The following is a 121,896-nucleotide window of genomic DNA, read 5'->3' as shown; positions in this document are numbered from 1 at the left end:
AGTTGCTATTTTTTTGCCCCACAGTGGTTAATGAAAGTAAGCGCTGCTACAAAGTGTGTCTGCAGGTATTCACTCCACAGCTGTAGAGGCAGATGCCCACTGCAGTTCAACCATATTACTCTACGCAGAGGTCTGTGCATCCTCCACCTCTCCCTCTCTTCATCTCTATCTCTCCTCCACCTCTCTCTCTCTCTCTCTCTCTCTCTCTCTCAGTCATCCTCTCCCGCCGCGCTGCTGAGCCTGCGACGTTAGCAGTGGATGAAAAAAAAAATCTCTTTGCTTCAGCCAACGGACGCATAATTTGGAAAGGAAATAAGTGAAGGTACTGTACGAAAAATTGCACGTTTCCATCTTAGGACTTGTAATAATATGATTTTAAAAAATGATGTGATGTATCTTTGGTGTGATAAATCATGTGCGATGGATGCAAGCGACGGCAGCAGAGCGAGCATGCACCTGCACTACAGACTCCAACGCTCTGTTGGGTTGAGTCCTCTTGGTGCAACAGAAGCCCATATGGTTGATCGTTACGGGGGCATGTTTTTCTGCTCGGGGTTGGCATTAAGTGCGATTTTGAGCGGACTTGTGATGTTGAATAATAACGGATAAAGATTTTATTGATGGGTATTAAGTCTGTTTTCCCCCCCGTTTGGCTACAGTTGTTGTATAGTAGCACAACACGCTTTTACTGCATGTTCGGGTTTTAAATGCCAAACAGAAGTGATTAAAAATCTGCGCCCATAGATTTAAAGTGTCACATGAAGCCAGGCTGGTATTTATGCTGGGTTCTGCGGGGATAGGATGGACGGGCAGAGTACGCGCCATGGACAGATGTGCGAGAAGGGATTTAGTATCGAGGGAGGAATCACGCAGGGGATAAAACTGGCGATGCGTGTGTGTGTGTGTGTGTGTGTGTGTGTGTGTTCCAGCTTGTGTTTTTTTAGGGTGAGTGGCCCAGCTTTCCAGCAGTGTTGACTACTATGTCGCACGACAGGCGCCACACTTTACCTGCAATGAGGGCTTCAGTGTCAGCTGCCTTTAGTTCTTCTGTGCTGGTGCGTGCGTGCGTGTGAGCCAGTGAGAGAGATAGAGAGGGAGAGAGAGATTTCCTGCCAGCAGCAGCAACAGTGTCCGACTACTGACCGATGGACCACACAGATTCCTTCGCCCACACATTCTCCACTGCCAGGCACGAGATAACACGTAGCAACTGTGAGCAACATTCTAAAATGATCTGCCACTACGTCGGTTCAATTAATCAGCAGTGTGTGTGAGAGACAGTTAAAGGTGTCCATCAACCCCTGTGCTAAACGGCAGAGCATGGTGAACGGAGTGCAGAGAGCTTCAGCACCATGGACAGCGCATTGTGCTGACCGAGCGCAAAACAGGCTTTGGTGGGCTGTATTTGGGAGATTGAATGGTTCTAAGATGTGACAAGTGTATGCTCAAGCATGATCTGCATGCATGATGTTAATGCGGGGAGCAGTTTCTTGTTCACTTGGGTGATTCGAGGATAATAGCAGGAGATATCAAAGAGGAATCAGGAGTTGAGTTCTGCATGGGAGTGTTTGGCTGGAATAAGGAAGCTGGCAGATGGCATAATTCTTTTGTTTTTGTTTACACAGTCATTCACTTTTAAAAGTTAGAACTAACTGTTTAGTGTTTGCCAAACCATCAAAATTGTTTTTTAAAATACCACTTACGACTCAATATATTTGAGATTAAATGTGTTTACAGTTCAGTCAGCCTATCCCAGCTGACATACACCCTGGACAGGTCGCCAGACTATCGCAGGGCTGACACATAGAGACAGACAACCATTCACACTCACATTCACACCTGCAGACAATTTAGAGTCACCATTTAACCTGCATGTCTTTGGACTGTGGGAGGAAGCTGGAGTACCCGGAGAAAACCCACACTGACACGGGGAGAACATACAAACTCTCAAGTCAAGAGCCTTGCTACCCAGCTGGCACCAGGTGTCTATGACATTAGAAAGATGCTGGACTCTTACATCAGACAGACATTAAAATCTACAACTGAATATCATTATAGACCCTTTTAGGGCCGACTTCACAATGACATCAGTTTGTTAGCTGGAGGCAAAACACGACTCGCCACCACATGGCTGTAGGCTACATAGGAGTCTTTAAATGTTGGTGTTGTGTTTTTGGGTGCTAGAATAGAAATCATGGCTTAAAACTTAAATTCTATCACATACCAGCTGCCACTGCCCGTCAAAACAAAGATAGCCGTGGTTAAATGTGATAAGACGAAGGGACTGAATGGAGACAATCACCAAAAACGTTCATGAAAAAAAGTATTTCCTGTTGTAGGGATGAATAACGTTATGTGTATTAAGGGTAATCAAAAATAGATGTAGTCCTGACATTACATTTTGGTCAGCTGATGTTACAGTCTAAATTCAACCAAATATCAGTATCTAAGGATGTTAGTGGTCAGCTGGGTGCAGTCAGCTCATCTTGGTCTTACACTGAAGAATAAATGTCAATAAGGCCGCGCTGTTTCTGTAATCAGTGGCTGATCAATAGTTAATAACATCAGGTTCTGCTCAAAATCGTTTTGCAAAGAAGGCGGATGCATTCTCATACAGTAAATTGCTTTCAGTTAATAAGGACACCCTCTCCTAGTGGCTGTACCATCCATGCTGAAGCCTAGCCCATCAATCATTGGTCACACCCACTTGAATTAAGTAGAAATACATAAGGAAAACATGCTAAGCCACAATGCCTCACATTATGCCCTGTCTTGTATTACACCCCTTTGGTTTCCACACATTCATCCTCTCTCCACCTGCTGCATTCATTTATCCTATTCTGCTTATCTCCCTAAATCCATTCCCTCCTGATGTCGATGATTCCCAATGTCGCCCTTGGAGGAATGATGAGCAGTCTCCAATCAATTGCAATCACAGATCAGTGGTGTACCAGGAAAAAGGGGGAGAGGAAATCAGTAGGGGAGGCGGCCCTGGGAGACCTGAATAATGACCACCCACCTACCAAACCCACTGCCTTGTTGCCATGTAATCTTGAGTTCATCAGAATACTATTGAACTACGTTAGCCATAATTCAGGGAATCCATGGCGCTGTCTGTTGGGGTCGCTCTCAAGAGGTGATGGATGTTATGCGGAAAGAAACCTGAAGTGCAATTTTCTTCCTGCTTACTTCACTTGTGTGAAAACTAAGACATGCTGTGAGATACTGTGGAGTTCACTTGGTAAAGAATATGCTAGTGTGAAGGACTGCGTTACAGCAGCAACATAAAGACATGACACAGGAAACATGAAAAATAAATCGAAGAAAAGACACAATAATACAACCAAAAATGACATTACAGATATCTATGCGTAACAAGATAAAATGATAAATTAAGAACTTATTGTTTATTGTATGTTGGTATACTCAACAGTATCATTTAGTCTGATGAATGATGAACTAAAATGGTATGGCAGTTGAAACTAGGATGTCTAAAAAGAAAAACAAGTTCCCGCAATATCTCTCTTTCCTGCTCAAGACTTAACTGGAACATCTATCAGTAGACTGGCCCTGTTGGGAGCCAGATGGACAGGAGCTTGAGTAGTTATTGAACAGTTGATAATTAGAGCCATTAGTGTCATGATATTTTTCCGACCTCGGTGCACCGAGAGGCCAACGCACTTAGGGCTCCGCTGACCTAATTAATTCACCCTGCACTCAGCTACAGGTCAAAGTATCAGGCTCCTCATGTGTTGGATTGCATGCAGGGATGGAGTGCTACTACAATACAGACAAATGATTAGTTGGGTGAGATTTGGAAGATGTTTCATAATCAGTTAAATGCTAGCAAAATAAAGGTATATCAAAGGCACAGTGTGCAAGATTTAGGGGCATTCAAAACTATCTTTTAATTAGTTAATAATCACCTGAAACTGAGAACAGTTGTGTTTTGTTACCTTAGAATGAGCATCTATATCTACATACGGAGTGGGTCCTCTTCCACAAAGTCCACCATGTTGTTTGTACAGTAGCCCAGAATGAACAAACCAAACACTGGCTCTAGGTAGGGCCACTCACGTTTTCACATTTTTGGCTTGATGACCATATTTTTCCTACACACAAGAGTTTCAAGTTTCAATTCTGCAACCTCACCACTAGATGTCACTAAATCCCTCACACTGGACCTTTAAACTCACTTATCCATAATTCCTGAATGACAGCCAAGGGGCAACCTCCAGGGCTAAAAAAATGAAGCCAACACAAAAGTGACATGGGTGCATGGCCACTTGGGGCTGGCTCCAAAAGCAAGTGAACCCCCATAGACCCTCAGATTAAAAAGCCCAACTTTAGAGCAGAAATAAACATGTTTACAGCCTGCTGCAAAAAATAGTTTTGGCCTCTATGACTAATGCCCCCCTTTAAGACAACTGTACAGTGTTGAATTTTTATGTAAGTCATCCGTTTACATTTTATTTAGACTTAAAGTTATGCTTAATTAAGGGCGGGCTGCTTTGAGTGAAAGGCCATCTGCCGATAGTGTCCTTGGCTTCCCAGTCAGATCCACCCCTCGCTCCTTCACAGCGCCAGCCTCTCACCCAAATATGCTCACCTTTGGCTCCAAAACAGGTGTGTGATGTCATGGTAGTGCCTTCTATTATTTTTTACAGTCGATGGTGACAGCACATACCTTTGGCGAAATGTTAAGTTGACAAACTCCATGCAAAATGTAACAGTCATGCAATTTCACGGACTAATAAAGCAGATGGTGGCTGGCTGCTTAGCTGACTAGTTATCTGTCAGTCATTATCTCTCTCACTAAGTCACTAAACCAAATTCTTTCTCACTATCAACAACTGGCTTTGTTGAGTTGTTGCCGTTAGCAACTCCGTGCTCCAGATACAATGCAACCTTAAAGGCACAATCTGTCAATTCAAAACATGGGATTGAAACTGCTTTGACAGGTTGACAGGTTGATTGGCAAGCCATTTAGTACACAAACACAAAGTTATTAAAGCTACTGATGCTTTAAAAAAGACTGTTTACACTGGTTATGTTGGCAAAAAAAAAAAAAAAGAAAAACCTAGCATTTAAAATAGGACTATAATTTCAATCATAATAGGATACACAAATAAAATGGCACCTTTTCAACCTCTTTAATTAGTAATGAAAATATTTGAATGCAATTTACAATGTATTCTTTTTTTCATCCATACATACAGTATGCATCCAAGGATTGTATGGGCTATGGAAAAAAATAAATGTCGGCACAATTCTCTTCAACAAAAGGATGCAAATTTCAGTATCGTGCCTCCTTAATTACACTGTATGCCCACATGTTTCTTATCCTAATTGTATATTCAAGGAACCAGCTCTGTTAGTTCTCAGGCGCACTATTGGCAGTCTTGAATCTTTAGCATTCCCCACCAGCTCCACCTCCCCTGGCCTCCCTTTCCCAGCCACGCCCTCCACATTGATTTCCGTACCCATCAGGAAGGATTATGCAAAGATCCTGAGAGGGATAACCCTTGGGAGACATTCACACTTGCTCACTCCTCCACATCAAATCCTTAGCCATAGCACACTGCGCTCTCTTTCAGCCTAACAGCTGTTGCAGTGCTCCGTGCAATCAATACGACAGTCATGTTTCACAACAACCGTCACTCCTTCACTGCCAGGAACCTGTGGGAGGTCCCCTTGGGCTAGAGACTGAGAGACATGGCAGACAGTGATTCGCTGATGAGGTTTCAGAAACTCGACAGCAACGGCGAGCTTGTTCATTAGCTGTACTTTTGCGGGGCTTGAAAGTGTTGATGAGGGGGGAAACCACGGTTTTCTGTTCCATGAGAAGATGAGATGAGAGAGTGGACAGCCAGAGGCTCCAGACAGGAGAAATCATAAGGGGAATAAAGAGGCGAAAACATGAAACAGAGAAGGATGAGAACCAAGGAGGTTAAAGAATATAGGAAAGAAGAAAGGCAAGGAGTTTAGAGTAAATAATCAGAAGTTGGTGAACCACAATTTTTTAAGACCTTGACTCCTTGGATGGTAGGTACTCTGCTCCTTAGGTATGGTCATATCTCATACCTGTCAACATAACTGCTACGGACAGAAAAAAAGGTGATGGAAGGTCTTTCGCCCAGTGTTGCAAGCCATGAATCAGGCTTTATAATTGATGGTTCATGCACTTGAAATGAATCAGCAGGTCGCACTGGCATACTGTTTTTATTACCTTCAAAGCCACAGGTAGATCCGTGCAAAATACAGTGGGGGGTTGCTAACCATGTTTAGGAAATCAATGGTATCCAAATACCATTGTTCAATGAACCCACAGCAGTCTTTATGTTGAGGGCAATCATCCGACAATACTGTACTCCTCCTCTCACGTTAATGGATTCACAGCTCAGCACGTTATAGCCGTAATTGGAGTGACAAAGTGGTGCGAAGTGACCTGACATTGACAAAATGTTTTTGATGGGGAAAAGCTGTTGAGCAGAAAGAAAGGGGGCGGCGCAGCGATGCGTGTCTGTTTGAGGGAAGGTGTTGGTTCTTTTGTGGTGACATACCAAAGCGACGTGTACGTGAGCGCTTAGATGCGTGTGTGGACATGCACGTCTCGCTTCAGCACAGAGGGACGTGTGATGTTGTTGACTGATGCGTGTGTATTAGCCACAAGAACCCCCCACCAACACACACATACTCTTGATTGTTCACACTGGCACAAACACTACCACATGCTGTACAAACACACATAAACAAGCAGTTGGAGGTCCTTAGGAAATTTTAAGCCACAGTTAATTCCTGCATTACTGGGGATTTCTATGCATCAGTTTGTGTCTTTTCTGCGTCAGTTAAAGGAAGAAATGTTTTTAATTTTGTCAAAATTGAAGTCCGCAATACACATGTTCTAAGGCTGCTTTCCCCCACTGCCCTGTTTGGTTCAGTTCAATCAAACCCAAGCTGGTTTGCCTCCTGAGTGCGGTTCGTTGTTCGTTGTGTGCAGGTGTGAACACAGCAATCGCGCTTGGATGTACACAGAAACAACCGGACCAGACCTTCTTGAAGAGGTGGTTTGTGGTGAGAACATGTTCCGACCTAGATCTGAACCAACTGCAGTCATATGACACATTGTTTGGGTTAAACATGAGCATGTTACAGTCCTGGAGGATTATTAATGTGCACCTCCTCCTGTACTGCCTTAATATGCACATTCAGCACATCCAATGCATCAAAACATTGTTTTCTAGTTGGAGCCGCGCCTCGTTTTCAAACTGTATGGTTTGACTAAAATGAACAATGACAGCAATATAGTCCACGATGAGCAGCGCTAAAATCAACCTGCGTAGTTGTCCCTCCATTGTGACATTAGAAAGTGTCACATTTATCTTGCAAGTGTACTCTTCTTCAGCGTTTGGTTTACTTCCTGGATTTTTCCCACATGGAAATTCTGACCAATTGCGCATGGCATTTGATCTGGTCCGCTTGTAAATGCTGCCGTGAGAACACGAACCAACTCTAGGCAATTATGCAACTTTGTAACAAAATTAGTCCCTGATTCAGACCAAAGGAGACAACTCTAGGTCTGAAAGCACCCTAAATATTATGGTGGACGTGTGTTCTCCGCCTCAAAATCCACATACATGTATACCTCTAGCCTGCTTCATATTGCACAGGTGGAAAACATACATTAATGAAAGAATCAAGGTTGTGTAACAAACCTTGCACATCAATTAGATTTACTCATTTTTTTCTCTAAATAACAAGCACTATGACATAGATGGAACTTTATGCTTTGATCATATAGTGCAGACAGTCAAGTGCTTCTATGATGCTGCAAAGGAGGACAAATTAATTCAACTAGCCTTATCTCCAGTGGAACAAAGTGTTGGGACGCATTTGGTTTTAATAATCTCCCGAGGAAGAAGGAGCTTGACATGACTCATACAACATGCAGCTGTTACTGTTAGGAGTGCTATTTTCAGGCTCTTACTGCAGTCAACTGTAAGCACTTAAACAAAATGGATTAACTCGTGTTTTTCAGTTTTTTCAGTGCACTGTAATTTGAAATTGTTTAAAGTCTCAATCAAAATCATCTGACTGAAAAAAGCAGAGATCAATGTGTGGGAGTTTTTTTTTTATTATTGGGCCAAGTTACAAAAAAAAAACGCAGCCATTTAAAACGTTTCTGGTGATAATGAGTACAATACATTCCTGCGTGGTAAAACGTTGGCATAAAAATATAAAAGAAGATCAAAGTGGCAGCTGCTTGTTTAATCCAAAATCGATTTTGAATTGGGTTGTGAACGGAAGAATTTTAAAAAGATTAGATAAGCCTTTATTGATCCCTAGAGGGGAAATTCACGTGTGCCAGTAGTACGAAGTAAAAAAAGAAAGTAAAAAATAAATAATTAAAAGTATATGAAATGAAAGACTATACAACTGTACAAGCTCTGGTAACTATCAAACCTCGACACAAACTTCAAGTAATGCATGTAAACAAAACATAGCTGCTGGTGCTTTACTAGGGTTGCCAAAGCTGTCACAGAGATCTGCATGTATGCATATTACGTGCCATGCGCATTACATATGTGCTCATATTTCTCCGTTTGAGGGTGTATCTGTTTAGTTAGTGCTCAGTGTCTGTGTGTGTACAGTATGTGCGTTAAGTAAGGACACCATCTGCCATCATCTTTGCTTCGTGCCAACCCCCCACCCCTATTAACCCACACCCATGCTTGCACACACCAAATCCTTCAGCGTTCGAGTTTGATGAAGAATAAAAAAAAAATAAAAAAATAAAAAATGTCTCGGATATGTGTGAGAGAGAAAACCAGATAGGGACAACATGGAACATGCTGGAAGAAGAGGTGGGTGTGATGCAGAGCGCGCTGTAATTGTTAAAGGATGATGAATAAAAAAGCACAAAGACGGGGCAAAATAAAGAAACTGTGGTATTTCGACTTGTGTTTCAGCCTCTGGAATGTTACGATGACATTAGACGGATGCTTACATATTTGCTTGTACGTCACACACACACATACCCGCACACAAATATAGAAATACAATTACGTACACATACTTGCACACATACAAAGTGGATTTTGGAATAATGCCTTGTTTTTTTTCTGGACTGCCCTAGATTCATTTGGCATCTGTGCAGCACACTCATCTCTCTCTCTCTCTCTCTTTCCCTCTATGTTGTTATTACTCTGCTTTTCCTCTTATTCACACACACACACACACACACACACACACACACACTGACACTTTCCATCGCCCTCTTTCTTGTAGCCTGCCTCTTGTCTTGAATCTCTCCCTCGTTCCCTCTCTTTATCCGTCTTTCCCTGTGTCTCTCTCCTTCTCTTAGTACAGACTGCTAAGATCTGGGTATAAATATTTTAGCTCTGTCAACCACTCTGCATCTGCAGTTTCGCACAGAGACAGTATCTCTGCTGGCCCTGTGTGTGTGTGTGTGTGTGTGTGCTAGTGTGCGCATGTGTGTGTGTGTGTCTGTATGTCTAGGCACAGTTTAGTTGGGTGAGTGTTGGTATGTTCTACTAAAGCATCTGTCTGCATTCTAACTATGTTGCGGCCTATAGAAACTGACTGTTTCGATGTCTCGGCCTGCAAGATGAGTCCAGAATCAGCTCTTGAAGCAGTGTTCACACAAACCTAACCTTCCCTTTTGCCTCAGTAGAGCCAAAATAATTCACCCTGAACCCGAATAATAAAAAGTTCAATCCAGGAAAGCCAGTTTGAGTAATAGATCCATGAATGTGAAAGCTTATCCAATGCTGAAACCCTGCACAGTGGTTTATAACACCATCAGAGTGGACTTTACAACTCTGGAAAGTTATCACAGCTGCAGTTATTCAATCTTTTGCAGTAGAAATGCAGCATTTCATTAGGTCACAGCAAAATTTGAGCGAGGTTTAACGTATTTGCTGGATGTCAGTTTAGTTGGGTGAGTGTGGGTATGTTCTTCTAAAACATCTGTCTGCATTCTAACTGTGCTGCAGCCTATAGAAACTGTTTCAATGTCTCAGCCTGCAAGATGACTCCAGAATCAGCCTGATTTTAAATGTATTGCTCTTGAAGCAGACATTTTTTTAGCAGTGCAGAAAGCATAAAAATGTCCAGACGAACCTAACCTGCCCTTTGTCGTAGTATAGCCAAAATAATTCACCCTGAACCCGAATAATAAAAAGTTCAATCCAGGAAAGCCAGTTTGAGTAATAGATCCATGAATGTGAAAGCTTATCCAATGCTGAAACCCTGCACAGTGGTTTATAACACCATAAGAGTGGACTTTACAGCTCTGGAAAGTTATCACAGCTGCAGTTATTCAATCTTTTGTCAGCACAATTGCAGTAGAAATACAGCATTTCATTATCTTGCAGCAAAAGCTGAGCCAGGTTCAACTTATTTGCGACGACCCTGTAGTGTTTTTGATGGAGCCTTCTGCATCGGCACCACCGCTGGGCCAACAGATGGGCCCCATTCAAATGAATGAGAGGGCTGCATTTTTTTTTTAACACGGGGCTAAAGTCAGTCTGAACACGGCCTATGAGACAGAAATAAAAAATTCATGATAAGTTGCAAAGTCATGGCTGTTTTGCCACGCTGAACTTCAGCAGATGGTCACGAGTAACTCTGAATGTTTAATCTTGCTGAGGGAGACACTGTTTTTCAAGAGCAATCATTGCTTTTTAGGAGTAAGACCCACCCCAGGTGCCCACCCACTGACTGATATAGAGCAAACACACTGCAGCTAGTCTCTTACATATTCACAAACCATCCTACTCACAAAACATGCAATTATTTGCTAGTAGCTTAAAAGTTATAGTCATCATTGCTGGATATATGGAAATTCCTGAAATCTGCCTGAGTTCTGAGCTGCTGTAGAGTTTTTTTCAGTCTGCCCTGTCAGTTTGATACAAATTTCACTTTGGTTTCAGGTCACATATGTCACTTAAAACTAATAAACTGACAGGAAAAGAGAGACAGAGTGAGATGAAGAGAGAGGGAGAGAGGTGGGCTTCAGTGTGATGGGTGAGACAGGAGGAAAACACACACTTGTGCAGACAGACTGAAAATGCAGGCCAGAAGCGCTGCAGAGATGGTGGGTAGACTTGTGCTGGAGGAAGTAGAAGTGGCAATACCACACTGTAAAAATGCTCCAATATTAGCAGCTGAATGAACCTAAAGTATAAAGCGTTGTATATTTAGAGTTTGTGTTTCATCTTGATGTCCAGAGTAACTAAGCCTGTCATGTCATGTCATGTAGCAGCCCAGTCGTCAGAATAAGATGTGGGCATTGTATGTTTCTGCAAACCATGGATATGTTACATTCAACCTTTAAAGTGACATAGTTCAGATTACATGTATGTGAGCTGAGTGTCTCATCAGTAGCAGAAGAGGATGATGATGGCATGACAGTGAGGCGAGCAGGGTGGCAAGCAGCAGACAGTAGCAGACCAACCATTGAGACCAACAGATATCAAACTAGAGCACTCTGAGAGCGCAGACCTCCGCCAAGCAGCTCAGATTTCCCCGCCATTTTTTTATTTTATCCACTTCGCTTCAACCGATCACCACCAAAATTGTATCATCTGTTCCTTGTCCCATTATCAGCCTTTCCTGAATTTTATCAAAATCCGTTCAGAACTTTTTGAGTTATTTTGCAGACAAACAGACCACTGCCGGCGAAACATAACCTCCTTGGCGGAGGTAAAGATGGTATTTTTAACCCTTTGAAACCTGAGCAAATTGGCTTGATTTTTTTTAAACACATGGAAGGCAAGAGGGCAATGAACAATGACGGAAAAAATTACCCTAAAAATGAGAAAATTAAAAAAAAAAGAAAGAAAATTTCCCTGGCTGTTTATTTTTGCCCATTTTTTTAAAAAAAACACTATTTATTTATTATTATTATTTTTTAAAGAAATTGCACCAATTTTCTCAGGGTTGATAGATTTAAATACTCACGAAATACTCAGCACAAGAAAAGTGTTGTTGTTCCAGATTTCAAAGGGTTAAACGATAGGTTGGGACATTTTCAGCCATGTTTTCCACATCAAAAGCCAAATTATGATGTTGTCCTAACCCTAACCCTAACCACATGCTTTTTGTGCCTAAACTTTACCACTGTGCTGTCACTCCATAAAATGTAATATTGTAAAGTTTCAGCATATCTGCTACATTTGAAATTCACAGATCTCACATATCCATGATGTGTAGAAATGCCAACAATTACTCTGGCGATTGGGTTGAATGTAGTGTAGGAACAAAATAGCATGAAATGGAAATGCTTCAAGTAAAGTACCTCAAAATTGTACTTCAGCACAGTACTTGAGTAAATGTAGCACTGTACTGTAGACAGACAGACAGACAGGTGTTTGGAGGGCAGAATAATTCAGTTTGTTCCAGGGGATTAGAGATTAGAAACGCATCTCTCACCCTAACCTACCGCCTGCAGACACACATCTGCACTCAGAAGCTGCTTTTAGTATACTCACTGATTTCTTCAGCTGACTAAACCTTACACTGTGTATATGTGTGCACCTTCATTCATATATAAAAAATGTATTAAAAGAAACCTTCACATTTACCTCATTCAGGTTCCCTTTAGATGCTTTGTGATGCTTACTCAGCTTCTCAGGCGCAGAGTCTGGAGTCATGGAGGCTAAAATGTAGAAATACACTGTTGACTTGAAGTAATCGATAGTCAAACAAATGCTACCTCTCCCCTTGGTCAATAATAATATTGATTGCTGTACATCCTCTGTTAAAACAAGCCAAGGGAAGTTTATTTCTTCTTCTTTTTCATTTTCCAGTATTTTTTTATTTTTTTTATTTTTTATCAATGTTCTTTTACTGCAGTTCCTCCGGTGTGCAGTCACTCACAGCAGAGCTGAATCACACAGACACACTGCGGGCCCCAAACATAAGCAGACATATGCTGTATAATGTGCACAAACCTAAGCCAAATGCACAGCACATTGCGCGCATAAACACAGCGACACAAACATACGTATGCGTGCGCACACACACACACACACACACACACACACACACACACACACACACACACCTCTTCGCACCCCTAGGGTTTCAAATGATTTCACAAATGCTCACACTTAATCCACCAGCCAGGCGACAAAAGCTTAGACAAGTGTGCGTGAGAATGTGTGTCTGCACCGCGGTGGGGTTTAGATATGAAAATGGTACGCTTCTATTTATATTTATATTTTCTATATTTCACAGCCCCCTACAGGAGTGATTTTATCAACTTTTCTTGTTTTTGTTATCATGAAAAATCCACTGCATGCATGAGTTGATGAGGAAAATGAACAAATATCATATTCAGATAAGCTGGAGTGAACAGACTAGTCAGTGTACATGTACGAAGACCTTTTCTTTAATATCATATTAAACAACCTTACTCAGCAGCCCACACCCGTGGTTGCATGGCCTCAGTCGAAAGCAGATAATCTAAGCCGCAAATTAAATCAATGTCGCTGCAGGAAATAGAACTACTTAAGATTTATAGATATAGATTTGATCTTTTCAGGCACAAAGAAATTGCCCAGCTTGCATAAATGACTGACAAAAACAAATACAGAGTTATTTTAAGAATGCCACTTGGAAACTAAGCCACAGCTTCCTTTGTTACGTGACTGATTCAGCCGCGCCAAACATAGATTATGTCTCTGATTTATGCTAAACTCTTATTTAGAGATTATCGTGATGTTGTGGTGATGAATTTAGGCTTACTCCAAATGTTGCTTTTTAATGCTGTGGACAGAGAGGCCTGTTTTTTTAAGTTAAACATATTTTATCACAGCGATTACAATATAATGTGTATATGACTTTGTGTACAATTGATATGCATGCAGCATTCTCCAGAATGTCTCCAGATTTGAATGCATGGAGCTACACAGATAGCAGAGTAAACTAACAGCTAACTGAATCAAAACATGTATTTATCTGAATTTAGTTTAAAATCAATAATTATGTTTGAGTTCAGGGGTTTGAATTAGGGCCCTCTTTGCAACTGACAAGACCCTAAAGTCCCAAAAATTATTATTATTTCTCTATTTTTTATAAACAATATCATTACAGATAATTATTCATCTTTTGTTATTTGCAAGATTTGTTGTTGGCTGCACAATTATCAGCATTAGGCAGTGACAAATTTCTTGGTAAAGTGTTACATCAGTTTGCTCTCTCTGCATTCAGTGGACAGGCCAGTCCATAACATGTTAGCTTGGCACAGAGGCTTAGAGGGAATGTGACTCCTGGTATCTAATTTTCATGTTTTTTGTCTTCTTAGCTTGTTACCATCGGCCACTGATAACCCTACATTGAATGAGTACAGAACACTGTGAGTATAGGAATTACAATGACCAGTCATCAAGACTAACGTTAAGCTAGCTGTCATTAATTACCTTCAAAATGTAGGCTGGCTAAACAATAATATCTTGTTTTCTACTTTTACGTGTTTTAAAGGGTCAATGTGTAGGGATCATGGGATTTTGTGGCATCTAGTGGTGAGGAGTGCAAATTGCAACCATATGAAATGTCTCCCATGTGCCAAGTGTGAACTCCCATTTAGGACTCCTTCAGTGTTTGTTGTTCAGGAGGTTTTTTACAAGGAGCTCAATCATCCACAGGGGTCTTTTCCTCTTCTAAATAAACATACTAGGAGTTCAAGCTGGTATAAACAGTGAACACAACACTTCCATGTTACAAATCAGTGTTTCTCCGATGCGGTTTGACTAGCCCGGCACCGATTACTGTTGGCTCACCTTTTTTCTGATCCAGATGTGCAAGAGGTTTTTACCGGGAGCCAAATTATCTGCAGAGATCTCCCCCTCCCTAAAACAAACAGACCTGGCATCTCATTCATCAACATTGCATATGCACAAAACGAGGCCTAAAAGAGGCGTACACCACTTTGCACGCAAAAGCTGTGATCTATAAAAGCAGACCTGATGGGAGAAACTTTGACCCATGCTAATGACCATTTTGGAGACAGGAAATTGGCGAGGCAGATGGTGAGGTGGAAGCCGGATTGTACACATTGTCGAATATTTTTAGGCGCATGCCATTTTTGGCTTTTGTGCGTACATACATTTTTAGTATGAATCCTGTGTACTGTTTTATAAACGAGATCCAGGGTGATTTAAACTGGTAAAATCACTGACCAAGCAGCTTCACGTTAGAAATCAGTGTTTCTCTGATGCTGTTTGATGCATTGCACATGGGCTGCCAGCACCGCTTTTTTTCTCTGATAACTTAAGATCCACATGTTCAGGAGGTTTTTACCAGGAGCCAAATTATCTGCAGAGGTCTCTTCCTCTCCAAAACAAACAGACTCGGTGATTTAAACCAGCAGAAACACTGAATAAAGCAAATTCACGTTACAAAACAGTGTTTTTCCAATGCTGCTTGTTGTGGAGGGGCTGCTTACTAACAGCGGCTGACATGAAAACGTAGATATCAACGTAGATATAGACGACTCATTCTCAGGTAACACACTATTCTTATTATCAGGTGATTTTACACTCAAGAAAACATACTTATAATGTTGTATTTCCAGTTTCTCACACTGGACCTGTAGAAATGTAGATTTTTTACATTTTAACTGAGTGTTATGTGATGTGTTGATCACATTTTGTCCAGCACTGACATCATACAGTATATTTGAGTGGATGCCTCTTACAGTACCACATGAGACCCTGATAATGCCCTTTGCTTGTTTATTCATTTGGTGTGAAAAAAAAAAAAAACAGAAAAGAAGAAAACAAACAATGAAACCTTGTCCTGACAGCACCCTGACATTATCTTAACATTATTCTGACGGCATCCCCACCCCTCAGAGATTTGTCATTCATCACCCAAGAGAGGTAGAGACTGAGAGAGAAGGGGCAGGGGGGAAGATTATCAAAGTCCCCATTCTCCCTCTAATCCACAGTGTTCTACCAGAGAGTGTGGCAACACCACAACTCAGTCCAAAACCTAAACCCCTCTGCCAAAGGTTTGGTTAAAACATAGGCTTGCATTGTGGCTGTTGGCAGGCTCGAAAACCTTTGGTTTATCTCCATAGGCAAAGCTGACAAGATAAACGGTTACTAATGCAGCTCGGCGTACTGAGGAGGGCTTGTGATTAAAATGGAAGACCGAGCCTGTTTACCTCCAAAAAATGGTGCATAAATGTAAACAAGCCACTACAACACAGAGAAAGACTCCTCAGTGCTGAAGTGAGACAAAAGCTGACGTGGACATCTCTGGAGGTAGAATGTTTCATTTATGCCACAGGGATTATTCTCATTGGTGGGAGGGTGTTATTGTGTTTGCATGTGTGTACTGTGTATGTCCAAAGTACTGCTGGTCACAGTTGGAGGCTGAATTGTGCTCTTGGCACATCCCAGCATGCATGACACTCCGGCAGTTAATGGCCCGCCCACATTAAACACACACGGGTGCACATACATTAAAATCCACACAGACACACTTTTATTTTTCATGTACTTACAATCATGCACGAATGCACAACTTGAAGGGTTTCTTCATGAATCAGACTCATGATTCAGCAGAGCACCTTGAGGAAGGACGGGTCCATGCAAAAACACGCACACAGTAAACACACACAAGCATGCAGAAAGCTACACAGTCCGTGACAAGCATTAGGAAAATCTGGGTCTACAGCAGTCTCTGATGTCAAGTTTTTTATCTTTTGGCGCTTTACTTTTTATCACTGATGCTCTCTTTGTCTTTCTATTCCCTCTCTCCTTCTCTCTGTCGCTTCATTTCTCTCTTTCCCCCCCTCTCTCTTACTGTCTCACCCGCCTGCAGCTTTGCAGTTCGGAGCCTCAGTGGCAGATTTTGCCTGGCAGTACTAAGGACACATGCGCCTTGAAGGAAAGACAGAGACAGAAAGACAGATGGGTGGGCAATGGAGATAGACGGTATTTGTTAGAAGCTCAATTTCATTCCTCCCTCCTTTCCAGACCTTCTGCTCTGTCAGTGGTACTGTATAGTCAAATAAAAAGTAGCGGGCATACTGTCAGTTCACCAGCTCCCTGATCCCTAATTATAAAGAAATGGAGAAAGCTAATTTAGCAGTGTTGTTGGTGACTTAGAGTAATGTTGAGGTTTCTTGGTACACTGCTCCTCTGGTGACAATTTACAACAGTGATGCCGACAGTTTGCTCGATGAAATTGACCTCATTCCAACTCTGATTGTGTGGTATACACAGTGAGTTTGTGGAATGTACAGAAAAAGGACAGAAAGTTCTCCAGAATGTCTGGTTCACGCTTTATTGAGCCTCTGGCATCGTTATCTAACCAACAGTGACACATTTACCAGATGGGGGCTCCTTCTCAACCGCTTGGCCCACCTGCTTCCTCCGACTTTGTGACATCACCTCGGTTCTTGAGTCACACACCTGCTCTCCTCACACTGTTAAACCTTTGTCTTTGCTGGCTGCCTCAGTAGCTGCCTTGCAGGGTGTTTATTAAGACATTTAAGTAGTGTTTGGTGTTTTGCCTCATAGGGCCTTTTTATGAGCATGGATACACATAAACAACTGACTTTTTATAAGGGCTGTTGAGTGGGTTGAGTGCACTTCTGGCATGTTGAACCAGTGGCACACCCAGGATTTTTTAAAACACAAATTGGCCTCACACAAATAATATCTGGATATTTTGGACAAATATGGAGACATTTCTTAACTGAATAAAAATGTCAGTGTTTCTCACATTAGCTGAGCTACTCAACAATCTTTTCATGAAGTGAAAAGATTTGCTTCTGCTTCCTGTTTGTGCATGCATGGCATCACTGGTTTCCCCGTCACTTCGGTCCGGTAAAACACAGCTTTTAATCCAGTTTCTCGCTTCTTCTATTAACGAACCACTTGCTCTCAGCTTTTATTGTATGTACTTTTTAAACATGGACTAAGGTTTTAAGCCATCGGGCCTGTGGTTGTCACGGATCATAGACTACCGCAGAAGTGAACGCGGAAGTCGCCAGCCAAACCGCATTAGCGAGACGCCAATTTTTAAAAATCGTTTAACTGTGGGAGACCTTCAACTCACCACCTGAAGCGGACTGCCCCCTTAAAATTGGGGATGGTCCTCTTGGACATTTCGGCCCCACGACCGAGGGTAAAAATTTTAACTCACCTCCGTGTGTTGATACTGTGTCCCGGGGAACGGATCTCCAGCACAGGCCGCAGGTATGTTGGCGGAGTCCTGGCTCCCAACCCTGTCAAAACTGAGGGAGAGCATCTCTGGACTGCAGGCCAACCTCAAGGAGAGGGAAAAGATCCTCCTGGATTTTACCACCGTCGCCACGACCCAGGCGAAACATATTGCTCACCTGACAGCATCCGGCGCTGGTGACCGGAGCATGATGGCCACGAACAACACCACCCTGCCGTGGACCGACTCCATAACCACCGGAACTCCGACACCAGCACTAGCCGAGTCCCGCTGGCACCGCCAGGGAGCCAAGCCCAAATCATGGGCACTCTCCACCTCCTGCCTTCGCCCCGTGGAGCTGCAGTGCTTCATCAAGGAGGGTGGAGCGGGAGCACCGGTGAGCTCAACTCCACTCAAGCCGAGGGAACTCTGGTCGGTGGCAGCCAGGGGCTCTGGGGCTCGTCCATCTCCTCCTCCTCCGCCTCTGGAGCTGCCGCTAGATAACAGGTATGACATCCTAAGCCTGCAGGACTTCCATCCCGTGGATGCTTCGTCCAGCTCGCCTGTTGAACCTGTAGGCCTACATCCAGCTGGCCGTGGCTCTCACCAATCCAGGAATCGGCATCTGCTTGTCCAGCCTGACCCCTCCCCTCCATCCCAGTCAGGAGGAACCGTGGCCCGGCGCCACAAACATCGGGCTCCATCCCGTCACCGTCGAACCGCCAGGCAGTCGGAGGCACACACTTGGGAGCAGCGCACCCCCTCTGTGCTAGTGATCGGGACCTCCATGGTCAGGCACGTGGAAGTGCACAACAGCTGCACCTTCTGCCACCCTGGTGCCCGTGTCAGTGAGGCTGCATCCTTCGCCCTCCAGCTGACTGCACGGCACAGCTCGGCCTCCACGCTGGTCCTGGAGGCCGGTATCAACGACCTCAGGAACCAGCAGTCAGAGGTCCACAAGCAGGACTTCATCTCCCTGGTGGACCGCCTGCTGGACACAGGGAAGCGGCTAATTATTTCCGGCCCGCTTCCCCCACCTCGTTATGGTGACGTCACCACCAGCCGCCTTTGTCAGCTGAATCTGTGGCTGAAGGGATACTGCTTGTCCAAAAGTATCCCTTTTGTGGACGATTTTATAGCATTTTTAAACAGACCCCACCTTTTTAAATGGGACGGCCTCCACCCAAACCAGGAGGGATCACGGCTTTTATCAGTCAACACTGACCTGACCGTCCAATCCTGCACCACAGCCACCTCCTGACTCACTGCTCACCCACCTCCACCCTCCTCCATTACACATTGCACCACACACACTTATACCTCAGTAGCACCTTCTCTGCAACCGGAAACACAGGACGTTCACACCATAAAAACTATCATTACACTTAGAAAGCTGAAACCCAGGAATGTTTTTAGACCTAACCGTGTTTTTAACATCCATTTGAAAAGTCATGAAGAGCACACGTTCAGCACAAACATTTAAATGGCAGTGCTGAATGTGCGCTCCCTTTTAAACAAATCTTTTATCATAAATGATTTAATTTTAGACAATAACCTGGACAGTATTCTCCTGACAGAGACATGGCTTGGCACCGACGCACCTGTTGTTCTCACTGAGGCTTCCCCACCAAATTTTAACTTTTTATATTCTATTAGGGGAGGTAAAAGAGGAGGCGTAACTGCATCAGTAACAAAAACCACAATGTCCTCAAATGAAATTTCTTTTAGCAGTTACACGTCATTTGAGCATCATGCCTTTGTTTTTAGCAGCCCTCGTATCCTTTGCATAACGGTTTACAGACCACCCCAGTACTCCACTTCTTTTATCAGTGATTTCTCTGAATTATTATCAATCATTCACTCCACCTACAACAGGATTTTAATAACTGGTGACTTTAATCTACACATTGACAACACCTCGGACCGTTAACTGTTTAGATTTTAAACAACATATCATGCAGCCGACCCACAGCAGAGGGCACACCCTGGACCTGGTCATAACCTATGGCCTGTCCGTGGGTGTGTCCTCTGTTGTGGATCTGGCTGTGTCCGACCACTTTTGTGTGTTTTTTAACATCACCAGTTTTAACCAACAGGAGGCCCCGGTGAGAACAGTGAGGAAACGCTACCTAACTTCTGAAGTGGCTGCAAATTTTATCCAGATTTTACAGAGCACTCCTGCAGAGATTTTACCAGCACCCTGTGATTTTATTGTGGACAATTTTAACAACAAACTCAAGTCAACGCTGGACTCAGTGGCTCCACTTTTAATCAAAACAATTAGAACAAAACCTACACCCCCATGGAGAAATCAGGAAATCAAACAACTGAAAAGATACTGCAGGAGTGCTGAGAGAAGGTGGAGAAAATGAAACCTAACAGTCCACTATGAAACCAAAAGCCATAATTAAATCTCAGGACTTCTATTATGCTGTTGAAGTATTTAGGCAAGTTGAAAACAATGCAGATATAAGAGTTCAGCACTCACATGCTGATATACTTTGGTTTCTTATTTTACAGTTGATATTGCTGTCTGATGTGCATTAACTAATGCAGATGTTTTCAAGGCACACCTGCATTTATATCTGCGCACAATAGTTTCTATAAGTTGCGTTATCACTCTCATCACAACATAAGACAATAGAAATAAGAAAAGACAGGTAGCTTTTGTTATACTGATTCTTCGCTGCTGCTTTGTTGTGCTGTGCTCTGTACAATAAAGCTATCCACTGTCCCACTCACAGTCCAAATGTTATCATCACTCACACTGGCTGCCCATCAGGGCTTTTGATGTGTTACACACTAACAATTCCCACATGCGAACAGTGACAAAAAGGTTCCTCATGAAGTTATTTAAGTACTAAGTAATTTGATTAAATTAATTAGGAAATGGGTGTGCACAACATGTCCACAACTGATACAATCAATTAAAAAATAATTAATACGATTTTTGTATAGGCTCAGTTAAATATTGCAGTTATTATTATTAATAATAATTACATTTTATTTGTAATGCTTGACATAAAAACAAATCTCAAAGTGCTGCAGAAGGCAGTGCAGATATGCTATGCTAAGAGTTAAAAACTTTATAAGTCGTTATCAAGAAAAATCCCCTGGAGTTCACCTGGATTGGCATCATGGCTCATCAGTCTTCCACGGCACACCATTTCACAACCACTGGACTAATACCTGTACAGTTAACATTTTGATTTGCACAACAATCCTCTTTTAGCGTGACATGTAACATGTTAAGCCATTCATTATTCTTTAAAGAGGCTGGCTGTCCTTTTCCTTCAAAAGACAATAAGCTTTGATTTGAAGTAAATAACAATTATGGTTATAAGGAACAAAACACTTAGTGGGTACAAGCCTTCTCGTGTTTAGGGGAGACTTGTTGGTACCCATAGAACCATTTTTATTCAGATATCTTGAGATAAGAGTTCAAGGGGCCCCTTTAAAAATGGCCATGCCAGTTGTTCCCTCACCAACATTTGCTCCCCCTTGCTAACAAGCTATGCTAACATGGTTGGTTCCAATTTTTGCCCTGGGTTGTCTAGTGTCACAAACACTACCTTTTACACTAGTTTAAAAAGTGAATGTGCTACAATCTCTTGAATACAGTAATGTTGTCCTCCACAAATTTTTTTGCCAGAGGGCCCAGTTGTATCAGGGTGGCCATGGCCCCCTAAGACCTATGAAATTTGATAGAACAGATTTGGTGAAAGCATCATTACATACTGTATGTAGTGTTCATTTTGAACATAGCAAACTGGACACTCTACGCAGGGTCTTTTTCAAAGCATGCTATAAGAAGAAGCATATGCATTATATTTCCAATACATGATTCAATCTGAATTGTCTTCTTGTCCCGTTGATCTCACAAAGATCATGCAGCATGAGGAATTATAATCGGATGTTTGCATAATCAAATTACAAATGGGAATTGTCCAGATGAACACTACGCAACTGACTGATTTTATTTATCCATGTGTAAAGGAGATTTCCTCCTGCATTATTTGCCTGCTGAGTACGGATTATATTATACATTTGTATGCAGCAAAGTGCTAGGAAGCATTTCAGGGATAATTAGGTATCTTTCATTGCTCTTTCAACGCACCAAGAAAGCACATACAGTGAGATCACAAGCTTGCATGTCTCCCATTTCATAGGCATTGTGTCAAGATAATTAAGAGATGTTTGCATGCTAAGATACAGATGGAGAGGTCAACGTTTTCTCATGCACAATAAGTTATTTCTCTGAAATTAGAAAGTCAAGTGCAATAAAGCATAGCAGACATAAGAGGCTGGAAACATACAGCTGACGATGCAGACTCATAAGATTACTCATAAGGTTTTTAGACGACAATGCAAAGAAAAATTGCGTTCATTTCACCCACGAGGCCGGCAGGCTGTAGAGGTAATAGCAGAGCCTGGAGCACACTGGTGTCCATTTTAGATGTGAGCTTGACCATACATGGTGCTGTTTCCTCCCCTCTAATTACTCCCCTTTTTCTCCCTCAAACTCTCACTCTATTCCATGCTGTGAGGGGGAAGCATAAGTACGCAGAAGACTTTGTGTCGCTCTGTGTGAGACTGCTGAAGTGAGCAGTATGTGGGGTTTAAAGATAAAGATGTCAGAGGCACAGAGCGATTAGGGATGGACTGGCAATAAAAATCTATCCTGAACTTTTGACTCGGACCGGCCTGTCAAAACTCAGTTGGAAACACACTACCACCCATGTGGCCTGTGTCAAATAGTAGACAATCTTAAAGTCCCTCTTCCCTCAAAAATGTGTTTTTCTTCTGCTTATGTCCCCTAAAATGATTGACCTTGAAGACTTGTCAAGTGGTGTTTTCACATTCCTCTACTGAAGGGGCTATGCTTGTGCACTTCCCTGAAATCTGACGTTCAAACGTACCAGGTGCAAACTACCCTTACAATTCTGATGCACCTGCTAATCTTTTATAAAAATTTTTGCACAACAAACTCCTAATCTAAGTCTGGGTGTTACTGAGGCTCAAACATGTAGGGCTGAATCTCTCTGATGTTTTTTCTAACGCTAACACCAGCCATTTTAAATGGTCAACTTAACGCTTTGCCAACCCAGGAGAAAGTAGAAAGCGAAACTTACCACAAGCAGCCAGAAAACCATGTTAAAGAAAATATTAATCATAGCAGAGTATCTTTACATACTTTAAAACATGTCTGGAGGGAGACTTTTAGTCGTAAAATCAGATTTGGTTTCTTAAATGATCCATAAAATTACTATATTCTGTGATAGATCCATGCATGAAATAGAATCTCATGCTCAATGTTATATAAAAAGAAAAAAAAAATCAAAGGAAAGAGGCCAAATTTCAATGAAACTGTGGATGGACACACTTGTGTATTATGGACTGTAACTCTACACAGTGAGTTGGAGGTGAGTGAACTTGTAATGCATTAGTTGAAGCGCTGTTCTTTTTTTTTTTTTTTTTTTTTTTTTTATAGAATTAATATTATTACTCCAACTCACACCCTTGACATCGATGGTCCATTAAAACACTGGATATGTAGACAAGCAGCTGTTAAAACAATTTCCCAGTTGCTTGTCTTTTTGGCTTTGACAGGCCGAACATTCAACCAGTCGCTCCAAGGGCCATTTAAAACAGTAGTTGTGACAGGACTGAATATTTAAAGGATTATTTTACTGTAAATGATGCTTTGATTAGTTAGCTCTGACATTCATTTTCTGTTTAATTGCTGCTCTGAGCTGCAGTTAGGGCTGAAGTTCAGAGTACTGTCACGTTGGCCATTCATTGGTCTTGACACAACAGGCCTGTCAGACTAACGAGGTGTAAATATGCATGCCCATGGACTCTATTCCACTGCACATTGCACAAACACCACATTTGCAATCCCACCTTCCGTCTCTTTTTAATCAGTCTAACCGCCTGCGATGACTCCTTTTCTCATTTTCATCTTTCTCTTCCTTTGCTTCGTGTTCACCTCACATTTACTTGCATCTTGACTCTTCTCTTGGCACTTCTTTTTCTTTTTTCTGTCTTCACCTTGATGAAATGCTGTAATTACACATGTGCAAACCCAGAGACACAGCCACCCACACAGGAGATTCTGTAACTTTTTGCGTAACCCACCCATGGACCCATGAGAAGGTGTGGAGGCTATGAAAATGCTGACTGCACCTAGCTATGAGTAAGACTTCTGTTTGTATGTGTGTGTATTTGTGTGTGTGTGTGTGTGTGTGTGTGTGTACAGCTGAACAGAGAAAAAAAAAAGACTGACTCACTTCCTCTTATTGTGTCAGCAGCTGCTTCTCTTTGATGTAATTATGAGTGGGAGAGGTAGGGAAAGATTGAGAAGGAGAGGGACAGCTGAAAGAGAGGGAGAAATCAGAAGGAAGAATATTAACTATCGAAGTGAATCGTCGCACAGGTGTCGCTTCAGAAAATGGAAGCCATAATAGCCAACCGGCTCCATGTTCCTTGGGGGCTCATGTTGTTCAAGCTAGTGTCCAACTAAAGTTGTAAAAGTGAAGTGTAGCATGTTTGATTGTGTCTCAGAAGAGACAGAGTGCATTTAAGTCCCGCCTCCACCGGAGGGGAAAACAACCCATCGCTTTCCATTGACTTTGTACTGTGTTCAGGTGCATCCTTGTCACTTGCGTCTGCTTGTAAACAACACAAACAATGTCTAAAAGCTGCTGTGTGGTCAGATGCTCTACCAACATGTATGGAAGCCTGAAATAAGTTTTAATAAGCTGCCAAACCGTAAAAACTGAGCTTTTAAGCAGGAAGATGTGAGGCATCAGCAGGAAGATAGGGGAAAGCAGTAAGATTCTGACACTCAGTATGCGTAACATCCAGGGATTGGACTAAATTGTTGTTTCGTAAGTCACAAGCAAGTCTCCAGTCTTTGCACTGAAGTACTGAGTCAAGTCCAAAGTCCTAAACTTTGAGTTTCAAATCCTAAACAAGTCATAATGCTCTCTTCACCACGTGCAATGCAATTTTAAAAATTGCTTTTAAATGGTGTAAAACAAGTCTGTATAAAAGTTACTCAGCTGTTAAGCTAATGTTAGCTTAGCATTAGCTTCCTAACTATATGTTACTATTAACCCTGGGTCATCTTTTTTTGTGCAACTCTAAATGTTGAATGAAGAGGGAAGTTGTTGCATCTCTGTCTCTAATTTTTGATCCACTCAATTTGCATACTGCAGTTTGATTTTAATGACCACCACATAGGTGTAACATAGGTGAAAACTCAGACCTAAATGCTGAGGACACACAGGAGGCAGATTAAGGTTAACGTCTTTACTTCAGTCCAAAAAGGTAATACACAAACAAGGAATCCAAAAAAAGCGAATAAAACAGACAGATAACACAAATGAACAAACACAAACTGGCAGAGACATGAGGTGCTAGTGGGTGTATATACACACAAGGGTAATCAGGGACAGGTGAGTAAGTGGCAGCAGGTGTGATTAGTGAAAGGTTGGAAAACACAGGAAACTGCAATGACACAAGAGGTTAGTACTTAAAGCAGGAAATATCATAAAAAAATCCAATTTTCTGCACTTTGGTATTATCTTTTTTTTTCCAGCTGGCACTCAGTTTTGCAGTGTTAGGTCTTCATGGTTCTCTCCTGTTGCTTCACTGGATGCTGTCAGATTGTTTCAAATAAAGTGGAAAGCGTTGATGTGAGTTGATTCAGGAAATGACATACTTTTAAATCTTTGGGCTTGGAGGAAGGTACCAAGTATTTTCAAGTTAAAAGGTGCAAGTCAGTGTGAAGTCATGAGTTGTTAGTGTGAAAGTGCGACTCAAGTTGCAAGTATTTTCTGAGTTTGTTGAGTCTGAAGTCGTTAAATTTAAGACTTGAGTCCACACCTCTGCTAACGCTACATGTGCAGCAAACATTTTTGCTATTTAGGCCACAGACAAACGTTAGAGGTTGAAGCTAACTGAACTGTGCAAGGCCTTGTTTTGATCTTTACATGGTTAAATGATGATCTTACCTGGTGATTCAAATCAAATCAAATAGTAGTGGTAATAGTCACACTTGCCATTCAGTGGGATCATTTCTTTAAGATAACTGAGGTAAGGAGAAGGGACACTGAGATAGACTGAAAATACTGTTTGTCAAGATACTGTGTCCTCTCTGGGAGACACAGAGTGCTAAAACAATCTTTTGACATGCTGAAATCTAATGTTCTTAGCTAGCTACAGGCATTTTGTCAGTCCATGGTTGCATATTGTGGGATTTTTTTTGCCCTCCGGTAAGCATGGTTTTCAGAGTGTGATGCATTGTTCTTTGTCTCGACACTGATGTGTTTTGCGTCTACAGAATCTGGTTGTTATAAATACATACTGGAAGCTGAGAGAGTAGCCAGACATGGTGTCCATCCATTATTGAGAATGCCATTGAGACTAGATAGAAAACACACTAAGCCATTGCCTGGTGAGGGAGCAACACATAATGATAAAGTGCGAGTCTGGGGCCATCACATTCATAACTGTGAGAGAATAAAGACCAGAAATATAAAGCCTGTTGTGTTACTGTTAAAACATATTTGCTGTTCTTGGAGCTGCATCATTAGGGTTAAAAACTAAAGTTTTTCTTGACCGTGTCGCTACCTGGGAGCCCATGTGGTCATAAATCAAAGAGTAAAAGTTTTATTCTCTGGAGTGCATACATGTGTGCAGTAATTTCTCGGCAGATTCAGAACAGATTTCATGTGCACAGCTGGAAATTGCTGCCTCGGCATTAAAGGTGAAAGGGTTCACCCAAAATGTTAGACTTCATCCTCCGGGGAGCGTAAATATCCCCAGCAAATTGAATGTAAATCTGGCCATTAGATTTCAACATCTTGGGTGGAGAGATGACAGTTTGACCCGAGGGAGTCCCCGGAGGAAAACTCTGGGAGTTTCGAAAATGGAAACGGTTCAAGCGTGAATGTGCAGTACATTCAGGCAATGTTTATTTGGAGCTCAACTGACAGGCCTAGTATGGTCCTTTAAGATGAAACTTCCCTAGGAAATCTATTTTGCCCCCTGTTCTGGACACACCGGGCTGGCCTGCTTTTAAAACATATCCTTAAAAAATAACATTTATGAGTGTTATTATACAGCATTTCTGATGAATGAGATGAAATGACATCCTTTTTTATAATGTGTATTCATATGAAGTCTTGGGATAAACAAATACAAACAAGTAGGCCTCAAGTGTGCTCCAATTTAATCAGTGCTTTGATTCTGGTGAAGTTTATTTTGCTGAGCAAAGACACAACACTGGAACATGCGGCGAGGTCTGATTCTGTGTCTTTTTTTATCCTGGAATTTCTTTAGTTTCAACTTTTTTTGTTGTGTGAGCACAGTGGGGAGACACTTGTAATCTGTTTTGGTAGTATGCTCGACATCGTGGTGCGTTTGTGTGCCTGCATTGCAATATGTTTGTTTGAGTGTCTGCAGGGTGCATACAGAACATGCTCTATGTGTCGCTTGTATATTTCCCTCATAGGATGTGTGTTTTCCTCAGCATGCATGCATTTTTATGAGTCCTTTTGCATGCAGTTACATGCATACGGCTACTTAGAGTGCCTAGTCATGATCAAGTGTAATGCAGCGCTCCTTCTCCATTTAACTTGTAAGGGAGGAGCAGGATCAGCCCAGTATTACTGCTGAAAATGAGATGTCACGCTCAGCTCACTTTGGGGCAGCCGGCCGGGCTCTCCCTAACTGATTTAGGTTGTCTGTGTGGGTATGTCTATGCTTGTGTGTGTGTGTGTGTGTGTGTGTGTGTGTGTGTGTGTGTGTGTGTGTGTGTGTGTGTGTGTATCAGGGCGAGGGTGAAAGTGCCGGAAGGAGAGGGAGCGAGAGAGGAAGAGAGAAAGGGACAGATAAAGAGCGGCAGAGAGAAAAAGGGGAGCTGTGTATGTCAGTTTCTCTGACAGTTATTTGCACAAATTATTCATAGATAGGCAGTGTGTTGTGTACTGACGGCTTGAGGTGTGATGTGACAGGTGTCCTGCTCTGCGACCGAAACAGGAAGATAGGTAGCATCTCATTATATATAGTACCACTTACAGACCCAGCTATCTGTCACCTTGTACCCTTCTGATGCATCATCAGCCATTATTGTCATCATTATTGTTATCCTGCTTGTCTGCACTGGTAATGTTAATTTAAGTGAACCGCAGCAGCTGAAATGAAGTGAGAGAAAGTGAGTAGGAGAAGAAGATGGGACAGATAGATAGGTAGATAGATAGATAGATAGATAGATAGATTCTTCCTCTGTTGCTTCCTTCTTTGCTCTCAGCCGTATTATTTCTCATGCTTGCCATGGGTCCATTGCGCATTTCTTTACGGTCTCAATGCAGAGAAAAATCAGTATGCTTCTGAAAAGCCACTCTCCCTGTCTCCCCCTCTCCTTCTCTCTCTCTCTCCGCTCTTCCTTTCTCACCTTCTTCTCCCCGTCTGACTGTAGTCTCAACTCAAGTTGCCACTCCCCTGCCTTTCCATTTTCTTTTGAAATCCTTTAGTGCTGAGTGATGCATTATTTACAGCCACATTTTGGTATTCGTCTTCATTAAATATATATATATTTTCCAGAAGGTGTTTCTCTTTACACTAAATATACCATCGACAATCAAAGTTGAGATGAAAGGAAAAATGCCTTTTTTACCCCTTTAGATCACGTCCCTTATCATATGCTGCACCTGTTCAACAATATATGCTAAACAAAAATCAATGTCTTTGAATTCTTATCAAATTCAAATCATGTTTTCTTTCTGTAAAACAAAATATGACCTGTGCTTATAAGCTAGTACCAACAGATTCCAACCAATAATACCATGACATCCATCAACCCATCAATCAGTTAGCAACCATTAGCCACACTGAGCTAAGATACAAGCTAACAAGCAACAGCAAATGTCAGCATGTGTTTTCAGTTCCCCAAAACACTGTGGCTACAGGCAGCTGGCTAGACTTAACTGGTATTTGTGGCAGCTCTAGATTATACACAAGGCATCTTACAGTGGACTGCTTCAGCAGCTACATGGAGCATACAACGACTTTGTCTCACTCACAGGCGGATAGTGCGATCCTGTTTGTTTTTGAACCATTTTTAAACCATCAAAATCAAATTCCTGCCAACATCACATCCTGCCTGCATATCCTGTTTCACTTGCAAATAACTCACAATACTGAAGCTACATACTCTTGGGCAGCAAACCTTGTGTGCGTGTGTGTGTGTCCCTTTGTATCATTCTGTGTGCCCTCTCTAAATTTCAAATTTTTTGCAAGTCTGTGAACGCAGCGTAGGCGGAACTCTTCACAAGTTCTTTTTTTTTTTTTTTTTCCTCAGCAGCAGTTTGTGGAGTTTGAGTCAGAGGGTGGATCATTGATCTGTCAATCTGATCAGAGCTGATCAGATCAGATTTATGAATGAAAAGAGCTGCTGCTGCAGAAGCGAGTGAAAACAATCTTTAAGACTCAATGAACGATTCCGCCTGATGTCCTGGTGCCCCGTCCTTACAAAGCACTTGTACATAATCATTTCACTGAGCTTGGTAGAGCTTAGTACTCTACATGAAATTAGATAAATAAATGCAAATTAAATAATAAAAGACTGATTTAAAAAAATAAAAACATACCAGTGATGTTAATTTATTCTATTTTTTCCACTTTAATGGCTCGTTTCATTTGTATTCTTCTTTATTTCAGCCCCAGGCCCAGTTTTGTTTCCTGTTACCTTGGCATAACAACCAAGGACCTGGACCGAGTACAAGAGGAGGAAAAATACCAACTCAACCACCTTCCAACCTTACCTTCCCTCACCAGAAAGTTTTCACAAAGGACACACAGCAGAGTGACCACAGTGAGACAGGAGTGCTCTTTGAGAAGAGGCAACGACGAAAGCAAACAGGTTAGATATTCTCTTTTTTTGTGTGTGTGTATTAAGATGAGGTTTCTCAGTGTCTCATCTTTAAACATGGACTCCTTTGTATGGGTGATAGCCTCACATTTACGTTTCTTTACATCAGTTGGTGCATGTGTGTGACTCTGAGTGATTTCCCAAGAATCACTCCAACATGTCTGACCTTAATGTGGCTGTAGTGTCACACGCACACAGGAGCGATGATGTATTCTCATGTTTATGCAGCGACACAAACTGACACAACCTCACTGTTAAACACAACAGCCTGAATCTTCTCGGCCGTGTGTGTATTTGCACGTGTGTGTCATGTATGTTACAAGTGCATGTGCAGTGTGCGAGTATGTGTGAAGCTCTTGGCATACTGGGGTGAAAGCATTAGTTAGTGTCTTCACAGGTATATATTATGCCATCTCCCCTGCTTTTATTGCACTTATTTTACTGGCAACACTGCCATTAGTGCTGACAGCACTTCACTTACCACAGCTATTATATTCCGTCTGTGCGTGCATATGCAAGTGTGCTGTGTGTGTCAGGCACAGATAAAGTAAAAGAAGTAATTGTTGTAATTATTTCGTCTCCGTTCCCCTCCCGCCTACTGTGCTAGCGTTGAGGAAAATCTTGCTACTCTAAGGAGACAGTAATGCAGAGTGAACTCCACTGCCACCGTCGTGTTCCTGAAATGAAGTTTTTGCACCATTTTGTAGTGATCATTAGTCATTATGATAATTGCTATTGCCAAGAACAGACTCAGTGTCCCTGACAATGGCATCAAAAAAAAGAAAGGATGAAAAACATGTGTGAGTTTGAGCACTTCTATCGTTGGTGAAAGTGTGCACATCGATGCACTGCACTGTATTATTTTTAAGCATATACAAGCATTGATACTTCAAATCCTGACTTGTACTTTCAAAGTATTAGTTTCTCAGCCCTTTAAAACCAGAAGCGACATCACTTTTCTTGTGCTGCTTTTCTGACACCTTTTGCATTTATTTAAACCTTTAAACTATGAGCAAATTGTTGCGATTTCTTTCACAAACATGGGAAAAAAAGGCAATGAGCAACTTGGTAAGAAATGTCCCTCAAACTGCAAAAACATTAATAGATTCAGAAAATTCTATTGAAAAAAAGGGTTATTATTAATATTATTACATTTTAAAATTATGTTCCAGAATTTTTAAAAATCAGTTTTAGGAACTTTTTCAAGGTCATTTTCTTGTTTGTTTTTAACTCATTTTTTCTAATTTTCTTGTTTTTAATTTTCTTTTTACTAATTTCATGCAAATTTTTGGGTCCGTTTCCTCCTTCGTTGCTCATTACCTTCTTCCCATGTTTTTGAAATATATCAAGCCAATTTGCTTAGGACTCAAAGTGTTAAAAAACAAGAGGACCAGTATGGCTTAGACAAAAAAAAAAAAAAAAAGAATGAAAAAGAAAATGACATAAATGGTATTGCTCATCCATACTGCCCACCTCTTAGTCACTCATTATTTATAACCTCTCACTCTGGTGTCTCTTTTCGAGCATAATAATGTGCACACAATGATCCCTGTCCCTCAATGTCAGACATGGTTTAAAGCAAACATTGTGTGTGGCGCACAATCATTTCAGCAAACACTCACAGTCTCTGTGGGCATGACGACAGTGTCCTCGCATGCACCACCAGTCGCTGTGAACCTCTCTGCTAGGCCCAGTGTTGTCTCCTTACGGGGGAAACCCTTAAATCACAGAAACAGCTCATTCTTCCTTCTTACAAAACAAATCCTCAGTTGTGATGCAGGGATGGCTCAAATGTGGACATCATCAAATAAGGTTAAAGTTGTTTATTCAACCCAGTCGCAGGAAAACATGTTTGTAATATGCTAGGTTACATCTGTACATTACTTTGTAGAGGATACACTGAAACATTTCTCAACAACTCTGTGGTGAAGGTGTGGTTAGGTTTAGGCACAAAAATCATTTGGTTATGGTTAGGAAAAGATAATGTTTTGGCTTAAGACAGCCATGTTTGGTATCACAGAAGCTGCTGGAAAAGTAAGGTCAGCTTGGTGATGAACACCCAAGTTTGGTGGCTCAAACACCACTGGGAAATGTTGTGATGTGTTGCTAGGAACACCGACTCTCAGCGGAAATGCTGCAAAGACTCCCCTGAAAAACAGCTGGTGTTGTTTGTTGGTTTTGAACAGTGGTCTGCAGTGGTTTACAGCTTGGCTGCAGTGCAACAAATACCAGTGGGAATGCTACAAAAGGTTGCAGAAAACACCCCAGTGTTGTTGTTTGTTGGTTTCAAAAAGTGGTCTCCAGTGGTCTGCAGCTTGGTGGTGTCTTGCCTATAGGTAACACACCATCCACCATCCCTTGCTGGTTTCACGGCCTCACATGGAAAGACAGTCTAAACAGCATTGTTAACATCTGCTCTAAGATCACAGGAGTGACACAACGGTACATGACTGTTTTTTGCAATCAACAAATCCTCTAGAAAGCCAGAACTTTTTTAGCTTCCTCTGGATATGTTCTTGACAGCGAATTTTCTCTGTTGTCGTCAAGGCATCATTACACTTTACCTGCTTAGTAACCAGTATTCAGTTTTTCCCTTTGCAATTTGTCTTTGAAATTCTCTGTTAGTTTTTGTTTTAATTGTATTTCTTTAATTGATAATCAGTCTATTAACTTTTTATTATTAATAGATTCCTTTACTCCACTGAACTGCTTGGCAAATTTTTTATTTCTGTTTTTTCTTCATTACTCATCTATTCATGTGTCTACATGTTGATGTAAGTTATGTTATGTAGTATGCGTGAAACAAATTGTCCCTGGTGAGATTGATAAAGTTGTTTAAATCTGAATCTTCCACCTCCCAATGACAAAAGTCAGCTTATATATTATGTGATTTCAGAAATTCTGGTGTGATACGTATGAAATGTGCAAATGTAACATATTTGGGTTTGCAAAAATCTATAATGTCATATTCTTGTAGTGGCTGGGCTAGAGTTCATCTTGTGTAAAACATTGACAGTCCTCATTACATCAGCTTTTGGGAGTCAGCAGAGTTCACTAGTTAAAGGGCTAAGATGCTAGCCCGCGTTCTAGTACAACAAAACATAGTTAAAAGGGAAAAGGGACCAAAGCCAACTATTAAAATTTAAGAATACAGTAACAGGATTGGTAAGTTTGTGAAAACCCAAGGAGGCAGATAAACAAGCATATAAATTGGAACTGCTAATACTGCAATGTATACACAAAGACCACATGAAGAAATCAGACATTAGTCTCTGGGCACATGTGCATGCATGCTTCCTATATAATCAGCCGTGACCTGCTAAATAAGCAACTGTAACCCTGTGAAAATGTGTATGGTTCATCACACTGTTACATCAGACAGTGATATAATTGCCCATATGAGTAAGTCCCTTTCCTTTTATATCTGAAGGCTTTTTAGCCCACTGGTAAAACCCTCCGAGGACGGCACTGTCAGTTAGTCAGTCATTTCAAATCACTTTGGTTCGGATGGGTATAGAAGCAGAATGGCCTCTGGGGGCCCCTTATAGAGCTTTTGAGTCTGACAGAAGAACCGATAAAAGTTTCCAATGCTTTTGTGGACCCAACAGCAGAGCGAAACATAAAACGGCGTCTGATTCACAAACCAACAACACTGTGCCCAGTACTTGGTGACAGAGTGCATCCTTGTCTTTCTTGTATATTCAATGGAACTAATTAGTTTGTATTTCAAGACCAAACTGACCCATTTTTAAAGCAAAACAAGTCTTTTAAAGGGTGCGTATTATACACAAAAATCAAGGCTAAGTTATATTAAACGCTGGCTTTCTAGGTGATACAGGGGTATAAAAGAGACATGATGCATGTAGTATAAAATGACTTTTGTAGTGATGATCGCAGTGAGCCAAAGGCACTGACATCATTCCCGGCGTGGTAAGGAGAGAATATTTAGACATTAGCATTGTTTCAGTTAACCAACAGAGAACTATTAACCGTTATAGGCTATTAAAGGAGGCAATTATTGACTTACTCGATGAGACTGAAGAAGAAATTAAGCCTGTCACTCTAATATCGCAATGTCATTACCAGTCTTGTTATTATTCCATTAACACTTCAGGTGTTTGCATATGACTCCTTCCAGTCCCATGTTGGCTGTGCTGCCTTAAATTGGCATGATTCAGATGTTTTACGCACTATTGTTTCTTGGAGGGATGAGCCCGTTGTTTTGACAAACAAACAAGGCAGGAAATTGAGAAGACAGGAGAAGAGGTTTGAATGTTGCAGGGGTCTCAGTTGTTGAAGGTGATATCGGTGGCAACATTTCCAGAAACAGCAGTGTCCGTAAGGATGTAACTGGATGTAACTCTTAAACTGGTGGTGCCTTCCAGCTTTAGCCATGAAAAATTAGTCCAGTTTGGAATTCATCTAATCTAATATCTACATCTTGGCATGTAACATAATGTGGCATTCTGAAAGGTTTATCCAAGTCCCAACAGCAAATTTGATATTTGTGGTGCTAGTGTCTGTCATAGTACCCTTTGGTCTAATTAAACCTGAAGGAAAGTAGTACTCCTGTAATTCTACACTGCAATCCTTTAGCAAGCAGTTAACAAGCTTTGCATTGATGCTCAAAGTAGTCTAAGGAAGTTAATACATGTAAAGACTACATTTCTGAAAGGTATACTATGCAGGAATTGTCAGTTACTGTTTGCAAACAGTATGGTCAGCGAAAGTTAAAGTCAAGCCCAGGTGTGTTCTTGTTTTAGATCGAGCTTTGTCTGCTTGGCTGTGTTTTTTGTAGCTCGTAGGATGTGGCCTGTTTATGGTCTGGCATCTGGTCGCTACCTTTTTATAAAGTCCTGACTTCACCTGCAGGCTGTGAGGGCGGAGTCTCTGCAAATTAAAAAAAATGATAAAGTTACACTAAAATCATGTATAACAGAGCTTTCATACAGCTCTGCACACACATTACTCTTGGATGGATTACTCGCGAACGCAGGCTCGCACAGAAATGCCACACATATCACATGAAAGTGCAGGAATAGAGCTTTCCAATGATACCACACACATCATTGTGCTGTCATCCTATCATGCTATAAATACAGATTGATTGTCTACAAAATAAAAACCTGACGAATTTCTTTACAATCCATTATACAGATCTTGTTATCAGTCACTTCATATAGTGAGGAATATCGTATCTTACCACGTCTTAGGCTTGCGTGTGTTTCTCCCTGTCTATCCACATTTGTAGTCCAGCTTTCAAGATGCAAATATCTCCATATTGTCCAGTTGACACTCCATCAAACTTTGTATGACAAGACAAGCCACTTCACCTTTGCGCACCCAGACAACTGCAGCCTAATTATGCATGCGTGACAGGGCCGTAGTCACCATATACATTGAGGGGGACACGTGCCCCCCCACCAATGCCCAAAATGCCCCCCCAGTATATAACTGAAACTGAAAAACAACAACAAACTTTGTTTACTGCAAACAAAGTGGCAAATATTATCTTGGAGGACATCATTGCACTTGGTTGACTATTTTTCTATGATCTTAGATGTAAATATTGCATGTTTCTTTCAGATAAAACACATTTTTGACTTGTGAATGAGTCAATGGAATTTCTTGCAATAATGAAAAAATACTGGCAATCACGTCCGCCTGGCACAAACCACATGTTTTGGACAGCTGTGAAGTGACAGAATGTCCCAGCATCATGGTTCTTATATTGCCAGATTCCAGACAGTCTCCCCTCTTCATATATGGCAGAATATGTCAACTTCCAACTTGCTACGGTGAGATACATGTAAACATGTAAGAATTTAGTCACACGGATTTGTTTTTTCATTGATATAAAAATTAATATAAAATACAGGCACATAGGAGGACATGGAATGATGGCAAATCTGGATAGCCCTGATTGACCTGAAAAAACAAGATATAGCATGTGTATCTAGCTTTTATAATGACTGTGATATGAGCTTAAAAGTAAAGGCAGTAAAAATACCCCAAAAACGCCTAGGGCCCATAGGGTTAATGACATATGTATGAGTCTATTTGTGGGGGAAAAAAATCTGCATAGTATACCTTTAATTTGTGTGCACTAAAAACTGACTTAACTAGTCAAACTTAAGCTGTTGTTTTGCTGCTTGCTTTCAGTGTCGTTCAATGTACTGTATCACTTAACTCATGATGCCACATTTAGCAAGTACCTGAAACTGGCAATGAGACAGTTACACCGTATTGTACTGTGATTGCCAGCGGTGTGAATACCAATGAAGACCAGATTGTTACAGCATCAGCCTGAGGGAACTGTTGCACTGGGACACAATGCAGCACACACACTGTACGCCATGAGACCTTTTCGGTATGACCACAATTTACCCTTTTAGTCAAAAAGTAAAGCTGCATTCTAGGTTTAGAGCTTTGCTTAGCGACACTTCGAAACCAATTTCAACAAAGTGCTTCCTCACGGTAACCTCACAGACAGCAAATAATCAAATCTATGAGGGGCTATGAAAGAGAGATGTGTTTTTATGTAATGTGTGTTGAGGGAGATTTGCTTGATTTAATGTTTGTACATCCTCATGAGCAGGAGTTTGGTGTGAGCACATGCTGCAGTGTTTGTGGATGCTGTGTGTCTTCGTCACGGCTGCCAAGGTCTACACACGTATGGCACTCCAAGGCCAGTCGTGAAAACATACTGCTGTTGAGAAAAGGGATGAGCTGAGTGAGGCCAGAGAAGGAGAGAGGAAAGGCTCTGTGGGATGAATACTTTATCGTAATGTTTTTGCATGTGCCACAGCCGGAGTGTCTGCTTACATTCCCATCCACCCCATTTAACCATCAATCTAGCAAATCCTGCCTTAATTATGAGCCATGCCTCCTCCTCCCCCCAAACTCAATCAGAACAAATAAAAGAGCCTTTTCAGCTATAATGGGATTATCGATTGGGTGGCAGCTTAGAACTGAGACTTTGAGTATGTTTGTGTCTAGCTATGTGTGTGTGTGTGTGTGTGTGTGTGTGTGTGTGTGTGTGTGTGTGTGACTTCTACACTGTGTGTGCATGTATGTCTGTGTATGTGTGAGCGTAGCAGTTCGGAAGTGATAAATGGAAAGACATTTTGTGTGTGTGTTTGTGTCTGAGAGAGTGTGTGTCAGCATTGTCTGGAGTCTTGTCTGTGTATGTGGGTGATGCCAGCAGAGGGCTGAAGGGATGAAGCATTAAATTACCTCACAGTTTGAGTCTCATCAAGTGTGTGACATGTTTCACTGATGAGTTCTGAGCTTATTTTGACTGATATCCACCAAGACTTTCATTACTTTGCTTTTCCCATTATCTCAGATGTCAAAGTGGCAGTAAATTGTCCTTTGTGGGCACTTTTTGGACTTCAAAAAGCAGATGGGTAAGGGTAACTGCCGCTGGGTTTGGCTTTGATTGCCACCAGTAAATTTGTAAAACACTTTTCAGGTAGCTGGGAACCAAAATGGCACTTGTCAATTACCTTTTTGATACCCAGTTTGTTTTACCTCAGCAGTGAGTCCCATTCCCTCAGCTTTTTGTTTGACATATCATTTGCATATGCAGATTCATATTCTCTTCAGGTTTCTCTTCAGCTCCAGGGATGAAAAATGTCTCAAAGTGCCACCTGAGGCTGGCTCCAAGGGGAAGTAAATCCCGATAGACACCCAGCAGAAATAAAAAATACTTACAGGTTGGTCTCCATAGCTAAATTCCCCAATCATGACAACTGTATGGGGGTATTTTTATTTAAGTCATCTGTTTAAATGTTACTAAAGCCTAAAAATATGCATAATTAAGGGAATGGCCACTTTGAGTGACAGGTGAATGCCATCTGTTGACAAGTCGCTACCACAGCAACAACGCTGGTTAGGTAGGCCTAATGTTACCATGGCATAACCCCAGATTTAGAGAGTGTAGATGTTGCCGTCGCAATTTCAGTGTGTTTTCAATTCATAAAAGTTAATTATAATGATTTGGTCACCTAGCAAAAAGTCTTTAAGTTCGTTTTTCGCCATAGCATTAGCATTATAACAGTTGTCCTATTAGCATTACTATAGCTGTAAATGCACTGTGCTAACCAAGCTAGCTGCTAGCATTACGGTTGTCTCCATCCTCTCGTCTAAATATGGTCACCTCTGTCAATCCAAGATGGCAACTTGTGGCCTTAAAAAAACAGTGGGTGATGTCACGGTGGCTACGTTCATCATTTGATACAGTCTGTGGTTGCTGTTTCACAGCTGCTTATCGAGCCCATTGTTCACCATCCCAACCTCAGCCCAGGAGCTAAATGTGCCCCATCTGTTTGTTTATCAGTTCGTCTGTTTGTGAGCAATACATTAGCATACATATGCTTTGGCGGAATAATCCCACAGATTTTGATAAATTGGATGATGCTGTCTCTAGTGTCACTATCAGTCCAAATATTTAGATTTTAAAACAGGTTCTGACTCATTAATCATAAGCGCACAATATTTGCTGTGTACGCCCATGCTTTGGCTACCCTTGTGTAACTACTGTGTCATGGCCAGCACGACGAAAGAGTAAAAATAGCAGAAACTGTGATATTTTTAGACATTAGCGGAGGCCTGCTCTTAAATCATGATTTTTACTGCTGCCTGTGTGCTAAACTTTATGAATTGTAATGAGGCGTGTGAAGCGAAACTTACTTTCCCAACTCGTGTCCCAACTGTTTCCTCTCCTCTTTGATCCACCATTGTTCAGTTTACACATGCAGGTCTTGGCTTTGATTAAAACCCAACAGCAAGGGAGGAGAATAAGATAAAGAACAGGAAGGGGAAGACACAATTACTGTTTATATACACAAAGACAAATCTATCTATCTGCACTCACACCTCTGCAGTCTATCTCTGTCTTTCACTTGCATACAGGGACATTTTCTCTCTTGCTTTCTTGCTATTAGGCTGCATATATTTCCACTCCTACTTCTGTTTGTGCAAGACGGTGGCCTTCTATTTCTTACAAGAATAAACAAATACATACTTCTTAGGTGCTTTCTATTCCTCCTTGACTCTCTCTCTCTCACTTACTCTCATGTCTCTACCTCTCGCTGTGTTCCTGCCTCTCCTACTCCTTTTTGTGGTGTTATTGTGGCAGTCAGTGTGCCAGTATGCTGTGTCTAGCATTTACTAATCCTGCTCACATTAGGTTACATCACTGGCCCTTTCCTCCTTTGATACAGTGTTTGCACCATTACTGAGCTTACGCTTTGAGCCTCGCTGCCATGCAGAGAGACGGTAAAAAAAAAAAAAAGATACAATCTGTTAGTATACTGTTAGTCCTCTTTCTCAGCTCTGCCCAAACCATTTGTCGTCCCGTCTCTGTATTTATAGATGTTTCTGTGTTATTTCATCCCTCCCTGCATTGAATTCTTACTTGCATGGTTGCCTTCAGATTTACAGAACAGACGGTGCACACAGATGCACGCATGCACAAATATGCCACATATTACAGAGGCCAACAACACACACGCAGATATGCGTTCAAAATGTTGGAAATCAAGGAATTACGTATACTGTACATACATCACATGTCATGTTATGTCATCTTTTGTCCCGACCTCATTTTCTCTCTGCTTCTCCAACTCAACTTTTTAACATTACCTCACATTTTCTGGCTTCCAACAACCTCCCTCATTCTGTCTCTCCACTCTTTGAAGTGTTAATCTGCTTGCCAGGTCTGTTGGCTAATGAAGCTGCAACCTCGAAGTAATTATCAGTGCCTTGTGTGTGTAAGAGTGCCAGTGACAGAAAAAGAACTAAAGAGAAAGTGAAATTATTGCAGTTATATTTCTGCAGAAGAGAAAGACAGGCCAATATCATTCCAGCATATTTTCGTGATACTGGCAATCACGGGCAGATTACAAGACAATAGACCCATGAGCAGTGACATGCAGAGGGCCCACACCGCCTCTCATACACAGGAGCAAGACACACATAATTTATAGCTGTTTAGCCTGTTTTTGTCATGGTTTTTGCCTCTCCTATTATGCATCTCTCTGTGGTTTTGTGTCTCTTTGAGGCCATTTTAGTTATCTATGTGATCATTTTGTGTCTCTTTGTAGAAGTCTTGTGTCTGTGGTTTTTATGGCCATTTGTGTTAGTTGTTTTGCATCTCCTTGAGTTGTTCTGTGTCCCTCTGTGGTAATTTTGAGTCTCTTTGTAGTTGGTTTGTGATTCTTTGTCATTTTGAGACTCTGTAGTTCTTTCGACTCTTTGTAGCCATTTTGAATCTCTTTGTAGTTGAGTTTTGACTCTGTAGTCTATTTGAATCTCTTTGTAGTTGCTTTGTGGCTCTTTGTAGTAATTTTGAGTCTCTTTGTAGTTGTTTTGCAATTCTTGATAGTCATTTTGAGTCTCCTTGTAGTTGAGTTGTGACTCTTTTTAGTCATTTTGAATCTCTTTGTAGTTGAGTTGTGACTCTTTATTAATTTAGAGTCTCTTTGTAGTTGAGTTGTGACTGTTTTTATTCATTTTCTGTCTCTGTGTAGTTGCTCTCTGACTTTTTGTAGTCACTTTGAGTCTCTTTGTAGTTGCTCTGTGGCTCTTTGCAGTCATTTTGAGTCTCTTTGTAGTTGCTTTGTGTCACTTTGTAGCCATTCTGTGGCTCTTTGTGGTCATTTTTTTGTCTCTTTGTGTTCCTTGTGCCCCTTTTTTGTAGTCATTGTGAGTCTCTGTGCAGCTTATTTGCATCTCTTTGTAGTCACGTTGTATCTCTTTGTTTTTGTTTTATGTTTCTTTGTGGTGATTTTGAGTTTCTCTGTAGTCGGTACGTGTCTCTCTGAATGACATTGTGCAGGTGAAGGCCTCTATGCTTTGTACTGAGCTTATCAGCGTAACTGTGGTTGCTGTGGTTGATGCCAACTATCATATGTAAAGACTCACATGAAGTACACAAGCACATGCACATACTGTGTGTGGCATACTCTCAATTAGAAAAGAGGGGAGAAATGATGTAATGAGAGTGAGGAGAAGGGAAATGGGGATGATCTGAGAGGAGAAAACAGAGCAGAGGACACAAGACATGGAGGGACATAATTGCTTTGATGGTGTGGTCCCTCTGACTTGAACATGAGCAATGTTTAAGTTTGAGAAGAAAGAGCAATATGTATTTGTTTGAGAGAAGAGTAGGAGGTTGCACTAGCCTCATTTTATCCATGCTAATCTACACCGACATTCACATTACGGCCCTGCTCTCCACCAGATGAAAACATTCTCTAGCGTAGGGGGGAAAAGGCTAGAGCAGGCACAGCTAATCAGGTCATTTATAATATCCTCACATATTAAAATGTCCTTTGTTAAACAACACTTTACAATTGGACAAAGTGGCACTCGCTGCTCTGGACCTTTTAAAATAACAGTTTGGTCATGTAATTCACTATGGGCATGACCAGCAAACCAAGAGAGTGGGAGAACACCAGGAGAAGAAACAGTAGGAGAGCCTGAGAGAGAAAGAGACATCCCCCATATGCAGCGAGCCATACATGTTGCATAAGCTGACCTATCTAGTGCTGTAATCAGATCAGTATGCTTGCAAAAACCTAATCCAGAAGCAACTGCTATACAACAGCAGTTCAGCTCAAAAAAATATAATAACTGACAGTCAGAGGTTGCGGCAAAGGAAGAAAGAGAAATATGATCAAAGAAAGACTGAAGCATCATTCAGACAATCCTCCCTTGGTGATTTTCTGCATCCACACCCAGCTTGGGGTTTTCTTTGACTGTTTTATGGGCAGATACTTCTCGCAGCAGGGAATAGTGCATATATGTGAGTGTGTGTTTTTTCTGTGTATCTACCATGTATATTTTATGAGTGCTATGATATTTCTAGGCCCATGTAGACCTTAATGTTCTCTATTCTCCGAGAAAGAAGGAGGTGGGTGGGGGATGGGGGTGTAAGCTCTGAGATTATGACCATATTTGTCCACTAACGCCTTGTTCACACAGAATGTGGACAGCCTGCATACTGTAGCGTGATTTACCCGAACGAGTTGCAAGACTGCTCAGGCCAGCAGCTTCCATGACAATAAAATTGACTATAGGGATCTGAAGAAAACAGGCCATCAAAGCTGTTTCAATGAGGTCTTCACTTTCCCTGGGCACTCTTGGGCATTGTAACAGTCACGTCTCACTGCACCAACCCAAAGCACCAGCATCTGTACAAGCAAGGTGTGCAGTATCACTAATTTTGAGCAAGCTGGTAAACTCCTTCATGTAAATTCTGTAACAAACTGCTGGCCTCTAGACTCACTTCGTTCTTTGAAAATACAGGTAATTTGAGTCCTTGTCCATGATTCCCTGGCACCTCCTGCAGTGTAAAATTTCAGTCTTCTGAGTTAGAGTGAAGAGCGCATCAATAGCATCAGCCAGAATGAGGACACTTGAAACAGTTCATTACCTGCCCTGTGGAGTGAAGTGAAACCTGACTGAAATTAATCAAAGATGTGGATATTAATAAGATATCGACTGAGAGGGCACTTTTAGCCTGCTTGAAACTATTACTGGTATAACAGAGAGGTCCAACGCTGATAACTGTGAGGGAATCTAAATGTTTTACATGGCAAGTTTAAAATGGATGTGCTGATTTCCTTTGGCTGTAGTTTAAAATTCCTTAACTCTCCAGACCAGGTACAGTCATTTGAAGTTACAATGATGTATGAAATGTTAGATACAGATATTAATCACTTAGTTATCTCACAGTTAAAGCTCAGAAATCATATAATAAACTTTGAGGATATTTCAAGTGGTCTGAGAGAACACTAGAAAATCTAACTTGTGAGAGAAGACTTTGGCCAATCACAGCTCATTTTCAGACAGAGCAGCTGTCAATCATGTTAATAATCGCTCAAGGATCAAACAAGGCAGAGCTGATCAAATATGAATCAAGATTCTGTCACTGCATTGCCTATCTCTCGTCTCAAATGTTTTCAGAAACGTCTTTTAGTGTACTGTTTAGCTGTAATGCAAGAGTTTGTGAACGGGTATTGCATGACACGTTTCCTGCATTGTGAAAATGGAGGCTGAATAAACTGGGCTCAAATGGTTAAACTAGGCAATGCTGAAATCTTCAAAGGGATGGGAATATTTCCACCTGATAAGGTAAACGTACCAAACACGTCGGCGGCTTTGTAACATGCAACAATTATGAAAATGAGTCCGCTGATATGATTGTTGTATTTCAAATCACGTTTGACGTGATAACAAAAGAAACATTGTAGTACGTTGTTTGATTTTGGGGTATCAGTTTATCAGTTATTAGTTACACACATTATAAACCCTGCTGCTGATTCATTGCAACTGCAGCCTTGTTAAAAACACCTGTACATTGCATTGTATAGCAATTCTAGTGAAGCTATGGGCAAAACATGTTGTTTGTAACATTTCAATTGCAGACTAAATTAAAAGAGGAGGCAATTCAGCCCTCTTGTGTGCGGTACAGCTACTCATTTACTATCAATCTGATGTTTTCAGAAACATATTTTAGTGTACTGTTTAGCTGTAAAATGTGAAAGTTTGTGACCCGGATGCCATATTGGAAACATTCGAGCTGCAACAGAGCACCGCCCATCGGCTGAAGCAAACTTTCTCATTTTACCGCCAAACAGTAGCCTACACATAAATATGTTTCTGAGAATATTTGGGGTGACAGGCAGTATGCAGTAACAGAACTTTGATTCATATTTGATCAGCGCTGCCAGGTTTGGTAGTTTGACCACAGTTTATGAGTGATTGACATGACACACATCTGCATTAGAGACTCCTCAGCTCTGATTGGTTGTTTTCCTGATTCTTGTAAAAGCCATTTGGAGCAGTATGAGGAGGCAAAGGAGCATGATTTTTTTCAGAGATTATGATGCATGATGCCTCATGCACTACTGTCAGGATATAGTGACAGTAATTTAAAAGAAGCTTTTTGTCATACTTGCTAAAAAAGTTACTCACTGTAGCTTTAAGAAGCAACTTTGATATGCTAAACTTTCTTACTTCAAGGCCACAACAGTGTTCAACTTTATTTTCTACTGTCACTTTGATGACAACAGTTGCACTGTGTTTGTCTGTGTATGTGTGTGTCAAACTGCTCTGAAGTGGTGCCATTGCAACAATTTGGTGTATTTTGTTTTTGTTCGGCCCCGCTGCTTTGAACAGAAACCACTGCACAGTCTCACGGTTCTGAAGAGTTTTTCACCCAGTTTGTGACATGAGTTGCAGTGAGTCAGACATCACTTTCAGATATTTAGTTTTCATCTATTCATGCAATTCCTTTTTGATTTGATCTATCTATACAAATAAACTTAGTCTACAGCTTACAATAACATGAGTTTAAGGAACAAATTGTAGCCGCTTTCAGCACAGAAAACCTCCTTTGAACTAATGAATGTCTGTTGCGCATTATTTCTGTAAAGGATTAGAGTTGAGACTTGCAGAATCTTAAATAATTCAAGGCACAGGACTGCCATACTGATGTGCTCAGTAAACAAACAAGCGACTCAGCTCTGTGTACACATACCAGATCCACAGATGAGGAACTTAGCTGAGGTGCCACTTACTGATTTTGAGTTCAGCTCCCAAGCGATGCCGCATTTCATCCACCCTTTTGCTCTGAGCTGTTTTTTCATGTCACTCCCGGCTGCAGCCTTCTTCTCGATTAAGCAAATGTGCTTATAAAAAAAGTTTGGATATACAGTATTTTTAGAGTAGTTCTAGGAAGTTATTACTGGGCCATGATTTGTGTGTGTGGCGGGATCTCAATTAAGATGCTCTCACACACACAGACATACACACATATACACACCTATCACCACACACACGCACATGCATTGCCAAGAAGATGAAACTGGAGCACTAAATGAGGAACAGTGTGTCGTCTGAGACCTAGCCCTGTGTTATTTTAAACTTGGGAAGCATGTCAGGGTTATACTATCTAGGTAGCCTAGAATGAGAGTGACCTGTTAGCTGCTTAGCACATACGGCACACTGTATGGGTTGGTAAATAGGTGTAAAGCCCTGAAGGTTACTCTAAAGTCAAGCCAACTTAAAAATGTAGCCATAGTAATAAAAATATAGGGACACAAAGCAGTTCTTACAGAGCATTCAACATTTTTACAGTGATTAGGCCTACAAATTAAAAATGTAATATTGAAAAGATATCTGAAAAGACATCTGAAAAGATACGTTTTGATCTTTTCAGATGCACTTAGCTGTAATAACCACGTCATTTCTGAGAGCCTCCTTGCCGCGTAACCATGGTAACCAGTGCCAACCAGTGCCAACCTCAGCTCTAGCAGCAATTTAAAGATGATTTAAAAAGTACAAAGTTGAAATAAGTGAAATACGCAACACATTCTCACTCCGACCTCGTCACATATCTACATTTGGTCATGGACTTTCCACATTCGGATACAGCGTGAAAGGTACCCTGGGTGTGTTGGTTGTTGACGATCTGGGACTCCGAGTTGAGCTAACAAAGTTGCTAACTTGCTAACAAAAGCACGCGGTTAGGTTTAGGAAAAAAGAACAGGGTTTGGCTTTATAATCTTAGAGGATGCAAACACTGGTCTCCTGGGTGAAAGTCAGTGTTTGTTCAACCCATCCACCAACGCTCCCACTCACCCTACTCTGACTTTTACCACCTTAACTTTAGTTCCTGTCCCGCCGAGATTCCCCCTGATGTCGCTGAGCGCTGCTAAACTATAACGGTGAATGCCAACATTAAGGGATGGCTTTTTTCATCAGTGTCTGACACTGCAAGTCAACGTCCAAGCAACGGATTCTGACGACGTTGGAGTAAGAATGGGTTGAAATACCATACTAGCGTGAAAACTGAAGCATTCTTGATGCTACAAAGCGGTCTCAGTTGCTGTCCGTTGAGAAGATTGTCATCAGTGCACATACTTTTGTTTTCATACCAAGGTTTTAGACATAAAAAACAAATCGCACATACTGTTTTAGCCCACTAATTAGCATATTAGACATTATATTATACATTTCAGATGCAGCCCTACATGCTTCGCCTGGGTCCAGCACTTTGAATCTGAGTTTGAGTTGATTGAATCTTTTGGCACTGCAGGGGGACTCGACCAGCCAATCAGTGCTACGGGCAGGGCTTACAGCATTGTCAAGCTGTTGTAAAGCATCAAGCAGTACACTGGAACACCTCAGTGGTATTAACAACAATGGCCAGTGCTAGAGACAAGGCAGACCTTCTACTGAGAATGCTCTAAATCGACATATCTTCTCAATATCGCCTGATATAATGGTTTATTTTTACTTCACTCCACTCTGCTCTTAAAACCCCAGCAAAACAGGTATGTTGGCATGGCTGCGCATCAGTGTGGACTTATAGTGGCATCAGATTTAGGCAGATATGTGGGTCTAGTTAGGGAAAATTAAATCCTCCTCCCCTAAGGAAATTGGTTAGAATGGACGCACTGTCAGACTGGAGGCAGAAATGGAGCAGGTGATTACACTGTGGTTACTTCATTGCCTTTCATAGACATTAGTTTGTTTAATGCATTGTTAGCTTTGCCCTAAATACACAATTAAAAAAAAAGAGGCATGGTGGGACAGTGTTGGGGTGCACAACATTGTTTGAGTAAGCTCCCATTATTATGAGCAGAGAGAGCAACTGGCTGGCTGAGTGATAGACTGATTAACCTGAATGTTGCTTCTGTATGCCTCAGGAAAAATGGCTTTCCTCTTTATGAATGTTTATTTCAGTCTCATTGTTCAGTTTGTGTCATAGCAGTTTTACACCACCTCCTCTGTTGAACTGCACGGACTGATTTGTTGTTTTTAATATGATGTTGGGGGGTGGTGTTGAATTGTCCTTTTGACACCTGACAAAAATTACATCCTCTGCAGGGATCAGGAAAGTTATCGCGGTTTCCTCCTGTGTGGTAAATGTACTTCGATGTCACATCCTACTCTCTTTTATACTACATGTTGTGCTGTGCCAAAAAACAGAACTTAATATATGAGTTAAATTAAGGTGAGAAACCTATAGGCACACGCACATTTTTCATATGAAAGCAGTCACATTTAATTAGAACAAATGTGCCTCTTGTCGCTGCTGTGTGTGCTTTTGCTAAAATTGTGATTCGTGTGTGTGAACCGAGGCATACTTGGCTTCCATAACAGTGCGAATGTGGCAGGCGATCATTACCGTTGCAGCGAGCAGTGTATGAAACCATTGTTCTTGCAAGTGAAGCCATTGTTCTCCCAATCAGCTTGTGTTTCTGTATGTTCACAAGCCATATGCTGATATGACTACATGCACGTATCATCACAGGGAAAAAAATACCAACGCCCACGGTTGGAGGTAGAAAAAGACTGGACAGGAAAAACTAGATAGACAGACAGATAGAAGACGGACATACAATTGCTGGCTCTCCAGCTTGTGTTTACTTGAACCCATCAGCGTGTACATCATCCCACCTAGAGTAGGAGCTGGACATTGTTATCGCTCTGAGAAAAAGTACACATTGATTCCCCTTTTTTTAAATTGGATCTCCTGCTGTGGCTTGCTGGAGGGTGTCAGGTAGAAAAGGGAGAGACAGAAAAAAAAAAAAAGACCAGACATAATTATGTGTGCGTAGTCTTACCCTTGCCAAGCTGTCAGAGAGGTGAGAGAGACAGGCCAAGAGAGGTAGAGAATAGTATGTAAACTGATAATGACAGCTTCTAAAATTTCTAAAGCAGCCCAGAGGACCATAAGAGTTATAATGAGGCTTGTTTTTGTTATCTGTCTCCCAGTGTCAACTCAAAAACAGCTGTTTACTTTCCCCAACATTGTTTTTTGTCATCTCGTGCTCTCCCTGTCTTTTCACCTCCACCCCTGCTTCTCCCTCTCTTTATCTCCTTCTCACTTCCTCAGCCACTCTTTCACTCCTCTTGCAATTTTGCTCCTAATCACAAACCCGTCCCCTCTCTCCCACGTTTTTGCTATCTTTTTCTCCTTGTCTCTTTGTGCCAGTTCTTTCATCCCGCTCCACTTTTACTGCTTCTTTTCTGCCTCCTCCCCCACCCACGACCCACTTCTCACCATCTGACCTTATCCCCTTAGTGACGCAAGGCAGATACAGGTCTTCAACTACCTTCCATCAACTTTTCATCTATAATTCATCCCAACACCCCGTCTGTAGGTGAGCACACTTGAATACAGTATAGCTACGTCTCACCCTCACACTCCCCCCCTGTCTACAAGGAAGACTGACACACGTCTGAGAGAGAAAAACTGTTGGCTTTTGACTGGCAAAGAAAATCTGACAAAGAAAATTTGGACTGCAAGTCAAAAAGAAAACAAGTCACTAGATGGATGTCCAAGCAGCCACACACACTGTTGGAGTCCTATTGGTTGTTTTCTCATTATTCTGTGTTCCATTTTCTACTTCTTATTTTTACCCAGTAAGTGTACGTGCAGCAAGAACCGTAAGACCAAAAATCACCAAAATTGGCAGGTGGGTTGTAAATTCCACCACCTACTCAGGCACATATAATGACACTCATTGACCTTAAGGTGACGCTGTAATAACAAGTGTACATTTTCGCAATTTTCTCGAAAATGGCTCAGCCTGGAGTTGAAATTCTTTCATCGTTTTAATCTCTCAAGTCACCTGCAACTTTGCTCCACTGTCTTATGCTCTAGAACTGTCAAATTTTGTAATTATTAATATTAATTCAAAACCCTTTTTTTGACATCATGTCAGGAACCACTTGGCCAATCATTCCAAAACCTGTTAAGGGTCATTTACACACTTCACTGATCCTGTTGTATGTTGTTAAAGAAATTTCAATATGTCATTCTGTTTTGAATTTTACAAGCTGACTTTTTTTTTCATTGAAGGTCATAAACTACATCATCTGAAAGTAGGTTCATAAACCTTAATAGAGCATCAGCATATAGTGATAACCAAGATGAAATATATTAGATTGAGTTTCAGACATTCAATAATTTCAGTTTCTGTCAATTATATAAGGAACCAGCATCCAAACGCTCCCAAACCTGCTTGGACCCCGATCACTGCCACTTGTGGCTATATTCAAAATTGGTTTTGTTAGTGTCATTTATTAAAGCACTGTCAAGTATCCCTGGCGTCTCCCTGTAAATCAAGCAAAATACAGTATGTGTGGATATGTGACCGTCAGTTAATCCCCATTGAATATTTGTGTCTTTGGGTTGTGTGTGCTAATTAAATAATCATTCATTTGCATTATGCTTTTATTTTAAAAATTATAAAATCTCCTCCAGAAAGAAAACAAACAAACAAAAGAACAACTTATCCTTCCAAAACACAAAATGTAGCTAAAATATAATGCTTTTCCTTGAATCAAATTATAATATTTGGAATTTTTTGGTGTCTTAGGGAAATTTAAGTTCTTCGTCTGTATGCAGATGACACTATGCTCTACCTTTCTGTTAACAGGAATGCATTTAAAATGGTCAACAAGCTTCATAACTGTCCTTTCATTTAAATAGTGACAAGTCTGAAGCACTAATAATTCGTCCTCATACTGTCATATGTGTGCCTTCATGTATTATATTGTCCCACCTTGACCTCTTTAAGTCTTTGTTAAATCAGAACTGTTCTAGATTGTAGAAATGCTCCTCTAGTTAACTCAATTACCATGTTTCCATGAGTTTAGCATCCTTATGCTGGTCCCTAAAACCCAAACTTTTAAAGTCTGATGTGGACTAACTCTTATGGCTGAGTTTTAAATCTCATATGAGCCTCAGCATATTTTGAGATTTTCTGGTAGGTCCTTTCCACCTTCCACATTCTACATAGATAAGACCAAAGGTGAACGAGACTTCAGAGCCCTTTGGCCTGAATCTTCTTACAGACGTCCCGTGGTGTAATTTTGATTAACTTACCTGCTTGCTAATGTTTTTATTAATGCTTTTACTTTTATACTAATCTTGCTTTTACTCTCACATGCCCCTGAATCAGATGTTCTCTTACTGTGATTTGCTCCCTGATTTATGCGTCTGGAATTTATTGTGGATTTTTATTTTGTGTAACAGTTATTATTATATTTCTACAAGGTTAACAGGATAATGTCTTTTTCCAAGTTTAACAGAGAACTCATAATGTGCCATACATTTTTGTATATGCATTTTGGTAGAATACAGTTTTACTGGAGTGCCATTCATGTTGGGCTGCCTGTAACAGACTGAAGAGTCTGCTTTCAAGTGGGAGACTAATGGGTATCTGCTCAGAGGGGAGCACCCACAGTAGGGAAGGAAGAAAGGGAGATAAAGTGAGAGAGCCACAGAAAGGTTAGACCATCAATTAAAGTGGTGGGGACAGGGTTAGGAGTGGAAGTTGAGGAAGGATGAAGTGCGAATGTAAAATACTGGCAGAATGTTTTACTGTGAGATAAGAGGAGTGAGCAGACACAAGATCAGGGTGGGAGAGAGGAAGAGTGATGGAGGGTGAAATGATGATATATGTTTGAATGTAGACACAGGTCAAGTATATGTGGTTGACTTGGCACTTGGTACCATGGCAGTAGGATGCATATGGCCTGGCACTGTGTGTTAAAAGCTCTTCATGAAGAAAAAAAACTGAATATATGAGGATATTATGAGGATATGTATGCGGATATATGAGAGAAATCTATGTGAATTCTTAGAAAACAAGAACTTGCTTGTTTGTGCATGCATATCCACATCTTTGTGTGTTTTTGACAAGGATATTATGCATCAAATTATGTCTTAAACACAAACCAACACTTCCATAGCACACACTGCTCCTAATGATATGCATTTGCTGTATTTACACACACTAATACACACACAGGCTTGATATCTGGCTCAGCATCTCTGCGCAGCTTGTAATTTCATCTGTTCTGAATGTGTGTCCAGCTGAGGACCAGCGAGTTCATTAAAACATCTACTCACATTTGGAGCTACTGTTTAATCCCAGAAACAAAGCGTACCCTTCTAGTTTAACTCCCGTTGCTCTGCTGTGTGTGTGCACTTTAATGTGCTCTCATATTATCTGTACAGGAAGTGTTTTCATGAGCATAACTTGCTGCACACACACACACACACACACACACACACACACACATTGTGTAACTTGTGTGTACTGTGACAATACCCCCCCCCCACACACACACACGCTCACATTCAGACGCTATCTGCAACAGGTTTGAGTTTCCACTATAGGAACACATTGTACTTGTTTTGAAGCATCACTCTTGGCTTTTTACTATATTAACTTTGAGACATTGCAATAATAACCACAAACAAACAAGACCATCCTTTAAATGACTGAGGCTCTCTACTGGCTTTGTATACCCTGCAATTTACTCTGATGGCCTCTGGGTCAGTCTTTAAAGCAGAGAGGGATATTTCAGACACGCAGTACTAAAGGGACAATTGGCATTGTATTTATGCAAAGCCTCAAGCAATTGGGTTTAAGGGAAATTTGTCTTTATTACAAAATGTTTGCAGAAACAATAGTAGCATAGTTGTACTATGGAGTTATACTCAGGCTTTCAGGGTAAGTAGTGTGTAAGTGCTGAGGCCAATGCAGGTCATCTAATGGTTGCTAGATTGTGGGTCTCAAATAAGCCAGTTTTTAAGAACTCCAACGTCTGTGTTGAGTAAAAAACAATTAATCTGTCATTTATTTTAACAAGACGTTAGCAGCTAAATAACTAAGTTCACTGCATCTCATACAAAATGTCTTATGATAAACTTAAAAAATAATATTCAGTATTAGAGGATATTAAAGCTTATAAATGATTTACTGATTGACAGATCTTGCAGGTTTAACACTCCAAATTCCACACTATTTGCATCTCTTGACTCTAACAAGACAAGAGAAGATGACATAGTAGTAACAAAATCAATGACATCGAAATTGAATGTACATAGAGAGAGAGAGAGAAGATGAAACAATAACTATTTAGTTCAGTCAGGACCATATTAGTCAAATAAAACATTATTGCCATTTGCAGTATTATATTTGGCGGTATGGCTCTGTTCTGGGTCTCTCTGCCCTTCCCCAAGCCTATGTTGAAAGCCTTAAGGCAGAGAGAGCACACCCCTCTATGCCCTTCCGCGTGCAAATGAGGAAAGCCTGAGACAGAGAGAGCACACCCCTCTATGCCCTTCCACGTGCAAATGAGGAAAGCCTGAGACACAGAGAGCACACCCCTCTATACCCGTCCACGTGCAAACGAGAAAAGCCTTAAGGCAGAGAGAGCACACCTCCCTGCCCTTCCATGCACATGCACCTACATGGGAAGCCTAAAGCAGGGAGAGCAGCAGCAAAGACCCCCTGGGAACAGAACAGAGCAGCATCAATGACAAAGAGAAATGACATTGATAAGTCAGACACTGCATGAAAAGGAGGAGCTGGGGTGGAGGCAGGTTGCAAAGCGGCTTGCAGAGGAAGCAGCAACAGTAGGCAGGCCAGAGCAGTTTAAATAGGGCGCCCTGAATGAGATGCCAGTTGGTTGCATAAAAAGGAGTCATGTGATCTATCAGCTGACTCCCTTCTATCAATCAGCTGCTCCATCAGTTGACTGGGCTGTGTGAGATCAGCTGATGTAGCTGGGATGTTGAGGTTGACATTGTGTCCTGCCTGAACTGACGCTGTGCTCACTTTTAAGCATAGAAATAGAAAACAAATATAGCATAAGAAAATGACTCCAAAAAATCTTTCATTCATGTTTAAATATCCACTGATGCAGGGAGTAACTCTTTTATTACCACAGTCATCCACAGTCAGCACTTCATTCTGCTCACAAGTTCAGACAAAGCTTCCATACAGGGTATGATGACAGTACAAAGAGCTTTACATGCATATCTATTGTTTGCACCGTAGCTAGGGCTTGAATCATAGGGGTGTGCTGCCAGACAGCCAACATCCCTTCAGCATCACATTAGGTAACATGCCCTTTCAACTTGGCAACAGGTGGTGCACCAGCCAGACAATAGGGACTTTAAGCAGTGGCGGATTTTGCCACGGCTATGGCTCCCGAAAATAGATCTGTGCTCCGCTGATCGAGACTTAAGCGGTAGTGCCGGTGTTGCCTGTCGTAGCCCGCTGACTCACTACGAGAAAACAAAGCATCTCAAGTAGTCGCTACAACGCGTGGTTAAATGGTTTTCATTATATTTCTGAAATGAAACGTGTTCTACAATTGATAGTGACACACTATATATTACATGTTTCAGCGATCCTTTCCCACAGACGCAGGATACTATGTATATTTCACTGTATAAAAACCATAGTGAAATATTTTCTGCTATAGGTTATATTCTCCCCTCATCCTTGCATTGCATATGGTAGCCTATATAATTTCTCAGTATACCCTATAAATACTATGTACATTAGTCTTTATTCCATTCCTTCATGCCAGCCTCTTTAGGAGCATACATAAGCCCTCCATTCCTCCCACAACACTGATCACAGATGAACTTGTCTGGAATCCCGAGCACATCTGCCAACACTGGAAGGTCGCACTTTCTCATTCTGAACTCCGCCAGACATTCATCCTCCTCCATTTCATCCAGGTGAAAACGCGCATATCGTGTTGATATGGTAAATCTAAGTTCTGTTCACGTCGTATAATAACAAACTCTTCCTCTGATATTAACTTGTCATCTAATGCATAGAGCAACTCCTCTCTGGCCCTTTTGAAAGACATTTTGACCGAACTGAGATAGCTCACTTGAGCTGTGTTTTTACGCTCACCCCTGTCACGTGGTGAGTGATCAGCTGTTCTGACCTGACAGCTACTGCAGCAACCTGCTTAATGACTACTGTGGATTTGATGGCTACGGTACCAGCGCCAGGAGAGATTTATTTCCGAGAGCCGTAGCCGTGGCAAAATAAGCCACTGCTTAAAGTCCCTGATGTGTCAAGAGAAGGGGCTAGAAGATCTTTGCTCTCTTTGTGTGCAAATTTTACAGTAAATCTAATGAGCAAATGCATTATGTCAGCTTATATCTGTTCTGAAATTCCATAACATAGTGGGGAATGTGATCTATGTTATGACAAGCCAGTATGATGATAAGTCCCTTGGCCTACTTTTGTTTTTATTTATATTTATAGCTTGTGGATGCGTCAACTTGACCTGTGCTCAGTTCTTCTGTCAAAGCAGTTGTATGATCAGATTCTAGTAGTCTTCTCATTTGAACGCTGCACAATGTCCGGAGTATCGGGTCCAGACATTATACACAGCAGGAGATTGTCCATCTCTGATGCAGTCTCAGTGTATAAAATAATGGATGTAGCTACCATGACATCATCCATTGGTCTGTGCACTTCTAAAGCCTTGAGTTCAGCATTTTGGTTGTCGCCATCTTAGTTGTTTGGAGGCAGAAGTGACTATATTTGGGGGAGAGGATGGACCTGTGGAGCAGCGAGGGGTGGATCTGACTGAGAAGCCGAAACACTACCTGCAGACAGCCTGTCACTCATCCCTTAAATATGCAGAAATGTAAGCCTTGATAAAATATAAATGGATAAGTTATATAAAATTCACCCTCCATACAGTTGTCATGAACAGGAAAAATAGCTACAGAGACCAAAACCGTTTTTGTACTATGCTGTAAACATGTTTATTTCTGCTGTAAAATTTAAACAGGATTCATTTGATTTTGGAGTGAGCCTCAAGTGGCCAATCTAAGAACTGCAACTGTTTTGGTACTTCCACGTTGGCTTCCTGGGTTTTGTTGTTTCAGACATTTTTGTTGGCAGCTTTGTGTTTGTATTCTTTTGGTTTCAGTGCAGGCGCATGATAGAAATGTCATCAATACGCCCACTCGCTCATAGTAAATTCAGCGGACAATGATGTGCTCTATTCGCACATGGGCTTAGTCGGACATTAAACTGACTCCACTAGAGAGCTGGCAAGGTGAGGTCAGTTTAGTGTCTGGCCCAAATGATTCGGACATTTCTGTTCTCACAAACAGCTCACTTGCATAATGTCTAGAATGTCATGGTTTAGTTAAACAGAGGACCCAAATGCAGAGCAGTAGGCAGACAGGTGGTTAAAACAAAAGCAAGCTTTAATATAGCCAGTAAATCACCTCCAAACAGGCAGGCAACAAAACTGAGGATAGAGGCAGACTCAACGTGTAAAGGAAAGAAGAACCAAAACTAAACTGAAAACAAATCAGGATGTCGCAGTGAAGACAGGGATGAACTCAGGGAGGCAATCCAACACAGAACACGAGAGACCAACACAGGCAGGGAAAATGGAGCAGGGAATGACACCATGAATACAAACGAAGGACAAAGGGAAAGACAGGTCTTTCCCTAATCACTCATCACAAGAGCAAGATAGTAGGCGGACACGAGCAAAAGGAGGGAAACACAGAGACTGGCTGATAATGAGGGTGTGGTAGGAACACTAGAATGGACCAAACAAGACTAATACAAGACAGGTTTGCAGGGCAAACTCTGGAAACGGGGAAGGACCAACAAGACGATAGACAAGAGATAGAAGGCAGGTATGTCAGAAAACAGGTCAGGGAAAAAGTAAGAAGTAACACAAGACATGACACAAGAAGAGACTGATGTTCAGAACAAAGCACAAAATAAACTACAATGAAACCTAGGACCATGACAAGATTAATTTAGGGTTAGGGTAATTGGATATACCCACCTCTTCCTCTGGCAGTATGCCCACCTATGCCTAGAGGCATTAGAATATTCAGGAGAGTGTACCCACTTCCTCCTCGGTTACCTATCCATCTACCTAGCAGTACTCCCAACTCATCAGTTACCACTACACCACTGGCTGCAGAGCATGTGTTAAAGAGGCTTATGATGCATCAAGGGAGGGATAAAATTAATCATTAACTTGTAATGTGTGCAATTAAATATAATTAAAGCTCATAGAAGGTGTAAGATATGGTTGGATGAAATTTGCACGAGCCCCATGGTAATAGTAATCTGTAAACCAGAAAAACTTGAGAGTTACATTTGCTTAGAATCACATGATACGTACAAATGATTTATAATCCCCAGCTCTCTTTGACTGAGGTCGGGACTGGCTGTGTATGAAGTGTTGAACGATCTCGGCTCTTGACATAAGAGAGCAAATGAAGCACTGCTTGTTGTTCCTTGGGGGGGCGACAGGTGCCGAAAGAGCACTGATGCATGTACGCTCTCAGATGCCTCTAATCCTGGTCTCGTTCCAGCCCGTGCCTGCTATCTTCCAAGGACTGCAATTGTGGTTGACAAATCTCATCGTTTTAAGAATGCTAATTGGGGGAAGTGGCAGTTAGTTAAAACTCCCAGTGTGAGATAATACACTTCTCCACAGGGGGTTGTGCTTCAGGGACATCAGGGGAGACAGCAGGAGGAAGAGCAAGTGGGGAATCTGGGTTTAGGAGAGAGAGATGGCATGGGTAACCTTTCAAGAGGTAGCTGTGATGCAAAGTACTTTTCACTTTTATTTTATCCTGCATTTTGGAAGACAAATTGAATGGCTTTTGTAGCAAGCGTGTTGTGCCTCTGAAAGAATAATGGGGCCAGAAAATATTGGAAGTGCTCACTAAAGTAACTGCAAACCGATTTCTAGCGTCTCATCTGGGGTTTGGTATAATGCAGTGCTGCATAACCAGATGTGCATTATGACTACACAGATTGCTTAACCCCGGTTAACTGATGATGACACATTGCAGCCTCAACAGAATCACAGAGGGCTGACAGGCAAGCTGGACTGCACATGTAGACAGCATCGCAAAATAATTACCAATTTTTACCCCTTTATTTCTTTTCCTTTTTGCCGCCCATGATTAAAACATGCTGAGATGACTATAGACTCCTGAGTCCACACAGGGTCAGTGTCCTATAGCTGCATTATCTGTGCTGCTTGGGATGATTTATAGGGTGCAGGTGAGAATGTTGTTGAAAGTGGCAGCCCATTACAGGCCTCCTGCACACTACACAAGGGTGTTTGATTGTGTGCCTGTGAATGAATCTTTGTGTGTGTTTTCTTTGAAGGAGATGGAAGAAAATAGAATTGTTTAAAGGTCCAGTGTGTAGGATTTAAGGGGACATACTTGCAAAATGAAATGTAACATACTAAGTATTTTTTCTTAAGTGTATAATCAACTGAAAGTAAGAAGTGCTGTGATTTCATTACCTTAGAATGAGCTGTTTATATCCACATAAGGAGCTGGTCCTCATACATGGAGATTGCCATGTTCTACAGTAGCCCCGAAGGGACAAACCAAACACTGCAATTTGTATTTTCACATTAGCAACCATGGTTAGCCACCCCTCTGTGACAAGAGCATTGGAGAAACACTGATTTTGTAATGTGAAACTGCATTAGTCAGTGTATTTACTGGTTTAAATTACTGTATCTGGGAAGGAAGAGACCTCTGCATATTTCTGACATGCTGCACAGCATCAGAAAAACACTGATATGTAACTTGAAATGGTTTTATTCAGTGTGTAACTGGTTTTAATCGCCTGGTCCATTTGTTTTGGAGAGGAAGAGACCTTTATGCATATTTAGGCTCCTGGTAGTAACTTCCTTAACATCTGGCTTTTACGTTATCAGTGAAAAAAGTGAGCACACATTAGTAGGTGCTAATCTCCAACATGCTGAACAGCATCGGAGAAACACCAATTTGTAACTTGAAACAGTTTTATACAGTGTTTTCCCAGTTTTAATCATCTGGTTTGTTTTGAAGAGGAAGAAACCTCTGTGGATATTTAAGCTCCTGGTGAAAACCTCACTGAAGGAATTCTAACTGGGAGAAGTTTAACCTGGTTGCAATCTGCAATCCTTACTGCTAGATGCCACTAAATCCATCTTAATCTCACTCATTTTAAGTGTTGTGTGCGTCTCATTTCTCACATAACATCCTCCCACCTTCACATGAACACAAGCCATTTAAATTAGCTTTTTTCCTTCACTCTCCAAAGATGTTGTGCACATGTTTGTGTGTGTGTTTGGTGCTAAATCAAGCTGTTTGTGTGCCTTCGACATCAGCTGTCGCCACAGTCGGTCCAGTGGCATACATCTAAAAGTGCCAACGCACCTCCTGCAATTAGTTTGCAATTGCCAAGCTCCGACTATCGATGCTGCGCCCTCATGTTTGCATCTCTTTACAGATCTATTGTGCTCTTGGCCTGTTGAAATCTCCATTTTTCATTTCTTGCATTTGTTTTAAGTCTATATTTGCTCTCTCCATTTTCCTCTCTCTGTGTCCTTCTGCTTTCCGCCTTGTTTTCTGTGTTGTTTATCAGAGCCTCGTTTTCTCTGCTTCCCTCTCTAATTACATCTCTTCATTTGAGCTCTCTTCTGTCCTCTATCCTTGCACCCTCTGTCTTTATCTTCCCCACCTCAGTCTCCCCGTCCTCCATTTCCTCTCTCTTCATCTCTTTGCTCTCTACTCCTTTTTCTCTCCTCAGCTGCTTTGTCCCCTCTTTTTCTGTGGTGTAAGTCTTCTAAGAGAACCAAACAATGAAAGAGGCAGAGTTTAGTCATGGCCATGAGCGAGAAGATGAGTAGGGAAAAAACACAAATCTCTCTGTTATCACTCCCTCCCGACATACTCCAGTCCTCACCTCTTCTCCTCCCTCTCCACATTCTCTTTTCTGTCTTTCTATCTTCTTCTCTTTTGCTTGTATACCTCTGCTATTTGTTTTACGTAACCTTTTATCTTTTTCTGGCTCTTTTGAGGACCGATGTTCTCGACCTCAGACCAGAAAGTTCTTTCTCACTCTCTTTAATTCTCACCCACTGTCTCTCACTTTTTGTCTCTTGCACACATTCCCTGTCTCTGAGATTTAACAGGCAAGGGAGAGTTTCATAACATGATCTGTCACAGCTCGTCTCATATCTGGTGTCAAGCCCTTTGTTCTCTATCAGTCCCATTCCTCAGTTCCCATGTCCCGGTTTCACCCCTTTCCTCTGCCTCCATTTTCTCCCTCTTTATGTCCTGCCACATTCCCATCTCTACTTCATTTTTACTTATATAAATAACTTTAAAGATCCCATATTGTGCTCATTTTCAGGTTCATACTTGTATTCTGGGTTTCCACTAGAAGATGTTTACATGCTTTAGTGTAAAAAAAAAAAAAGATTATTTTTCACATACTTTCTACTTGATTATACCTCCATTCCTTTGTGTAAAACGTTCCATTTTCACGCCTGTCTCTTTGAGACCGACAGTAAATACACCAAAACATCGAGCAGACCCTCTGCTTTTATACACACAAAAAAACATTTTATTCCATCTTATTCCTTCCTTTTTTTACTGACACTTGAATTGGTGTATTTTCATAAAAAAACAAACAACAACAACATTTTGGACAAAAACCTGAGAAAGTTGCATTTTTGTCAAAAATAGTCATTTTTAAGAATAATTTCACATTCTTTTTTTCCTCATTTCCTTAGGTCACTTTGAATTGTATAAATAAAAATAATAATAATTATAATATCATGATGTCACCATCATGGAGATCCCAATTTGTCCCACCAAACCTGTTTGCTTCTTCGTCCAAATTGGATTCAGATTGCTGATCAAAACAGGAGTTGGCGAAGTCTGAGTCCATCAACATCTTCACGGCTTGCGCAACCGTAGACTATTCCATCGTGTGGTTTACAAGCTGCCACATTTCCTCTGTAAACATCATCTTCTTCTGGTTTCTAGTGGATCTTCATTTGCTTTTGGACATGGCAGTGCTGTTCTATTTCACAAGATATGTAACAGCGCCCCCTATCTTATAACAGTCGAAAAAGAAATTGCCAGAATATCTCGTCAATGGTGGGGAAGCGTTCTGTCATACATGGCAGAAAATTTCTGCAGTGACAGGCGTAGCGTTAAAGGCACAGTATATGAATACAGGCTGTGTACATTTTGACACTTTCACAATATTTATACAGCACCTATACCTGCTTTATAAAAATAATTAAAAAACATGGAAGTCTGACTTTTTACATTTCTATATGGGACCTTTAAATGTCTGTCGATAGTTAACACTGTACAGTGGTGAGTAGGAACAGAAGTAGGAAGACTTCACAAAAGACTACATTCCCAAAAGTTTGTGGAAATGATAAAAAAATGCTGTAATGATGGTACAGTTTTAATGATATGATGCATTCATTTTGGTTTTGCCCTCATGTTATCGCAACATGGATGGAAATCAAGGGATAGTTAGTGCTGTGGCCTGTTCTTTGAACATCTCTTTAAACTGCTCCACCTCAACAGGGCTTTGCTGTTTGAATCACACATTAAACAGTCCAAATGACAATGTTGCAGCCACCGATTCCATTGCCTTCATTTGGCTGATTATTCTCACTTTTAACAAATCATTCTTAAGTATTACTGTGAGGTCCAAACTGTACAGATGCCATGTTCTATATGACTCAGTCACACCCCTCCTTCTATCACAGCTGATCATCATCTGGTTGATCACAAAACATCAAAAGAACTTGACATTAATTAATAAGTCAAAAGATTTTTTCTACATCATCTTAATAAATTAGAAAATAGTGAGAATATGATTTGCAATAAACACAAAAAATGGCTCTAACAGCTAGCGTTGTATGTGTACAAACAATAATACTTGGTGATTTAAGAGTTGGAAGCCCTCTTGACTAAATTACTGTTGTACTGTTAGCTAAAAAAAACCATTTTTCGTTTTTGATGTGTAAAAGCAAAAAAGATTTGACTTTTGTGGCTTTTCTTTCGCTTGTTACACACCATTCAAGCATAATTGCAAACAGGCGAGGGAAGCTAAATAATTACGAGAGGAAATGGTGCAAGGCCAGGTCTAAAGGAATGATGTAACCGTTGGCAAACACTGTGGAAACAGGAGTGAAAGATCTTCCTTATTGAGCTTTCGCCAAAACTATATTTACAGTGACTCAGATTTCCTTGATATAATGCAGATGCACGATCATCTACTACCATTTATCCTTCGCTGATTAAGAATGTGAAGCTGCTGAAAATATGAAAAACCTGGCAACATACAAGAATGATATGAGTCATTAACACCACGCTGGGTATCACACTGTGATACCTAGTGATAGTCACATTGCAGATTTGGCCCTCCATGAGTGTAACCAAAGGAAGCATAGGAATAAATATCGGGTCCTCCCTCTGTTGTATTCACCACCAGCAGTGCTGACAGGAAGAGACGGAGACTGAATCACCAACTGGCATTAATGAACCCCAGGTACCACCTGAGCTGCTCCCTGCAAAATGTCATAGCAGCGTTAGAGGGAGAAAATCTTCATTTGACATGAGAATGTGTCATGAGCATAGGTGTAGATTCTGGAGGGGATGCAGGTGGCACGTATCCCTCAATATCTGGAACACGTGAATGGCAAAACTTCTGGAATGAGTGCTTTTGTTCCTGGAAATAGCCTGGTCCCAGATGGCTGGCTCTTTGTAAATGTCGTGTATACTCTATTCAGTTTCAGTTCAGATGCAATAGATGTTGTAAAGAACAGATCAACATAATAAATTTGCAGTAATCCATATGACAAAATGACACATAAAGAGAGACAGAGACAGAGAGAGATGTAGGGCAAACAGTAATGATAATAGCTAAAATAATATTTATTTTAGTAAAAATATAATAATAATAATAATAATAATAATAATAATAATGATAGTAGTATTTTGGTAGAATATATGTTTTAAGTACATAATATATGACAGTAAATGTATGTGACAGTGATAATCATATGTGTATTATTATAGTTGAAGTATGACTAATAATTGTAGCAGTAGTAGTAGTTGGCATCAGACAGGACCACAGCAGCAGCGTAACCATGACCCACAATCCAGGTGTAGCTGCTATTCGAGGGAATACAAAGGCTCCGCAGAAGAAGCCGAGTTAGTGACATGCAGCAAAGCCGAGTTAGCGATATGCAGTAATAGGACATGAATGTTAGCAAATGAACAAGAACCAACTTTTCAGAAGGAGAGAAGGGGCTCAGTGTATTATAGGAGGTCCTCCGGCGGACTAGGCCTGTATCAGCCTCACTAGGGGCTGGTCCAAGACAAGCCTGAGCCAGCCCTAACTATAAGCCTTATCAAACAGGAAGATGGTTCTACAGAAGAGGAGCCTGATAGCTGAAGACTCTGGCTCCTGTTCTACTTTTAGGAACCACGAGTAACCTTGCATTCTCAGAGCACCACGCTTTGGTGGGATAATAGGGTACTATGAGCTCCCTAAGAAACGATGGAGCAAGACCTTTTAGAGCTTTGTAAATGACGAGAGGGATCCTCTCTAGCATTGCTCGGTGATGCATCTAGGTGTAGATTTTGGTATGGAATCAGGTGACACGTCCCCCTCAATACTGAGACCGTGCATTGTAACCCCAAATAGAAACATGAAAGTAGCAGAGGACTTCTGCTTTTACAAAACTAAAGGCATTCCCACCTCGAATTGATACAGAAAGCTACAAATTGGTGCAAAAACAAACCACCAGAATGTGGGGCAAAAAAACACAAACCAAATGAAACCAAACCTATGCGCTCGGTCATGGGAGACTCTGTAGTTTCAGTGTGGTCTCACCAGAACAGCTAGTGTGGATTTGTTTGGGGTTCTGACCCTTCTATAGTTCAATATAAATAACTGTAATGATAATAATCAGGGTATAACTTCCCTGCAATATGCTGTGCACATAAGCCCACAGTATCAGAGAACACCATTAATTTAATCAGTGCCAGGGTTTAAAATAAAGTAGGCTTTAAGTTGAATCTGTACCAATAACATGAAACAATAGTCGGTGGATGAGCATAAAAGCCTCTTACCATTAAGATCATTACATTTTAGATTCTTAGACACTGAGCTGCTGTTCTTATCTCTTAGCAGCTTACAAGTATAAACAATAATGTATAACTAATATGTCATCTTTTCTTCTTAGCAACGCCTATTGTTAAACTGAGGTGAGGTCCTACTATCCATCCATACCTGCTTTGCCTGTCTGATGTGACGTGATAATACAAGCATTCTGCGGGTCACTGTGACACATGAAGAGCACTGTTAGACAAGGACAGGGAATGACTCGCTCTGCAGTGTTTTACGCTGTTATGTAATTTCTTCATTACCTCTTTTTCTCCTCTCTCACTCTCTATTTCTCTCCCCTTCTCTGTCGCTCCATCTTTTTTTTTTTTTTTTTGCCGGCAGCCAGGCAGTGGCCTAGTTTAGCAGTGCAGAAGGTTTGTTAGCATCACCCCCAAACGAAACAATAATAATATGGAATCAAGGGAGAACACGGGAAGGTTAAAAAATCTCTGCATGTACAACCACATGCACTATACTGTAGACATGTCTCCATTTTAGTGCAGTGCAGGTGCAGATGTTCATGCATACTGTCTGAGTGTGTTGTAGAAGCACATGAACAAAACAACAAGCATACACCCCCACCCACATACACATATGCACTGCTTCTCTTGCATCGCTGCGTGACCGCCGGTTTGATTTCTTTGGAGCATATAAGATTTCCCTTTGAGGAAAGCACACCTGCTCCCTGACACAAAGGATGCTGCTCACTGCTGCATTGTTCATACTTAGTGTATACTTAGCACATTTATGAAAATAAGCTTCCTTTGATTTCTCGACAGCCATTCATGTGATTGACTTTAAACTTGGCGGATGTATTGCTGAGGACCCACGGAAGTGCAGTGTCCATTGCAAGCTCTTGAGATCTATGGAGCATATTTATTGTAGTGCATTATTACTGCCAGAGGTACACACTGTGTAGTGCATTGATAGGGAACTCCAGTTAACTGCTGGACTGCTGAAAAGCAAGCTGGATATAGCTTGCTGCAGTGCATTCAAGAACAGATAAAGAAAGACAGACCAGAGTTGTTACATTTTATGTATGTATAACTTTTAAAGTTAGCACTTAATGTTCTTGGAAATAGCCTCATACCAAATAGCAAGCTGTTAGCAACATGTGTGCTTGAGTACTGCTCAGGAATGCAGCTATGCCATGGCAGATCTATTGCTCAAGACCCAAGGAGGTGCAGTATCGAGTGTGAAGTTGTTTGGATGAACAGTTCTTGAGAAAGCTGCAAGCAGCAATACCAGAGGCCAAGCAATCAGCCCGTTCCAAATGATAATTTAAATGGATACTGCACCAGTAGTGATAAAAAAAAAACAAATGTTTTTTGGGGACAGCCATCAGAATAAATCATTTTTTTGTGTGTTTTGAACTGAGTTACAGTGAAGTGAATTGAACTAAATCAGGTGACGGGGGAGGGAGGGATGCAAACAGTCTGGAAAAAGGAAGTGTGTTTGTTATTTAGCAGTTGTGGCAATGTGTAAAAATCGCTTTGAAATTTTGAATCCTTTGAAAAGTTCTTTCAAGCTTGAAAACTGATAAGTGAAGAAAAAATATGAAAAGAAAAGTGTTTTTGGTTGCACAGTCCATGTCTTTCCCCCAGTAGACTGAGACTTAATCACACCAATCACTTACTGTAGTAATAAAGCAAGGATATAAATACAGTGAAAGGGAAAGACAGAGAGAAGGATGATAAGAAAAGAGATGAAAATGGAGAGAAACAGACCAGTATGAGCAGGAAATGTCACTCTGTGCATCTGTGTACATTTACACATACAAATGAAGTCACGTGTCAGCACGTGTTACTGGATCGTCTGAAGCGGCGTTGTGTTTCAGTTGACCCATGCTGTAATCTGTTGCAGTCAGTATAGGACGCTGGCCTGCAGGCTACTGTATGAGAAGCCATCCATCTGGGGCCCCAGACAGTCATTGCCATCTCCATTATTATTAACAATGACTCATTGCCTGGATTCACTGTTGACTCATAGTTAATAAAATGATTCATTATACACTGGAAATATCACTGTATACTGTATGTCCCAAAACCTGTTTGGAAGAGTGTTGTTGGTAAGTTAAAAACTGTCATATGAAATGTAGAAACAATTATGTTTATTTATCTTGGGACTTGATTATTGTGCGCACTCATATTAGAGACAGCGTGATTAAACTGTTTTGTTTCTCCCATTCCCTTTAATTATGACACGGTGAGTGGAGCACAGTTACAACGCAGAATGAAAATGGCATCACATCATTTTCTATACGGAGCTGTAACTTTCCAACCAAGTACCATTCCTTAAAGGAATAATTCAACATTTTTGAGTGTGACATTCAGATTAATCTACAGGGACTTATCATTGCAGTCATGAACCTCTGTGTCAATTCTTACATTAAGACAACTCCCAAAATTCTCAGAATTCTTCTAAACACACTACATTACTAACACACTACAGAGACACTTATTTAAATAATAAGCAAGGGCATAGGATTTGTTTCAACCTACATGAAGCAGGGAGTTTGGAGCTCCTTCACTGGAAAATTTTGGATGTCCTGTTTCTGGTGAGATGTTTGTGCAGCAATTTGTCTTTTCTGCATCAGTTTATGGTATAAATGTCTTAAATTTTGCCAAAATCAAAGTCCTCTGCTACTTTTATGTTTTTATTGGGGGAGGGCACATGCATATGTCTAAACAACCCGGGCTCACTCTAAAGTTGTCGAAATCCGATGCTAGGACAGTGACTTGCTACGTCAAATACTGACGAAAAAGCCATCCTTCAATGTTGGCATGATACGCAGCCAGTCACCATCATTGTTTAACAGCACATGGTGGCATCAGGGAGAAACATGACGGAACAAGAACAAAAGTTAAGGCAGCGAAAGTCCGAGTGGGTGGACAGGTCCTGTGTTTCCTGTGAAAACGGATATGTATTTTGAAAGAAGACAATGCATGTAACAGACATAACTTGCCACGGCCTCCCAGAACGTCAACAACCAACGCACCCAGGGTACCTTTCACGTCGTATCTGGACGTGGAAGGTCCATGACCAAACGTTGATATGTGATGAGACTGGAGTGAGAATGTGTTGGTCTAAATACTGAGGGGGATGTGTCCCCAGCACCCCACCAAAATTGACTCCTATGATAATAAGACTATAGTTGATACAACCCATGATGCTCCATTACTTCCCTTGAAAATAATAAGATCAAAAGTCAGCTTTGTATAATTAAAAATAGCTGCAAAAATAACAGCGAATTAATACTAGAAAAAGTGATGACCTCCAGAATAGTTTCCCTCTCAAACTGAAAATTAAATACATTTTTTTTTTTAATCATAAAGAGTTCCCTGACAAGGTTATATTTTTCTCCTTAAGCTTAATGTTTCGTTATTATGACCTCGCCATCATCATGTGGGAAACCCTGTTGAGTTTCCCTGCCAGGGCACACACACACACACACACACACACACACACACAGACACGCACACTTATATAAAAGACCAGTGAACAACGGCTGAGGAGAAATATGACGGAAAATATTGAAAAAATGTGCCAGTTGCTGATTTCCCATCAATCTACTCACAATATACTGAAATTAAACATTGTGCCAGTTAAAATCCTATTGCCTTTAATCAGTTTGTAATATTTTATTTTATATCACATTGGTACTTATTGCTGTTATTGTTATTGCCAACAATAGAATAATACTGATAAACAGCCCTTTAACTGAAAAACATATTGCACCAAGAAATGAAAAGTAGTGCAGAGAAGATGTTTTAAAAAATAAGTTAGTTTTAAACATTTCTCATTTATCTGATCCCACCATAAGGAGCTCCCAATACTCCGACATCATCAGCCAGATGATGACTCTGACAAATTAGGGAGTTACTTTGAGAAATGGGCAACTTAGCCTGAAAACATGTTTTTCAGTCAATTCAAGAATTAATTATACAGACATTTCATTGTGATGTTTTATAGACCCCGAGGCATGCCATCCAGAGTCTGTGTCTAAGAGGAAGAGTGAAAGAATGGGGCATTAGTTTTTCTTTTATGCGTAAAACTCAAAAGTACAAAACTTTTTTTTATGTGGTTTCCGTGTCTGTCAGAGTAACGATGAGTGCACAGAAAACAGGCAAAGTGCTTATTTCCTATCCAGTTCTGCTCTACTGTTATCTTTCTTTATATATTTTTCATATGAATCTCCCATGGGAATCGAGCCTCAAGCTGGCTGTAAAGCAACTCTGCATTAACCCATTCAGCCTCTCCTCCCCTCTGCGTCTCCCCTTTGATGAATAAGCTGTAGCAGACTGTTGCATACATACACACATGCATGCATGTACAGAGGCAGCCAAGTAAGCATGGTGCTACAGTGTATAAAGTGGACTGTGCACAGAGTCAAGGTCAAGTGTGAAAGATTTAAGGGGATTAAGTGGCGTCTAGCGGTGAAATTCGCATCCTCTAAAACAAACAGACCAGGTGGTAAAAACACTGAATAAGGCAGCTTCACATTACAAATCAGTGTTTCCCTGATGCTGTTGGGCATGTTGGAAACACATGGTATTGTGTGTTCGCCATTTTTCCCTCATAACTTAATGCGTGCTCTCATTTTTTTCTGATCCAGATTTTCAGGAAGTTTTAATTTAATAATCCACAGAGGTCTCTACCTTTTCAAAATTAACAAACCAGGTAATAAAACTGGTAAAAAAAAAAAAAAAAAAACACTAAATAAAGCAGTTTCTCATTACATATTGCAGATGGGTTTCCAACTACGGTGGCCAACATGAAACCGTGAATGCCCTACATGGAGCCAGTGTTAGGTTTGTCCACTCTGGGCTACTGTAGAAACAGTGTGTTAAACAAGGAGGACCTGCTACCTATGTAGATATAAATGGTTCTTTCTAATGTAATGAAATAACAACAACTCTTATTTTCAGGCGATTATACACTGAAGTAATTAAACTTATTACATAATATTTTTTTTTCTGCCCTTATATATCCCCCCTTTAAGCTGTATTGCAGTTGAGCAATGCTCCTTTGTAGTGCCGTGTCATTTTGGTCCAGGTTTTGGGTGTTCCCTTTATTCTCACGACTCATCCCTGCCTCTGCAGCACCTCCCGCCACCCGACCCTCCTCCTCCTTTTTGTGTAAAGCTTTCTAAATTTTGTTTACTTTGCAAGGATCTGATAGCTGTTTACAGCGATCTCTGAATTCTGCATACTAAAGTGAATGTGCTTATTATTCTGGGGGATTAGTGCTCCCCACAGAATCTATGTTGCTGCCTGGATTTCAGAGTGGTGCCTTTTGCACTCGATATCACTGTAAAACCATTTGCAATAAATGCTCAATTCCTACACACAAGTGCCTCTGACTGAAGTGTAAACGAGTGATCAGAAAAGGGAGAAGGGTTTTAAGATGAGACAAGAAACATCAGCTCTTTGATTCGTTTGTGCCCATGAATTTGAATATAATATGAGGTGGTGCCATGGTGTGCCATTTGGTGAAAGCTGTGCGAAAGCTCATCCAATTTTCAGAAACTCCAACCTTGGCAGTGTTTGTGCCACATTTTCAACTCACAGGGCTAAACAAGTCAACCCAGTAATTCATATCTGCAACGTGGTGCAAAGGAGAGGGAAGGTTGTTAAGCTTCTAGAAACAAAGCTTTTTTTTTTTTGCATTTGCATTTGTTTGAAAGCACAAACTGCTTACCTGCTCTTTCTGCCTCTCTCTCCTTCTCTGAATTTCTCTTAGCATGTAGGTTTACCTTCAGGCTTGCCGACGGAATTCCTCAACACTGCGAGATGCGATTAGGCATCTAGAATATTTATGACTCGCACATAAATAGTCAGCATAGCACATCGTTCTCCCGAGTGGGTTTGTAAGTCCGCCTTTATGGAAATGCACACACATACGCATAGGAAATGTATCCTGGTGTGTTATATCCAGAAATAACCTTGTGATGTTCATGCCAATAAGCTGCCATGTTCAGCCACATGTCAGCCACAAAATCAAGATACAGTATGATTTTTGTGATTACTGACACAGTTGGTGACCTTTTCTTTCCCTTTAGGTAGATCAAGCTTGTCTCATGCACTATCCATATGTATATCTTGTATGTATGTATGTATGTCATGCACACATGTGCCCAGCCCACATGGGTTTATAGAATACCACCAATAACAACACTGCAGTGATCAAACAAAAACAAAAACCTATATACCTGCATACCTATGAAAAGTAATGCACCATAATTGGTATGTATAACCCACATTATCATGACCAAGTAATTAATTAATAACCCACATTACCATGAAGGCTGCGATCACATGACCAATATGCTGATGGAAGAGGAAGAAGAAGAAGATCAAACAAACACAGGACTTTCCACCAGGAGACTGGCGTGTGTGTCTTGCATGAAACCAAGTGAACTTTGAGTTATTTTAATGTACATCGTGACTTTAACTTTACTTGATGATCCCCAATCATGATTTTTTTTCCTAAAACTAAGTAACTTTACTTTCTTAAACCTAACCTATAAAACTTTATAAAGATTATATACGTAGAATGACGAGGCCCTACCTTGATTTTTTTCCTCAACTTAGCCTACATAACTTTACTTTCCTAAAACTGACCTGCAGAACTTTACTTGCCTAGGCCTAGTAGTTGGGAACATGCAGGCTGATTAACATTAATTCTAGCTTGACTCGTTATTAGCTGGTAACTATCTTCTAGTGATTAGGACCACTCTGCAGGAGGAAGGATGGTGAGGCATTCGGATGCTATTCACTAACAATGACTTCATGGCAGTCTTCAGCACAAAACAATAAACATGGCGTTCTCATCAGGTTAAAAGGCAGCCCTGAGCTTATACAGACACTTAATTCTGCTATCGTCACTCATTGCTGCCTGCTTTCTTCTCCATGACACCCTGAGAGAGTTGCTTTCCTCCATATACACACAATAAAGTATACTTCACAGCCTACGTTACCCACAAGACCACCGCCCTTAAATGGCAAAAAGGGTGAACCTGTAACACCTGCATAGCTTTCTTTCCCTAAACCTAACCTACATAACTTTATTGTAAGTACGTAAAGTGATGACTTACCATGATTTTTTTTCCAAAACCTAACATAATAACTTACATTCACAAACCTAACCCATGAAACTTCACTTTTCTAAACCTAACCTACATGATGTAACTTTACTAAGTATGTAACGTGACGATGCCCAACCATATTTCTTTTCCTAAACCTAAACCTAAACCTAACCCATATAACTTTACCTTTCTAAACTTAACCTACATAATTTTACTTTAAGTACGTGACTGGACAAAGCCCAACTATGATTTTTTTCCTAAACCTAAGCTAACTTTACTTTTCTAAACTTAACTTGCATAACTTCATGGTAAGTGCATAACGTGAGGATGCCCAGCCATGACTTTTTTCCGAAACCTAACATATGTATTTTACTTTCTTAAACCTAACCTATGAAACTTCACTTTTCTTAACCTAACCTACATGACATAACATTGCATTAAGTATGTAACTTGATGATGCCTAACCATGTTTCTTTTCCTTAACCTGACCTAAGGACCTTCACTTTCCTTAACTTAACCTACATCATTTTACTTTCATGATCCTAAGTATCTTTACATAAAGTTTTTTAATGTGACGATGCCCAACCATGTTTTTTTCCCCAAACCAAACCTATATAACTTTACTTTTCTAACACTAACCTACATCATTTTACTTTAAGTATGCAACATGACAATGCTCAACCATGATTTTTTTCCCTAAACCTAACCTAAGTAACTGTACTTTTCTAAACCTAAGTAATTTTACTTTCCTAAACCTAACCTATGCACTTTTATGTTAAGTACGTAACATGATGATTCCCAACCATGAATTTTTTAAGAAACCTAACCTACATAACTTAACTTTTCTAGACTTTCTAATCTATGTAACTATATAAGTACATAGCGTGAAGATGCTGAACCATGATTCTTTTCCCAAACCTAACTAAACTGATGGGGGTGCTAATTTGTCAGAGATTTTATGGACCGCTGAATAAGTATAAGTTGGGCAAAGCAGTTTCAGGCCTTCTTTGATTTGTCTTGGCAAAGTTGATCGCAACCCATCCATCCATTCATCCATTTTCTAAACTACTAATCCATTCTGAGTTGTGGGAAACTGGAGTCTATCCCAGCACACATTAGACAAAAGGCAGGGTACACCCTACAGGTTGCCAGTTTATCACAGGGAAGGCAAAACTAATCAAAATCTAATATCAAAAGTTATTGAGAACATTATGCCTGGCAGTGTATTCACACCGCTCAATGGCAGTGCCGCACCACTCTACCCATATCGAGTCTGCCATGGAGGAGCCTGTGCCAAATGATTACTGCCTCCATCTCTGGGCTGTGAGAATCATCACAAAAAGAGATATGAATATGATTGTGAAGCTGCTATTTTGTGAGCACAGCAATTCCCTGCATGCAGGTTACTGCTGATTCATCATTGCCAGCGCCGTCATTCTTCATCCATCCTCTTGACACCCCATGTCCCCCGTTTATTATCCATTCCCCATTTACTTTTTGCACGCATCCATCTCTCCTGCGGTGATTTAGCTCTCCATACCATTCTCATTCTTTGCATCACTCCATTTCCAACTTGAAATGTACTTACATCTCTATCTGGCCCCTATATCTCAATTTCTCCCCCTCTTCTTCCTTTATGTTTTATGCATCATTGGTTCCCATGCTCCTCTCTGATAGAGAAGTGATTGTGCTTTCGCGCTTCCAGCATTGATACATTGTTGCTATGACAGCCCTTGTACAAGTGGGTAGGTCAAAGGATAACAGATGTATTGATAGTGGCAAATGCATTGTGTTTTGATCGAGAGTGCGGCTTAACTTCTTGCATGTGAGAAGCAGTAAATGTTAAACCCAGAGCGGCCCCCACGCTATAGGCGTGTGTGCTTGTATGTGTGTGTGGAGGAAGACTGGTACTGTTGTAATAGATTGTGAGTATATTTGTCAGAGTTCATATAACTAAACATGAATCTATTACGTTTCTGCAAATGAAATACCTTCAGGACATTCCAGCCAAAGGAAAATCAATAAACCATATGAGCTATAACCAATAGATACATTATGCCTGCATTGTCTGAAAGAAAGCCACTGTATTACTGTACATGACACACATGTTACAGACAACCATTAGCAGGCAACACATTTTGTGATTGGTGATGCATCGTTTCTTTTAAATTTTTAACAGCACATCATGAATGAAAGACAAGCAGATGTGCTCCTCCTCTCATTGTTGAGCTATTTTTCCCCTTTGAAGAAGAGTCATTTTTTTATGCCTTACAAAATATTCAACCTAAAAAAAGCTTACATTTTGTGATTATGGATACTTCTCTGACGAGTAGAATTCAGAACAGGCTGTTCTCATGCACTGTTCATACATACACCTACAAAAAGTAAAGCACCCATGTAATGGGGAAGTAATGCACTGATGGCAGTAAAGAAGAAAGTAGTGAAAAAGCAAAAATCTGTGTAAGCAGGCAGGTTGAGGTGTTGAATGAGTCAAACAACAAAGGACCTTCCCTGAGGATAACTGTGTGAAATAAAGCCCCATTTCCCCCAAACTCTTTCAGTATGGTACCTTTGGAACCAAAAGTAACCCTTCTACCCAGACCCTAGGCCTGCTTAGCTTTTCCACCACAACCAGTGCTCTTTATGTGGACGGGGTTGTTGTCACTCACTGCTCCGTCCAGCACTCACTGTATTTCCTCCTTTATCAGTTTGCACCTCGTTTACTGTCCACTGAATGAGGCTGCATGCCGACATTTTCAGATCAAAACAAAATGGGCTGTTTGTGCATTTAGGCCTTCTCAGGCAAGCTCAGGGGTTTAGTGTTGTTGGATCCACAGGAATCCAAGTGAGGATGGGATATATATACATATCACATAATCTGGTCAAAATGAATATATATTTTTAAAAGCTTGAAGATCCACTCATTACTAAAAGTGTATGTCATCTAAGAGAGACAATAAAAGCTAAATAAATGGTCAAAGTTGTCATTAAAATGTAAGGTGTTGTCAACTCATACATTGGGTTTCATAACAAGTAAATATTCCAACTTAAAAGTTGCTGCCAGTCGGCCCAGTGAATTGAGGCTTTTTTTGTTTAAAAAATCAGACTCTACCTGCTGTGAGAGGCAACAAAACATCATTTCATTTTATAGTTACAGTTTACTAATATATGTGAAACTCTTCACAGTATGAACAGTGGTTACATGAGCCTCAAAACCAGCCGCAACTCGGCCCTGAGCAGCGTGACCGTCCTCTATTGACCAATCAACGGACTGCAGTGTTCACAGCTCCACCTTTTAGTACCAGATCTGAAAAAAAGTGTACCGAACTGAACTGTACCGTACTGCTCAGTAGAAACGGGGCTTGACTGAACTGCTGTTGTTTTAAAGTATGTTGCCATTATATATATTTTCCAAAATGTAACCTACTTAACTTTACTTACTTAAACCTAACCTACATAACTTAATGTTATATTTTGATTGATTGATTGATCTGTTTATTTAAGTGTCAAACACCATGTTATAAGTAGATAACTTTAGGTTAAATACATTTGTATGGTGCTAATTTGTTAGATATCATGAACCTATGTATATCCATTTTTCTAAGATATCATGAAATGTCATATGAGGATATGTTGATCAGGGCTACAGTATCCCCTGTATATTTTCTCTAAATTATATTATAGTCTACATCTCTTTCAGTGTATGAATTTTGCAGAGGACTTCATTTTTTCCCATGCAAACAAAAAAAAAACAATAATGGAAAATTTGCAAATCTTTCAATGCAGCCTCACGAATTCTGTCTCACATATCACAAATTAGTGAATTCACATACTCAATTTTTATTGAAAGAAAAAAAAAAAAAAAAGCCGGGTAAAAACAAACCAGGCATCTTATCAACTTAAAATGACGGCATGTCAGTCATTGTTAAAGTGCTGTAATAGGTGACAGTATTCTGCAGAAAATTGCTTTCACCCGTATCACCAGGGGGGCTTTTCATCCCTCAACAAACACTTAAGGTATTTGGCCCTGCAATTACAACTGTGGTGTGGGGGAGGGGAAAGCACATACAATATGCGATTCTATGGGATTCTTATGGGATTACTGATCAGCACATGCAATATTGAAATCACCCAACCTCCCGTGGAGAAATAAATCCTGTCTGATTGGGGCTTTATACATTCATTTTCATTAGCTGCAAACAGGTCTGTTGAGCTGTAATTTAAGCCCTGCCCTCTTTCTCTGCCAGATGTTGTTTGATTCATTAATCCAGAAATAGAACTGCGTTTCTTTATGATTTATTTCTTTCTTCTCATTCAGTTTCACCACCTAGTGTTTGTCTATCGATTGAACCATACTGACGCAACTGATATTGGTAATGAAAGCCCTTCGGCTTCTCCTCATGATCATCTAAACACATATCTACCCACTGAGACGTATATTGACTTATTGGGGTTTTCTGTCAGCATCTAATTACCTGATTGACTGTTTCTTTATAGATTTAAGTCACACTGAAATAAGTAATGGCTCTTTGGACATTTTTTTTCTTCCTCAATTGTCAATCCATCTTCAAGGTTTAACTCAGATCCCCTGACTATGTCTGAATATTTCAGACGTGCCGAGCCTCTCATCTCTCAGAGGTATAAGGACTTAAAAACAGTATAGCTGGCAGTCGATTCTATTACCAGGGGATGGCTGGGGCAGTAGAAGTTAATTATTTGTCAAGATGTGGCTCTTTGTCAATAACATGTTTTCAGTCTTAGAGTTGCACCCTCTTTATGTATAACCTTTATCTTTATGTAATCTATACCAAAATTCACTCTGCTGTTCATGAGTGACAGCAAGAAACCTTTGGAGAAGTCTTTTCTGGTCATAACCCACACCTGCTAAGGCATGTAAATGTACATGTTTGCACTGTAGAGCTTTTTTTTTTTTTTTTTATCATTTTCTGCCGCAGGTTCGTCATTCCATTCTGCCCTCGCTGGCATTATTGCCCAGGCTGCAATCTGACATTTCACTGACCCCAATCACTGAGTTATCCTCACTACCCTTTGTAGTTCACATCATCCAATTTCTGTTTTCCCTCGGCCCCTGCGTTGCCTGGGTCCAAGCCACATGCCCTGCTTCTCTCCGCCACTATTTCCCAAATCCTGCCCTAGCTTCTAGCAAAAACAATCTGCTTCTTTCCACATGGTTGCCATATCTGCTCTTGAGTCTCAACCCCAGACTCTCTCTGGCTTTAACCCCAGCTCTGGGTGGTATCTACCCTGCTTCTTTACTAGAAACTCTCCAACCGCCCAATCATCCCACATGCCCAGGCCTCGCCATGCAACCACGTCCCCCTGGCTTTGCGCCCAGTCATTCATTTGGGGGGTGGAAAAGAAACTATGGTAGCAGTGGGGAAACAGTGGTCAGCTGGGGGGCGTAGGTGCTTCGCTCCATTTAGTCCCAGACCTGCGGGCCCGCTTCCGTCACGCTCCATTGCATCACTTCTTCTTCCTGTGAGGCATCCAGGAAATGGATATGATGTCATGCATGAGCAGCCATAGATGACAGTGGTCTAAAAGTCAAACATGGGCAAACAGATATAGACACAAACGCACAGGGAAGGTCAAGAAGGACACAGAAAAAGTGAGACAGGCTAAAAAAGAAAAAAAAGAGGGAAATTGAAAAGATCATCTCAAGGCATACATGACGATGAAGTATGAATTATAGATCAAACCTCAGAGAGGTAGTTATAAAACATTCTTTCCTCTACTATCCCTTTCATTCCCTTCTGCATTTTCCCCCCGTCTGTGTGCTTGTACTGCCTTCTCACTCTCCAAAGTTGGGCTTTTTGCAGCCTGGATGATCCTCATAATAATACAGTGCATCCAAGGTGATTTGTGTTTCAGCGTCTGCGACTTTGTCTCTGTTCTTTGCGGCTGTGAAAAATAAGATTGTGGAGGAATCAAAGATCAAACGCAGCGTCTCATCGGCTCTGTCTCTCGCTGTCTCTCCCACTGCCCTCTCTCCCTTGCTACTCACTTTCTGCCTTTCCTTTCTCATCTTCCTCATTTATTTATATCTTCCTACATTTGGTCTATCCTATTTGAACAACAATAGCAACTCAAGATATGGGAATAAAGGCCAGATGGTCCAAACAATCATTTGTTGTGGATTTATACGTGCAGACAAACACTGTAAAGAGGTGTATACATATTGTATATGAAGGTGTACACTTTGAAAAACAAATAAACCCTGCCAAGAGTGAACAAGCAACATTTTGTTCAGCAGTGCTTAACAAACTAGAACCGCTGCTTTTAGCAGGTTCCTCTTATGGCCACTGAGGAATGATCTGTTCCACTCACACGTACACACACGGTGAAGCTCTCAGAGGAGCCTCATCTGTCTGTAGTTGTGTTTGTCTCATCTCTAAGCCCTGTGTGAAGTGGAGAGGAAAGAGTGTTTTGCTCACAGACCCAACATCTCCGCACCACACTGACTGTACTCCAGGGAACTGGCCCTGGACGAGGGGATGGCATAACAGTGCAGGCTGATGGAAAGAGAGCGATACAGGGAGAGGTGAAAAAAGAGACAAACTGGGGGGAAATTAAGAGACAGGAACAAATATCAGGGCTTGTGGGGGGGATAAGAGGAGCTGAGAGACGAGAGGAGGTAGAGGGAGGGAGGGAGTGGGAGAGTCGAGAGATCTAGAGGAACCCTGGAGGAGGGAGATAAAGAGCATAAAGCAGGTGCAGGCAGAACAAGGAGTTTGAGGAGATTCTTGTCTTTGGGAGTTGTTTGTGATAAACAGTTTGTCAGTCAAATGCCAGTAAGGCAAAGTGGTCACTGTACGCAGAGCAAACACACACACACACACACACACACACACACACACACACACATATATCGCACTTCATCACACCCATCCCCTCATGTGATAGAAAATCTAGGTTGCTCAGTGTGCATGCTCATATTGATCCTCACTGTTGCCATGGAAGCACACTTATGATTGACATTGGCAATTAAGCCTATGCAAACAGAATAGGATGTTGTTGGCATTCGCATCAAATCACCGTGTCTCTTCCGCTTCATTAGCCACAATGATGAAACCCTGAATTCTAATAGCATCCAATGAGCATTGACTGTGACAGGTGTTGGAATTGGAGAGGATCCATATCTCTTCTATTACCGTTATGACTCTTGGAGCTGAGCCACTGTCAGTCCAAATGTAAATGTATTTACTGGGACCCCGTGTGCTGCCGGCTCGCATACGACGCTGTCATTTTGAATTGTGTCACCTGCGGATTGTATGCGCACCTACTGAACTGCTGTGTCAAAACAAAGAGAGGCAGATTTATGCACATGAAAGTGCAGGGCAAATTTGCACTGCACCTTTCATTCAATTTGTGCTCACAATCTGTGTGTAATTAGCGTCTGATTTACTCAGGCAGCAGCTCATTACACAATCAGATGACGACCCTCTGCCTTCAAGGCGCATCCTGAGAGTTAAGAAGAGCATAACCTCTCAGATCAGCTTTGTGCAGATGCTAAAGAAGAAATACTCATTAATAATGTAATGGCATACTAAAACATCTACATTTTACTGATTTCATTATGATAATAATACTCAGTAATGCAGAGGCTTGTAGTACTAATGTTAGAGGAGTGAACAGTGCAGTTAGAAGTGTTGCGCTGCTCGTGGCAGACTTAATCTTAATGGAGCTGCTACACTTGTTTTGAATTATATAACATAATGACAAAGATAATTTTGTAACCCATTACACACAAATAAACTGGACAGAGTTCATGTTTTATTTGCAAGTGTTCACACTCTGCACACAGCACAGCGACATTTCCCCAGGCAATGGCAGCCACAACATCCCAGTATTTTGCTGTTGCTGGTGTTTGATTTAGTTTGAAAAAAAAACCCAACAACATAAAAGGCCTTGATTATTGTAACTGAAAAAGGAAGTACATGGTAGCTTAACACCTGTTGCTAAATTGAAGAAACCAAGTAATGGAAATCACTAAGTAGCTCTCAACTCCAGCAGCTAACGTCCAGAGTTCCTGCCAGGCAGTCTTAAGCACGTCACATAAGGTTCTGACAGCTTTATTGGACAAAATGACAATAAATAGCCATGGAACTTTGATGCAGTTGTTGATCAATGCCAGTACTCAAATGATTATCTTGGCAGGTGCTGGGGATTCTGACTGTCGACAACTTCCTCTACACCCATTACTTGCTTTTGACCCAGCGACTGACTGCAGCTGGATGTTTACAGATGTATAAAGTGCGAGTTTAAGAGTGAACATGAAACATTAAATGCTTTAAAGCGCAGCAACTATTCCAAAACACTGCCTGAAAGGGGATTTCTGTTAAATATGTAAAAATGCAAACCCTTCACAACTGCACTCCATTAATCACGGTGCTAAACTGAATTGATTTCCGTCATACCACCGTGAGTCAGAAGACCTTAGACTTAAAAAGACTGATTTAAAGTGGGTGAGCTTCGCATTTCATGTCGTGATTTCAAGCAAAGGTAACACAAACAGGAAGATAAAAAATAAGCAGCATGGGGATGTTTCTATGAGTGTACAGTTACTTAAGCCGATCTATTCCAAGTGTGTTTCTATTGGAAGGCCAAACTTTTTGTTCCGTCCTTCAATCAGCTGACGTAAAAGAAAAAGCGGGATTTTATTGTGTCCACAGGCTGATGGTATGATTTTATTGAATCCACTTTTATTCACTACAGTGATTTGGAAAAGACTCAGGTCACTATGGTAACTGTTGTGCCAAAGTGTCATGATGGGGTGTTTAGCTCATTTTATCTAATCCCAGCTATCCACCATCTGTAACAAACTCATCAAGCAGCTCAGTACTTTGCTCCTTTTCCAGCCCAGCCGCCCAAAGAAAAAGCAACCCATTTATACAATTCTGCAAACGACACATACTAAATCTGTATATCAACATTTTTAGATGTGACTACATGTATATGAGCTGACTTTGTCATCATAAGGAGGAAGGGATGGTGGGTGGCAGGACCATTGACAGACCACTGACAACAAAACCAGTTGTTTTTTAGGGAGACATCTGCAGCATTTCCAGCTGTGATTTTGGAACCAAAACTGAGCTTTTTAAGCAAAAGCATATTTCTTTGTGTTTTTGTGACTAAACATAACCACAGTGTTGTTCAAATGTAACGATATGTAAAGTTTCAACATATCTGATACATAATAATGTAAAAATTGTATGTATCTGTGGTTTGCAGAAATGTGAAATGTGAATTTTTTTCCTTAAATTCACTTTTCAGCTCTTCATGCACTGATTCATATGTAATGTACACTAAATATAAGTGCACACATATGGAAACACACAAGCATACCCACCCACAGTGGATGTCTTTCTGAACCTGGGTAGGAGGGAAAACAAAAGGACAGCTGCTGCCGTGGGACTTGGAATACCCCCCAAAAATCTTGGGTCACACTGTCGAAGGCTTTTTAGCATGTAGCTGAAAGTGTCTGTGTGTGTGAATGTGTTTTGCTTTTTTCCATGTATGATAATTGCTGAGTTTTGGCTTGGATATTCTATTAGGCTGAAGTGCAGTGTTTCTAAGAAGCAGTTGGAAAGGGTGGTGAAATGCTTTGTTGGCCTCTGCACTTTAGCTATAGATACATTCTTAAACCATCATACAGGCTTGACTATGGGACTTGCTCTTCTGGGAGAGCAATATTCTCCTTTGTGACTCTAATTCTCCAAATAATGTGCACAGATGTACTGTAATGATAGCAGATAGCTGTGCTTGCTTTGCTTTCTGGACTGCTAGCTTACAACCCCTACTCACAGTCAATGGTTAAAGTGTGCCAATGAATGGTGTTCAATTTTTAATTAACTCCAGTTGTATCAATAATTAGTAACTCCAGTCGTATCCTCTTTGTGGCGTCTGGCAGTAATTCAATTAGGAGACGAGGCTTGTGAAAGAGGAGGATTTGTGTTATCAGATGTACAGTATTTCTGGAAAAGGTGGAAGTAGGACAGTCAGACACCTGCAGCTACCGCCGCACCACCTGTTCACCTGTTCCTTTCCATCATTTCTGCTTTGACCTACTCAGATTAGATGGCTGTGTTTGCTCCACATGTGCAGGTAAAGCAAACTGCCATGAAATTAAGCTTTATAATGTAGAAACTCAAGCTTATCATCATACCATGTCAACAAATTGAGATGTTGAAATGTTTCATATAAAGATATTTTTCTGAAAATACAAAACAATTTGCTTCCATGCGTGTGAACTTGCAAAGACACCATAAGACAAATAAATCTCCAAATTTCAATGGAAACAAATCTTTCAATGTGCAGCAGCAGTCTTAAACAGTAAAACGAAAAAGTTTGATCTGTCCTACATTTTCCTAGTTACAAATGGATCCGTGTTGTGAGTCATGCTCTGTCCCTTTGAGACAGGTGTTCTGCATGTCCCATATTCCTAATTACATAATCATATCCCTAAACACGCACACATACAGACCGACTGCACTTCCTTCCTCCCTCTTGTGAACCCTCTGGGTTTCACTATGTAGAGCACCAAATGAGATCACGTCTCATGTCGAGGGGATAAGCCTCAGACAACAGAGCGAGAGCAAGACAATCAATGCCGAGGGAGTGTCCCAATACATGCATGTATACAGGGCTGTGTAGAGACTAGTACGAGAATAATAGACTACTAAACTGTATCATCCATAATGTGTGTAGGTTGTGTATGTGCAGGTGTTGGGGGAAAGTTTACATATCAGATTTATATCAGTCCCAACTGAATTAGCAAAATTAGCATAGCTTTTAATTTAATTTAATTTAATTTAATTTAATTTCATTATTCATTTATTTATATATTTTTTATTTGGGGGTTTTTGGGAGTAATGTTGGCCAAAACCAAAACCTGAGTTCATCCTACTTTGAAATAATATCTCCTATCTCTCAGATGATAGATACGTAGGACATATTATATCCTACGCAGGAGATAAACACTGCCTGCAAAACAATTTTTTTACCTTGCTTCTCAGGCCTTCTGGTCTAATCCTAGCTCTACTACAACCGCCCTTAACAGCTAAAAAGAGGACAACCATCTGACACTTTGCCCAACTGTTTAGCCAAGAAAAATCAACCATGATTGGGATGCTTGATGTTCTGTGGCTTACCACAAAGTTGACTAAGTGGTCCTTTGCGCACACAATCAGGTACAGATGTGCAATAAAATCGAATCGAATTGATTACTGACCACTGCTGAGGGTGGAGCAATTAAAACTTAATGCATCCATAATGATTTGTGGGTGCATTCACACCTGTTTTTCAGCTATTTACTTCAGACTGAATCGTGCACATTTTGACGCAGCTTTTTCTTTATATCCATCTGTTGTATCAATCTGTCAAACACATTAACAAATGCATCTCTTTTGCTCTGCATCTGCCTAATAAGAGGAGACAGGTAACCCAGCAGGTGCCTGAGGTCATTAGATCTACATGATAACGTGCCACTTCACATATGCTTTAGGTATTACAGTTTTCTGTAGTAATATGTAGTTTAAAAAAAGGAGGATGGACCTGATTTCTCTGCCGGCACCTCCGGGGGGATCGTGCACCGGAATAGACTGGAATGAGTTCAATTCTCTGTCGGAATTAGAAAGAAGTCTGAATTTGGAGCACGAGGAAGAAATCTGGCCTGTTCCTCAGAGAAACAGAGAGAGGTTTTCTTTGTTGTTTTCATGGAATGATGATGGAAATCGAGAGAATATAAAACACAAGGAGATGTGGGATGAAAGACGTAAGATGAGAGAGTACTGCGAGTCGATAGACAAACTGTGTAATATCATAGACAGCGTGCCATTAGTGGGTTCAGAATCCATCTTGATAGCTTTGGCTTATATGTCGGAACAAGAGCCCGTGAGCCTGCATCTAACTAAGGACATGGATGTCTTTGAGGTTTTTGAGTGTATACATCTGCACATGCACATGTATGTCTCAGGCCATGTGTGCATTTTAGTGTGCATGTTTGTGTAATGTGTGTGCAACTGTAAGTATGTTTTTCCCAGCTGCTGAGCCGGCAAGAGGACAATGTCTGTCATGATGCAACAGGCAGCTAATCCTCTCCTTATGTAAACGCTTGACTGCTATTCAAATGACATGCAGATGGGATAGAGAGCTTAGGTTTTGGCAGGATAGTGTCATAACAAGGAATGTCTGTGGAGACAATGTGCTGTCAACATTTGGGTGATTAATGCTGCACTTTGTGTTTAAAAAAAGATATCCTCCCCGGAGGACTGAGGGGAGATTTGCAGGTGCGTGCGCACAGGTATCGGCCAAAGCTTGATGACCTCATAGCCGTAAGAGGTGGGGGATAGAGGGGGGATGACTAAGTGCAGATGCAGTGGGCTAAAAGGGGATCTGTTTGGGCAATGCAGCATGCGTATATTAACACGATGAGAAAGAACACCAGCTGAAGAAAAAATAAAAAGTGTGGAACAAGCCCCGAGGAAATTTGAGATTGATTTTGGGATGCCTGCAGGTTCCTTGAATAGAATTATTCTGAGACGATGAAATGTTACAGGAATTTGGTGGAGCTAGAATTCATTTACCATTCATTTAGATTCATGATTCAAGATTGTTTATTCATTCATTCTTCAGTACATTTGTGTAAAAAGTGCAGGCAGTAGAGACAACGTGCAGGCATCATAATACATATGTATAACAGTGCAATACAAATAATTTAAACGGGAAGCAATAAAAAAATTGTCTCTTCCATTTTGCATCATATCTATCACACTACATTGCTCTTCTTTTTCTCATGTTTCTCTTTTGTATTCCCCCCAACAGATTCTCCATTATTCCAAGGATCTATCCTTTTGAGTGAGTCTGAAGCTGAAGCCAAAGGAGGGACTATGAAGACAAGCTGTGTCACCCCGCATTGCAGTCCAACAAGATATGATATAACATGGGTCCCCTGCTAATCACCATGATGACCAAAACGCTGTGACTGGCATTGTGAAGCCTTCACCCCTTTTTCAGCACCCAACCCAGACCCTTCTCCTCTTTGGAAATCCTGTCTAGCAACATTTGTTGCTTCCCTTTCTCCTGCAAACACAACCTCCTCCTCTCCTGCCTGCACCCACGTTTTTCACCTTAATAATTCTAGCTTCCCCTTTTTCTTTTATTTCTTTTCATCGGCATCATGCAGGGTGCCTCTACCACCTCCACTCTCCTTTTTCTTATGCTTCCCACCCTCCTATTCTTCTCTCACTTTCCCTGCACGGTGAATGGGGACTGCTGGCTCATTGAGGGTGACAAAGGCTATGTGTGGCTGGCTATCTGCAGTCAGAACCAGCCACCGTACGAAACTATCCCCCAGCATATCAACAACACCGTCCATGACTTGAGATTGAATGAGAACAAGCTGAAAGCTGTGCTTTTCAGCTCCATGTACCGCTTCACCAACCTTACTGACCTCAACCTCACCAAGAATGAAATCAGCTACATTGAGGATGGAGCCTTTGCAGGACAAGCCAACCTACAGGTGAAGGGGGGATGGGTGATAAAGGCTTTGAGCTTAACACTAGTGTAGTATAGTTCATAAAGCATTAGACCTAAAACTTGGATTTTTATTTGGTGACAAGTTAATAAGATTTGGATTTACTGGGAAAAGCTACCTCTAAAAAATGTTTTTATTTTAACACATCATTAAACTACATTTTCAACCCAGTCTCACTCCGAAGTCGTCAAAATCTGCTTGGGCAGTGACTTGTGTCGTCAGACACTGACGAAAAAAGGCAACCTTTTACGTCAGCATGATACGCAGTCGGTCGCCTTTATAGTTTATAGTCCCACTCAGCGGGGTTAAGGGGAAATACAGCAGGACAAAAAGATAAGGTGGTGAGTGGTGGATGGGTCCAACAAACACCAACTTTCACCCAGTAGAGTGATGTTTGCGTCCCGTAAGACCATAAAGCCAAACCTTGTTATTTTTTCCTAAGACCAACCACATCCTAAAGTTGTTGGAGGACAAAAAAACGTCAATTCGCATTGCCGTACTGATGTGGTGCATTTATTTTTAAAGAGACTGTATGTAAACGGTAAATTTCCTGTGAAAACGGAAGTGTATTCTAAAAGAAGGCAATGCATGTGTAGCGGGTTGTACTCTCATGCGTTGTGTATAGACGACATGGACAATCACTGACGACTCCGACGTATTTTTATTCGGTCACAGCTGGTAGACAAATCGAATAACATAGGTAAGTTAGCTCCCACAGCCCAGCAAGACACAGGTGACACTGCAATAAAATGACACATAATATAAAACACACTGCCTGTAAAACCCATTAAAATAAATATTACGGAGCTCGGTAAAACTCGACCTATCATGCTACGATGCTCTGCAGACTGTTGTTTACAACGGGGTGCACCCATGAAGCCTGCAGAGGCCCATCAATGTGGCATACAATTACTGTCAGACAATACGAATTTGCAGCTCCCCTTCACAATACAAAAACAACACACATTGTACAGGCGAAATATTTATAAATCAAAAGCAGTGTACCTCCAAGGATGACCAACATAGTTATTAAAGGCAAGTGAGATCATTAAAACATTAACTCCGTTACACATGTTACAGGCAGGACTTGACACAGTGTCCCAGAACATCAACAACCAACGCACCCAGGGTACGTAAGTACTTACGTACTTACTACAGGTCGTATCTGGACGTAGACAGTCCATGACCAAACGCTGATATGTGACGAGTTCGGAGTGAGAATGTGATGACATTTTCGTGAAAATTCTCTATTTTAATTTCAAAATTTATGGCAGGGAAAATTGTTGCTGGATGCATGAAACACGCATCAGAGGGACACCATAAGTCATTAAATAGTATTACGAATGATGGTAACTGTGTTTCCTTATAATTTTCCTCATTTGAAGGCATTAACAAACAACCTCAAAAGGGAGGAGTGTGTGGTAGGAATCACTGAAAAAAAGTACTTAGTGTTCTCGGAGTTAACCTTTAAGTACTGTAGATGACTTTCTTACAATCTACATTGGGTATGATAATATTTTATTCAACAACGTGATGGACGAAATGTGCAGCAATGCTTAAAAACAGGGTCCACTGGATGAGTAACTAGTGTTTTGTCGTTTGCAAAAGATTCGTTCAAAAGAATGAGTCTTTTGGGTGAATGAACTGAACTGGATTACCTCCTAAAACAATCTGTTCGCAGTGAGTGATTCAAAATGTGAGCTCTGGGTGATAGCAGTCATTCAGTCGTTGAAGCCCGCCCCATCATACGTCTTGAAGTCTCAATGTAGGGAGTAGGCTTTTCATTTGCAAATGACTTCTTTATTTAACTTAATTCTCCATTAGTTCACGTTAGCAAGATGAACTAAACGTTAAGCCATGTTTCAGTTCAGTGAGTGGGACTAGGCACACTGAGAACTTCAGTTGAATGAATCTATTTTTAAACAAATCTTTTTAAACACAAATTAGAGTGGTTCAATTCATTGAAAAGAACTGCTTTGCCCATCACTACAAGCAACACAATGAGACAATCACAAACCCCAATTTTACCATATTGCGTAAACCACCTACAGTGTAAGCACTGAGAGGACAATCTGTTGAAATTATATATTGCATTGAAACATGTGCAGAACTTATCAATGGAAAATTTTTAACACAAAGCTGAATCAACATTTTGGATCACTTGTGTTGCTTGCCCTCCTGAACTCTGTCATAGAAAATGCTGCAGCATGACTGAATCTCAGTAATTGAGTTGAATTCACATTTTATTATAATGACTAAAGAAATGACTGAAACTTGGCCCACAATGTAAAAACTATTTAAAATGCCCAAATGCTACTTTTGTGTTTTCCTCAGGTTCTTCAGCTCGGCTACAACAAGATGACAAACCTAACTGAGGGTATGTTGAGAGGGCTCGGCCGCATGCAATGCCTCTTCCTCCAGCACAACCTCATTGAGGTTATAGCCAGCAATGCATTCTGGGAGTGCCCCAGCCTCAGCAGCATTGACCTGTCATCCAACAGACTTGCCCGCATTGACCCAGCCACATTTACGGTTCTTGCTCGGCTGATGGTGTGTGAACTGGCAGCAAATCCATTCCACTGTGGCTGTGATCTGTACAGCTTCCTAATCTGGTTGGAGTCCTTCAACAATGTGACGCACACCTATGACCGCCTCCAGTGTGAGACGCCCCGGGAAATGTTTGGCTACCCCTTACTCATCGCTGCTGGTCATGCTGGTCGGAATGCCAAAAATATTTTGTACCATCACTGCCGAGATGGAGTGATGATTCCAGGTATGACCTCCCTCCCACCAGATCTGGATGGTCCTTCAGGTATTGGGCCAGAGATGTTTAATGGTGTGGGTCCATACCACCAGCCCACCACCTCTTCCTCATCCACTGAACACAGCTTCATTCCCAGCATCAAGCTCCATCATGTCTCTTTGTCATCAGCCTCTCTCCTTGTACAGATTCCAAGGCCCTACAGCAAGATGTATATTCTAACACAATACAACCACACATATGTGTCTGATGTAATGAATTTGAAGAACAAGAAGGAGATGATTACCCTCAGCAAGCTCAAGCCGCATACTAATTACACCTTCTGTGTAGCATCCATCCGCAACTCTCAACGTTACAACCACACCTGCCTCCAGTTTTCCACTCGCGCTCAGAATCAAGATGACATGCTCCCCACACCTTCCACTACTACTCACTACATAATGACCATTGTGGGCTGCCTTTTTGGCATGCTCATTGTTTTAGGCTTTGTCTACTACTGTCTGCGTAAGAAACGGATGCATGATGAGAAGAAGAAGTCCATCTGCGTCAAGAAAACTATACTAGAAATGCGCTACGGACCAGAGGTGGCAGCAGCAGTGGCAAATGATCCATCTGCAGTCCACAAGCTCCAGGAGCAGTCCAGAGAACATCACCAGTATCAGCACCACCATGGAGGCAAACTTCCCATGTCCGCATCCTCTAGCTCGGGAATGCTGCACTCAGCCAACACCAGTTCCTCCAGACTTTCCTCTATTCCGCAAGTAGAAAAGATGGCCACTGCCTTTTCAGAGGCCATGGCTACAAGTAAAGGAAACTACATGGATATCAGAACTGGAGGAGCAGGGCTGGAGAGGATGGGAGATGGTGGGCATGGTGGGCTAGACTTGAGGGACGATGATGGAACTGATATTGGGGATGACTCAGATGATGACGGACATGGCTCAGCATCAGAGATTTCCACCATTGCCATGGAGGTGGACAAGGTTAACCAGATCATTAACAACTGCATTGATGCACTGAAACTGGATGCAGCAGCAGTTGCTGCTTCAGGGGCCTCTACTAACCCTATATCCAGCTCCAATCCCACCTCCCCTCCTCCCACAAGCACGTCCTCTCTTACTCGTGGCCTAATCCCACTCTCCCAAGGGGTGACAGAGACGTGCCAAGTCATGGCTCCAAACAAAATACCCCCTCCGCCTCCGCTCCCTGCCTTGAATACTCCTCTCTCTGAACGCCCAGGGATCAGTGGTGGTGGCTTTGTTGTCACTCCCCCCTACAGGCCCCCTCCGCCAGCCACAGCTGTGCGTCCCATTCAGCGGCAAATGAGTGCCGATGCAGCTGTGGTTATTGTAAATTCTGTCAAGAAACAGTGCAGCACCACCTCTTGTGGCTCCATGGGTCGGGACAGGGATCGTGGAGGAGCTAGGGTGTATAGCCTGGATGTTCCTGAGCCACGGAGCCCAGATGCTTGTAATCAACAACAGCAGCAGTACCCAGACCGGGCCAGTCCCGTGGGCTGTGGGGAGCCCCTAGAAAGGCTGCCTTTAGTGGGGAGTGGGAGCTGTGGTGGAGGGGGTGGTGGTGGTTGCGACAGTGGTGGTGTTGGTGCCCAACATCAGGACAACCAGAAGCCACACCATTATCATCAACAGCAACAAATACAACAACAGCAGCAGCAGCAGCAGCTGGAGGTGCAGCAGGACTACCACTGCTCGGAGCACCGCCACTCTGTCCCAGCTCTATATTATGAAGGCTCCCACCAAGGCTCCCCAGCCCAGAGGGTTTCCTTCCTTAAGCCCCTGACACGCTCCCGCAGGGATGCAGCGTCTTACTCCCAGCTTTCGCCTGCCCGCCACCATTCCAGTTACTCTGGCTACTCCTCTAGCCCAGAGTACTCCTCAGAGAGTTCACTGCGGATCTGGGAGCGCTTTCGTCCCTATCGGAAAGGCCAGCGCGATGAAGCCTGTTACGTGACGGCCGGAAATGCCCTTAGAAAAAAGGTGCAGTTTGCTAAAGGCGAGGACCTGCATGACATCCTTGATTACTGGAAGGGGGTGTCGGCACAGCAGAAGCTGTGACTGGGGGACCAGAAATAGGAATTGTGGTAAGAAGAGTTTGGATGCTCCTTTTCCTGAACGGCCCGTGGGCCAGAGGAACGATTTGAAGATCATGGGGAGAAAAATATAGGACAAAATTTTGCCTTTGGGTTTTTTTGGCATGCTAGGTGTATAGAATTTTGTGCTAAAGCAAGGACTGTGAAACTGTGCCTGGGATATGAGAGTCATGGTGTTTTATTTTACACTTCATTGTAGCACCATTTCTGGATCATTCTCATTGAGTGTTTGTGGGTTTTATTTTTTCGCACAGGGAGCCAATGCCAACTGTGTAATTTAGTACTCTTTGAGTGATCATGTTTTGTGATCCTATGGACCGTCTTTATCAGTGCCATGTTTTCATCTATGGGTAATCACAGAAGGTAAATGCTGATATCCTTCATTTTAAGCTTGTGGGATCCAAGATGTTGTTTCCTATTTGGTATTGGGTGCTGTATCAATTTGCAGATATGTTTAGGCTTCTGAGTGAAGGCAGACTATGACAGGTGGGATCTGTGCTCTGATACAAGTGACAACATGCTGTTTAGTGAACAGATTTGTCAAATGCAGGCCCTGTCCCTCTTCCTCAAGATCCTTCATGTGGCTGAGGTATTTGCATTTCAATAGCATCCGTCACACAGAAAGAACGGAAAAATTGGAAACAAATTAACAATGTGAAAATAGTCCAGTCGGCTTGAAGGTCCTGCAGTATGAGGAAATCACGAGAGAAAGATTGTGTGGAACATAACACTCAAATAGTGCTTGGATTGCACCCTGAGGTGTTTCACATGTCCTTCCAACAAACACTCTTGCATGGCTCAATACGCGATGTAAGGAATGTTCCATAGATGTCTCAAGCTTTCCTAAACGGCAGTTGCCCAAGTCATGATCATAATTGTTTGCGTAATTTCAAAGAGTACAGAGGGCAAAATGATGTCCCTTTATGAAGGTAATTAGATGCTACTTACCTGTGCAACAGGGAAATTTAACTATGTGACAGATGAGCTCACACAATCCCTTTATAGAAAGACATGAGAGATGTGACCCACATGTGACAGAGACCAAGACAAACTGAAAGCGAGAGGGGGTATAAAAGAAAAAAAAAAAAAAGGAAGACAAGCAAGGATATAAATCATTTTCTGCAGCCACTGTGGATGTTAAGTAGATTTCTTGCAGGTTATGGGGAAATCTCTTTGCATCATTCAATGTGAGCACCGCAGTACATTCCAAATCCTTTCTCCAACATTAAAACTGGATTGAGGCACAGAGGGAAAGGACATGTCTAATTACTGCCAACATGTCTGTTTTGTTCTGGAAATTAATGCTATTGTCTATTGATAACTTAATTAGTCGACTTGTGACAGGCATGTTCGCTTGCACTTTACGCCTCATGATTGTGTGTGTGTGGCCGTGTGGTACACAGTGGTCAGTGTAAGTGCGTGTTGGCATGCCTTGTCAGATTATATTCTATGTGCCCAAATTGACTTAAATTAATAGTTGTCACATCTTACCCATTGGCTGTTCGTCTAAGTCTAAACAGTATTAGATAATTAATGGCATGGACAAATGTACAAATGTGTTCATTGTATTTTCCCAGACATCCATCACATGATCGTGATGCTCAGATATACACACAGTAGCGCAGTGCCTCTTGCTAACACAGCCATAATCTAATCTCCATTCTTGTATAGTATTATCCATCCACCTGGCCTTTGCTATTGAAATGATGTGATTCTCCTCAATGATAGTGTTATTGCCTGGCATTCTGACAAAAGACATCCTGCTTACCCAAAGTGCTGTGTAGCCTTTGCTTTTTTTTTTTTTTCTTTTTTTTTTTTTTGCCATTATCAGCAAACATACACAATTTGAGACGTTCTACCCTAAAAATGTGAAAACTGAATCAATGGTCCTTGCTCCACATTTTTGTTCAGGGCTATATTCAAGAGGAAAAACAAGTTATACAGACAAGTTTAATCTTAGCAACAGTTTTCTCTCTCCTTTGATCCTCATGTCTTTACTAAATGATGTTCATTTGTCCCACCTCCCACTACTTTCACTGCCCCCGCAGGTTTGATGGGCTATGGGTTTGGCGTGAGACATGTCTTGTTGTGTTTTATTAAAAGAGAAATGTGAGAAATAGCCTTTCTTGTAGGTAGGACTTGGGTCTGCACAACACATCCCAACACTGCTTTTCTTCTTTTTTTAGAGCGGTCGATTTTTTTTTTTTAGCACATGCTTGACTCCTTTGAATAAAAGCAGGTTAAATAGGACTGAATATGCAACTACGAGAGGGTGGTTTGTAATAGTATCTCCATATTGATCTGTGTATTTCTTCCTCCCTCTTTGTTTTCATGAAACGTCTATCTCTGTCTCATTTTCCTTGTTTTATTAAGCTGTATGCATACAGTCAGGGTCAGAGGTCTTTAACCTTGGAGTCAGTGTTCTGCCGTGAGTGTTTACGATTGATCGGACTGCATAAATTCAAGAGCCTCAATGTTGTCTTTTAGTACTAGCGTGTTTGGGACGCACCACCTCATCCGCCTTCTTTATACGATAAAGCACCATGTGATGAACATACAGTCTTGGAAATGTCTGCCGCTGATCTCCTATTACGTGAGATAAGAAAGTTTCCAAAGGAACTTGTTACTGTGATTGACTCAGACAAATCAGACGAAAGGATTTTCTTTGCTGGTACCTTCCAAGAGTACCTAATCACACAGAAGGAACGTGGCGCATTTAACTCCCCAGATCCTCAACTGCCATAAGTTTACAGAAGTGGACACTGAGGATAAGTGTAAATGTTCAGTAATATCAGGATTGCTCCTCATTTCAGCTGCCATTTATGTTCATCTAACAGACGAGATGTAATGTGACAGAAAATCCTGATTATTACTGTTTTCATGGATGATTTTTAATTTCATACATTTTCTATTTTAATTAACATATTTAACGCACCAATGTATTTTTCAGGAAAAAAAAAGAGATTTTCAGGGTGGACAGATGTTTGTTCAAGTGCTCTTCTGCTCAGATTTCATTCAAACGTTTGTTTGAATAAGCCTCTGTGATGATAAAGCATTACTGGCCCAACAGACAACATTGTCAATGCTGGTGGGAGAAGTGCCAATCTGTCTAATGATTTATAAACAGTGTTTTCACCATAGCTCAAATGAGTGCTATTGTTGGAGGGGAAATTGTGTTTCCCATCATTAATAATAACTTGAAAGCCTGCTGCCAAAACAACCACAAAAGAGTCATGGCAAAATGGAAATGAAGACATGGAATTCAAAACTGATGAACGAGTCCTTCTATAAGTCAGCTCAAAACAGTCAAAACAGGTACAAGTGTGAACAAACCTCTGCTCTTTATTATTGCTTGTTCCCCTCAAGCAAAGCAATTACTGGTGGTTTAGACATAACAGTTGTGTTAATTGGCCTTGGAGGTTAAGCGGTAGTTAATAAAGTTTTACAGTTCTGTTGTGGTTATGTGAGAAGTTTATATCTATAATTGTCACTCTACAGGATTGTAGATTCCCATAAAACAAAGTAGACTCTCGGGTAATAGCCAGTTCAAATAACTTACCAGCTGAATTATTAAAATCTCAACCAGGACCACAAATATTTCTCAAAACATTCGGCATGCTAGTATACCTGTTTTTTGTCCCACAAAGCCAGCACCAAACAAAAAAACCCTTCTTTTCCTTTTCAGCTCATATCCTCACTGAACCCCTGGAGGGTGGCTCACTCAGAGATCAATGGTCCTTTTTGTAGCACCATCCTTGTTGTTTGTCTCAGAGCCACAGGAAAGCCAGACGTGAGAAAGCCATCTAATGTGCTATTAATGTTTAATCCTTTTTGTGGGAGGCTGGCTTGGGTTGCTTCCCCTATCTGCGTATACCGCCACAAAATCACAGATGCTTTCAGTTTCTAACATGTTAATCCTTTGATGCTCTCTTATATTTAAAAGCCTGGCCCAATTAAACTCTAGTTTCTTAAATAATGAATCAGAGCCCAAAATGGGGTGTGGGTTTATGTCTAATCAGTTTCTAAATTACTAAAGGAGTTAAATGCATCCATTAGTGGAAACCACAGTAAAAGGTCCCAATCCTCCCGTGACACAGTGCACTTTTTTTACTCATATGATCTGTCATTGAAGCAGTCTCAGTCAAAGTGAGACATTACTTTTATGAGCGATCATCATCGTTTAAGGGTCATCTCAGGATTCACTTCTCAAGATGTGCGTGATCATTTACTAGATAATTTTCTTTCATGGAAGATGGAAAACATGCTCAAACCTGTAGATATAAAATCTGTGAAGCAAAACAGCGTCCTCTAACCAGCCCTATTATAGAGTAGTTTGCATTGCACATTATTTTTGAATCCCATAATAGAGAAACAATATTGAAATGTTTAAACTAAGAGCAGTGGACTGGAAGATCAAGACCCAAAGAGAGGTCACAAAGACTGATATAGGCAGTGAGAGATATATGTAAATAATTGAGTAATGTTAAGTAATTAAAAAACACATTTTGAATAACCTATGTTGTCTTGATCATGCCAGCGGCAAACTTACTTTTTCCATGGTTTTTATTGTGTGACATATTCAACTTGTTCTTTCTCCCAACTTGTCAAATACGACAGCTTTGTCAGTGGCGCTATGCTTCAAGCTATGACAGTCTGGTACCCCTTTATCATCAATTTTGGATGCTCAGAGAAGGTGTGTCAATGTCTGCTCCTTAAATACAATGATATCCTTTCAAAATAAACCTCCATGTCCACAGGAAATGTAGGTTTTGGCAACTACTATAGAAGAGGCAGATAAACAACTTATTAGGTTTAGAAAAAAGATCATTGTTTAGGTTAAAAAAGACGTTTGTTACATAACTTCACTTTTGTAAGTAAGTTAACAAGTATGCCACATGACGTATGTAGTCTGACTCACCAGATGTAGACTGTGGCTATAAGCCTTCCATTGGCTGACTATTTAGACCAGCATTCTCACCCCCTTCTGCTATCTGCATGTTACCGTTTCAAACCTCCTACATTATGGGAAACAACAACAACCTCTAAGCTAACAACTTACACGCTGAAAATGGCAAGTTTTGACAAAGATTTTGGTCATGCAATAAGGCATGCCTGCTTTGTTTCTTTTGTGAATTGTTGTAAAGGTCTAGAACAAATAAAACAATTTGTGAACTCAGAAAAGCTCAGACGTTGACTTGCGGGACTCTCAAGCCCGATGCTGATTCATTTCTCACAACCTATACAGTCTGTAGTGTGGTAAAGTAGAGTGTATTTGACAAAGTTGCCAGTTAATTATGTCGAGGTGCCACCAGAAAGTTCACAAGTATGGCTATATATTTTATGCCAGTCCCACATTATGGGTATCAAATAAAGTACTCCATTGGTATTGGTGTCACTCTAAGGATACTGGTATTGGTATCTAATTTTTTAAATGCTACCCAGCCTGATTTGTGACTGTTTTTGTGGCCTTACTTGCCTCCTGACCTGCAAATGTTCCACTGAAACAAGTTCCCTCCCAACGGTATTTTGCAAGGACACCATAGCATCCTGGGCTTGGTGTCACCCAAGACGATTCTGATTGGTTTAAAGAAATAGAAAATGAGCCATAGGAATTTTTTCCCCCTATAGCAGAATGATACTATGTGCTTACAGACCCTTCTCTAGCGCTGGTCTGGCTACACAACGCTATGACTTATGAGATGTGACACATGTCACGTGATGATAATTCCATCACAGTTTTGAAAAAACTCAATGTTAACTTTTGGTTTATGATGGAACACAAACAGTTGTATCCTGGGTGGAAGTCCTGTGTTTGTTTGACTCACCCACCATTGTTTCCTCCCACCCTACATGGACTTTCTCACTTTTTAAACTATGTCATTGTCACAGATGGGTTTACATTGGAGTTAGCTGAAAGCCCCATGCATCTCTAAAATGCTAAATACTACAAAATACTAAAAGAGTGCATTGGTATCTTATGCTTAGGGCCACTGACCAAGCTGCCGTATGTGACACCCTGGGGACCTGGGGATAACGAGAACGAGTTGGCATATTGGAGTGATTTTGAAATATTTTTCTCGCTCTAACCCCCATTGCCTTACACACATACACACGCACGCACACAACAAGAGTAGCTGGCAAAAATGGAAAATAAAGAAGTGACTCAGAATGAGTCACAGTCTGACTAAACTAAAATGACTTTTTTTCCTGAAAGGCAGGTAATGGGCAAGGTCTTCAAAGAGAGGAGAGCAACATGAGAGGAATTTTTGTCTGAAAGCAGGCGGGCATCTGGGATAAAAGATGTGGAAGCAGCATGGCTACACTAAAACTTATCATGCATGATTCAGTGTGCTGCTGCAAATGAACCATAACACACACATACACACACACCTAACAGAAGCATATTGTGGGAGTAATTCTTAAAAAAAATATTCAGAAACTTCAGCATTTCTGACAAGTGAAGGCAGCCCTCTTTGAAAGCCTTAAGGAGGACAGCTTCATTTCCACTTAATTTTAAGGCAGGTGACAGGCAAGTATTAACACTGACAGTGGGTTGCAAATCCTTTCATTTGGTATCTTTAGACCTTTTGTCTAATAGTCTATTAAGTCCATTAGCTTTTTGTGTGGGAGATTAGCCTGTGTGGATAATGTGCCAAATTTGACAAATGGGAAACTACACTGTCTGTCCCCTCATGATAGCCATAGAAGGCATAATGTGATAAAAAAAAATTAAATGCATGCCATTTTTTAATGTCCCACTAATGTGAAATTGTATTTATCTAAAGAATGAAAAAGGAAGTCAGTTGAGACAAATGAAATATGTCTTGGTGTGACTGATTTCTTGGTCACTCTTTTATGAGGCAGCTCAGACGGGCTGAGCGCTGCCAACGCTGCCTTTTCAACTGCCAAGCACTCTAAATAAGAGTTTGAAGAAAGCTGAAGATGAATAGCCTTGTATGTTTATGCTGAAAGCATTCCCTGACAACTAAAAGTCATCAGAATGTAGCAGACTATGCATGTTCATGTATTTTCATGTAGGTCTCTAGTTTAAAGGAAAAAATGCTGCTGTGAACAGTGCTGGACCTAGCACATTCGATACCACCACTATATTATCCATTGTTCTTTTAAATTTACTGAACAAGAACAAGAGCTAATGACAAATCAGCACAAATAAACAACTTAGCCAACAATTTTGAGTTTTTTTATTCACCTATTTCAAAGATCTGCCACTAACGGTGAAATAAAATTATACCTGCAAGCTCAAAAATAAGCACAGGGATGGATTTTGAATTTGAATTTCTTGATGAGCTTTTCTGAGCTGGAAAAGAAGTTTGAGAACCTGTGGTTATTCTAAATTATAGGTTTTACAGAGCAGAAGAGCATTTGAAAATTTCTCAGTAAGCCACATTGGGCTAAGGTTTGCATCCTGATTGGACCCTGTTTTTTCAACACTTTTTACACACACACACACACACACACACACACACACACACACGGACTACAAAATATTTACACTTATGCATTAACTCTGCAAGGTTTAGTTTCCAAAGACGGACAAAGGACTTAAAGAATCTGTGAAATATCTGTGAATTTTGTACACTAGATAAAAGAAAAAAAAATGCTAAGGTTTAAAAAAAAAATGCTTCTATGGATGTTTTATACTCAGCCTGATCTCTTGATATGTCTGTGTGTTTCTCTATTTCAGTTGGCTGTTTGTCTTTGTTTACTTTGTTTAGGGGTTTTTTTCTGGTGGGTGGGGGGGTTTGGTTATCGGGAACCACGGGATTGACTTTTAGTACTTGCAATGATATATGTTATAAAGGTTTAAGAACAGAGAAAGCTTAACATAGTGTACTACATAAAAGAAAAGTTGTTATATTTGCATGACTCCCTGTATTTTTTGAACGACAAAAATATATTGTTGTGTACAATGAGTGGACGTACATTGAAAACAAAAACTGTAGGGGCTGAAATATTGTCAAGTACCTTTGGTTTGAACATTTAGGTTTTAGCTGTTTATTTTTTTTTAAACTCTCTGTGACGTTTTCTATTTACATTCTGACCTATTGGTTTTCATTTGGGTGACTGTATTATATACCGACACTGCAGTTACCATTACTACTCTTTGAGCCACAGGCTGGTGGAGTGTGCAGAGCAAAGAGGGGGTAAAAAAAAAGTCTGAGGCTGGTGGGTGTTTACATCCATCTGTTACGAGAAACTGCACTCAGTTCTTCTCCATTACAAAGATTATTCTCCATGGCACACATGCAAAGACATCGTCTTTGGCTTGAGGCGAGGCCCTGTCACAGTTTGTGGTTGTATTTTCTCTTAACTCAGCCATCTTCTATATGGAAAAAAGAAAACTGTTCAAGTTTTTCCAGTTAAAGACATAATAAATGACAATATATGTACAAAGAATAGTGAGTGACGCAAGCACACACACACACACACACACACACACACACTGTGGATTGTCTAATGGTTTTAACCTAATCCCAATCCATCAGTTAGAAGTCACAGGCAAGTCAATGCAACATCAGCAGCTTCTCTTTCAGCCTCAGCCCACTTGCTGTTAGCTAAATCAGTGATCTTCATTCCTCATCCTCTGCTCTCAGAGCCTGCTGGTGTTCTATCCAACTAGTTAATTGAATTCATCTTATATCCAGCCTGTTGTGAACCAGGCTTTTATCATTGGTCTTTTATTATACACTATATTATACAGTCTGTCCTCTGCTGAATAGCTTTTAGTGTGCACAGAAAAGACTGTATCTTGACCTGATGCAAAGAGAATAGATAGTTGTGCTGCTGTAGAGACTAAAACTATATGTTAAAAACTGAAGTCCTTATGACATGAATACAGTCAAAAGACGATCATTTATATTCCACAGCACTCAAAAACATTTTAGTTTTTAGATAAATAAAATTTAAATGAACTAGTATGACCACAGAGAGAAACAAATTAAGTATAATTGGTTTCCGTGGACAGAGTAGAGCCTTTAAAGGAGGCAGAGGCTTGAGTACATTTCATTTGGCACCAACCCAATAATGCGTTGGTAACACCTTCAGTACTGCAGCTCTGCTGATACATTACTTATTGCATTAGGGTCAGTGCAATGACAGCAAGTCATAAGTCATAGCTGTGTTTACATTCTGCAGTGATAAAACAGGACCCCCCAGCTGAGATGTATAGCCCTACTCTGTGGCAAAGCCTTTGCCAAACCCTAAAGAGGCCTCCCCACGCCAATTATAAAGACAAAATGAAATGCATTAACCTGAGGCTGAGTCTTCCCCTCAGCTTGTCAACATGGCAATGCTATATTATAGAATTAGCCAGTTTGTAGAGTCATGTTTTAATTGGGTAAAATTGCACTTAAATTTGAAAAGGCAGTTTTACTGGTACTGGAGGCTAATCTGTAACTCAGAGCTTCCATTTTTCTGATGCCAGATCCAGAGTGGCAAAACTTGCTAAAAGGTCCAAATGCAGTGAGAGCAGACACAGTTCAGTGTCAGAAGCACATCAGTCTGATCAACGTTTATGTTTTCCACGCTCGCGAATAGAAGAGGCTGGGCACCCATTGCTATTCCAAACACACAATCCAGTGCTGTGGTACTCCCAAAGCCAGAATGATTGGCCTTGTCAGTGCCAGAGATTGAAAAACTCTGCGGCTTCCAAAAATGGCTGTCAGTTAAGAGAGGGAAGGCAGGGGAGAGGGGCCATCCTTGACTCATTGAGGAAATTAAATGTCTGTGGATTGATCGGTTCAAAAGCTTATAGTGTCTTGGCCTTGCAGCAACCATGCACACGATGCAGAAACATGTACTGTTAAATAGACATGTTGTAGAACTCTGAGCCTAAATCAAACTATTATTCATTAAGGATTAGGGATATCCAAACCTGCTCAGTCAGTCATCAGTATTTTGACATCTGCTGAGCTCTAATTCCTTTGAGCTTAGGGATACAACTTCACACATGTCATGGCACAATGTGACATGCCATAAGCTTCAGGACATATTTGAGAAAAGTACAGTGCAGATTTTAAATATACAATGTTTCAGTGGTTGAACATTGCATTTCTTTTGTTGTAGTGACATATTTTATATTTTTTTTAGTGACATATCCTTTTCCCTTTGCAAATGCATTTTTTTTTTCATATTTTTTTCCAACTCAAAGAACTGAGTAGAGACATTTTACTGTCTTGCAGATTGCATCATCTGAAAATAAGTATAATTAGTATGAATAGCCCCTTAAAAATAACAACACAACCATTTTGTAAACAGTATAATCGCTAAAGTGCTAAAGTATAACCACCATCTCTGTGATCCCTACAAGGCCAAAGGCCAAAGCTAATTCTCACATCAATATTTTAGTTCCTATTCGGCCATTTATGTAACATTTGTGTCAATTAGGGTTCTTGCCAAGTTGACAGTATCAGGGGGTCTTTTGGTCTTAAAATCAAGAGGCTGTCACTGTATCAAATCAAAAGGCCCATGGTCATATTCTATTCAAATCTAATGTGACTCTCCCCTCTGGTTTCAGCTCTACACACTAATGTTTGGAGACCAAAAGGGAAAGACAAAACAAAGGTTTGGATGATGGGAACAATTCTTGGCTTTTTTCTTTCTTTAATTATTTGTTGCTGATATTGACATTTTTTCCCTTTGCGATTTCTGTACAAAAGATCTATTTCTATATTTGCAATAAATTTGTAATGAAAAAAAAAACATGTACAAGATCTCTTTGATTCACTGGAGTAGTTTTTTTATTATAAATAATTAAGTTGTCACTCGTGATTCATTGGTTTACCAAGACATGCTGACATATAATACAGCACTGCCATTGAAAATGTGTGTGTGTGTGTGTGTGTGTGTGTGTGTGTGTGTGTGTGTGTGTGTGTGTGTGTATTCTTATACTTGCTACATAGTGAGGACCGAAACACATTTTTAACCAACAGAGTGAGGACATTTTTGCAAAGTGAGGACATTTTGGCATGTCCTCACTTCTCTAAAGGGCCTGTTCAAGGGTTAAGACTTTGTTTTAAGGTTGAGGGTAGAATTAGGTTTGGGTTAGGGTTGGGTTTAGACATTTAGATATAATGGTAAGGGTTACGGTGAAGGGCTAGGGAATGCATAATCTCAACTACGGTCCTCACAAAGATAGCAGTGTGTCTGTGTGTGTGTGTGTGTGTGTGTGTGTGTGTGTGTGTGCTTGTGTGGGGTGTGCACTACTATTTAGTATATCCTATATGCTATATGTGCTACTCCACCCTTGACTGGGTCCTTTAATTCAATTGTTCATGCACTGGGGGCTGCAAAGCACCTGGACTGTCTATTGTGAGAGATTATGGGATTTCCCTTTCCAACACACGCGCACGCCCACACACCCACACAAACACATACACGCACACGCACACACCACTGGCCACTTGTACACTCCATTAAAACCTCTCAGTGTTTTGAGGGCTCTGGTACACAGGCACAGATGGGTACTCGAAGAGGAGGAAAAAAATTGAAACTTGATGACTCATGAAAATGACAAACACGTCCACCTCAGTCACGGTTCCATAGAGACTCAAATGTTTAAGTCTAGTGTGAACAAACGCTTTGCTGAACATACAAATTTAATGAGTAGGATGACAGAGAACAAACGGGGAGATTTCTGAACCTGAAGGCAGAGAGGGCCGGGGCTCTGGGCTTTGCTGGTAGCATTCAAACTGCTGGTTGGACACGTTTTGACAACAGAGGAATCGTTTGGGATTCACTCACTGTGTTATGCAATGTGGTTGTAAAATTAATGTACAAAGGAAGTAAACAGTAACACACAAAATTGAGAGTTTTGGTGGAAACAAGGATATTCGAAACCACATAGCGAATTAAAGTGTACACTGATTATCTTGAATGACTTTAAAGAGATTAGGATTAGTAGAGTTAATGTTCCACCATACTCTTGGCTCATATTAGCAGTTAACCTTCCACTCCCATAGTTAGCCAAACCTAAACCCAGATGAGCACAACATTAAGTAATGATGACATCAAACAACTCTGCATAACTGTTTTCTCTTTTTCTTCTGGCACCCACCTGCAGAAATCCTCAGCACAGGCTCACTAAACCCTTTGGAAGGAAACATCACAAATCTTGCCACTCTTCACAAATTATCAGACATATTGCGTGACAGCCTAAAATCCATGTTATCTTAGAGTCTGTTCACCATGCTGCCTCCACCTTCTGTTAGCAAAAAGGGACTGGTGGGGATTTGTGCATGATTCAGCGCTGACCCGTTCTGATGTGCCTGACAGTCTATCCAGCATGTTACAGACTGTGGCATCAGTTACAGCAAACTCCACTACATAGGATGGAGAGCAGAGAATGGTGGCTCCCACTCTGGGAACCTGTTACACCAGGGTTAAAGTGTTATTCATGTCTGAGGGGAAGTGTAGTCATTTGACTTTGCCCCATCTAAAGTGAAACCATTGTGAAAAATAACTACTATACTGTTGTAACTTTAGTTCTATGATTGGAGGTTCAATCACACTGCTATTCCTCTACAGTCCATAAAGACTTTAATAGGGGACCCCGACTGTGATTCAGTGGATGTGAACAGTTGAGATAAGTCCTCCTGCTGATTCTGCTCTGCACTCTGCTCAGTGTAGTTTTCAATGAGAAATCTGGTTAACCCAGCCAATTAGCTAGATGCTAATGAAGGAACACTTTCAAGAGTGCATATCAGAATGAATTATGTTGTGGAAAATGTACCTTACACTTTCCCATAAGAGCTGCTCTAAACAAAAAAGTACTGTAACTTTATCTTTATAATACAGTATTAAATATGACTTCATAAAAACCAAGTGTGAAGCCACCATGATGTCACCCATTGGTTTGTGGACTACTGATCTGAAGCCTTAAGGTTGGCATTTTGGCCATGGCTATCTTGTTTTTTTTGGAGGCAAAAGTGACCATATTTGGACAAGAGGGTGGAGCTGTAAAGGAGCAAGCTGTTGATCTGACTCATACATGTATAAAGAGAACTGGATACAACGTTGGCTGCGGGGCCCTGTCCATTTCTTTGAAAGCTGCTCAGTGGCGCATGAAGCCAAAAACGTTCAGCGTATAAAATTACCAGGATGACCAGCACTGCATCAATGCAATGTGCGGCCCATGCCGACCGAGCCAGCTACCTCCTGTTTAGCACTCTGTGTACTTGAATAGGAAAAAATGATTCAATCATGCAGTTCTTCTAGACTTTCCAAATGTCATCAAACCAATCAAATTCTCACAGTTACACAAATCATTGAATGGGGGTTTTGATGTAAAAAAAAATTAAAAACTTATCTTAGCTTAAAATTATCACTTATTTACATAGGTCTCACTTGCCATGTAAGTCTCTGGGAAATTCTTTTTGGGTCACCGGGCATCATATGGCAAATGTTTTCCACTGTTTGGCCACTACAAAAATTGGCTTCAAAACCTGGCCAACTTCCTTGGGTGTGACTGATGTGACTGAAAATCTGAGGACACTGCGGTTGGTAGCAACTTGTCAGTCAGGAGGAAGTCACGCCCTAAAGCCTAGTATACACTGTGCGATTTTGGGTTGTCCCAGACATGACCATCGTAAAAGATATGTGGCACTATCTTTGGTCATGGCTCTAAAACGGTGGTCCTAATTTGCAGGGCTGGCTGTTGTCACAGTCTTGCAATCAAAGACAACCTCAGATAAAATTCTGACAGACCTACATCTACAAAGCAACCAACAGAAATGCAGCATGAAATGAGGCACTGCTGCTAAACCCAAACAAACAGATGGATAGCAGCTCGCCACGGAGGCAAAATGCGCTAAAAGAAATGTATAGGATTCTCACACAGTGGAAAACCTTGTTGAGTTGGGCAGCAGAAGCCTTGCCTGTATGATGTATCCTCCAGTGCTTTACATGATTGGATAAAGAAGGACAAAGCATGGAAGGTGAGCAAGTATACACCGCAGTATATAATGCCCATAAACTTTAGGTTATTTGATAATGTGACTCTCTATGTTGTGCCTCACAGTTGGAGAAGTAATAACCTGTACAGCATTCTTGAACACTCAGTATGGGAAGCGACTGCATCGTACCTGGTAGCCTGCAATTCAGTAGGCACTGTCATCACTATCGTACCCAAGTTAATTAGATCAGTGTAGCTTGCACTAAACGTATAAGATTGCTGAAATTGCACAGTCTATAGGAGGCTTAAAAGCATACCCTATTTAACTGTAAATGGGACCATATCTTACAAAATGAACATCATGCTGTATTGAAGAAGACTTGAAACCAATGATTGAGATGATAAACTCGTTAAGAAAATGTTTACTTAAGTAATAAATCAAGTGAGAACTGGGGTCATTTTCTGCATGTAACATACATATACAGTATAAATATACAATCAGACATGGGTGCAGATCCCGGGGGGGACAGGGCGGACATGTCCCGTCTCCCCCCAGTTTCTGAAAACCACAAATTGTCCCCCCAATTCTAAATAGCCTAAATGATTGAAATTGAACAAATGTATACAGTAGTCCTATATACTGGGAGAAAGGGAAGATGATGAGGAGAACTGGGAATCCGTGAGAGGCGAGAGATGAGAACGTGAGTGAACATAACATGCCTGGGACCCTGAAACAAGAAGTAGCATTAACTGACAGAGAAGCAGTGAAAAGGAGGGTGATGGCTGGCTCCATGTACTGTTGGCTGTTTAAAAGAAATAAACAGTAAAGGTAAGCATATGAGTAGTAGTCAGTCACCAGTAGTCTCTGTGTAGTGCTTTTTGAATGACTTGGTGATGGTGATGAGCCTCTATGAAATTGTGAAATATGCTGGCAATCTCAAGCGCTCTGTGGGCATGATTTGCATGCATGCAATTTAAAAAAAATCAGATCATCAGATCTGCACCCATGCAATCCTAATGCAGGTTTAAGACACTTCCGCACTGGCATTGACCCAGAGGCTATGTTCACTTCCTTTATACAGTCTTTGATAAAAACAGCATATATATAATATTCTGTAAGCGCCCATTTATGTTTCAGCACATTCAAACTGTTCTTTAGAGGACAAGGTCAGTGAATCCGTAAAAAAAGTTATTGCATCTCTTGAGCCTGTCTGTCTCAACAAGGAGCGTTTGAGCGAGTGGAAGGCTGTCTGCCCCACTTCTGTAATCTGACGGAGGTGAAATCATTAAAAATGTATGTACCACCATGACAGCTGGGTTGCCATCCAAGATTTCCATCCATTTTATGTGAAATATTTAGTGTGCAACTAAAAACAAAAAAGTGCCTATATAGAGCAAACGGAGGTGTTTTTTGGTCATACAAATAGTCTGATAAAATAAATCTCACTGCACAAAGTACAACACTGTCTGTAGACCCAGGAGCCTCGCACCAGAAGGCTGTCAAATATGCCATGCTGGCTATCTGTCTCTTTCTATTTTTGGCTGCGTGACATCATTCATCATCTTTTCTCTTTTCTCATCATCTCCTCTCTCTGTCACTCTCTCCTCTATTGTTTTGTTTTGTCCATTCTAAATTAAACAAGTTCCCTCTCTGTGTCTGTCAGCCTTGCTCTTTCTCATCATCCCTTTCCTCCTGTATTTTATCACTCACTCACTTCCCCCTCCTCTCCCTGACCCTGTTCTTCCTCCCCACCAGCCTCCTCTTCTTTTCATTGTTGCCTCAACCTCCCTGCTGAGAGTTGTGTAAGCCCAACTCAGCAGCTATAGAAATATCCCACATTTCTAAATATCCATAACTCCGAACCATCCGTGTTAAGCTCTTTATCGCTGGAGGCTTAGGAGGGTGGATTAACCCTTGACTATCCATTCTGCATTTCATACTAACAGTTAATCCTGTCTGCTATTTGTGTGTGCCCTTTCATGCCCATATCTCTTATTGTGTTACTATATTGCGTGTGTGTTTGTTTTTTGCACATGTATAAAGAGACAGATACAAAGGGAAAAACAGACATGAAAGAGGAGACGATCAAAAGGAGAACAGATAATGACCTCTAAAATTCTGTGGGAACTCTACAACTTTTTTATTGACCAGAGAATGTGAGACTTACTATAATCTCCCTTTGACCTTTCTCACGCACACACACACACTTCTGGGAGAAAATGACTGCAACCCCATCGATGCAGGAACTGACTGTCCACAAGAATATGAGCAGCAGAAATGTGTGTGTGTCAGTACTGTACATGCAGAATGAAGATGTGAGCGTATGTGTCAGAGTGTGATAAAACTATCTTGACGCCTCTGATATTCATCTTTATTTGAAACTGTCTGTTTTAATTGGACTTTTTAAACCCGCTGAGCTTTCCTCAGCACATACTGAGTGTTGTCGGGTTACAGGAAGTGAGACTTGAATCTCAATGAAGTTCAAATTATTTAAGTTAGTTCTTCGTTAAGTTTATTGGGGATATGTAATTTAACTTAGCTGCAGTGTATGTACAGCTACTTTCCGGTATATAAAAATGGTTTGACACTGTCTCACGCTGAACAAACAAATGTGGAATTCTGGCTCCTTTTCTTTGACTTTGGTTAATAGCTGTGGCCCCCGCACAGCAGCAGGTGGCACAGCGGCAGGTGGCACAGTAGCGGTAACTTCATTAATTATTTAAATCTTCTAATTGCGATCTCAGGTAGTTTTATTAATCTGCATCCTTTTCTGCACAGTAAACAGCGGGTGCACACAGATCCTAAGTTAATACAGTGAAATTATTGGGAACAAAATGGACACGCTCCATCAAAGCTGTTGGTACAAGAATCCTCTGTTCTTGAGCATCGCAATTTTTATGCCACTGTGTTTGCAACAGCCGTGGCTGAGGGCTTTGTGTTTTCATGTAGTCCGTCTGTCCATCTGTTCCCATGCTTGTGACATCGTTATCTCAAGAACCCCTTGAAGAAATTGCTTCAAATTTGGCACAAAAGTCCACTTGGATTTCAAGATAAATAAATTGGATTTTAGTAGTGATAGGTCAAAGGTCAAGGCCACTATGACCTTGTTGCTCTCATTCTTGTGAATGTGATATCTCAATGTGGTCTTGAGGAAATTTCCTCAAATTTGGCACAAACATCCACTGTGACCTCGTTGCTCTCATTCTCATATATGTGATATCTCCAGGAGGCCTCAGGGGAATTTCCCCAAAATTGGCACAAACATTGACTTGGACTCAGCAATGAACTTATTAGATTTTGGTGGTCAAAAGTCATTTTGACCTAATCAAAAATGTTTTGGGCCATAACTCAAGAGATAATATTTTAATTATGACAAATGTCTAATATAATAAAACTAGTCCATACCCATTGGTAGCTTTGTCACCTTCTACCTATTGCAATCCTCAATGCCTATGTGCAGTTTCACATAGACTGACCACGTCAGTGAGTAGAAAAATATGGGACAGACAGAATGACTGACTGACAGAATGACACACTGACAGTTTCCGTGATTATGTACAGCATACCATACCATGACTTAGTCATACCAAAAAAAAAAGCAAACAAAAAAAAAACAATTCGACCACAGGGGGGAGCCACAGCGATGGGTTGCATTTTAGCCATTTTTAAGCATTTTTCTGTTGTTATAGCGCCACCCAGTTGCCAATTAGAGTTAAATTTCTCCAGTCACCTTGAGGCGTCCTGTTCTACATATCTACCAAGTTTAGTAAAAATCGATATGGCAGTTAGGCCAAGATAATAAATTAGCTCTGTAGCGCCCCCATTTTGTTTGATGGGGTCAATAATGGAGGGGTCCCCTCAGATTATGTGTGGTCATATGCCTACAAAGTTGCGTGGTGATCGATGAAACCCTTGACACGTTATACACCTTTATGTGATGAGCCACACCCTCCGCAATATTCATTGCCTTATAGAAGCTCAGTTTTAGTAAGTTTTCCAACTTTTGCCAAGAGGGAACTTTAGATATTGGTCCCTAGATTATGTTCACCCAGTTTCATGCAGATCGGTCAAACTTCCTAGGAAGAGATCGATTTTAAGTGTTTTTCAAAAAATTCAAAATGGCAGAAAATCTATATAACCGGAAGTTATGGGTTCTTGAGGCAAATTTGTTCCTCATGAGGAGAGGCATCTCTGTGCAAAGCTTCATGTCTCTACAACATACGGGGCATGAGATAAGCCCATTCAAAGTTTGCAATTTCAATCGGTTGCTATAGCGCCCCCTTTGGCCAATTGATGTAATATAGCTACATTCGCATCCTCCCATGACCCTCTACCACTGTGCCAAATTTCACATGGATTGACCCAGTCAGTGAGGAGGAAAACGTGGAAAAGACACACACACACACACACACACACAGAGTTTTCGTCATTATATAGTAAGATAAGATAAGATGATAAAGTGATGACATTTTATATCCAAAAGGTCAAAGGTCACCTTCACTGTGGCAACATAATGTTCTGCAAAAACACTTTTCTGGACATTATTCAACATCATATTTCAGTGACAGAAGGGGAGACATTTGGTCAGACACTGAATTAGTGACACAAGTCTTGGGTGCCCACCTCTAAATTGTGGTGATTGTATTGATGTCCTGTGTGGCCAAGCTGAAGATGAGTGAAAAGCATCCATGTTTTGTTTTTTTTGTTTTTTTAATATGTAGCTTCTTTGCAGCAACATCCATATTTGAAACATTGTTAACTATCATGGCATGACTCATACATATCAGTCTGGACAGACATGAATGTAAATTTTCTGGCTTGGCAAGTGGATTATTATGGGGACTTTTCAGTTTCGTTGCTTAAATGCAGTAATATTTGCAGTAGTGGCATTACTGCAAATACAAAAAACACATCTACCTAAAGAATAAGGCAACACACAGCAGGCCTAATAGTGAAACCACAATTTATTGTGCTAAGCCCACCAGTTACTATAGTTACAAAGATATGTCTACTTTTACAAATGGAGGGAAATTTCAGTGTTAAGTGAACCATAAATTCAACAGCAAGGGGAAAGAAAACATAGTCTGCCACTGTCAGTGTATTATAAGCTTTTCCACAGTATTACTGTCTTTTGAGACTTCACAGTGCTTCATGGAGGTGAACTTTTCTTCACCTCTCTAAAGGGTCACTTTACACAAATTACCAATAAATAAACAAACATAACTGAATTAGACTGAAAAAAGATTCTTGCTTCTCTCTGGTAATACCTGTGGTACAGCAATAAAAAAAGACCACAGCAATCAACAGCAACATCTCTTCAGAGACAGTGCCATTGTTACTCTGGACAATCCACATCTACGGAGCACAATCTCTTCAGTGTTCAACTACTTCCTACTGAATAAATAGTTGATATAAAAGCTGTGGACAGTGTGGTCTATGGAAACCACCCCTACCATACCCAACCTTCCAAACTTACCAATTCCAATTCAACTCCTGATAGGAGACAAAACAAGTTCATTTACGACCAAATTACTCAAGGACGACTTTCACACCAATCTTCAATCAAACTTTCACCTAAACGTCTGTAAATTTGTAATAATTTTTGTAATTATGTGTGGAAACCTAGGTAAATGGTGCTCACATGTAGTCTCATGACAGAGTCACATGACTGACAGGTGATCAGGAAGTGATAAAGAGCACTGGTCTCAATAGAGAGCTCCTTGACTGTTGCTGCACGCACCTTGTTGGATAGACTGTCCCTCTCATGCAGGTAGGCAAAATGATTAGTGCACTGTTTTCTCTGGCAGTGTTTTAATGAGCACTAAGGTTGATTTTATGACTTTGATCCTACAAGAGTGATAGCCAGATGCAAAGGTTCAGTCCCGTAAAGATGGAACTGAGCAGACTGATGTAAAGTTTGTGGCAGTGCAATCCTAACTGTGCTTGATTGTGCCATTGCTTTGTTTGTGTTTTGCTGATGTGACTGCTTTTTTGGGTGCTGTTGATGCTTACATGTTTAAAGACAGGAGGGTTTAAGAATTGGCTTTGTCAGGTATTAAAGGGTAGGCCTAGTCTCTGTACCAGGTACATGGTACAGAGACTTACATGTCATTTCCTTGCTCCTTGATCATTGCTTGAACTGAAAGACGTTCTGGTGCGTCATCTTTAATGCCGTCCCAGAGCTCTTATTTGTGCTCAGAGGAGTGAGGAGGCATCTCTAAGGAGCGATGATACACAAGAGCAATCCTCACAGGGTCTGTTACTGGCCAAAACACCCCTGTATTGGATTGATTGGATGGTGCAGCTGATCGAACTGATCTGATACAAAACATCATACTGAAGTGACGACAGAGAAGAGATTAAACTCAAGTCTATCACTCCCAAGCTGTGTAAATTGTAGGTCTGAACAACAAGAGACAACTTTTGTCATTTATTAATAAGGTTTTTCTTTTCACAATCTGTTATTTACCTCATTAACATTTATTACGGTGGCAGTTACAGTCAGAGAGAGAGAGAGAGTGTGTGTGTCTGCCAGGAAGAAACACTTTTTATATTATTTATCATTATTTTAATTCAGTCACATGTGAGGCTGATTATTCAAGTGTTGGTTTGATGAGTTGCATAATTTCAATTTTCCCTGAATCATTTAGCCTAATAAATATTTTTCAGTGTTCAAAAGACACTGCAATCATACTCTGGGTTATTAAATAATAAATTCACAATCAGAATATCAATAAATACAGATGAAAATAGTGAATAAGTAATATAAAGGCATTCATACATATCATGAATACAGAACGCAGGTTATTCACGAGCAGGTGTTTGTTTAACAGAGAGAAAATAGCCCATTGTTGCTCTGGCAATGAGAACTTTGTGCCCTGATTAGTGTGAGCACAGTGCACATGTGTGCACACACAAACTCCACAGAAAGTCCCTACAGCTGTTCAAGCCGACTGACAACTGATCCAGCTGTTACCAGAAACAGACGTTTCACGTGACGCTTCAGAGGAAATGACGTCTCATTTCCCCATTTTCCTTTACTTGCGTCTCTTCATGGGAGGGACTAAGATGCAAGGAAAAGACGCAAGAAACACAATATAAGAGACTTGGCATCAGGAGCTTGTGTGAAGTTTGAAGGTCAATAGTCACACACAAAAAAAAGCTCAAGCACTTTTATGTCAGTCTTCCCTGAAATAAAAGAGTCAACAAGGAGCCGCATGTGTCCTGTGGATTTTCAGAAAGTCAAAATTGATCAGAAAATTACGTCAAACAGCTTGTGAAGCAAAGTTATCTGCTCTGAAACTAAGAAGTTGCAGGGAGTCCACAAGTCTGACAGTCCAAGACTGACTTTTGTTTCTTAGAGGGGGAAACAAGAGAAGGTTTAAATTAAAGACAGCTTTCAGTATCTCACTCTACAAAACAGCTAAATCATTTCTTTTTAATAATAAGAATCATCTTTGAATGGCATTCATACAACAATAGCAAATCAGTACTGTGTGCAGAATAATTACTGTGCTCATAAACTATACAGTCCAGAATTAAGTGAAACAGGTTCAGAGTTAAGTGAAACAGGTTATTTGGGTCATATGAATCTCAGTGTGAATGATGTTTGGATTAAAGGTGCCTTATAATGGAAGAGACAACATTGTAAGACGACTGCTTACAACCATGACTACCCTAAGAGCTAAAACCTGTTCTCCTAGCTCAAAACCATCTGCAAGTACCATCCTAGTGCCTTTGAAAGTTTTATGCATTTCACGTGTAAACGAGGTATGAAGTGTGTGCACAAAAAAATAAGCAAAAAAAGCCAAAGTGAAATAAACATCTCTCCAAAAAAGACTTATTAATAATTAACTATATCCATGGCTCTTTTTCCAGGAGCCTATCAGTATTCTAAGTCTTAGGTTCTCCCAAAGGTTAGGGAGATGGAGGTTTGGAAAGAAAGAGTAAGAAAAGCTGCAAGTTTGCGACATTCAAATTTTGCTCTCAGTGCTTCAAAGTAAGAGGTGACCCTTTAAATGCAGAGGAGTAACAGCTATTTCCTTTAGTTTATTTATTTTTTTCAAAGAACACCAAAGTGAAATTGGTTGTGTAATTTGCAGCAAAGACTTCTCTCAAAGGAAACCGGTGTATTGCTTTGTGTTTGCTGCTTTAATGTTTGCAAAATGGTGGCGTTTGTCGGTGCATGGCCTCAAATGGAAAATAATTCTCGAGTGCAATTAAAAATAATGCAACCAACCTGTGAATTAAGTACCAGTTAGAAGCTTGTCGTGCCTTCAAATGAAGTCGTGTTCGCTTTGTTAACAAGAACAAAAAGAACTTCCTGGAATCCTAAAATGTAAACACTCTGCATTAGAGGTTTATCAAGGTATTTAGTCACTGTCTCTTTGTTTTAGAAGAGTTCTCGTGATGGATGGAGGTGAGAATTCTTCCAGTTGTGTGGGAAGTTTTCCCCGCCTTGAACTACCTTTTAGAGGAAGCAGCAAAGTCTCTGTGGTGACAGCTGGGAGAGGAACATGAGCAGGGTCTTTGCTGCCAGGCTTACTGGCTATGTCAGCAACCCTGGACTGATGAGAGGTGCTCTCACAGTACTGCCTGAACTCTCAGTGAAGATTCAGAGTAAAACACATTTTCTGTTGCTCACACATCCATCATGGTGAAAAAGCTGAAGAATATTTAAATAGAAGAGGAGAAAGTTTCCACCAAGCTATTTTAGAAAGCCCCTGAGAACAAGGAGGTCAAAGGTTAACCCCAACTAGACCTTAACCTAGATGTGCCTATAAATGTTGGTAACTTCTGCAGCAACTTTAGGATATATCGACATGAATATTACCACATCAGCATCACCACATTCAATTCCCACCAAATAAAATGCCTGTAGGATTATGTACACAAATACTTCCTGTATGAATATGACATTTTATGTGGCAAGAACTGAATGTCCATGTGCTTCGTACGTTACAAAGAGACTGACGATAATGGCTTCAAGGAACACAAAGGTTGTGTGGGAGAGTGGTGCTAAAAATATCTCCAACCCTTTAATGATCTGAGATCAATGGCTGCATTCACTGATCAAGTCATCTTTGTTCTGGCAGACTAAACTGCACCATGTTCCTCAGTCACAATGAGAGTGAAAAAACACAGTGGAGAATTAAAAATGAGCATCTTAAAAAATATCCGAGAGAGCCCCACTAGTCTGTGTTTACACAGAGCAGTCAGGAAGGATATAGCCATCACCTTTGGGATACACTGGGATACACTCTTTGTCCATTTCCCATGGATATGGTCAATGCCAGCAATCAGCTGCTGGAGCATACTCAGCTTCTGCTTGTGCTTTTGTTTCCTATACGAGAAGCAGACAAAAGCATCAGACAGTGGCAGAAATATATAGGGCAGATGCTATTAGCATGCAGGTTCCCATAGCCAACAATGTTATTTGCAGCCGCGGAGGAAATGCCAATGTGGCTATTTACACCCGGGTGTATAGCATCATGGCAGAGGCATGCACTGAAGTGTCCATAACCAACAATACTATTTGCACCCGTGATGTGAATAACCAGTGTGACGATTTACACCTGCGTGTACATGTTCCTGGGTCTTGAAATATGACATTAACACAAACATGTCCATTCAGCTATTCTGCTGAAGTTTATGTACACAATGTGCATTCAGAAGCTTTATACATCCTGCTTGAAAGTCATTACTCGTTACCGCAGTAAGGACTACTCTTCCTGAGGTCCACACTGAATGCAAAAACAAGATATTAAACAAAATATTAAATGATGACATCATAGACAATTGAAAACATTGACAAATTTTAATAAAACTCAAACAAGATACAGCAGTTTACAATGTTATCAGTAGATCACAAAGGCAAACCAGTAGAGCCCATAACCTAGGTTTATACAATTATATGTAACTGCATGAACGATATGTGACTGCACAAAACATGGTTGTACACTGAGGCATCACCCAAGTGAGCGCCACAAATACACATAACTTCCACAAACATTACATCATATGCTGGTAAAACAGATTCCTTTTTTGATATTTGCTGTTCTTAGTTTCTTTTTAAAAGTAATCCTACTGGTAACCCGGACAAGCATAATGGTAGTTAATCCCAAATTGACATGGCTCTGTACATTGCACTTGTCTTGAATGCACTGGTCTTTGGTATGGGTGGCGTAAAGCTTCCAATGCAGGCATGTCTGTTCAACACATTCTCATTCTGACCTTGTCACATATTGATGTTTTGGTCACAGACTTTCCACGTCCACATACGATGTGCAAGGTACCCTGGGTGCTTGGTTGTTGACGTTCTGGGACACTGTGTCAAGTTCTCTTTTTGCAAGATATACTTCCATTTTCACAGGAAATGACATACAGTCTCTACAAAATCAACGCACTGCGTCAGTACAACACAAATTGATGTTTTTTTTTTCCTCCAACAACAAACACACATGGTTAGGTTTAGTGAAAAAGAACAGAGTTTGGCTTTAGAATCGCTCGGCACACGAACACTATTTACTTGGGTGAAAGTTGGTGTTTGTTGGACCCATCCGCCACCCCTCCCACCTGCACCACACGAACTTCGCCCTGACACCCCTGGACACCGTTAAACTATACCGGCAATCAGCCACGTATCATGCTAACATTAAAAGGACACCTTTTTTCGTTGCTTTCTGACAACGACGACTTCAAAGTGAAACCGTGCCCGTCTGGTTTCATGGTGGTGTCTATCAACAGCGTGTGTTATCTGTGACTAGGTGTGCAAGTTTTCTTCAGGCACATACTGGATCAGGCTGTAGGCCAGTCTGTCCTCCACCCTCGCTGGCATGGTAATGGTAAATGGACCTGCATTTGTATAGTGCCTTTCTAGTCATCCGAAACCTCAAAGAGCCTTTTTACACTACAAGTCACGTTCACCCATTCACACACACATTTATACACTGGCGGCTGAGGCTACCATACAAGGTGCCACCTGCTACTCAGTTTTAACACACTCACACACCGATGGAATAGCCAGAATTTGGGGTTCAGTATCTTGCTTGGACATGCAGACTGGAGGAGCTGGTAGAGCGGGTCGTCCACCATCTTTCGATTGGTGGATGACCCATTCTACCTCTGAGCCACAGCGTCCTCCAGAGTGTTCCTCACAGAGCAGTGAAGGACAAAACGGGCAGCTTTGTTTTGAACAAGCTGGATTGTATTACAGTCTTGTTTCGAGGCGCTAGACCAGATTGCTGGACAATAGTCTAGGTGTGATGAGACTTAAGACTGTACTACTTGTTTAATTGTCATCTCTGTTAAAAAAATAAGCACACTTTCTGATAACTTAAATGCCTCTACTCATTTTAGCAACCGTGTTATTAATGTGAGCTGACCATGAAAGTGTTCCCTCAAGTGCGACCCCCAACAATTCAGCCTTTTTAACCTGCTCAGTAGCTACACCATGCAAAGACATGCACAGCTCTTGATGTGTCCTTAAAGCACACCTGTAGCCAATATCAGACCCTTTGTTTTTGAGTTATCCAACTGTCTTCCCTACATAGAGTTTGTGTTTTTTGTCTGTTGTAAGTTTAATCAATAAGAATATCCGAGATTAGCTACGAGTAAATTTAATGATGACCTCTTTGCCCTAACTGCCTCCGACCTTGACACATCAACATGATGAGCTAGCCAATGCAATAAGATCCGTAATAATGTGTCAAATAGATGGATGTAACTAGCCAGTAGGTGCAGTGTGACTATTCTCACCCATGTGCAATCAGACACTCCATATACAACATCTATGCAATTCAACAGTGATAATATTTTTATGGGAGGAAAGAAAACCTTGAAATAACATTGTTGAAATAATGCAACCACACACAACTGCACAAACCTTGCTGCTCCTTTGGGAGTGTAGATTAACAGTATCTAGCTCTGATGTACTTTCTGTCTAACAAACAAGTGCAGCACTGGCAGCTACTGCTGGTAAGGATTTAAAAGCCTTCCATGGCACCATGTAATTACACTGAATATTATGTGTCATCCTAACTCCAGCATTAAAAGCATGTCAGGAATCACCCTGTGCAGTTATAAAACTATTAACGCTCATTTGAATGTCTCTTCATCCCTCCTTTCCACACTCTTTTACTTATTTTTTTTCCCTAAACCTCCCCATCCCATAATCCTTTCTTATCTCTCTTTAGTTCATCACTTCTTGCATGGTCTCCTCATGTGCATTCGGTCATTGAGCAAAGTGCAGTTAATGGGGAATCCATGCCTTCAGTCGGTTTGTCTGTTTTCATCCTGTTTTTTATGCTTTGAAATATCTCAACATCTACCACAGCAGGTCGGCACAACCATCTGCTTGGTATCACCTATTTCAGCAAATATCTCAGCAGTTTTATGATGGATCATAGGACGTGATATATTGACAGAGCTGGAGAAAAATGACAGATTGCTGTTTACTAGCAGAGCTTATTAGATCGGTGCTCTCGCAGGGGTCAGCCGGTAATCGTATTGTTATATGGTGATCAGTCAGAATGTGTTTACATTTATGTTTCATTATGTGTTTATATCAGAAGTAGTCTGAGTGTCTCCACTCAATATGTGTGGAAAAGAATAGAATACTTTATTGTCATTCATGTACACGTAGACACAGTGCACACTGAACGACATTTCATTGCATTGACTCTTCAAATAGCAAAAATATCAATATGATCAGTCGATCAGTAAAAGGGCTTCATGTGTATATGAAAGTGCTTCATGTGCATATAGTTAAAAAGAAATCTAAAAATAAATATATTTAAAATATAAAATTAGGTTAAAAAGTGGCAATGTAGAGTAAAAACAGTAGTTCTAGCAGCGGTTTATTGGGAGTTCAACAGTCTTATGGTCTGGGGAATGAAGCTGTTGCAGAACCTGGTTGTTCTGCTCTTCATACTGCGGTACCTCCTACCAGAGTTCAGCAGTGAGAACAGTCCATGGTGTGGGTGTGTGGGGTCTCTGGTAATGCCCTTTCCCAGGGGCGTCGTTTCAGCAAAAGCTAAGGTATGGCAATATGACATGACGTCACAGAGCTACCGATGATGGAGTTTCAAAAACATGAACTTATATAAAACTTCACTTTGGTCTTTGACCTGTCAGAAGTACATACTGCTATTGAAAACTGTTTCAAAGGACATTAAGCTGTTTCTCACATTCATAATACCTCATGTCTGCATGTAATGCACAACTTGGTGAGAGCAGTGAAAACATCGGGCCTATTTCGGCACATATTTCAGCATCACGGACAGCGAGTGGATGTTTAATTATCATATTTAACTTCACAGAAAATAAATTAATTACAAGCCCATGTCTAGAAGATAACCAACGGGTCCGGTGTATGAAACACAGTAAAACAAAGGCCAATTTGGTACAATACTGTATAGGCGAATTAATTGGAATGTTTCCAGAGATCGAAAATACAAGCTTAACATGCCGACATGAAGAAAAAAACCCACATACAATCAGACAGGCTTCAAGACATCATTTAGACAGGCTATCTACAGCAGCAGAGCAAAATGCTTTTACAACACAGATACCGTATTTTTCCAAATAGTAGCCCGTAGGCGTTTATTTCACAAAATCGATTTTGACCCCAGGTGTTTAAAAGAACCAAGGGCTATTTGCTCAAGGCTTTTTTTGCACCTACCTGCACCAGGCTGTTATTTGGTTACAGTTCCTGTCCAGTATGTTTTTAGTGCAAAAATACTGTACAATGTAGAGGTGGGTTCGTGTACAAAAATCTCTAAACATTTAGAGGTATATTTTTTTTCGTGTACACGGGTTTCACCGCTGGGTGGTGCTATTGCATTATACCAGTAAAGCCCCAGTTATCCGAATACGGGCCATTTAACCAACAGTTACAGGCCGCGACACCGAAATATCGCCATCCCGACGGTCCGCCATCCCGAATTCTGGTCCCTGAGTCCTGACAGTAAGCTATGGCGAGCCTGTAGAAGCTGTATTCCCACATGTATGTCAGCGATTTTCACCGGGGACGCACGTGAGTAATTCAGGCTGACATTACCTGCTTTTCAGCGAACTCCTCTGGTAATTTTGTTAAAAGGCATGGCATATAGGTCCACAGTAACTGTCCGTCCGTCTGTCCGTAGCACAAGTCCTGTGCACCACTTCACCACTGACCTATGCGTAAAAGCTCAAACAGTCCCTCAAGGAGGGACAGCCATGAGGCAATGAATGAGGAAATAATCACCCAGGCGTTTAATCAGACCGGTGTTTAATAGCTACACAAAATGGGGTCAAACCCCCAGTGGCTATTAGGTACCCGGAGGCTATTTGCCACCGGGCGACTATTTGGAAATATACGGTAACTCACATAACTCATAACTGGCGGAGGAGCAAAGTGGCGGACAATTTGATTCAATAACACTCGTATGCACTGATGAGCATGTTATTGGCCTATTTAAGTGCAATACAATGAAAACAACCAGCCAGTGCACCTCGAGTTATGACTACAGAACCTCTCTCTTTTTTTTCTCCAGATTCCAAGGTATGGCAGCAGCCATACCTCGCCATACCTAAATGACGCCTATGCCCTTTCCTCTTGTCAGACAGCGTTTATGACCAATATCCATGATGGAAGGAAGAGAAGTCCCAATAATTTTCTCTGCTGTGTTTGTTGTCCAGGTTAATGTATCCGTTATATGCACTCCCAGGAGTTTGGTGCTTTTCACCACCTCCGGGGTAACTGGGCTGATTTTTCCTGAAGTCGACGACGATCTCCTTGGTTCTGTCCACATTTAGGAGAAGGTTGTTCCTGCTGCACCAGCTCACCAGCTGCTCCACCTCCTCTCTGTATGCCTGGTCGTCGTGGTTGCGGATGAGGCCCACTACTGTTGTGTCATCCACGTATTTGATGATGTGGTTGGTAGTGGACCTAGCGACACAGTCATGTGTCATCAAGGTGAAGAGCAGCAGACTCAGGACGCAGCCCTGAGGGGAGTCGGTGCTCAGGGTGATGACCGAGGAGGTGTTCTTCCCTACTCATACAGACTGGGGTCTTTCAGAAAGGAAATCCAGGATCCAGTTGCACAGTGTTGTACTGAAGCCCAGGAGTGCATAGGGGTGGAAATACAATATCTTTTAATCCAAAACACAGTGGACTTATTTAGCTACACTGGTTCTCTGCACTCTCTGGACTGTTGTCACTAATGAGGCGTTTTGTCTGCGACACAAAGAAAGATTGTTAAGCTAATTGTTATCACGTTAATGCAGAATGTAACTGTGCAAAAGAAACAATTTGACATCTCTGATGTGACAACATGACCTCTACTGTTAACACTTCACAAGAGCTGCTCAAAGTTCAGTTTACACAGATAGCACAGTTCTTGTTCATTGTTCATAATTGGAATTTCGTACTAAGTTCACAGTCACAAAAAGATAAAGCCATTTTTTTTGTTGCTGTTTATTTTCATTCCTTCTGGTTTATCTCACAGATATCTCACAAATTCATTGGGCCTTCGTTGGGACTTGTTTATTCAGACCCAGCTAGCCCAATTTGCATAAAAATATGAGATTTTTTTTCCGTTGGAATCTGTACTGCTTTGTTCATAAAACTCCTACAGTTATTCATATGAACTGACTTCACCAGCAGCTGCATTGTCTGAATTTCCACTCTGAATTGTGTTGTGTTGAAGTCTGTACCCTAGTGATGCACCAATCTGCCCCATTATGAGAGCCAATCTGCCCTGCCCAACCCGCAAACATAACATATTCATATGCATTAAACATATATAATCATGTCATATAATCATTCCATTTAATTCATGATGTTTAATTATTACTTGACTTGTACATGCACACATTTTCTCTGCAGTGTTTTATGTATTTCTTGGTTTTCACTGACTGTTCAGTGTGCTTCTTGTTGAAATTTATCTTTTGTTGTATTTTTCTGTTTAATGATAGTTTAGTTCTCTTGTTTACTGTCCTCACTATTTTTGGCATTGTCTGTTTTTCTCCCTAAATTGAGGGTAGGTTTGTTTGGATTAGCCTGTGGCTTCGTGATCTCCCCTGACACATTTATTTTTTCTTTTTTACTATTTGGATTTTATCCAGTTTCGTGTGTGTAAATAAAAAAAATATAGCAATGATGACTATTGCTAATAACAACCTGCTTTCTGTTGGCTCTGTTGTCATTTCCAGTAAATATAACAGTCGTGTGTTTTCAGTTTATAAAGTACAAAGGTAGGAAAACAGCAAGTATTCACCCATCTTTTAAGTGGTTACGCTTAAGTATGATCTTGAGTGACACAGCTGGTTTGTTGGACGGATTCAGTGTGAACAGAGATATGCTTTCTTATGACCAGAGAGATTTTAAGTGTTAGTTTTAACAGACAGACAATGGAGCCAGCAGCAGGGGATGATAAAGCTGCTTGCTGTGTTTGAGAGAGACAGGAACGGGAAGAGAAGATGGAGAGTGAAAAATTGTACAATGTTTCTGTAGATTAGTCATCACTTAAACCACCAAACCGGCCAACCCATGGCCAAGTTTGATTGGCTAACCAGGAGAGGGAACACCCATAGTCAGCTGATTGGTGGAAGCGGTGGGAGTGGGATAGAGAGAGAATTGTGAGTGGATACAGCATAAAGAAAGTCTTCCTGTCTCCCTCACACTGAGCTTCATTAGTTGCAAATGGCTCTTTTAACACTGATGACCCCCTCAAAAATGTGGATGTGTTCCCAAATTTAAGAAAGGTATGTCGAATATAGGGAGGGAGGGCGCCATTACAGCCAGCAAGCAACAAGAAGTCGAGACACTGTACACGGAACAAACCCAAAAATGAGCTGGCCATATAAAGTCAGTACCTTTTTAACTCTGTAGTAACATAAGCATCTTCATTTTATGTTATGCTATTGTTAGTTTAAAGCACATCCTCACAGAGCCGCTGGTACAGTATGGCTATAGACTCTTAGTCATGTTTCAGTCTCACCAGTCAACGGCGGCTGACTGGGACTTGACCTTGCTCAACCGCTCTCTCTTATGTGACTTAACATTACAGTTTCTTTGTTGTCAGCTCAGTGAACCATTATCTAATGTACTCTAAGTTAAGGCTTTATTCTGTTGTTTTTCAGCGCAAGCAATTACATGTTCTCACACATCTAAATAGATAACCATCAACCTGTTTTTCCCTCTAATGTGTAAATGTCTCCAGGTAAGAATTCTAAGTGTTACTTTTCTACCATAACAGCAGATCTGTCAACTACTTATTATGCAAGTCAGGCACAGTTTTAAAATAAATTGAATAAGAAATGTACAATTGCAGATACCTAGAACAGTGAAAGTGAATTTCCCAACACACAGGCAACAATTATTGCTTCATACAGCTGTGTCACTTCATTCATACTAATTATAATAAGCAAGAATAGCAGCTTCAATTATACAGCTCTACACCATCTTAAAGATAATTGCCATGTATTTTTATTGTAATTACCTCTGATAATCACAGAAGAGTCCCGCTGCTGCTGACAACGGTGCAACAATGGTATTAACTGTGTGGTGGCGGCTGCGGTGCTTGAATACAAATATGTCATGAAATAGAGCTGAGGTGTCCTAACAACATCACACAAATGAGCGACGCTCATTCACATGGCTCCTCCAACCAATCACGCTCATTAAAAACCTGTTGGAAAGGTCCTCTGCATTTTTAATGTAGAGTGAGCATTCAGGATTCTGCCAGATGTTTTATTCATTGTGCTTAAATATAAATGGCATGTAATGAATGTTGAATGTGTTTTTAGACGTATTTTCCCATTGATTATGCAAAAGTAATGCGTGTGTGTGTGTGTCCTGGTGTGTATGCACATGTGTTCCTGTCTGTGTTTATGCAGGGCAGCATCACAGATAGGATGGCGTAGATACAATGTAGTAAGGAAAGAGGAAGTTCACCTACTATGGATGCGTGTGTGCCTGCACATGTCTCTGTGTCAGATTCCCCTTACAGTGGCTGCCTTTCAAGTTGTGAACGACTGCACTAGTATTAGCATCAGTAATGGCACTGGTAGTCATAATTCATTTGGCAGTATGACTTTATTAGAATTTCTTTTGATATCACCAAAGCCTCTCTTTCAACACTCAGTCCTGTCAATTACTGTCAGTGTTACATAATTATACTTTCTGCTTTTTATTGTTAGCTTGCCAACTCATCTGCTGTAATTGTTATTCTGACTTACATGAGCATTAATGTTGGTGATCAGGCACAAGCCAGGGGCAGAACCGGGGGTGGCCTCTGGGGCTCTGGCCCCAAAAGTTCTCTTAAATGCCCTGAATGTATGCTACTCCTTAGATAAATCTGTAAGCCTAATCTTCAGTTCAGAGTATTGAAGATTGCATTTATGTGGCGTTGTTGGGGATGCTTGATTTACAGTTAGAGCAGCCCAGATTATTACGGCATGGATTTAAATGTAGCAGATGGATTTGCTAAAATTCTACCCTTCCTATTATCAAGGCATTTTTTAATTGTTTGGGATCTGATCCTTTGTTTCTCCCTATGCAGCAAAACAGCACACAACATAAACAACAGCAAAACACAGTGTGAGACTGTTCATTTATATAATTTATATGCACTTGTTTCATTTCAGCTCAGTGTGTGAGGGTCATGATCCTGTTTTTTTTAATATTATATTATCTTGTGGACTTTGTTTTGGGGCTTTCTGTTTGTGCTCTGCCTTGTTTTATTTTGTAGATGCTCTCCTTCTGTGTTGTGTCTGGTTTCACTTCCTGTCTTTGAGTGTTTTCCCGTCTGTTTTCTGTCACACCGGTCTCATTCCCTGTTCCCAGAGTCTTCCCTTCACACCTGTTCTGTAATAGCCTTGTCTGCTTCATCCTAGTGTTCCCCTCCACACCCTTCTTGTTATCCAATCTCCACTTCCCTCCTTTTGCATATGTCCTCCTACTCCAGCTGTGTCTTGTTTTTGTGATTAGTTTCCTGCTGTGTGTTCCCCTTTGTTCCTTAAGTTTGTCTGTGTTCATCCCAGTGTTCATGGTATTGTTCTCTCTGGTCTCTTTTGTCTCATTTTGGATTTCTTTGGAGTTCTTCCCTGTGTTCATCGTGCTTTCCTGGTTTGTTTCAGTTCAGTTTTAGCTTTCCTTTCTCTTGGACTTGGTTTTGTTGCCTGTTGTTTTAATCAGCATTAAAGCTTGCTTTTTGTTTAACCCTCACTCTGCCTCCTGCTGCTCTGCATTTGGGTTCCTTCCTGAACTTTTGACAGTGAGAGTATCTTAGGTTTTGCTTGTTTGTCATCTGTAGTGCATGGTGTTTCACTGTGGACACTCATGACGCCACCGCAAGTGCAACAAAAGCTCCATGTGCAAACTGTTGTGCATAAGAATAAGCGACTTTAAGGTAATCCAGCACTCAGCAGAATACAGTCCATTTAAGTAACTCATGCAAAGGCTGAGAGGGTTTGTTATTTTATACTTTATTTTATTAAAAATAT

The 121,896-nt window shown here is 41.0% G+C and overlaps 1 protein-coding gene across 1 annotated transcript; it reads left to right on the top strand.

Moving 5' to 3' along the window:
- Nucleotides 1–229: 229 nt before the first annotated feature.
- LOC125880086 (protein phosphatase 1 regulatory subunit 29) lies at nt 230–99,090 on the top strand. Its single transcript, XM_049562361.1, has 4 exons — nt 230–322; nt 29,932–30,133; nt 82,910–83,606; nt 85,956–99,090. Exons 3-4 carry the CDS (start codon nt 83,265–83,267, stop codon nt 88,458–88,460), a joined length of 2,847 nt encoding a protein of 948 aa, XP_049418318.1. The 5' UTR covers nt 230–322; nt 29,932–30,133; nt 82,910–83,264; the 3' UTR covers nt 88,461–99,090.
- The last annotated feature ends 22,806 nt before the right edge of the window (nt 99,091–121,896 follow it).

This window comes from Epinephelus fuscoguttatus, linkage group LG19, assembly GCF_011397635.1.
Source record: "Epinephelus fuscoguttatus linkage group LG19, E.fuscoguttatus.final_Chr_v1".
Lineage (NCBI taxonomy): Eukaryota > Metazoa > Chordata > Actinopteri > Perciformes > Serranidae > Epinephelus > Epinephelus fuscoguttatus.
The sequence above is the reverse complement of the archived record's forward strand: the minus strand, read 5'-3'. Positions and strand labels throughout refer to the sequence as shown.

Coding starts and splice junctions, on each gene's coding strand:
- LOC125880086 (XM_049562361.1), top strand. CDS start 83,265: ATGCAGGGTGCCTCTACCACCTCCACTCTCCTTTTTCTTATGCTTCCC. Junction 83,607..85,955: donor CAGGACAAGCCAACCTACAG/GTGAAGGGGGGA, acceptor TGTTTTCCTCAG/GTTCTTCAGCTCGGCTACAA.